We start from the raw sequence: 144,179 nt of genomic DNA on the forward strand, positions 1-144,179 counted from the left end.
TCAGTTTTTCTTTGGGTTTATTCTTGTTTATCCAAACATGTACTTTCGGGGCTTGCACCTCAGTCAAAATTTTCTTCTTTGTATATTTCAGTTCTAGCCACTTCAGTAGCGTATGTCAGAGAATTTAATACCTTCTGGCATACATCTGTGTGCCTTCCTGCTTTGTACTCCAAATCCAATCTTCTAGTTGCATCTGCAAATGCATTTTCCCATGGGAGCATTTTCACTGTGATCTTTGTGTTTCCTTGATGTAATTTTCTTGGAAAACATATGGACTTTTATGTATACTTTACACCAGTGATTCTTAAACCAAATCAGGTTGTAAAGGTCCGTGGAAATCAAGAAGTGGAAGAACATGAGTTCTGATTTACTTCAAATCTATAAACAAGGCATAATTTTATCATCAGAAAGTGAATATTATATCACTGCAGATTTCTGCATTCCAACATAAAAGGAAAACTGCATGTAATTTGTAAGAAATCACATATCCACTCTTTCAGTTGACCTTTGATTGCTTCTTGCACGTTTCTATTTGTCACCTCTTACATGAGCTGGAGGACAAGAATGGGCAATAAATCTCGAAGGCACAGGACTTCCCTGGTGGTCCAGTGGGTAAGACTCTGAGCTCCCAGTGCAGGGGACCCAGGTTCCATCCCTGGTCAGGGAACTAGATCCCACTTGCATGGCGCAACTAAGAGTCTGCATGCCGCACTATGTTGCAACAGGATCCCACGTGCTGCAACTAAGACCCGATGCAGCCAAAATAAATAAATAAACTAATTAAATATTTTTAAAAATCTTGAAGGCGTGTTTATAGGAGGAAAACTGAAAATTAAGATGATTCTTTACACTTACTGAAGTTTTTCTAATTAGGAACAGCCCACCAATATTCTGTTTTAGTAGTGGAGCAGCTTGAGAACACCAGTGTTCCAGAGGAGCACCTAGCAATCTGGTATGCAGTAATCTGACCATTTGACTAAGAATACTGCATTTACCAACTCAGAGATGATGCTTTGTTTTCAGTCATAAGGAGTCAGTATAGTTCCCATGATCCGCCCATTAAATGAGCAAAGTACTTATATTGGGTTGGCCAAAAATTTGTTCAGGTTTTTCCACAAGATGTTACAGGAGAACCCGAACGAACTTTTTGGCCAGCCCAATAAAAATGTAGCATTTATAACGAATAAGTAAAGTGCATAGAGCAGTGCCTGGCACATAGTAAGAGCTATGTAACAGTAAGTTTTATTATTAGATTATTGTTGTTACCTGGGTTTCCTTTGGCACTTGGTAATATAATGTGACTGGAACCTCTTCTGGTGCCTTCACCAGGTCTGTCTTCTAACTTACTCTAGTTTTTGTTGTTGTTGTTGATTTTTGTTTGTTTCTTTTTGTTTGTTTGTTTTGGCTGTCGCATGAGGGATCTTAGTTCCCCAACCAGGGATCGAATCTGTGCCCCCTGCAGTGGGAGCGTGGAGTCCTAACCACTGACCCACCAGCGAATTCCCTCTACTGACTCTAAAATAGGGGCTTGGGCCTTCCCTGGTGGTGCAGTGGTTAAGAATCTGCCTGTCAATGCAGGGACACGGGTTCGATCCCTGGTCCAGGAAGATCGCACAGGCTGCGGAGCAACTAAGCCCGTGTGCCACAACTACTGAGCCTGTGAGCCACAACTACTGAAGCCTGTGAGCCTAGAGCCCATGTTCCACAAGAAGAGAAGCCACCGCAGTGAGAAGCCCTTGCACCGCCAAGAGTAGCCTTCCGCTTTCCGCAGCTAGAGAAAGCCCGCACGCAGCAACGAAGACCCAACGCTGCCAAAAAAAAAAAAAACGGGGGGGCTCACCTAATACCACATCTTTGGCCTCTGTGGTTCTCCTCTCTAGATATAGAGATAGAGATAGGGATATAGTCTTCCCCTCAGATTTCACGTATTCTCTTGACATGTGAGAAGTAGATGGAGGAGCTGGAGATGGTTAACCTGTAAGAGAGAAGAGTACATGGAGCATTTCCATAGGGCTGTTGGGAGGCTGAGGCAGTGGCCAGTCTCTGGATCAATGATTCTTCAATCCTCTGTAGTGACAGACTGCTTTGTACCTCTGATGCAAGCCCTTCCCCCAAAAAATGATTGAGCGTTTGCAGAGGCATCATAGACCTCCAGAAACCCATCCGTGGATGGGAAGGCTTCCTGCCTTGGTCTGGAGGGCAAAACGAGGACCAGGGAGTGGACGATGTTGAATGGGCAGGGAAAGAAGTCCTGGTTCAATATAAGGATGCTCTTTCTAACAGAGTGGTAGTTCTCCAACTTTGCAGGATTTTACAATCATCTAGGGCGATTTTAAAAATTCTGATGGCCAGGCTGTGCCCAGACCGACAAGAATCAGAATTTCTGTGGGTATAGTCTGGGCATTTTTACTTTTTATAAAGTTCCCCAGATGATTCCAAGATGCAGCTGAGTTCAGGAATCAGTAAATTAGAGTACCTTGCCATTGGAACAGTCTCTTTAAGTAGTGAGCACCTTGTCAGTGGAGATACTTCAAGCACAGAACATTTTTCTTATTGATTTGAACATTCTAACTAAATCTCTCCTAAACAGTATCTATTTCTTTGCTCTATTAACCTCAAGTTCAAATTTATTTTATTATTTAAGAAATGACTTCGCTTTTGATTCTCTGCTTTTTTTCTTTCCAATTGTACACTTGTTAAGTCTATGGGTTCTGTGGTATTTGCATTTGTAATTCAAAATTACAAAGGTATGAGTGTACTCATAGGAGCTTCTTTGGCCTGGGCAGCAACTGAAGTGAAATTTCACAATATGAAAGGCCCAGGCTGGTTTGCACAATCTGTCTGGTCCTTAATCATACTTCTGTTTGGAAACAGAATAGTGCTTCTAGTTTTCAGTCACTTGTAATATCATTTCTTTCCCTTTCAGCGTTCATTCATTTCCTCTGATGTCATATTGGAAAAGATTAGGATGCCCAAAGATATTTGACCTTCCATAGGTACATGGAACTTGATTAGCATCAAAATGCCATTTTAAGCCTATGTGAAAAAGCCAAAATGGTAATTAAACAGATATTGTTATAAGAAGTTGCTGATCTCTACCTAGACAGAAAGTGAAAATGTATCCTTCTGGCAGGGGTCACTTTGGGGTGAGAGAGCAAGGCGTGTGGTCCCCAGTGGCCTCTGTCTCATTACAAGCAAAGTTTTCCTCAGGAAGGCCCTGGCCATTCATCAGCAGCCATTGTGCTGATGTAATATTGGTGGTCATTGCCTGGGCATTAGAGTCCATCCACACAGCTTGCGGGGTCCCCAGGAGGAACCCATCTGTGGGACTGTATTACAATCATGCTGGTTTTATAGATGAGCAAACAGACCTGGAAAAGTAACTCGCCCAACAAAACAGACAGCTAGGACATAGGATTGGAACCCGAGTCTGTGCTCTCCTGATAAGGATGATTACTTTCCTAACACTTTGGCTGGCTTATGAATGCCAAGTCCTATTTTTCAAGCTGGAAAAACATCAGCTAAAGATAGACAGCATCATCATCACCACCACCTACCACCACCACAGCCACCGACACCATCATCACCACCACCTACTCTATCAGTTCGCTAGGACTGCCACCACGAAGCACCACAGACAACAGAAGTTTACTGTCTCAGTTCTAGAGACTTGGAGTCCAAAGTCAAGGTGTTGGCAGGGTTCGTTCCTTCTTTTTTTTTTCTGGGTTGTCTTTTCACTTTTTTTGTTTGTTTGTTTGTTTTGACCACGCTGTGCAGCATGTGGGATCTTAGTTCCCTGACCTGGGATCGAACCTGTGCCCCCTGTGTTGGGAGTGCAGAGTCTTAACCACTGGACCGCGAGGGAAGTCCCTCACTTTTTTTTTGTTATATCGAAGTATAATTGATTTACAGTGTTGTGTTACTTTCAGGTGTACAGCAAAGTGATTCAGTTATATATATACATAATAGATATAATATATAATTATATCTATAATATATATACTCTTTTTCAGAAAGAATATATATATTCTTTTTCAGATTCTTTTCCCTTATAGGTTATTATAAAATATTGAGTATAGTTCCCTGTGCTATAGAGTATGTCCTTGCTGGTTATCTGTTTTACACATGGCAGTGTGTATATGTTAATCCCAGATTCCTAATTTATCCCTCCCCCTGGGTTGGTACCTTCTGAGGCTGTGAGGGAGGGATGTGTTCCAGGCCTCTCTCCTTGACTTGTTGATGACCGTCTCGTCCCTGGGTCTCCTCACATTGTCTTCCCTCTAAGCATGTCTGTGTCCAGAGTTCCCCTCTCTATGTGGACAGCTTCATATAGGGTGGATGAGGGTGAACCAATTGACTTAGCTTTGACCACATTCTCCACCAGCTTCCTCAGAAGCCAAAGGATCCCCAAGCCGACATCCAGGGCTGTTCGGACAGGACAGAGGAGGTGGCTGGGATGCATCAGTCACACATAGCACAGTGGTTCTCTTCATATTAGCACAGTATCATTTGGATGTTTTGGGAGTGGAGGGTAGGGATGCTTAACCCTACATTCCTACTCTGTAGGGGCACTTGGTACCCCATCACGAGAGACAGAGTCTGTGGTAACATCTTTCTACACTCTTTTCTTCACTTCCAACTTTGGTCTTTAAATCCATCAGTCTTTAAAATTAGCCTTATCTTTTACAATGTCAATAGCTGGCAAAGGATGATTTTGTAATATTTCTTCTGTCTATTCCTGAACATATCTTGAAGATATTTCGCCTGAGTTGTTGAATTGCTTTTTAAAAAAAAACAAAAAACAATACTAAATGCTAAGTTCGATTTGCATTTCAAACCACAGGAAGAAGATGTTAAAGACTTTAAGCAACCATCACAGTAATGGATCTCAGTCTGAAAAATGAGACTGAATTAGAAAATAGTGAAAATAATGAAGTTCAAAGCACAGAAGAAACTGAATTAAACTATACTTGTCCAGATGAAAGAAGTGAAAAGAATCACGTTTGTTGCCTTCTCAATATCAGTGACATTACACTTGAACAAGATGAAGAAGCCAAAGAGTTTGTCATTGGAACTGGATGGGAAGAAGCAGTGAGTATTTTCTTGAGTTAGGTCTCTTGCATGTCAGTGTTTTGATACAAGCCTTTTCTTTTACTATTTTCAAAAACAGTTACTATTGCCAAAAAAAAAAAAGTATAAATGATGAAATATAGAAACCTTTTGGAACAGAGGTAGAATGTTAATGATGATAATAGCTGTACCTTTTATTGAGTATTTATGGCCACTCACTATTGGCAAGCACAGTACTGAATGCTTTACGTACATCAATTCATTCACTTTCTCAATAGTTCTGTGAGGCAGGTATTATGTGAGGCATAATATTATGTGAGACAGCCTCACTTCTTGGACAAGGATACCAAAGCACCCAAAAGGTGAAATGTGTCAAAGATCACCCAGGCAGTGGGCAAGGCAGGGCTTGAACCCAGCTCTTCTGGACTCCAGAACCCAAGCTGCTTAACTTAACCCAAGCTACTCAATTCCCCAAGAGACCTGAGATTTTTATCCTGGTGGTTCTACTCAGAACCCTGTGGGTTTATTCTTAGACTATTCTTAGAATCAGTAATAGAAATACAGTTCTAAATTTAGAACTGTAAGGGAATTTGGTCTAATCCAATGATTCTCACTTGCTAGTGTCACAACTGGTGGAGAGGGAGAAAGGATGCTACTGGATGTAGTGGGTAGAGGCCAGGAGTGCTTACAATGCCCAGGGTGGCTCCCACCGCAATAAATGGTCCAGCTTTGGGACTTCCCTTGCGGTCTAGTGGTTAAGACTCTGTCCTTCTATTGCAGGGGGTACATGTTCGATCCCTGGTGGGGGAACTAAGATCCCACATGCCACGAAGCCAAAAAAAAAAGCAAAAAGAAATGATCCAGCCTTGTCTTAGCTTGGGCTGCTGTAATAGAATACCATAGACTGGGTAGCTTAAGCAACAGACACTTATTTCTCAGTCCGAGGTCAGGGTCCCAGCATGGTTGGGTTCTTGGTGAGAGCCCTATTTCATTTTATTTTATTATTTTTTGGCTGTGCCATGCAGCATATGGGAAGCAGAATTTTTAGTTTCCCAACCAGGGATCAAGCCCTTGCCCCCTGCAGTGGAAGTGTGGAGTCTTAACCACTGGACTGCCAGGGAAGTCCCCTCTTTTTCTTATAAGGGCACTAATCCCATCATGAGGGCCCTGCCATCTTGACCTCATCTAACCCTAACACCTCCCAAACACCCACCTCCAAATACCATCAACTGGGGATTAGGGTTTCAGCATAGGAATTTGCCGGGGGAGGGCACACAAACATGCAACCCATAAAAAACCCCCAATATTGGTAGTGCCAATGTTGAGAAACCTTGATCTAATTGGTTTATTTTATAAATATGGAAACTGAGGCCAAAATAAGGCAGAGTGACTCTACCCAAGTCCACTTGACAGTTCCAAGAATGTGTCTTCGGGGCCTCTTCTGGTGCTCTCTCTACTGTACGCCGCCCCCCCCCCCCATTAAGCATATATGACCTATGACCTTCCATACACACACACCCAGATCAGGTAAGTCAAGGTGGTAGAGTGTTCTATTTAAGCATGGAAAACTTTCTAAGCTTAGAAGTTAGAAGGTTCCATTTCTAAGCTTAGAAGTTAGAAGGTTCAGTTTACTATTCAAGGTAATTACTTTGAAATACCAAGGGCTGTTGGAAAAGAATTTTCTTTTAATTGGAAAAATTGCCCCGTGTCCCATGCTGAGAGTACGTTTGCTGTTCACACTGTCTGGTATGACCATTTCCTCCTGCCTGCTGCCTGCTACTCTTTGCTCTCTCTGTCCAGCCCCCGACCCCTGCCCACCCAGCCCTACCCCACCTCTCAGACAGCCTTGCCTCAGGAGGGTTGACTGAGGTCTGTCCCTGCCCCCTGCAAAGGCTGGCTTCCTGCACTGGCTCATGGCCCCCTGACCTTTCTGTGCTGGTGCCAGGGACCCCTGGGCCAGCATTTAGAGGAGGACAGAGAACACTTTGCTGGTAGCAATTCCTGAGAGTTTCTTATGCTTGCAGAGCCAAGGGACCTCACAGGAGGCAGGTGATGGGATGCCTCAGGGCTGCACAGTGTTGACCCAGGCTGACCCAGTGCAGGAGCCTTTCCTATCACTACCCTGCTGTTTCTCCCCGTGGCAGCCTGTGGACGCCCACACCACTTGGCGGCTCTGTGGACACTCAGTCAGGAGGGAGGCACAGGCACCTTGCACTGCAGCTGGGCTCGAAGTCCTGGCAGACATCCAGACCTTTTTGGAAACACCTAGCTTAACTGTGACACCTCACCTGTAAGGACCAAAAAGGCAAGGTATCATTGCCCCCTGCCCTGGGACTTGGATCCCCTGCCCGGCCATCTGAACACCCCGGAGATGTAGATCCTCTGTATCAGCCTCGACCCAAGGCTCATGTGGGGTGCTTTCTATTTTATTTATTTTTTTAAAAAGATATATTTATTTTATTTTTTAATTAATTTATTTTTGGCTGTGTTGGGTCTTCGTTGCTGCACGCGGGCTTTCCCTAGTTGCGGCGAGCGGGGGCTACTCTTCACTGCACACTTCTCACCGCGGTGGCTTCTCTTGTTGCACAGCATAGGCTCTAGGCACGCGGACTTCAGTAGTTGTGGCACGCAGGCTCAGTAGTTGTTGGCGCATGCGCTTAGCTGCTTGGCGGCATGTGGGATCTTCCCGGACCGGGGATCAAACCCATGTCCCGTGCATTGGTAGGAGGATTCTTAACCAGTGCACCACCTGGGAAGTCCCTGGGGTGCTTTTTAAAAATCTACCTTCCCGGGGATTCCCTGACCCTTCCCAAGCCCCTCCCCTGAGTACTGGCTTAGTAGGTTGGGGTGGGCCTCGGGAATCTGGATTTTGAAAAGCAGCTCAGGTGACTCTTAGGGTCAGGCAACTGGGGAGCCTTCGCTGACTCAGCTGGACCTGTTTAATAGATTCAGAAAGACAAAAGCTCAGGGGTTGCTGCACATTTTAGGCTCCCCTCACTCAACATCCCGTTAAGCCAGAGTTGGTCTTTTCCACACACACAGCCTGGAGACAAATCCCCTTGCCTGGGTGGAGGTGGGGACCAAGCGACTTGCCTCACTCCACCAAAGCCACCATCTGGAGAGAGGCTGTCAGCCTGAGGACCTATTAGCAAATGGGCTGGGACCCTTGCTTTTCTGTAAAAGCTGGAAAACCACCTGGGGAGCCAGGGTCAAGAGCAGTGAGGTGTGAGGCAAGCAGCATGGTCCTCTTGAAGATGCAGTGCCGACCCTGCAGCACGTGAAGGGACGGGGTTCCCAGAACAGAGGCAGAGGGAGGGGGAAGCTGGGGAAGATGTGCTCAGGCTGACTCAGTGTGCAGTGCTGGGCAGCAGCCTTGTAGCCGTCCAAGAACTGGGACTTCACTATGCTAAAGAAAATGTTTTTCTTTTTTTATGAGAACATATTCAAGGTTTCAGCAGCACATCTTTGGGAAGAGCTAGGCCTGTGGAATAAGAAAGTATCGGACTCCAGTAGCACTTACTAAACTTTTTTAAAAAGTGATGCTGCAGGCTTCCCTGGTGGCCCAGTGGTTAAGAATCCGCCTGCCAATGCAGGGGACACAGGTTCGAGCCCTGATCTGGGAAGATCCCACCTGCCACGGAGCAACTAAGCCTGTGCGCCACAACTACTGAGCCTGCGCTCTAGACCCTATGAGCCACAACTACTGAGCCCTCGTGCCACAACTACTTAAGCCTGCGTACCTAGAGTCCGTGCTCCGCAACAAGAGAATCCATTGCAATGAGAAACCCACCCACCGCAATGAAGTGTAGCCCCTGCTCGCTGCAACTAAAGAAAGCCCGCACAGCAAAGAAGACCCAACACAGCCATAAATAAATAAATAAATAAATAAATAAAAAGTTCCCTTTAAAAAATAAAAAAAATAATAAAAAGGAGTTTTTCTTGACACGAATTTCTAACAGGAATTTGGGGAGCTGAACACCCGAGGTGAGAGGGTGTGGAGGGTGAAAAGGGGATGATGGGAAAGGGATGTTTTTGTGCAGGAGGACCAGAGGCTGGCCCCATCTTCAGGCCCAGGAGACAATGCTGCTCCTCACAGGCTCTCCTTGTCCTCTGCTTGGGGATGCACAGACCTCCTGAATGTGCCAGCACTTGTTGGCTGTAAGGATATTTTAAGCCTCAGTTTCCTCCTCTGTAACCTGGATATCAGAATACCTAAACTGTAGCACTCCTGTGAGGATTAAATGAACGAATGCCAAGAGATCCTCAGCTCAGTGCCTGGAACATAGTAAAATCGTGGGAGCTGTTTTTGCTTTTTTTTTTTTTTAACATATAAGGTTGCCAGATTTAGCAAATGAAAACACAAGGCACCCAGTTGAACTTGGCTTTCGGTAAACCTAATTAGTGTAAGTATATCCCGAATGTGGTCTTGTGTTTTTATCTAACAGCTCTGTTTACCTGTGACCTCTGTGGCAGGGTCAGCCAGGGGACTCCGGGTGTGGCCGCGGGCATGGGTGTGCCTGGGCCCTGCTGACCCTGCGTCTGCCTCTGCTCCTCTGCCTTTCCTTCAGCCTCTCCGAGCAGCAGTCTCCCGGGTGTGGTAAACAGACCCTGCAGTACAAGAAAGGCTGGCAGAGGGGACAAGAACAAACAGTTTTGATTTTATTTTAATAATTCTGAATTTACTTTAACGCACATCTAAAAAAATGTAGAGTCAGCACATCAATGTGGCCATTTATAGATACTATCGCTTAGTATTTTCGTCTTTAAAAATACTGTTACAAATACTATTGCTTAGTATGAGGCTAAACTAGGCATGAGAAGTTAAAACTAAAACATTTAAGTCAATTTTTAGAGAAATATTGATTTAAATAGGACAGCCAAACTGGGAATGGGGCCAAAGTAGGGGCAACTGGAGTCTAGGCAGCTCAGCTGAGAGTAACACGCTGTTTTATTTGCAGGTCCGAGGCTGGGGAAGGATTTCTCCAACTGCCTGCATCTGGCCCAGGAAGAAGCTTAAAAAGGCGAAGATGGGAGAAAGTGCCAGCAGCTGCTTACTCTGTGTCAGCCTCTCCCAAGGGAGCCTGGAGGCCAGGCTTCAGTCGGAGGCCAGGCTTCAGTCGGAGGCCGGGAAGTTGGAGTCGGGCGCTTCAGCTCCGGCTGAGGCAGGGCCGGAGAAGGATGGAGGCAGCCTCTCCCAGACTCCGGGCCCCCCGCCAGGCCCCAACACTGCCTACCGGGAAGTTAACAGGATCTGCTTTCCCACTTACAGTCAGGGAGAGAAAAAAAGTCTGCAAATAAAAGAGTTTATTTGGTGCCTGGAAGACTGGGCCACTCCCGAGGCTGTGAGGGGCAACGACCCCGGAAGCCCCAGCGGAGGCGCTGACGGAAGTGCCTCCGTGGCAGACTCCTTGACTTCCAAGGCCCATTTAGTTCTACCTGCCCTGAAGTCTTCACCCCCAAATGGCTTGGATGTGCCAGGTAAGAAGAGTCAGAACTTTTTCTTGCAGCAGGAAGAGAAGGGGCTGAGCGTGGCGAAGGATAAGCAAGTGGCTTGTGCATATGGGGTGAAAACAGTTGACGGGACAGGTGAAAAGAGGCCCATTGAGCTGGCCAAGCACCACAAGGTGAAGGAAACGCAGCCTTTCCCCACCCCGGCGGCCCGGACATCCCTGCTGGCCGGTCCCGAGCCCTGCTGCCTGCCCTGGTCCCTCCTGCCTGAAAAACACCTGGTGTGCCCTCCCCACCACAACAGTGTTCGCTATCTCGCCACCCTGCAGCTTGTGGAGAAACAAGGAGCGCAGACCTACAAAGCCAAATTCAAAGCCAGGGAGCCGAGACCTCCCATGAAAACCCCACACCGCGTTCTCACAGCGGCCAAGCCGGAAAACAGGCCCCAAACGCTGGAGACCAAAGTGTTCTCAAGACCTCTCTTGCCGTCCCTCACGGTGAGCAGAGTTGTTATGGCCGTTCCCACTCACAGACTCCTCTGAGTTGCCATGATGTAATTCCCTGGGAATAAGCACCGTCTGAAAGTTGTTCATCTTCTCTTCGCTCTCTCCCTCCTGCCCCAACCCCAGTCTCTTCCTCATCCTCCCCCTTGTCTTCTCGTACACTTTTCTCTCCCCCTCTCCCCTGGTGCTTTTTTGTAGTATAATCAGGGGAAATTGAACCTCATTGTACGGGTTTTGATGTGCTCTCAAAGCCCCGATATTTATGTGTTACCTGCTTCTATTGCTTAGCCGTTTACAAAACGCAAACTGGTAATGCCAGTCTCAGCCTCTGCCTGACTTATCTCTGCACTGGAAGACAAGTGGATGGTGGGGAATCTGAAGGGCCTCCCTCAGGGATGCCCCCATGCCAGCCCTGAGCCAACCTGCAGGGGCTCCTGCCCCCTCAACCCCAGTGCCTTAAGCCAAGGGTACTGGGCATGTGTAGACCACATCGTTTCTTGATCTTTTGAACCTGGCAGATGTCTGTCTGTTGCCGCATTTTCTCTTGCAACAAAGATCTGCTTTAATAGAAACAATGTTATAAGAGAAAAATTCCAGCCTGTGTCCAAATGAATATCCTCTGTCCAAGGTGGTGTATCCTTATATTATATCCATGGATGTACGGTATCCCTTGTTTCCTATATGCCCCAGATTTCATATATTATAGCCTCATGCTTGTCGCACATTTCATATATTTCATATATTATAGCCTCATGCTGGTCTCTGTGTCTGGGAAGTTTTTCTTACCATTCTACAAAATTCATCTTGGGAGGCAGGTTAAGAATAATTTTTTTTTTAAATGTCGCTGTGATTATTATCAGCACACATGCTTCCTCCAGTCTTACCTTATAACTACTATTTGGGAACTCGACAACCCCAAACAGACAAGTATGGAATGGGGCTGTGACTTTCTTCCTTCTTCCATCTTTCCTCTCCCCTCATTTTACCCGAGTGCGTATTTCCTGAAGTTGTATATAAATTAAACTTTTGTAAATTAGTTATATTTTAAATGTGAAGTGACAATGCTATGTAGAGAAATGCTCTGAAGAACCATTCTGTAATATGCATAACCATTTAGCCGCTCTGTAATTACATAGTTGGCATGTGCTTAAGGTAGGTTGTACTTGAACTCTAGGCTTTCCGTCTCCTAAATGATGGGCAGACAGAATATATGACTGTATTTGTAAACATCTGCTTTCCATAACTGGTCTTTGTGATGTCTTGTCTAAGTTTAGGTTTTTTGGTTTTGTTTTGTTGGTTTGTCTTTACAAAACACCAGAAATGCAGGAGTGACTATAGTACAACCGTCACTGAAAGGCGTATTTTGCCTTTTGAGGTCATACACTTTATAGTCTAGAAGCAGTTAACAGGCTCTACTCATTCTTTCTTCTCTGAATGAAGAAACCATCTGGATTCATCCCCAAGAAGAGGCCCTGATTTCCCACTGTGTCTGGACAGTGGGGGTCTTGGACCCAGTACTGTTTGAGGACCCTCCAGCTCTGGCAGCCTGCCCACCTAAGTCAGTGGTTTTTCAAGCCCCTCTTTATAAGCTGCAGAATAATGAATAAGCTCACTATGTAAAGCAGTCTTAAGTGTTTGATTGGGAGGGAAAAAGTATCCACCAGTATGAGGGACAAAGCCCACCTGCTCAGCCCAGATGTACTTACCTGTTGAGATCTTGAGGCAGTTTGAACTGATCCAAGTTACAACATAATGTTTTTTTTTTCTTAAGAAAAACTCATTTGTTGAGATAAGGGTTATAAATTCTATAGCTTTGGGGGTAAACATATAATAATTTAGAATTGAGGAGAGCCAGTTTGAACAAGGGAAGGGCCAAATTTAAAGGTTTGTAGTATCTTTTTTGAGCAAATAATTTGGTCAACAAAATGTTGACTAGAAGATCCCTCTGTGAATAGATAAGAATGCTTTGCATTTGGCATCTTTTTCTTTAGGTAATTATTCAAGTACCTGTTAAAGGCCCTCTGATATCTTATCTGTGTTAGCCGTGGTTTAAATTGTTTCTCTGTGGATAGTCACTCTAGGCCTTGTCCCAATTTCTATTCAGATTAAATCAGGACATCCGAACTGGTCTTTGATGTCCAAGTTTAGATAAAGGCTAAATGTTTACTAGAATGCAGCCCCCCCTTAGGGTTCTAGGTCACTAACAAAAATCCTGCCATTTTAAGGAGTTAAGCATGTTACAATTCAGTGCCAGTGGCCCTCTTCCTACCTCCAGGTGATGATCTCAGTTAGGTTTTGGTTCCTCTAGTCCTCCCCAAACCAAGCATGGAGGGCTCTGTGTTTCACCCCTCATTCTGTTATGTTTGGCTGTCTCATTAGTAAAGCTTTCCAAACCCCTATTCTTTTTTGAAATTAAAAAAATCACCGAGTGGAACTGTGGCAGCACCCGACAGAGGGCTCCTGCAGGGCCTGAGGTCAACTACTGGGTGAGGCCAGGCTGAGGTGTGGGGATGCTCCTGGGCAAGGGCAGGGCCATAGGGGCTGGAAACCTCGGAAAGAGTATAGATCTGACAGAGAGACGAGGGACAAGGCCAAGGGGAAGACTAAGAATAAGACCCGGAGACATTTGGACAAGTATGTAGGGCTTTGGCTACTCAGGGAGACTTTCCCTAATTTTTAGCTATGTTCTTTTTATTCTGGACTTTGCCCCCTATTGTGAAATTTACCTGTACTTCCAGGACCATGCTATAAAATGACTTGAACCCAGAATCAAATTTGCTTTCAACCTCTCCCGAAGCACGGGAGCCCCAGCCCGTCTCCCTGCGGGCTCCCCCAGCTGGCCAAGCAGGCCGAGCTGCACAGTTGGAGTCCCGCATCTGGGACTTTTTGGGTGTCTGGGCTTGGGTCCAGTGCAGCCTTAGTGCTGCAGTTTAGGGGCTACGGAAAAGTCAGATGGGGAAGAAACGGGCTCCTGTGGCTGTGATTGAGGGCAGATGAGGGTGGTCCCTGGTACCACGGGCAACACTCTCCCACTGTCTGCCAGGCTAACTGGGGCACTGGAGCCAGGAGAGATTCAGTGCTGTGCGCTTGATGCCCAGGCTAAACTCTGACCCGAGCTCCACTAGCCGGTCACATGATACAATAATTCCACTTGAATTGGCAAGGCACTGTTCTAAGAGTTCAAAGCCTCTTCTGGGTATTATCTCTTTTTATCCTGAGCAAATTCATGAGGGTCAGGGATCATTTTCTCCTGTGACCCAAGGAGAATCCAATCAACAGAGAGCTTGTGTTTAGTCAGGGCTGGTGTGCACCTTGGGCGTCTGAAGGTGCCAACTTATCTCCAAGGTGAGGGAACAGCTGGAGCACTGGGTGGAAAGTATCACACAAGGCAGGAAGGAAGGCTTCAGAATGTCATTCCTTCCTGTAAGATGGGAACAATTTGACATAGGATGTGGTAAAGACGAGGAGGTAATGTATGTAAAACAAATCAAATAGAGGTTTGATCTGTGGTCTTCCTGAATGTGGTGATCAGATCAAATACAAATAGCTGGATCATTTCCCTTTAATGAATAGCTGTTCAAAATCACCTAGAAATCCTGCGGGCATGGCCAGTTGTCATTTGGAGTTCGATGGGTCTTCACTCTTTAAAAGTCCTCAGAGGGCTTCCCTGGTGGAGCAGTGGTTGAGAGTCCGCCTGCTGATGCAGGGGACGCGGGTTCGTGCCCCGGTCCGGGGAGATCCCACATGCCGCGGAGCGGCTGGGCCCGTGAGCCATGGCCACTGAGCCTGCGTGTCCGGAGCCTGTGCTCTGCAACGGGAGAGGCCACAGCAGTGAGAGGCCCGCGTACCGCAAAAAAAAAAAAAAAAAAAAAAAAAAAAAGTCCTCAGAACTCAGCTTCCTAACTTGTGGACTCAGGGTCCTTGCTTGGGACTCCTGTTAATCCATGGGCCATCTTCATTCCCTGGCCCTTTTCCTCATCCTGTTTTGCTTGAATTTCCACTGCACCAGTCTGAACACCATTGCTCTGCAGATTTATACCATGCCGCTCATACTGATTTTGTGTCACCTTGAAGTGTTGTAGCAAAAAATGTACTTTTCCAGTTTAATCTCCCAGATCAAAACTATTGTATATCTTCCTGAACACAGTCTTAGGATAACTCCAGTGCAACAAGTAAAACTAGCTCCATCATTCTTTTTCCTAAGAGCTGAGAACTAGGATTTTTTTTTTTTTAATAGCCCAGCTTTCCCCCTGGACATTGTTGACTCTGCCCTATAAAATGAGGGGATTAATACCTAGGGTCCCTCCTAATTCTGTCATTTCAGTGCAGTTAACTTGACTGTAAATATTACCAGACACTCAAAATGTGAACAGTTCTTTTTGCTGCAGATTTGCGATCAGACCTCCTCTGGATGCTGGCTTTTGTAGTGTGAAATTTAAAAAAAATCTAAATGAATTTCAATTTGTACATTTCAAAAGTTGTTTATAGTAAAAATCCTAAAGAGATTAAGAAAAAAAATTATTTTACATAAGACTATGAGAATTCAACTTTACTAACACATTCTTTATAAACAACGCATGTACTTTTTTTTTTAAGACAATTTTTTAGAGCAGTTTAAAGTTCATAGCAAAATTGAGAGGAAGGTACAGAGATTACCCATATGCCCCCTCTCCCCGCCAACAGATGCACAGCCTCCCCCAGAATCAGCATCCCCAGAGTGTGGACATTTGTTACAAATGATGAATCTACGCTGACATGTCACAATCACTTAAAGTGTTTACATCAGCGTCATTCTGGGTATTGTATGTTCTGAACACACATACTTTTTTTTGAATTTTATTTATTTTTTATATAGCAGGTTATTAGTTATCTATTTTATACTTATTAGTTATCTATTATATATATATTTTATTAGTGTATATATGTCAATCCCAATCTCCTAATTCATCCCACCACCACCCTCTGCCGCTTTCCCCCCTTGGTGTCCATACGTTTGTTCTCTACATCTGTGTCTCTATTTCTGCCCTGCAAACCGGTTCATCTGTACCATTTTTCTAGGTTCCACATATATGCGTTAATATACGATATTTGTTTTTCTCTTTCTGACTTACTTCACTCTGTATGACAGTCTCTAGATCCATCCACGTCTCTACAAATGACCCAATTTCATTCCTTTTTATGGCTGAGTAATATTCCATTGTATATATGTACCACATTTTCTTTATCCATTCATCTGTCGATGGGCATTTAGGTTGCTTCCACGACCTGCCTATTGTAAATAGTGCTGCAATGAACATTGAGGTGCATGGTGTCTTTTTGAATTATGGTTTTCTCTGGGTATATGCCCAGTAGTGGGATTGCTGGGTCATATGGTAATTCTATTTTTAGTTTTTTGAGGAACCTCCATACTGTTCTCCATAGTGGCTGTATCAATTTACATTCCCACCAACAGTGCAAGAGGGTTCCCTTTTCTCCACACCGTCTCCAGCATTTGTTGTTTGTAGATTTTCTGATGATGCCCATTCTAACTGATGTGAGGTGATACCTCATTGTAGTTTTGATTTGCATTTCTCTAAAATTAGTGATGCTGAGCAGCTTTTCATGTGCTTCTTGGCCATCTGTAGGTCCTCTTTGGAGAAATGTCTATTTAGGTCTTCTGCCCATTTTTGGATTGGGTTGTTTGTTTTTTTAATATTGAGCTGCAAGCTGTTTATATATTTTGGACATTAATCCTTTGTCCTTTGATTCATTTGCAAATATTTTCTCCCATTCTGAGGGTTGTCTTTTCATCTTGTTTATGGTTTCCTTTGCTTTGCAAAAGCTTTTAAGTTTCATTAGGTCCCATTTGTTTATTTTTGTTTTTATTTCCATTACTCTAAGAGGTGGATCAAAAAAGATCTTGCTGTGATCTATGTCAAAGAGTGTTCTTCCTATGTTTTCCTCTAAGAGTTTTATAGTGTCTGGTCTTACATTTAGGTCTCTAATCCATTATGAGTTTATTTTTGTGAACACACATACTTCTTTAATGTTCCAATGCTCAGCTGATATTGCATCCATAGCAGTGCTTACAATTCCACTCCACCAACTGGCCCTATGCCTCGGGCAGGACTTTTCAACCTTCACTGTTGGCATTCAGGAGCTGGATAATTCTTTGTGGTGGGGCTGTTTTGTGCACAGAGGGATATTGAGCAGCATCTCTGTCCCTCTACCCACTAGATGCCAATAGTCCCCTCCCAGTTGTGACAATCAAGAATGCCTTCAGACACTGCCAAGTGCCACAAGGGCAAAACCGGCCCAGGTGAGGACCAGTGCTTTAGGGAATTAGTTATCTAGAATGCCTCTGTTTGCTGCTTCCCTGACAACTTTACTTACAGAGCAAGAAGAAGCCCTGGCACAGAGGCAAAGGAAATGTGGGAGATGTCCTGCCTGCTTCATCCTGGAAAGCACAGGTGCTCTCAGTTTTGTCCTAGTCCTTCAGGGCCTTCTGGGGGCACCTGCCCGGTTTCCCTCCTGAAGGAAGCGACTCCGGGCCTGCTTTTCTCTGAGACAGTCTCTCTCAGAGTAACAGTAGGGCCCATTTAGCCAGCGCCAGGAAGAGCTGTTGGCATTCTCTTATCCTTCTTTTAGGAGAATGTACATTATTGTTTTGGCAAGGTTTTCAAGAAAATTCTAAGATGTTAAGTTGCTTTATTTACATTTAATGGCATCATTCAGAATTCTCTACTTTTCTAACCAGTACTCTCCTCAACTTCACTGCTTGTGCTAAATCACTGTGAATATTGAGAAGCAGCCAACACTACGTATGACCCTCCTCAGTAACGCTGGAAAATCTATACTTCATGTGTGTGTGTGTGTGTGTGTGTGTGTGTGTGTGTGTATATATACACATATATATATATACACACACACATGAAAATGGCTTTCTTCTCCCATTTAGCTCAAACTACAAGCCTTTCTTCCCTTTCTATCTTTTAAAATGAAACAATTTCTCGCTTACTAAAACTTGAAGACTGCTAACTTGAAAACATAGCATAAAACTAGTCTTATTTCCAACACCACAGGAGGGTTAGGACTATTCACTAAGTCTGTAAATGTGAAAGGACTCTCAGCAATTTCATTCGCTTTAAGCTCTGTATGTGAAGAAAAGTAGAAATCTAACTAATTTGAGATAAAAACCACTGGTCCTGATACTGTTCATGACTCTGTGAAGGTTTAGCTTCATGGCTATTCACCCAAATCCTCATGACTGACTTTTCTAATGTAATTCCAGGAAAATGGGCTGTCAGGGACATACCATTATGGCAGCTAATGAGAGAACTTGAAATCTGAAGGCTTACTCCTTAGACACACATCTCATTAGAGAAATGGGATTTAAATGGTTTTAAAATACACCACATCTTACCAAAAGAAAAAGAAAAAAAAACTGATACCAGCTTACAATTCATTAACAAGTACTAGAATCTCAAATATAGCTAAACAAAAACTATTACCACGAACTGAACTAAGATAATATAAACAGTTCCTAAAGCATAGTTTGCCAAAGTTTGGATGGTTTCTCAAAAAGCATACTATAAAAATCTTAGTTTTTGAAGGCTCACTTTTTAAATAGGGAAAAGTTTTTGAAGAGCATTTTAAGGTTAGATATCCTTTTGTGATTAAGTTAATGCAGATGCATTGACTCCTGCCAAATTTTTACTGCAGCACGAGCTACGATTTCTGAAGTCACTAAATTTCTCGTTACAGCACAGGAAAAGGAAGATAAAGTAGGAAAGGGATCAGTTTCAAATTCAGTCCTAAGCAGCAACAATGTTTGACATGCAATCATAAAACCAAATATTTCACCTAGGACATGGAAAAAGCACTAGATCACCAGAAAGCAAAGAGTAAAAAGCTGCAAGCAAAAGCAATAAGAAGATGCCAAACTTGGAACAAGGTCTTATTGACACATAATATGCTAATCAGCTCACTCCTTTAGGCCAAAAAAAAAAAAAAAAAAGTCTTTGTTCACATAGGTAACATATATTTTTGAGAATAACAAAGTCACCATGTGGAGATATATTTTTTTAAACAATTTTTTATTTTCTGAAATATTTGACTATTTCACTGATAAACTAAAAAAGAATATTATTTAATTTTGTTGTTTCTTTTTTGTAGCCTTTATGACCTGTAATATTAACTTGCTTGATGGTAAAGAACCAGAAGTTAATGGAAGGGCCTTGACCACGAGTTTCTCCCATGACAACCTTCACTATTCTTGATTTTGTGGATTTAGAACAAAGTTACAAATGTGTTTTATTTTGTTAGTTATTAGTAAGGCAATATATAAATTTAGATTTTTTCTGAAGTTGAAAGAACTGAATGAATACTAGCCCTCTTTCAGTTTCAGTATTATAGACAATGCTCTTATTCATTCACGTACTCTTGACACTTGCTCCTTTCAAACATGCATACTTTTAAATTACAGTGCCCAAATGTGTTAATTTGAGGACACCAACAACCTGAGAGGCCTTTCCATTTGCTCTTTAGCCTGCTTCTCTCGATACGTAAACTAGTGTATCAGTGTGTCTGTTAATAAATACATTTCACACAATTGAGAGAACGCTTTGGATTTAAGCATTGCAAAACAATGGTATTTAGTCGACTATCTTCTTGACTATAAGAACATTAGACTAGCCGACATCTTGCTGAAAAAACTAGATTAAATTCATGCCATTTAAGCCAACAGACTGACGTGTCCTCTCCTAGTGTCGAATCTAATCTGTGGCACTTTAACACACTTCAGGTGAGAACACACACATATGTTGAGATATAAGGAAAATAAAACTGCATAATACTTGAGACTTCAAAGGCTTCATTCCTAAATGCCCCAAAGTTACATGTTCCTCCTACTCTTTATTAAAGAGCCTTCCGAAAACAAGTCTGAGAAGCATTTCTTTAAGTATACACGATAGAAAGTACTCTTCAGAGTCAATATTAATTAGATAATAAGTTTGGACTGGGAATAAGATAAGCATTCTAAAATTGAGACTATAAAGGATTACAAGAAAATATCATCCTGTCATTAAACAACTCAACTTCACAACTACCCTGACACTGATACATTTTCTTCCAATCAAAAGTAGCTGCAAACTGGGACTTCCCTGGTGGGGCAGTGGTTAAGAATCCGCCTGCCAATGCAAGGGACACGGGTTCGAGCCCTGATGTGGGAAGATCCCACGTGCCACGGAGCAGCTAAGCCCGTGTGCCACAACTATTGAGCCTGCGCTCTAGAGCCCGCAAACCACAACTACTGAAGCCCACGTGCCCAGAGCCCGTGCTCCGCAACAAGAGAAGCCACCGCAATGAGAAGCCCCCGCTCTCCGCAACTAGAGAAAGCCTACTAGCAACAACGAAGACCCAACGCAGCCAAAAAAAGTAGCTGCAAACCTTACTCTGCATCTTTCAGGTAAGTCTATAAAAATTTTCTACTTTTATTTCCCTTTATCTAAAGGGAATCAAACACACTGATTGGGCTTTCCTGCAATTAGTGACTGAGTATGAGCAAAGAACTAGTCATAGTCCTACCCTCTTAATTTTGCTCTTAAGCCAGAACCATATTACTTACAAAGATAAAAGACACCCCATTATGAAATGGTGACATTTGGATGAAAAATGAATCAGAGTAATTTCCTTTGAAATTATTTTTTCAAATTTCCTTTGAAAAAATTTTCCCAAAACTTAAATCATAGGGCAGTTTTTATCAAAATAAAAACTTTACATCAAAACAGCAGCTTTGGGAATTCCCTGGCAGTCCAGTGGTTAGGACTCTCTGCTCTCACTGCTGAGGGCCCAGGTTCAATCCCTGGTCAGGGAAGTAAGATCCCACAAGCTGCATGGCGTGGCCCAAAAAAACCAGAAGTTTTGGTAATGGAATGTCTTTTCATTTTCTACTAGGAAAATTGTTAGCATATTTTCATGAACAAAGGTAAGACAGTAATGGAAATAACTAGGCACAGTCATTTCATCGTGTGACTTTCAGACGATGATGAGTTTGTGAAAAGTTAAGGCAACGAAGTCACATTATGAGTATGCTGAAGAATTCACACAAAAGGTAGAATTCTCACTTCTCTTTAATCACTGAGTTTCAGATTTTACAAATAATCTTAGAACAATTCAGGTAACTAAGGTTTTTGGGGGAAACAGTTCTTACTTGTACATGAAGAACTATTACATGCTCCATTTTTCTGCAAATAACTCTATTGGCTGGATTAACAAACACTGTCACAGAAACACAGAATTTTTTTAAAGCCATAGATCGCTGCATATATATTTACAAAAAGCCATAACAAACATGCATTTCTCCTTATTAGGAGAACTTAAATAGATATTTGAACATTAAGGCAGTGATGATTCTAAAACATAATGAAATTCTAAGTTAAGGCTTTATGTTTGTTTTGAAACCCATATTCATAGGCAACTGTGACCAAAGCAAACTTTTATCTATCAGACTGAGTTCATCTACTCAGGATATGTTATTTATCCACTACCAATAATTCTTCTACAGGATAGGAATTAGTAGCAACACCACTGAGTTACTTTAATGAATTCTTAGTCCCCTCCTTAGGTTTTATTTTGAGGATTTAGCCTTCAGCAGCATAAGCATGTGCCACAGAAAGAACAGAGCATTTTTCTGGGTAAACTCAGAAAAATTTACAGACTGCACTGATTTTTACTTGCCTGAAAGTTGGCCAACAATCAAGAACTCAGAATCTCCTAAACACAGAAAACTCCAAAAGCATACTTAACCACACACCCATCTCAAAACACAGATGTTCTTGATTATTGAAGCACTTGGTCTTCACCTCATTTTCTTTGAAGACTGTTTGGTATTACCCTCTCTAAACAAACAAAGCAACAAAATGCAGAACACCATACTTTAGATGGATCTATTCTATAATTACTATCCTCAAGGCACAAATACTATCCTTGCTAGACCAATGTGTTTCCTCATTTAAGGAAAAAATGAGAGGTGGATGAAAAGAAGATTCACTTTAGAATAGCTGCTGATTGCACTCTTGCCCTATCAAGCTTATGCAAACTATTGAAATTTAGGGGGGAATGTCCTTTTCTCCTTATGTTATTTTTCTTTAAACATTTAGAGAGAAAAACTCAGGCTCAGCTGGTGGGTGAGCTTTGAGGAGCAGCTCTGGAGCACCGTCCTGGCCTTCTGTAGAGAGTAGGAGAGATGCTGGTAGGACACACTCCAGTCTGGGCTAACAGGCATGATTTCACAGCCCAGCGTTTCCATAGTTGGGGTGACTTACTGTCACTTAGACTGAAAGGATCACTATTTACACTAAGTGCTTGCCGCTACTTCTTTAAGCAATAATTTTACAGCAACACGTCCTGTGAGGAAAGTACTATACACTTAACGTTGGTATCAGTAAGAGTTCACGTAGAGGAGGGATGGCATTGACTATATGAAAATTGTCTCAAAAGCTAAAGACAAGTGTAGTTTTTCCTTTGTGTCTTCAAATCAGGGGAGAGTAAGATGTCAAAGCAGATGAAGCTGTTGGTGTTTAAATCTGATGGTACAGCATCAGACTTCTTTAGACATTATTGGGACACAGGAATTTCTAACAAGCACTGGCAAAAGTATTTTAGGTGCAATTTAAGTAAGTCATACTTTGACTAAAGTGTTTTGAAGGTTTGAAAAGTTTGTACCCTAGTCCTGCTGAGCTTGGCTTCAGGTGAATGGCTAGATGGGTTTTAAAGATGTGAAATACATTTTTTTTTTTAAGAAGGGAAGACTACACTGAAAGGGCAAATGTAGGCAACACAAAAACAATTCTTGTTAGATCAACATCTTATACTTTATAATACACTCACACATTTTTACACAAATTTCATGTTTACAGTACAAAGGGCAAAGAACCTCAGATAATCGAAGTAACTGTATCATCAAGTACATTCAATAGAGTTAACACTGTTGTCCCCGTTCTCCATCTTCTAAATCCAGAAGGGAACCAACTGTAAATGCCATCCCCCATGTGGATTCCACTTTCAGAAGTTGGAGACTGGGTGTAGTTCTGCACATGTCTGGGTTTCAACAGAGCTGAATTGAGATTCCATCGTGTTCCAGGCCAAATCGGCCAGAAGAAAGTCATCCATTGCTGTTTGAGTTTCATTGCTGGTGAAGAATAAGCTCCCCAAAGTTTCAAAGCCAGAATTCATGGTCTGTGTTTCTGCACTGTTCAACTGAACTTTGCTTTCTAGAGCAGGCAGGTTTTTAGCAGTGGAGATTCCTTCAGTTTGGGTCTCTGTGTCAGATGAATCAGTACTCATGGAAAAGCTGGAGTGTTTCAGAATACTTCCCAGAGGCAGATGAGGGCTACTGTCTAAAAAGAAGTTCAAGTCCGTCTGTGTCTGCGTGTCAAACATTTCAAGGGCTAAGAAGTTAGAATTTCCCCTACAACTGTAGGACTGGGCACAGGCATCTGCAAGGAAGAAGTCAGTTTGGGTCTCTATGTCCAGGGATTCCAAGACTGGCTCCGTGGTCATGGTGCTAAGCTCACTCTCTTCAGTTTGAGTCTGGATATTTGAGGCCGAAAAGAACTCTTCAATATCAAAATCAATTGCAGGATTCTGGGCTGGGCCAGATGGAAGCTGGGTGTCAGGTCCAGTATTTGTGTCAGACAAAAGACTACGATTGTCCAGTGTCTGACCAGGCAGATTACTTGATAAGATGTTTTCTATATCACTTAATAAATCTATGGTTTGGGTCTGATTATCTGTCATATTCTGTGAAGAAAGTATACTATTATTCTGTGCACTAAAGTTTATAATTGGTGCAGATTTCTCAATATCTTGATTTAAAGTTTTAGGGTGGTTCTGAGGTAACAAACCATGAGTCACAGTCTCTGCTACTAAGCTGCTGCTTATAATACTGTCTGTAGAAACACCATATGACGAATGGACACTCTCAAAAATGTCTCCACACATTACAGCTTGGTCCATCTGTACTCGATCATCGGTTGGACTTTGCATTCCACTGGTCTGAGTTTCTCTGGAGATCCCACCTGACTGGAAACTGGCATCTATAAACACATCAGTCTGAGCCGCTATAGATGAGGTTACCTTAGAACTGGGCAAAAAAGTTTGAGTATGAACACTAATGGGAAGGGAAACTTGAGAACCAAATGTCAAATCAGTTTGAGAACAAGATGACACAGAGGAATCAGGGCTAGCCCACTCTGCAGACGGTATAAAGTGTGGTATGGTATAAGACAGTTCTGTCTGTACATTGATTGAAGAAATGCTGTTCTTCTGACATGTGTTCCCTAGTTCTTGTAAAGGGTTAGATGGACTTTTACCCAAGTTCACTTGAACACCTGTGCTAACTGGCTCAACAGCAACAGGATTTACAATTTTTGAAAGAGGGAGGCTCTCCTTGAGAGAGCAAGACTCCGAATCTAGGCCGAGGATCAGGGTTCCGACGGACAAGGGCAGTAAGTGCACAGCACCGTGGGTAGAGCCCTGATGATCAACACCCAACACCACAGGCTGGGCTGAGGAGTCGGCTGTAGGCACAAATACAGGCACAGGAGAAAGCTGCATAACGGGGAGTTTAACCAAAGCCACTTTGGGCTTTGGTAAAAGCAACTTCTGAGGATACCTTGGAGGTGTTGGAAGAGTCTGCTTTCTGGCATTAGAGCTGCAAGAATCTTCAAACGAAGCCACTAGCTTTATTTCTGAAGTTTCTAGTTCTTGAGCATCTGGTCTTGGGGTTGCTTGGTTGCTCAGGGATTCAACAGTCTTACTGGACAACTTCTGGTTGTGCAGGCAGTTTTCCATTTTCCTTTTCTTACTAGGTGGATCCCTGAAAACAATGACAGAGTAAAAAGAGAAAAACAATTTTAAACTGCAGTTTTCTTCATCAACCCTGGCACTGTATCTTCACTTACAAATTCTATTTCCCACATCTACAGCAGAGGTCAGATTCAACCCAGCGAAGAGAAATCCCTTCTTTTGTAACTCGGCCTATTATCAATATATGGTAGGTAGAAGTTCAGAAACATGCAAACAGGGAAGCACACCTTTTTTTGAGTAAAGTGCTAAGTACCAGAACTCAACTTAGATCCGTAAGCATCAGGAAGCTAACAGATTATATAATGCAACTATTATCATTTCTAAAGTAGGAAGCTCTTAGTTCAATTATAAATATGACCTTTCAAATGAAGCACAGTTTCATGATAAAAAACTCTTCAATAATCTAGTATCCCTCTAACAGAAAACGCTGGAAGTTTTTGAAGAATTGAAAACCCAACAGATTTTCAGTTGGGAATAATTAAGCGATTCTCAAAAGGAGCTGGTGAAAGAATAAGGAAGAACAGTTGGGTCAAGTAGATGTGGATCATTTGCTAGTACTGCTGCCATTTCCAAAAGTTCCCTTCTTCATGTCACATCTTTTCTCCGCCATTCCTCCTTTCTCCCCACACTAATGGCTCTACAGGAAGTTTCATTTGAAAATCTTCCCACAGCTATTGGCTTTTGGGCCACCATTTTTTCCCCTTTACCTGTGTTCTGCAGGGATCTCATGGCCAGTTCGGTAGATGTGGGACTGTAATGCAGTCCTGCTGGCATAGGGACAGCCACATGTGCACTGGAAGGTCTTACCACAATCCTCTGCATGTCTTTTCAAGTCCCACTCAGTGCCATACGAATTGCTGCACTTACTACATTTATGCTTCTTTTCAGCATGCATTTTCATAAAGTGCTAGGAAGAACACAAAAGGACTAAAATGAAAAACTGCAACTGCTCAAAACATTTCAAAAACCATCAACATACCCAAATTAACAATGATTTTACATGATACAATATAGCAGTGCAAATCAAAAGAATGTAAAAGCAGGCAACTCTTCCAGTCCAGAATCATCTCTTTCCCCACTGGCTGGGTCCCTCCCTCCTCTTTAAGATAGCTGCTTCTGAAATTATTCTTTTCCCTGCAGTTTCTTAATCCCTTGGGAGAACATTTCCTTTGTGCTTTTGCTCCTCTGACCTTGAAAGCAAGCAGATTCACACAAGAGATCTGGAAGTACAATTTATCATACTTTGCTGACTTGGTCTTCTTTCCTTTCCAAATCCACTTCTGGACAACTTCCCCTCCAGAACAAGCCATGTCTCCTCCTTCACTTACACCCTACTCATTTTTTCCCCAAGTGGGAGACTTGGGTGGCTGTCCTTACAAGCAGCTTTCTGCTCAATTCTCTAGTTATGATTGGTAAGTAATTAGAATACATGAGGTTTATGACATCTGCATTTCATCCTCAGAGAAGTATACTTAAAGACAAGTAAAATACCTGTTTTACGAGAGAAAATTGAGAAAATGGTCTGTCAGGGCCTCTAGGGCATCCTTCAATTGGACAACAGTAGAATTTTGGTACAGTTTTCAAATCTTTTCTTATTGTTGGATTCACTATGCCATCCTGCAAAAGAAAAATTACTTTAAATAATTATCTTCAAAAAACCAACAGATGGGCTTCCCTGGTGGCGCAGTGGTTGAGAGTCCGCCTGTCGATGCAGGGGACACGGGTTCGTGCCCCGGTCCGGGAAGATCCCACATGCCGCCGAGTGGCTGGGCCCGTGAGCTATGGACGCTGAGCCTGCGCGTCCGGAGCACAGGCTCCGCAATGGGAGAGGCCACAACAGTGAGAGGCCCGCGTACCGAAAAAAACAAAAAACAACAACAAAAAAACCCCAACAGAACGAGCTGGGAGTGATAACAAGGAATAAGTAAAGATGTGCACAAGGGATCTTTTTAGGGTGATGAAAATGTTCTAAAATTTGGGATTGTAGTGATGGTTGCACAACTGTAAATCTACTAAAAAGTAACTGAATTATTAACTTAAAATGGGTAAATTATATCATGTGTAAACTATAGCTCAATGAATCTGTTAAAATTTTTCAAAACAAAATAAACAAAAACCAACTATATTGTTTTAAAATCTTCTATCCGTTCCTTTAGCACTCCTTCTAGACTTAAAAATCTCTGCCCTTCAAGCCAGCTTCTCTAATCGTTAAGTGGTATATTTATAGTTTCTCAGGCTCAAGACCTGGTATCATCCTTAAGTCTTCCTTTCTTTTTTATCCCAACCCCACTGAATTAGTGTGAGTCTCTGAAAAAAACCTGACTATGATCTAGTCTTCCTGATAAAGAGAACTGTGACTTTCTCTGATCACCACAATGCCCCCTAAAGTAGCTAAAGCTAGTTAACACAACTTTTATACAGTAGCGTGAATATAGGCACCATGCTCTGTTTGAAATTCAGTAATCATTATAATGGCCAGTGCTAACATAGCTTTTACTACCGTGGCAGGCATTGTTCTAAGCACTTTATATATATTAACTCATCCTAGTAATCCTTTCTTATTAAGTATGTGATTGACTTTTTGGCTGGGAATTTTAAAATAATTGGTGAGTTAATTTAGCTTAAACTGCTGTCTTGTTGCCCTTGATGAGCCCACATACCTCAGGAGTGAGAAACCTATGACCTCCAGTATAATTCTTATCTGGCAATCCCCAGCTGGCCCCAGAGGAAGGTGTGTGGATGGGGGGTTGGGGTGGGGAAGGACCTCCCCACTACGGATGGAAACAACTGGACACGTGCTCAGGCCTCAGCTACCGCTGTAGCACCTAGACGTTTTAGTCCTTAGGTGCTGTGATGGGAAAGGATTCACTACTTTTGGAACATGCCCACCTCCTCTGCTTCCATCAGTATGCATTCAGAGAAGAAACGAATAACCGTGCGGCTAGGACTCCCTCCGTTTGCTTTCCTACTGGATCTCAAGAGGAACATGTTGATCTTGTTGAGTCTGTGTCCACTCATGTAGAGGGGAAAAGAAGCTATTCTTGTTTCATTTTTAAACAACGTAATTTATCTCTCAGTGATATCAAATGTAGTCAGTTATTCCTCCATGTCTTCTACCTTGGTCCATCTTTTTATAATCCTACTGCACTACACTGTCTAGATATTCATATTCATTTGGATTATTTAAATGGTTTCCTAAATAATTTTCCTTCCTCTTCTAATGTCAGAACAAATTTGACATTCCAAAAAATTATTTGTATATATCACCAAATACTATTTTTTTAAAAAAGGCACATAAAATAAAATCCTGGGACTTCCCTAGTGGTGCAGTGGTTAGGAGTCCACCTGCCAATGCAGGGGATGCGGGTTCGAGCCCTGGTCTGGGAGGATCCCACGTGCCGCGGAGCAACTAAGCCTGTGTGCCACAGCTCCTGAGTCTGTGCTCTGGAGCCCGCGAGCCACAACTACTGAGCCTGCATGCCACAACTACTGAAGCCTGTGTGCCTAAAGCCTGTGCTCCACAACGAAAGAAGCCACCGCAATGAGAAGCCCGTGCACCGCAATGTAGGGTGGCCCCTGCTCGCTGCAGCTAGAGAAAGCCTGCGCACAGCAACAAAAGACCCAACGCAGCCAAAAAGAAAGAAAGAAAGAAAGAAAATTTATAAATAAATAAATAAAAAAAATAAAATCCCATCTCATTATGCCTCCAATCTACCATTATGACCATATCTTTTTCTGTTCCCTTTTCATACACTCCCCAGCTCAGCCTAAACACTCTTCCCACTTCCATTTCCACCTTCTACAGCCACTCTCGGATGACTGTCTCCGTTCAGGCAGAATGCAACGGTGGGAAGAGGACACGGCATGGAGAGGCCTGTGAGCCATTTCCACCACTGATTAGGCACATGACTTTAGACAGGTTATTTAATCTCTGAGCCAGTTTGCTCATTTCAAAAACAGAGAGAATAGTTAACTCTCAGGATTATCTAGTACTGGATTGCCATGGAGCCCGCTCACATTCTCAATAAATAGCACTCCCTTGTTCTGCTCACCACCCAGCTCTATTCCTTGTCTGAATTCCAAGGTAGCAGCTAACTTAACTTGTAAACTATCGTTTTCTTCTACAATTCCTGCCTCCTTAACTAAATTTCTTAAGGGCAGAAACTAATTTATACACCTCTTGGTACTGTTTTCATGCTTTAGACTGCATACTAAAGGCAGAGCACTTTTAGAAAGGCAGTCCAGTGTAGGGCAGCAGCTCTGAAATCTAGCGGCCTGTGAAAAATCACTTGAGGCGTTAAAAAAAAAATACCTGTGCCTGGTCCCAGTCCCAGGTAATGATATAATTAGTTTGGGGTGGGTTTGGTATTTGGTTTGGTATTTGGTTTAAAAATCTCCCCTGATGATCCCAGTGTATAGCCTAGCTTAAGAACCATGGTGCAGTGGTTAAACGCATGGGTTCTGGAATATGGAATTCTCTACATTGCTCCTTTCCTGTGACCTTGAAAAACTTAACTGTCTTGGTTTCCTTATTTGTGAAGTAGGCATGATAGTACAATCTACCTCAGGGTTGTTGTGAGGATTTAGTGAATAATTTAAGAGACTTAGAACAGTGCTTATCATATAATCACTCAATTAATTATTACAGCTATTAGTTATCGGCTGTGGAGATTTTTGTTGCTTCTTTTGCTTTCTGCCAACCAACTTAAGGCCAATAAGCTAATCTAAACTAGTACTTTACATTAAATACTGTCCTTGTGGCAACAGAAATAAAAGCAAAAATAAACAAATGGGACCTAATCAACCTTACAAGCTTTTGCACAGCAAAGGAAACCATAAACAAAACAAAAAGACAACCTATGGAATGGGAGAAAATATTTGCAAATGATGCGGACCAACAAGGGCTCAATCTCCAAAACATACAAACAGCTCATTCAACTCAACAACAACAAAAACAACCCAATCGAAAAATGGGCAGAAGAACTAAACAGACATTTCTCCAAAGAAGACAGATGGCCAACAGGCACATGAAAATATGCTCAACATTGCTAATTATTACAGAAATACAAATCAAAACTACAACGAGGTACCACCTCACACCAGTCAGAACGGCCATCACCAAAGTCTACAAATAACAAATGCTGGAGAGGGTGTGGAGAGAAGGGAACCCTTCTACACTGTTGGTGGGAATGTAAGTTGGTGCAGCCACAGTGGAAAACAGTATGGAGGTTCCTCAAAAAGCTAAAATTAGAGTTGCCATATGATCCAGCAATCCCACTCATGGGCATATATCCAGACAAAACTATAATTCCAAAAGATACACGCACCCCTATGTTCACAGCAGCACTGTTCACAATAGCCAAGACATGGAAACAATCTAAATGTCCATTGACAGATGAATGGATAAAGATGTGGGGGGGGGTGTGTGTGTGTGTACACACACACACAGTGGAATACTACTCAGCCATAAAAAAGAACAAAATAAGGCCATTTGCAGCAACATGGATGGAACTACAGATTATCATACTAAGTGAAGTGAGAAAGAGAAAGACAAATACCATATGATATCACTTATATGTAGAATCTAAAATATGACAAATGATTTTATCTATGAAATAGACATGGACTCACAGACATAGAGAACAGACTTGTGGTTGCCAAGGGGAGGGTGGGTAGGGGAGGGACGAATTAGGAGTTTGGGGTTAGCAGATGCAAACTATTATATAGAGAATGGAGAGACAACAAGGTCCTACTGTATAGCACAGGGAACTACATTTAATATCCTGTGATAAACCATAATGGAAAATAATATATATATATAAAGTATATATAACTGAATCACTCTGCTGTACAGCAGAAATTAACACAACATTGTAAATCAACCATACTTCAATTAAAAAAAGAAAGAAAAATCCATGGATTCATCTAAAAAAAAAAAATACTGTCCTTGTGAAAGTCTGATTGAAATGCTGCTTTTATTGAAACACTGGCCTCTGCTAGCTTTAATGACAACCAACACTGTCTCTCAATCACCAAACTCATCCCATTTACCAGTTCATCTTTTTTTAAATGAAATACTTTTAAACTCATATTATTTTCCTTCTAGTGTTATCTGCAAGAAAAAATCAAATACGGAGAGAATATTAAGAAAGCTTTAAAATTCTTTTTTTTTTTTTAAGTCTAGGACAATTAAAAAAAATTTTTTATTTATTTTGGCTGCACCGGGTCTCAGTCGCGGCATGCATGTGGGATCGAACCCCGGGCCCCCTGCATTGGGAGCATGGAGTCTTACCCACTGGACCACCAGGGAAGTCCCCATGCTTACTTCTAATACATCTTCAATTTGCTTAGCAATCCTTTTATTATCCCTTTTCAAACTCCCTATCATGTTCTCAATATACCTGTTCACTTCACTTTTTAAAATATTAATAAACTTTATTTTTTAAGAGAAATTTTATTAGATTCACAGCAAAATTGAGCACAAAGTACAGAGAGTTCCCATACACTGTAGCGCCCCCGCCCCCCCAACCCCAATACAGCCTGTTCCACTATTAACATTCCTCACCAGAGTGGTACATTTGTTACAATTGATGAAACTACACTGACACGTCATTATCACCCAAGTCCATAGATTTTATTAGAGTTCACTATTCGTGCCGCACATTCTATGGGTTTTGCCAAATGTATAATGACAGCTATCCATCGTTATAATATCATACAGAGTATATTCACTTTCCTAAAAATCCTCTGTGCTCCACCTATTCATGACACCTTTCCCCTTAAGCCCTGGTAACCACTAATCTTTTTACTGTCTCTGTAGTTTTGCTTTTTCCAGAATATCATTTAGTTGGAATCATACAGTATGTAGCCTTTTCAGATTGGCTTCTTTCATTTGGTAATATGCATGTAAGGGTCCTCCATGTCTTTTCATGGCTTGATAGCTCATTTCTTTTTAGTTCTGACTAATATTCCCCTGTCTGGATGTGCCATCGTTCATTTATCCATTTACCTGCTGAAGGACATCTTGGGTGCTTCCAAGTTTTGGCAGTTATGCTTTAAAAATGTCTCCTACCACCTCCTCGCGTTTCCTTTCTCACTGCTACCACCATTAGTTCAAGTATTCCTGACTCTCTGTTTGGACTTTGTCACTAACCTCTTAACTAATTTCTAGACCTTCAATTTCTTTTTCATTCACACTTTGCCACATTCACCTTTCTAAAATATACCTCTGATCATGACATTACCTCACTCAAACATTTTCAACGGCACCCCAACACTCCCCAAATCCAAATTCCTCTAGCCACTGGGACATCCAAAGTCCTGTACTATATAGCTTCAAACTATGCTTCTTTTCCGTCATTTCTCTGTTATATCTAATGGAATTACTTGAAATTCCCCAAACCTTTTCAAAAGGAGGAATATATTTATAACTTTGTTGCACTTGGGAATGTTTTAAAAAGAGTAAATGTTCAGTAAAAACTTGGGGCATTATACTGAATATGTTTAAGTGGCCATCTAAGTCAAAACTGTATCACACACCAGGATGAGACACTAAAGGCAGTCATATTGGACATCAACATCATCTCCTTGTTGCTGTCATTACAGGTGTGGAAACAACCCGACGCTGTTTGCTTTCCTGCTTTCTGAGGGCCAACTCCTCATTCCTCTCCATCATCACCTCTCTTCCCCAGTTCCTGACCTTCTTCCCATTCTTGTCCTTAGAAAATAAGCTCTGAGATTAGAATGGGGTAATAAGAAATGGTAATGGCACAATAAGACATGAACTGAAGTAAGAAAGTGATGTTTTTGTTCTGAAGTGCTATATACATTCTAGAATAAAACTTAGCAGACTTATTTTTTAACTGTGCCTTTTGTGTGCATAACTGAAAAAAATGACAAAAAATACTTCATGCTTTCTGTACCTTTTGGGTACCTGTTTATAAAACATTTTAAGTAAAAGAATTTGAAAAAGAACCTATGAGAGGAAATAACTGAAAACCAAGATGGACAAAACTAAACAAAGAGAAGAAAAGCAAAGCAAGAGGAAGGACCCCAATGAAGTGAGGATAAAAGGAAAGGAGTGTAAGAACTGGCACAAATTGGGAAAAAAAAAAAAAAAAGAAGAAAAGGCATTATAGCTACTCTAGCATCTCTCTGCCTTCACAGAAAAACATCCAAGAAGAAAAGTAGTTTGCTTTGTTGTTGTCTTATTGTAAATTTAAAATTAGAAGTCTTTGTACACTATGATCTATAGAGCAACTTGGAACGTTGTCTTTCCTTAAAAAAAAAAAAAAAAAAATTCCTGGCAAATCATTAAAAGCAAACCCCTGGACTGAACATAACACAAAATCCACTAAGCCATGTTTTAAAAATATGTGTTGCTGGATAAGAGGTTCTTTAAGGGGGCCCCTGTCCCCTTCACTATTTTCAAACGTGAGGGATAAAAGAATCAAGAAATGCCCATTTACTCCTACTCTTCTTTTCCCTGAATCACCAGCTTTCATTTCTCCACGGATCCCCTTGTAGGCAAGGCTGGACTAGGATATTTCCAGATTTACTTACAGGATATGGAATATAGACATATATCTTAAGAACCCACATAAAACCAAAAGGTATCATGTACCTTACACCTTACAACTCTATCTCCACTTTTATTCATCATCCTTCAGAAGGATTTGTTAATCATTAAGAAGGGAGTATTTGATTGAGGGCAGGGTATCTTCTGAAGACTAGAAATAAATAAGAAACTTACAACAAATAATGAGGACGGGAATAAAATATTATCATAGGGGCTTCCCTGGTGGTGCAGTGGTTAAGAATCCGCCTGCCAATGCAGGGGACATGGGTTCGAGCCCTGGTCCAGGAAGATCCCATATGCTGTGGAGCAACTAAGCCGTGCGCCACAACTACTGAGCCTGTGCTCTAGGGCTCACGAGCCACGATTACTGAGCCCACGAGCCAAAACTACTGAAGCCCGCGCGCCTAGAGCCCATGCTCAGCAATAAGAGAAGCCACCGCAGTGAGAAGCCCGCGCACTGCAACGAAGAGTAGCCCCCGCTCGCCGCAACTAGAGAAAGCCTGTGCGCAGCAACAAAGACCCAAAGCAGCCAAAAATAAATAAATAAAATAAATTAAAAAAATATATATTATCATAATCTAGGAGAAAAAAACCACAACAACTAGGACAGAAACTAGAATTATGTAAGTAGCCGTAACCAAGAGAACAAAGGGAAAAATTGCCATTGAATACGACGCAGATCTGCCAAGCAGATACACTCACGCTTCAGGGCCTGTAGAAGCACACTGGACTGCTAGTGGAGCCTCTGGTCCAAACGCAGCCCACCTTCAAAGCCACAGGGAGCTCTCAGTCAGCTCTTGTCCTTATTAGGCCTCCTTCTTCCCCCTCCCTCCTCCCAATACTTTGAGAACATCAAGGGTCAAGCATGATGTTTGAACTCAAGAGCCTACTACTTGGCTCCCAATTGTGCGGACAGATTCACCACACTGGGGCAACACTATACAGATAAGGCTATTTTGTCACATAGGCTACCTTCATTAAAAAAAAAGAACCCCTTTCCACCAAGACAGCAGATGTTCAGGGGCTGCATGGTTAGAAAGACGGAACAAGGCAGGAAAGTGAGCCTGTTTGACATGGAAGAAACAACGATGGTTCAGGGTGAGGTTTCTTTAATTCCTGCTGAAACAGGTCTCTCTAGTGACCCAGGAAGGAAACTCAGGAGAGTTCATTTTTCGGTTGTTCAAGATTTGCTGTTCAGAAAGCAATTTTGAGCGTACTGTGCTGTCTGCAGCCAAGAGAACTCTGAAAAAATGACTAAAACTGGAAAAATGGCTTCACACAGGTTCTAAGCAAGGGGGGATGCTGATACTCTGCCGTGCTAAGGTCCAAGTAAAGGTTTGACTGTTAAAATTTACAGTTGCCTCGAACAATTTACAGTTGTTCGAATATGCCTCGAACATATTCCTCCTTCTTAGGCCTATTATATGCTTCGGATTGGTAGCTTCAGAATTCCTGAACTTTACATATTTTAAAAACATTATTAGAAATAAACCTACTGCATACTACCAAACCCATTGTATACTAGTCCTGACAAGTAAGTGGTATCTTTGCGCTTAACAGATGCTTCACAAAGTCTGCAGAGATACACAGCCCCTGACAGCAATTCCATAGAAAAGAACAATGTAAACTGTTAAAAAGTGCTTGCGAGAGTGATGTTCAGGCCAACACAAAGAGAGTCGTGGTCAGACTGGCAGCTTCCTCTGTGCTCAGAGATGTAATGTCTGCCTTAGTTGTCTACCAGTGAGGGGAGGATACTGAAAGGTGGATGATGGCTGTTATACATGAGCTGAAGAGAACCCAGGGATTAGGCTGAAGAATTCCTGCAAATATACAGTTCATCCACTCAAGATAAAATATGGTTAAGAAAAGGAAGTGTTTAATTAAAATTCGGGATGGAGGAGAAAACAGGAGAACGAAGACCATTCCCAGAGTTACTTCACTTGTGTTGTGGAAGAAACGCAGAACTTGCAGGGAAACTGCAGCCCCACCTGCAAGGTCTTCCCCAGCCTACCTCCATGTACCTCTCCCGATCGGGCCTCCCTAATCGTCACTTCAGGACGTTGTTGCCTCTATATCCAGCTGGTGCTAGTAGGGGGCTGCCCTTCGTGGGCATCACATCTGCCCTACTAGAGACCATCACCTCAAACTTTCTGCTGTTAAATTCTTATCAGAAGCCTGATTCTAAAAACGTTTCTGAGGAAGATTTACCTGAAGGGCAGACGGGACATGCAAGAGGCCAGGTAATTTAAACTTACTCCTGAATCAATTCAGACCACCGAAAGCTACATAGTCGCAAAACTCCTTTCAGTAACGTGCTTTGGAATTATGCCCCTGTTGGCCTAGAAAGACTTGAAGAAGTGGTGCAAGTAAACTTCCCATTGTAATGACTGAGAAATCATGATTTAATAGGTCTGGGATGGGGCTGGACATCTGGATTTTTAAGAAGCTTTCCGCAGATGTGCACTGAAGGCTGAAAGTCGCCCCATTTTACGTAAGGTGGAAGGGACGTTCAGATTATTGTCCTGTTATTATATACCGTGTCCCCTCTTAAACAAGATTCACGGGAGAAATTTCCCTTAGGTCTCATCCCTGAGCAAAGGTGATGTTTACCAACACTGTGGAACATGTTGCCAAAGCTGCAGCTCCCTGCTAACAACTCGCCCGGAGGAGGAGGCAGTGTGGGTGCGGTGCAAACGGCACCGGCTTCGACCCGAGCCCGGGTTTAAAGCCCAGCACTACGCAGGTGCGTCATCGGTTTCTCTGCAGTAGAACGAAGGTGCCGTGAGAGCTCACGAGACGAACGTGAGATATGCCCGCGACGCCAAGTGCGAGGCCGGTGGTCTGGCCGGCCCGAGCCCGACAGCGCAGTGGCATGACACAGGGTTTTCCTACCGCAGCGCCTTCCTGCCTCCTAGGTCCCTCTCTCCCCGCCCGGACCCTCTCCCCGGTCTGGCCCTTTAGGGCCTCGGAAGCCCCCGCCGACGACGGCCGGACCTCGGCGCCTTCCCGTCCGCGACTCTGGCCACCCTCGGCCCCGAGCGCCCGCTTCAGGCGGTCGGTCGCGTCAGGCCCCGGGAGGCGCCGTCCGCAGCGGGCTCACCTGCAGGCGGTGGCTCTTGACCAGGTGCATGTTGAGCGCGGGACTGTTGGGCAGGATCTTGCCGCAGCCGCGCACCGTGCACAGGATGTTGGTCCGCACGGCCCGGGACAGCTCGCTCACCGACGGCTGGATGAGCTCCCGGGCCGGCGGCGCCGCACCCGCAGGCTGCTGCCTCGCTGCCGTGGGTCGCGGCCGGCTGCCCCTCAGCCGCCCAGGGGGATCCCACGGGCCGGGGGCGGCAGCGGCTCCCCTCCCGGCGGCCGGGACGGCCGCGGCGCCCAAGGCCAGAGCCGTGGGCCCCGCCGCCGCCGCCGCCGCTGCCGCCGCCACAGTCGCCTCAGAGGCCGCCATGGCTCCCGCACCTCAGCCCGGACAGCTAGGACGCCCCGCCTCCCGCCGCAGCGACTTCCGGAAGGGGGCGGGGCCTCTCGGCTCATTAGCATCCGGCGGGCCCGGGCGGCCGCGGCGTCGCGTGCGGGTGGCGGAGGGCGCGTCTGCCAGGAGCCACGACCAGATGAGGCGGGCGGGTTACAAAACGTCACAGGGGTTCCTGGGGACAGGTAGCACGTATTGGTCCCGCTGATCCATTGTTCGCCTTCCTAGAAATCTTACCTCGGGCCACAATTGGATAGAAGAAAAAGCAATGCGTTCAGGAACTTCACTTCCCAAAGATTGGAAATAACCCAAGTGTTCAACAGGAGGAGAGGCGAGAGTATGTGAATTACAACTATCTCTGTTTACTAGACACTGGGAATGCACTTTTCATTCAGTATCTCATTTTGTCCTCGAAACAGACCTAGCAGGTACGTATTATAAGTTTTCCCATATTTGAAGAGAAGTAAGTAACTAGCCCGAGATAACATACAAAAAAAAGGATTGTTATAATTGACAGAGTTAATCATTTTAGGGAGGGTAGATTTACTTTCCTGTATTTTAACTGCTGAAATTTGATTACTGTTTGGGAGACAGTGTAGCTCAGAGGAGGGTTCCAAATCCTAAGTCGGAAGAGGGACCACCAGATAGGTCATTTAAATGAGTGTAGGAGGCCAGGTGTAGTCAAAAGGGAGGGGTGAGGACTGCAGCCGAATGGGAGTTACATCCTTTGTTTAAAGGGGGCAGTGGCTACTACTCGTCTTTGGTATTGCAGGATTTATTTTTCAAGATTTTTATGTGAAAACTCCCAGCTTTTATATATTAGTAGCTCTATTTGTTTTCTATTGCTGCAATAACAAATCACCACAAACATGGTGGCCTGAAACAACACAGATTTGTTATCTTACAGTTCTGGAGGTCAGAAGTCTGAATGAGTCTACTAGGTGAAGATCAAGGTGTTGGCATGGCTGCATGTCTTCGGGAGGCTCTGTGGAAGAATCTGTTTACTTGCCTTTTCCAGCTTCTCGAAGTCATTAATGAATGGTGAGTTGAGGCTTCTTCACATCACTGATTTCTTCAGTAGTCAGGTCTCCCTCTGCTCTCTTCTATTCCTCTTCCACTTTTGAGGACCCTTGTGATCACACTGGGTCCATCCAGGACATCCGGGATAACCTCCCCAACTGCAAAGTCCTTTTGTTTTGTAAAGTAACAGATTTACATATTCCAGGGATCAGGATGTGGACATCTTTGAGAAGGGTACTATTCTGCTTCACAGTAACGAATTCTGAATTAAAAAGTACTGTGGGCCCCAAACCCCCGACATCTGTGTGAGAGATAGCATCCACGGGCTATTGTTTCTTCCAGCAGTGTCCAAGAGGGCAGGCTCTGGAGGCCAACTGCCTGGGGTTAATGTGGGCTCAGTCACTTACTAGCTAGTACTAAGCTTTGGTATTCACGCCAATAGAGTGAGACTAGTAATGCCACCTGCCTTATAGGATTATTATGAAAATAAGACAAAGCGTATAAAATACTTGGCACAGCGCCTGCCACATAGTAAGTGCTCAGTAAACATGAGCTCTTTTTCCATTTTCGGAGACCCTACCTAATGTGCATTAAATTCCTTTGGCCTAGAGATCCTTGGATCTGCATTTACTACTCCATCTGATCCCACGACTGCATCTGAATGGCGTATGTGTCTCTGGACCGTCAAGCACATACCAGGTAAGCATTCCCTGTATCTCATTTCCTGAAGCAGAAGCCTCTGTCTGGGAGGGCTGCAGGGTGCAGGTTCAAGTGATTCCACTCTAGGCTGGGTAATACTGGGTTGGCCAGAAAGTCCCTTTGGGTTTTTCTGTAAGATGTTACAGAAAAACCCAAAGGGACTTTCTGGCCAACCCAATATGAATAGTGGCTTTCTCGTTCAGGCTCTCATTGCACATCCTTGCAAAGCACCAGAAAGGGCTGTGAGCCTATGGGAAACCATCCCAAGAACCTGCAGGGCCTCTGTACAGACCTAATATGGGCATTCAGGCACTGAGTAGAAGTGCCTACCATATGTGTGCACATAGGAACAGATGCTCTAAACCATGACTGTGGTCTACAAAAAAAATTAGCGTTATTAAGCCCCTACAGACTCAGTGCCTCACTCTGAGATAACTGAAGTGTCTAAGCCATTTGCTAATTAAATCTAAACAAATATATTTCACATAAAATACGTATTGGTATAGACAATACCAATACATTATATTGGTATAAAGCATTATTTAGCCCCTTCTGATTGTGTTTATATCTGTATATTAAGCCTCTTTTTGATTTTCATCAGAAGTAACTGATATACTAGTTTTTAAATATCTCATTTAAATTGGTGTTTTTCTCCTCTGCTTTGGCCACTGGCTAACGCCATCCAAATTTTTCCTTTTATTCTAGCAGTTGAGGAGGCACTTGTATGTTCTTACGTGGTAATCTTACCTCTAGTTTTATTTTGTCCTCCTATTCTTTTTCTGTCCTTCATTTGCCCAGATTTCCTCACCTTTTAATTTTTTGTTCAAAATTAATTAATTAATTTATTTTTGGCTGTGTTTGGTCTTCGTTGTGTTGCGCAGGCTTCTCATTGTGGTGGCTTCTCTTGTTGCGGAGCACAGGGTCTAGGCACGTGGCTTCAGTAGTTGCAGCACGTGGACTCGGTCGCTGTGGCTCGCGGGCTCTAGAGCGCAGGCTCAGTAGTTGTGGCGCACGGGCTTGGTTGCTCCGCAGCATGTGGGATCTTCCTGGACCAGGGCTCAAACCCGTGTCCCCTGAATTGGCAGTTGGATTCTTAACCACTGCGCCACCAGGGAAGCCCCTCACCTTTTAATTTTATCATAATTGTAACATATGTTGTTATAACCCCAAATCCTTTGTGGATAAAGATAGGGAGTAGACTTTAAAGTGTTATTGTAAAAGGACATGCAATTTAGTGATGATCACTGTAGGATTTTCACCACAAGTGACCGATACACCCATTTTTAAATATCTTTATTCACAAACCTGTATATTATCTGTCAGTTCGAATGCCATATGTATGATAAAATAGACGAGAAGTACCATATTTACAATGAAATCATTATTTTATATAGCTGAATCAACTGATAGGCTACCTCCTGCAATAATAACTTAATGGGCCCAATTCTACCTTTTGAATGGACCAATTTTATGGTTCTCCTGGAAAGTTTTGGGTTGGGTATAGTTTCTTGTTTCTTCTTTCTGTGATCCAAGGCTTAAGAGAAAATCCCTGGAAACCAGCAACTGGAACCAGACCTCTCCAGGATTGAGGAGAGACAGGAGTGAGAGAAATGACATCCTGTCACATCTTAAAGTCCCACAACTGCTATGCTTTGCAGGAGGAGGAAAGAATCAGTCCCAAGAATTATACTGAACATTTCTAAATCATCAACATCAAGGATTAATCTCTAAAACAAGTTTGCAGATAGAAGCTATCCAGCTAGTCATTATAAAATGCATATGCAATACAGTCAAGCTGTGCTTACAAAACCGCATACATCTTATTTATCTCTAATTTTAAAATAATTCATTCCCTTATTGGGTATGCAAGTGAGCAATGGAGAAAGTGGTGCATCTGCAATACCTGAAATTAAAAAAAAAAAAAGAAAAGAAAAGAAAAGAAAATGAAAATAATCACAGGGACAACGATTTGAGTCAGTTTAAAAATGACCGAGATTAGAGGGTGGATCATGGACCCCCATTAAGTGAAGCAGAATATGCAAAACAGGGCATGATGGGATAGCAGACTAGAGCCATGAGAAAGCTCAGGGGCAATTAGTCAGCAAAGAGAGGGTCGAATGTAGTATGTTGTTAATTCTTCTGGCTGATGAAGTGTCCTGACTACTTACCGGCTGGTGCTAAGGATTTCAGTGCTTCCAGAAGATGGGGGCTAGAGAACTTAACTAGGCACCGGAGGGGTTCTTCTCTCTCAGCCAGGATGCCCCCATTTAGGTCACTTTTGAATTTCGTTTCAAGCTGTCAACAGATATATTTTTAAGTGACGATTAAATATATCAGTTGCAATGGCAAAATATAAAGAAATAGGATTATGTATTTCACTAATTCTTGTTATCAAGAAACACAGGGACTAATGGGGGTGGGAACCATTTAATTTGCTAATTGCAAACATTGAGGGCAACCAGTATATCTAACAATATTGCATGCAAAAAGCCAAGCGTGCACAGTGCCTGACACACAGGAGACCTTGCATGTCAGTTCTACCCTCAGATGCCCTTTACCTGAGCATTAGGTTTGCATTCTTAATGGAAAATGAGCAGTTTTTTGTAATCTGTCATTTCGATGTAAAAATGTCTTGTGTTTTGAGTCATTACCGCAGTTTAACTTCTTATTATAGAAGATTTAGAAAACATACAAAAGCGAGGAGCACAGTGTAATGAGTCCCCATGTGCATATCACCCAGCTGAAACAATGACTTGTCTTGTTCCATCTATTACCCTACCTTCCGTTCCCTACTGCCCACCCCCACTGGATTATTTCCAAGCAAATCCAAGACACCATAGTATCCCACCTGCAAATATTTCAATGTATCTAAGAGTCCTAAAAAGGACTCTTTTTCAAAACTTCACCCCCATAACATTACCACACCTAAAAAAATTAATAACAGTTCCTTCATATCATCAAATATATAAGTACTGTTACTTCAGTAGGTACTTGGCTCTTAGATTCTAACTTCATTTTATTTTTTTTTAACTTAAAATGATCCTTAAAATTTAGAGACAGAATGCTGAAATATTTAGAGGGTGAGTAATGTCTGCAGTTAATTCAAATGGTTCAGAATAAAGAAAGAGAAAGAAAGCAGATGTGGCAAAATGTTAACCATTAGTAAATTTTGAAACAAAGGGGAAATGAATGCTCATTGTAATATTCTTGCATGTTTTCTGAAGGTTTGACATTTTTCAAAATAGAAAAGGTAGGGAAAAATTAGTAGCAGGTATGAAAAAATGTATGCCTTGACTTATAGAACAGACCCATTCTAAGATGTGTATAAAGAGAAGTTTTGTGGACTAAATCTTATGTATCCTAGATCAGTGGTTCTCTGTGCAGAATCGGCTAGAGGGCTTGTGAAGACAGCTGTCTGGGACCCACCTCCAGAGTCCGCAATCCAGTAGGACTAGAATGGGGCCAAGAACCTGCCTTTCTTACCCGTATTCCCAGCTGAGGCTGATTCTGCTGGTCCAGGGACCACACTTTGAGAATGACTTTCTTAAGAGTGTGAGCTGTTTAAAAGAAATGGGTTGAAGCCTGCCATTCAGGGAGCATAACTTGAAAGGTGTCAGTCAACTTTTCCCACTAAAAACAAATCAAACCAAACAGGCACTGGGCCTGAGTGAGCAGATCAATGGTAGACTTAAAGTGTGGTCCGTAGCTGCAGAAGGTTCCTTCTAAGCAGAAAGAATTTTATTGGAAGGTCTGAGGGGAGGAGGGTGTTATGAGTATGAGCATGAGTATTAGATTAGCGTGATCATGATATAAGCCTTGAATTCTTCTAATGGTGGCCATGGGCTTGCCCCCAACCTGGCTTTCCTGGTGGGCAAGCTTCTGTAATGAGCCAGGTTTGCAGGCTGCTGGGTTTTCTCCACGTGATGCCAACTGGGCTTTGTAATGACTTATTTATTCACTCTTTTATTTAATAAGTATTTATGAGCACTGACCATGTGCAAGCATTGTTCTAGGTGTGGGTGGGCTAGAAAGGTGTAACCTACCTTTTTTTTTTTTCTCAAAAATACAGATCACAGCTGGTTATACATAACTGAATTAATATGAAAGGTGAAATGAAAAGACAAATTCAAAACTTCCAAAGGTCTCCTTTGCAACAGAGGAACTTACTAAATATGATAAAGAAGTCTATTTTAACTCATAAACTTTTTATACAACATTAAAGTGACAAATGAATAACAGACAGTTTCTTAGATCTGTTTTCCACTTAGTTTTAGTTCTTTTCAAAAAATCTTGATAAGTTGTAGTTAGTTTATAGCAGTGTCCTACCTTATATTGTGCAAATTCTAGCCTTGGTTGTGGATAGTCTCCAAAAATTTCTTGAGTCACTCTCTGGACCCTCTCTTTTTCTGTTTTGTTTTCATGAATGATCCTTGAATCCACTACAGATGGAAGATTTCAAGAGAAACAGCTGTTATATATTTAATATTATTATAATAATATATATTTCATCCATAAAGTATCATCCTTTCATTCCTAACCTTTCAACTTGCTTGCATAACTTAAAAATAATGTTTACTGTTTCTTCTCGATTGTAATAATTTCTTATTGTTGAAAAGCTGGAAAGTATAGGCTGGTAAGAGAAAATAAAAATCACCCATAATTCCACCACACAGAGATAAGTACTGTTAACATTTTAATCTATTTGTCTAACCCCTTTTTCAGTGAATAAAAAGATATGTATTTTTTAAACTGGGATTATAAAATACACACAATTTTGTATCCTGCTTTCTTTACTTAACATGACATCAATAGCAGTTCCTATGCCATTGGAAAGTCATAAATATGTTTAGTTCATAATGGCTGTACCATTTCATTTTATTGCCAAGTCACTGCCAAGAGAGAGGAACATTTTTATTTTTATAAATCTATATTGTACCCCATCACTTTTCTGAACTTTCTGATCTACATTAGTAGTTTCATACTATATTCTCCTGGGTTTTCTAGGAAAGGACTCATGTCACCTGTGAGTAGCAACAGGGTAACAATTCTGATTACAGGCACACCTCAGAGATAAGAGGGTGCAGTTCTATACCACTGCAATAAAGTGAGTCACATGAATTTTTTGGTTTCCCAGTGCGTATAAAAGTTATGTTTATATTGTACTGCAGTCTATTAAGTGTGCAACACTATTATGTCTAAAAGGACAATGTACATACCTTATTTAAAAAGTACTTTATTGCTAAAAAATGCTAACCATCATCTGAGCCCTCAGGGAGTTGTAATCTTTTTGCAGTAGTAACATCAAAGATCACTGATCACAGATCACCATAACAAATATAATAATAATGAAAAAGTTTGAAATATTGTGAGAATTATGGAAATGTGACACAGAGACGTGAAATGAGCAAATGCTGTTGGAAAAATGGCGCTGAGAGATTTGCTCAATGCAGGGTTGCCACAGACCTTCAATTTGTAAATAACGCAATACCTGTGAGATGCAATAAAATACTCAGGAAGCATTAAGAGCCTGGGCTCCACACTCAGATTCGGATTTCACTCCTGGCTTTGCCGATTCCTAGCTATGTGATTTTGCCTCACAAGTTACTAAACCTCTCTGAAACCCAGTTTCCTGATGAAAAGAGCTTGTTCATGGGACTGCTGTGAAGAAATAGGAAATGACTCATATAAACACCTTAGTATGGTGCCTGGCACAGAAGAAATGCTCAACAACTGTTAGTTAATTTTTGTTTTTGTTCTGAGTATTATTGGATGCCAGTCTAGTAAATTCTAAAAGAGATTATGGTAGCTTAGCTTCCCCACTTCAACAGAAATGTAAGTTTCAATTTTCTGAAAACAGTAAATACTTTTGAATCACATCCTGGTACATAAATGTTTTCCTGGGTGACAGAAATCTGAAAAGGAGTGTCCTTCCAAATTTCAGTTTTTATCTTAAAACACACATACTATTTATATCTAGCCCAAGGCTTCTTTCTTGTAGAGGTGTAGTAGAGTTGTGAGTTTCAAAGATCTAGGAAAAAGAAAAAAGAAAAAAGTGAATGTTTTCCTAATTTTATCACCTTGAAGTATAGATATTAATTGCTTTTAATGCACAAAAATATGGCAAATCTTATCTTTAGTTTTTCCCAACACAAAGATTTGAGGCCATTTGCAGACTGAGTTGAGCATTTCTCCTAGAGCGATGTTGGCAGAGAATGCCAGCAACATGGCTGCTTTATTTGAGGAGCTCTGTACCTTGTTAACGTAAAAAATGGATCTGGAAGAAGTATAGCTGGTGAATGCAAAAGCTAGAGGAATCAGAGGCAGCATTTACAATGTGATGTTTCAGCTTTATATATATGTCTTTATAACTGTAAAAAATTTGCTGAGATTCCTTATTGAAAAATAACTTTCCTATTGTAAGTCTGAACCTCTCAGACCCCTTCGCTTACTTTCCCCACTGAAGCCATTGTTTTTATAATTAAGTGTTTGACAATATGAATTTTCCTAGAAATGCAACTGTCATAGGAGAACCATTGATAGCAATCTGGTAGGAGGGTGGTAGGTAAGAGGGAGGGGCTGCTGTGGGAGAAAATCATTATCTAACTTCTTAATGTTAGGTTTTTTCCTTAAAGAGTAGCTTGCAGAGAGCCATCACTTCTTTCTACTTAGAACAGATGAAAATACATAAGTATAACATACCTAAGGGCTCAAAGATATACACAGAGCCTTAACAATCCTATAGGAATGTGAACATCTGAGCACACAGATGCCATGCAGAGGAAAAAACAAACAAACAAACAAAAAACCCCTGAGCCTGGGAGCAAGGCCAGATCCGTTCTTATCATTAAAGGGGAACAATGTGTTCAAATAATTTTGACAAATAAATTGTGGGACTTAATAAACCAATGCCTTCTCCTTTACTTCCAACTCCTGTATCACCTGCTTGACTGATGGGACAAAAAATTCTGCTTCTCTCTTGCAGAACAGAATAATATAATCAGCTTCAAAAGACAGTGTCGAGTTACTCTGAAGAGAAAATAAATTCTGATCGGAATAGATGATTTGGAAACGGGGACCTATAACATAGACCCCAATGACTAATGGGCAGTATAAAATACAACGCAACTATAAAAAGATGAGAGAGAGAAATTATATTGTTTCCTTTCATGTTAACTGAAAACTTTCTGCACTTCAGGGATATCTGACGTGATCTCCTATCACTGGAGGTAGACTTTCCCACCTGCTCAGCTTCTAAATTATGTGTGAAAGAGAAAATGGAGACTTAACTTTAAATAGAGTCACTGATGGGCTCACCTGATTATACTGTTTAAAAACAATAGCCTTAAGAGAGTCCAGATACCGGCTTCTGAGGTCCATTTTCACAATCTGATGGTGTTTGCTAGCAATTGTCAGTGCCTTGAAGTGAAAATTAGCAAGACTATTAGCATTACTGTGTCTATCTCTGTATTTACAATACTTGTTCAGGAAAAAATCCAGAACAATTAAATCTCATGGCCTGTTACTCAGCTTGAAAAACAAAAACAGGGGCTAATGGCATTAAGATTCTCACAAATGTAAGGTCTTTTGTAATACCATTTTTAGAAAAGTGATCCTGTTTATTTTTTTATTAAAAATTTTTTTTTTTTTAATTCTTGGCCGCACCAAGCAGCATGTGGGATCTTAGTTCCCCAGCCAGGGATCGAATCCGTGCCCCCTGCAGTGGAAGCACGACTCTTAACCACTGGACTGCCAGGGAAGTCCCAAAGTGATCCTGTTTAAAGTTAGGAATTATAATAAATGAAATTCAGAGTTAAGAATAAACAGTGAATACTCAAATGTTACCATTTTTGATTACTAGTCATTAATACTACGATACTGCCATACAAAAATGCAAATATGTGTGTACGCTCTAGGACAAAGTTTGAAGAAAAAAGTGCAAATTAAATGCAACTTATAAAAGCTTCCCATCGTCTGGGGAAACAAGTTGGAAGACTGAAACAGAATTAATCGAATAAGGTATTTACCTGGAATTAGAGCGTAGAAATAAGTTTGCCTTAAGATACACATTAGAAAAGAACATTAGCTTTTGGGGTGATGTTTAAACTAGGTGGGACAGGGTGGACTCACCTGGCTGTCAGTGGATGGAAAACCACCATTTATTATGGAGGAAGAGACTCCAAATGTAAAGGAGAGTTAAGTGTTAGAAAGAAATAGAAGTGAGCAGCAGTAGCAATCTTTCTGCCATTTCAGTAAACACCTAAGGAATTTAAATGACAAGTCCGCCTGCCTGGAGGACTTGGTGTTCTACTTGGCACTAGAGATGATGCAGCCAGGATGGCAGAGCTGCTTATCTACAATCAGCTCTGGAACCAACTGAAGCACCATTGTAGTTGTGAATGTGAAGACGGTGGAAGCAGCAGCAGCTGCCAGGCTAATTTAGGGATGGCTTATTTGGGGGAAGATGCTAGGAAGCCTATGACACCAAAGGCAGAACCATAAACAGAAGCAGGCTCTGACCAGAGGACCATCTTCTGTTAAAGCACGCTTCTTGTGTACGCAATGTGGGGAAAATGGTTACAAATGAAAATAATGTTCATTAATAGGTAAATGATGAGGTCATGAAAAAGTAGTGAGGTACATTCATATGTAACCTCATTGAAATGTTCTGTTAAGTTAGAAAAAGCAAATTACAGACCCTATGTACCAGTGTGGTTTTTGTAATAAAACATCTTCTGAAAGGAAATAGCAGAACTGTTAAAAGCAGTTATTTTGGGTGAATGGGATTGCGCAGAAGGGTATGGAGTCTTAAAAGACTGTTCAGAGACTTCTATGTTGGTTGGATTTTTACCTTGATTGTGTACTACTTCTCAATTACAAGACAGTAATGAAGAGTTCTAAACCAATGCTTATGCTGTCCTCCCACTTGTAGAATAATAACGTTTTCTGCTTCTTATTTTAGGAGATAAAGAATTACAGGTGGTATTTTCTTTTTTGGCTGTGCCGTGCAGCATACTGGATCTTAGTTCCCTGACCACGGACTGAACCTGTGCCCCATGCAGTGGAAGCGCGGAGACTTAACCACTGGACCGCCAGGGAAGTCCCCCTACAGGTCGTATTTTATATCAAATGATATTGAGCAGTTTAAACCTACACGGACCTGAGATAAGGATAATACAGCATTATAGCTTATAGTAATTAGTGCCATACCTGACCCAGAAGGGGTAGATTGCTTTTCAGTTGGGAGGAAGAAGTGAAGGCATATGGTGTTTGGGAATAATACACCACGTAAGCAGGTTTGTACTGGTTTGGCTTTCTATACTGTGTTCCCCAGGCAATTCGAATCCATACTGCATTCTCCTCAGCATCTCTGAAGCTGACTGTCACCTTATTTAAAAAAAAAAAAAAAGATGTAAGTTTCCTAATTAAAATCTCATGTGGCACCAACAACAGGTGCTTTTTAGGGGTGAAGGATGTTATTATAATCTTGCACACCGGCTGAGGTCTGGCAGTCTTTTCTCCTATGATTTTTTTTTTTTTTTTGGCCGTGCCGTGAGGCATGCAGGATCTTAGTTCCCCAGCCAGGGATTGAAGCCATGCCCCCTGCAGTGGAAGCATGGAGTTTTAACCACTGGACCACCAGGGAAGTCCCTCTCCTACTCTTCATTACAGTGTTTTGGGAAATCTTTGGGAAAGTATTTTGTGGTCGTTTTGTAAAGATACATTCGTGCCTTGCAAAGTCTTTTGGAAGGAAAAAAATTTTAAATCCTACAAGCAGGATATGACATCAGAAATTTTCAGTAATTTCTTGGGCTTTGTCCTGAAAAACTATAAGAGTTTATGAAGCAAAGCAGCCTCACAAATGAGATATCTTATAAGGAAGCATTTTTAGCATTGAACACAGACCTAGCATGCACTGTAAAGTTTAATAGTAAGATTTCTATGTAGCAATGGGCTTAAAAAAATACTAATCCTAATGCTTTTATGCATTTAGCTCAGGTGCTAAAAATTACCCCAAAGCAAAGTTACATAGCGAGAATATAAGAAATTCTACATGGTTTCCATTTCATGGATAAAATATAGACCTTTCTAAACTTTTAAATATGATTGCCAGTTTCTATGGAATTAATAGCTCACTTCTAGATTATTAGCCCCCCTTGCAGCTCAGACCCTGGAGATACTTGAGACAGGCACACTTGGCTTGCCCACATCCCTGTTTTTTTTTTTTTCTTTTCCTGGCTGTGCTGCGCAGCTTGCGGGATCTTAGTTCCCTGACCAGGGATTGAACCCGGGCCCTCGGCAGTGAGAGCGTGGAATTCTAACCACTGGACCACCAGGGAATCCCCTGCCCACATCTCTTTATTTCCTCCCTCTTGTATCTTATTCCTGGTGAACACATGGCTGCTGACATTAGCAAAGAAGGCAGTTACAGTTGTCCCTAAGGATTCTGGATGATTGGTTCCAGGACCCCTCTCAGATACCCCTCTCAGGATACCAAAATCCGAGGATGCTCAAGTCTCATATAAAATGGTGTAGTAATTGCAAATAACCTGTGAGATTCTCCCACATACTTTAAATCATTTCCATGTTACTTATAATACCTAATAGAAAGTAAATGCTATGTAAATAATCATAAGTACAACATGAATGCTATGTAAACAGTTGCTAACCCAAAGCAAATTCAAGTTTTGCTTTTTGGAACTTTCTAGAATTTTTTTTCCCGAATATTTTCAATTTGTGGTTGGTTGAATCCATGGATGTTGAACCCATGTATATGGAGGGCCGACTGTATTTTGACTCTGCCCACTCTTTATCTGGTTGCTTCCCCAAATTTCCTCAGTGTATCAGACAAGGAACCCAAGACAAGGGGCATGGAGGGTACAGAGCAGTCTGACCTTCTCCTAGATGAACAGCACAGCCCTCGGCCCCAGCAGGCATGCAGTGGACCTCTGCCAGCTTGAATGGAAGAGGACAGGATCTTATTCTGAATAGCCTCTTTGCATCACATTACAAAAGAAAATAAGTGTGTAAAGTCAACATTGAGTGTAGTGTACGGAGGGCACATTTTCGCTAGGAGAAAATTGGTAGCATTCAACGGAGTCAGGTAGTCTCTAGTCTAGAATGAGGATAACTTAAGCGAGGGCTCATGAAGGGACTTAAAGAGGTCTGTGACCTCCTGAATTGGATGCACCGTTGGATGGACATGTCTAAAGGTGTGCTTTTCTAGAGAGGTGCTGTGCCACTTATCAAAATGTTCATAAGGGTCTATAGTCCAAAAAAAGGTTAAAAATCAATAGGCTAAGAGGAAAGGGCGTCCACTGAGTCAGTGTAATCCTGGCCCGGCTGGCCGATGCTCCATCTCACATTCTTAAAGTAAAGAAGATACTCAGATACCTGTAGAGGCAGGGCCCAAATATAGATATTTATTATTTTCCCAAGAAACTACCTCAATGGATATCCTCCTGCAATACCTGGGATAAAGCGTTTCACAGAGGAGAGCTCAGATTAATATTGCTCAAGCTTAAATGAGTGCAGCCAAGGGACTTCCCTGGCGGTCCAGTGGTTAAAACTACGTGCTTCCAATGCGGGGGGCGCGGGTTTGATCCCTGGTCAGGGAACTAAGATCCCACATGCCATGTGGAACAGGCAAAAAATTAAAAAAAAAAAAAATTTCAGATGACATAAACGAGTGTGGCCAAGGCTCCTAAGTGGTTTGGCGAAACTGGGACTGTTCTCTTGGCCAGGGTATCCTCCACTAGCCATCAACTGTCAGTAACTGGCCAAGGCCCACAAGCTACTGAACATACCTATGTTTGGCGTGAGAATCAAATGAAGCTTACAATACAAAGAATCACCACATATTTAACACATTAACATACTTAACACAGACCATCATTATTATACTACATGATACAGGCATAGAAAGGGACAAAAAATGTGCTACCTTACGATTGAAGCAGTTTTTAGTTTGTCTCTTCTTTGTAAGTTTTTCCAAGAACTTTGTATTTTGAAGAGTTTTACCTGGTATGATGTGCAGTTAATCTCTCTCTCTCTCTCTCTCTCTCACACACACACACACACACACACACTCACTCACTCACTCACTCACTCACTCTCCACCCATCACTCCCCAGTTAGGCTCCCTGTGACCTTTCATATCAGCTTCTCTCCCCCATTGGTTCAGGGCAGGAGTTCTTTACCTGAAGTCCATGGTTAGAATTCAGGGCATCTGTGGACTTGGTGGGGGAAAAATTTCATCTTTATTTGTACTAATTTCTAACTGAAATTTAGCATCTCCTTCAACTGGAAAGTAGGCATCAAAACAGTGGAATTTTAAGACCCGTTACTTTGTTGTCCATAGAAATCCCAAATACTCTTATCATATTATAATTGTTGCACATGCCTCAAAAATATCATTTACACCTATTAGTACTTTGAATCTAGTTGCTTTTAGACCCATCATGAGATTATTTATTGTGTTAATAAAGAAGCACATGCATTACTTATCACAATTTGCCATTTTAATACCTTAACTGTATTTTTAATACCTTTTGTTTCCCCTGTGAGTCTATGGATTTTATTTTATAGCATTTAAATACACTCTTCTGAGAAGTGGTCCATAAGCTTCACTAATAGCCAAAGGGTCCTTGGCACAAAAAGGTTAAGGTGCCTGTCCTAGAGCAGCAGGTGAGTCACTCTTCACTCCTGGGCACCAGGAGGTGCTATTTGTCATGACGTCACCATCATCAGCCTTTGGGAAAGTGGAGTTATCCAGCCACTAGTTAAGTTATGTGGAGGAAGGTGAAGATAAGCTGGGAGTCCTCAGTCAGTTGAGGAAAGGGCTGAGGACACGTGGGCCAGCTCGGAGTAGAGGGCTGGGGAGACAGAGAAGACACATGGCCTTTACCTGCTCATCCTCATCTAAAACCTGCAGTATACAAAGCACGTCACTCTCTAGCTGGCCTTTCAAGCAGGACAGATATGATCAGTAAAAAAGCTCCTTTGTCCCCCAGCCTCCCCCGCTAGTGTGCCTGAAATTCATTCAGGAGGCAAAAGCTTTTGGTAGTGGTAAGAAAAGAGAAATCTAACAACTGAAATACATGGGCATCAAAGTGGGAGGAAATGTGAGTGTTTCAGACTCTTTTCTCCATGCCTGGTGAGGGCAGTGGCCTGGGGTTAAAAGAACAGAAGTTCCTGGTGCCTAAAACAGGGACAGGAAAGACCATCAAGTGAGAAGGTGTTGGGAGGGAAGATGCGGATAAACTCTGAACTGGACCAGAGAGAGAGAGAGAGAGAGAGACGAGTGTTTCTCAAGATGAGTTAGCCAGTCATGTTCAGCTTCATAAGAAGGCTGCTTCCAGAAGGGTCCAAACCACATATCCACAACACTTGTGGAGGGCTGGCCAGGGGTCCTGTGGTAATGAGGATCTTTGTTTAAAAAAAAAAAGCAGGTGCATGTGCCACAGCCACAGTCCAGACAGGACTCTCCTGTAATGTCTGCAAAGTTCATAATTTCATGGTAAGAAGAGTTTTCAAATAATATAATCCAAAATAAGAACTTAGGAGCAAGGTAAAAAAAAGTGCTTGCTTATTCACAAAATTAAAAAAAAAAGGAGACATACCTTCTCTTGGTTCACAATTTTCTTTGAATTAATTTATAAATTAAATGCAGGGAATTCCCTGGTGGTCCAGTGGTTAGGACTCTGCGCTCTCACTGCTGAGGTCCTGGGTTCAGTCGCTGGTCAGGCAGCTAAGATTCTATAAGCCGTGTGGCGCAGTCAAAAAATAAATAAATGCACCCCTACTCAAACGGCTGAAGATTTTGTTTTGTTCTGTAAACCTGAGAAAATGTTTCTAAGATTCATCTGGAGAAACAGTTAGGACATTTTTGACAAAGAAGAGTAATTGGGGGTAGGGGCCGGGTTGACTTGTGTTAAGGGTTATTGAAATGTTTTAAAAAATACAGCGATTAAAGGAGTGGGGAGTTTGCTCCAGGCAAGTGGCCCTCCTGATATCAAATCCAGAAGCAGGCAGAGCAGCCTACGTGGTAACTGGCAGACCGCTCTGAGTGGTCTCCCTGCAGGGGCAGAGCCGGCCCTGGAGGAACAGACCAGAGTAGGTGCTGCCTGCAGGCAGCTGCTCTCACTCAGGCTAAGGCCCTGCTCCTGCTGGAGGAAAGTGAAGGGGGCGGTGAGGAGGGGCCAGTGGGATTACTTCCACGTGTGGGACACATCTGGAGCAAGAAGAAATATTTCCCTCCAAGAGTCTTCTGGCAGAAAGAACAGAGCTTGAGGATGAGCCTGGGGAAAGCATGTACTTTTACTGAGACCTGAGCACATTTATAAGCAGTATAGTAGGAATCAGAAGAGGCAAGAGATTAAGGATGCAAGAGAACAGAGGAAAATAAAGCAGGTATGTTGGATGAGGACACAGGAGATGGATTCACAGCACACACAAAGGGTCATTATAAGAAAGGAGATGAGGGAATATGTTCGGTGACAGGTGGGTAAGTAGAAAGCAGGACCAGTTACAGACAGGATGAGGTAAGGGGATGGAGAGACAGGTCAAGGAGTTTATCAGAGAAGAGGGAACACCGCTATGCCAGAGAGGACGGGCAGTGCACAGTGAATGGGACAGTTTTTGGTATGTCTTTATATGCAAGGAGGACTAAGGCAGAGTAAGGTGGAAAGGGAATGAAGGAGGGGAGGCTGTTAAAAAGTGATCACCTCAGGACCTACTGCATATCACAGGGAACTTGGCTCAACATTCTGTAATAACCTAAATGGGAAAAGAATTTGAAAAAGAATGGATACTTGTATGGGTATAACTGAATCACTTTCCTGTATGCCTGTAACACATCACTGTTAATCAACTGTACTCCAATATAAAATAAAAATTAAAAAAAAAAAAGCAATCACCTCAACCTAGGATAAGATGTTGAGGTGGTACCTGTGGAAACAGACTGGCAGCTGAGGACTCTTCTGTGCTCTCAAGCTACGCTAACATTGTGACCACGAGCCACCTAGGGCCATTTAACTAAAATGCATCACAGTTAAACACGACGAACATTTTAGTTTCTCAGTCACACCAGCCACACTTGGCTACTAGCTGGGTCCTGGACGGTGCTGATCTAGAACAGTTCCATCGTTGTACAGTCCTACCGGGCAGTGCTGCTCTTGAGAAAGAAGCAGTGCCCCTGAATTGAGAGGTAAGGGGAGAGGAAAGTTTTTACACCGAGTAGAGTTTGTCTTTGATACGGAATAGAACAGTATGGAATATTACTAAGTGAAATTCTTACAAATTGAAAAAAAGAATGTAGTAGCGAATTTTAAGTGCACAGATGCCATGAAATTGAATTTTATGGAAATTCAGATAAATTTTAATCTTACATTTTTTAATGCTCTCTTAAGAATTTTCTTGAATGAACTTTTGAATTGTTCCATATCAAAAAGGTCAGTGTCTTCACCTGTCAAAATGAAAAGAAAAATCAAGAAGAATCAAGGGAGCTACAGTGTCTTCAATACATTTACAAAGATCCTGAAGATAAGCATTTGGTGTAACCTCAAAGAGCAGTAATGATCAAATCACACAAACGCTGCTGGTACCCCTGACAGAGCGTCACCAGATATATTTCTCATTTTTTTATACACGAGTAATAATCACCGCATTTGGAAAGAAAAGAGACTTACGAGGAACAAACTGCTACTCATTTTTAAATTGCCACAACATCAAATACAAGTGTTCAGTTAAAAATGGAAAACATTACCTGGTCCTTTACTCATCTGAAAAACATCCCAAACTTTCTGATGCCGATGAAATTGAGTATCTGAGACAGGGAGGAAGAGCTTATTACTATCATATCAGGAGAACCTTCGAGTAACTATCATATCAGAGAACTTTCAACTTATAAATACATATTTTTAATAATGTGAAAGTGGAGAAAATTAACAGTAATTTACAAATTAAGTTATACAGATCTTTATTCAAAATATAAATTTTAAATGGATTAAATTTACTCCAGACAAATAAAACAGGTCATAAAGAATTACTCAACACAGTAGAGATTTAGCATTTATTCTTAGACCATTTATTCTGTCCACACAGGTCTACTCCATAGACTGCTGCATCTACGCAGCAAGCCAGGGACGATGTGCTCCTGGAACTGGTGTTTCTATCAGCTTTCCTTAGTCTGGAGCACTCTTCTCCTAGCTCGCTGCACATCTCATTCTGGTCTCTACTAAAATGCCACAGTGCAGAATGGCCTACCCTGAACACCCTACCAAAATCGACCCCCCATCCCGCCCTGCTTTAGTTTCCTTCATGGTACTTACCACTACCTGACATTACAGCATACATTTAGATGTTCATTTTTACACTGCTTGTACCTGTGGGATATTGGACTGAGTCTTGTTCACTGCTGTAGTCCCAGCATCTAGCCACTGGCTGGCATTAAACATATATATTTGATGAATGAATGAATGTATGATATAGAAGACACCCTCCAGGAGTTACAAACTTAAGAGTATCTTGGAGTAAAAATGGGCCTAGGAAGTTACTGAGTTCAGTCCCAACACATTGTCATCCTGGCTTTACTCTATCCCTGCGCTGACCTCGGTCTGCATCCCTGTGTCTTTGGACCTAGGACCAAGGTGCTCTGCACCCCATAAGAGGAGCTGTTGGCCCCAATACTCAAGGGCACCAACCTGCTGTGCCTTTGTCTTATTACTTTTCTTGTCCTGTGTCTTTTTTTTTTTTCTTTTTTTGGTGCCTTGGCATCCTTGTCTCCCCATCCCACCCCATTTATGGCAATGGCCTGACAATTCTTGATTATCCAGTTCTGTCCAAAACAGGTGTAATCAGGTATAATGTGATGCCTGCCCTGAAAGATAGCATCCAAAGGGTTTTGTTTCTTTCCGGTATTTTCTTCCTTGGTTCTCTGTTTCAGAGTTCAGATGGCCTGCTAAATGATCTTTGAATAAGGTTGCTGTCGTAATAATGGAGATTAAAAACTTTTTGTCGTTAATGATTCTTTTAAACACCGTGTAGAAGTTCATGATAAATGGCAAGGACTTAAATACAAATGCAGATATTTCCTCAAATAGAACACATGCTAGACTAATCCATGATATTTGTGACAAGCTTGGTCCACGTCTAGTGTCTCCTATCTTAGCCGGGGGCCCAATTTCCTTCTAGTTGCACATGCAGACCCCAGAGCCATGTGTGCCTCTCCCACTTAGTGCCCCCATGACCACTCTATGTGCAAGTACGGTCACTGTTAATCCTTACGTTCCTTACAGGCTGCACTGTAATTAGAACACATTCGCAGACATCTACTTTCAAATTCTGTTGATAATAATACAAAGCCTAACAAACACTAACTATGTGCTTATTGTATGCCAGTTACTGTGCTAAGGGCTTTTCAAGTCTTATCTTATTTAACCCTCATAACAATCCTGCGAAGTAGAAGCTGTTATTATGTCCATTTTACTTAGGAAAAGTCTGAGGCTTAAAAAAAGGTCGTGTGACTTGGCAAAGGACACAAGACTGGTAAGTGACAGAGCTGAAATATGAAACCAGGTCAACTTGACTCTAGAATCTGAGCCGTTACATACAAAACTGCCTCTCTGATGAAACTGGACTGGTTAAGCGTAAATACAAATCACCAAAACTTACAAATGATGTCTAAAAGGGCTGCATCATTGAGACTTGCACGATTTTCCTGAAAGAGAATATACCATTTTTAGTAATCGTGGTGATAGGTGTGGTTCTACCCCATCTACGGCACATTTTAGGATTGCTTAGAGCAGATGAGGGCCCTCTCAGTACTCTACTGACAACCTGTCTCCCATCTCTGCTCTTCTGTTAAGTAACACATACACCTTCTGATTCGTGTCTCATTACAGGTTCTCACAACTGTTCTCCCCCGATCTAATCCTCATTTATCACTTTTAACTTTTTTTTTTTTAATCTATGGTATCCGTCTAGATTTCCTCTATCCCAGGTTTTCTCAACCAGGCACTAGTGACATTTTGAGTCAGATAAAGCTGTGTTGTAGAAGCTGTCCTAGGATGTAAAGGAGCATTCCTGGCCTCTACCCACTGGAAGCCAGCAGCACCCCAATCCCACAGTTTTGACACCCACAAACGTCTCCAGACATTGTGTCCTCTGGGAGACAAAATCATCCCAGCTGAGAACCACTGCTCTATACACACATATTTATATGTTTACATATTATATAGTTTCTTTCAGTGTTATACAGAAAGATCTAATTTATTCTTTTTAATGGTTAAGGAATATTTTATGTGGACATATCATTATTTATCTAATCTCCTAAGTATAGTTGTTTCCAATTTTTTGTGTGTAAACAATGCTAGTTAACATCTTTATATATAGATATTTACATATCTATAACTAGGTATATAAATGTTTATCAATTATGATATTACATATACCTCCTTTTTTTAATTATGTTTTCCATATATGTAAATTTCGAAGTGGAATTGCTGGGTCATAAAGTATATTTATTTAAAAATGAATGAGGAGGAGCTTTCCTGGTGGCGCAGTGGTTAAGAATCCACCTGCCAATGCAGGCGACACGGGTTCGAGCCCTGGTCCGGGAGGATCCCACATGCCATGGAGCAACTAAGCCCGTCCGCCACAACCACTGAGCCCGTGTTCTAGAGCCTGTGCTCCACAACAAGAGAAGCCACCGCACTGAGAAGCCTGTGCACCGCAATGAAGAGTAGCCCTCGCTTGCCGCAACTAGAGAAAGCCCGCGCGCAGCAACGAAGACCCAACGCAGCCAAAAGTAAATTAAAAAAAAAATTAGTTTCTTTTCCGCTATCGTGGTACGTAGCCCTCCTAACTTCACAGCCTAGCAGCTACCTTACATCTCTTTCGGACTAAGGAAAGGAAAGAAAAAAACCACAGGGTAGCATCATGTTCAAGGTTAATCATTTTGAACACTGTTACCTCACAAAGCAGAACCAAGTCTTGAACAAGAGATTCCTTTCTCTGCCGGAAGTTTACAGTCTGCAGTTGATTTTCAGACAAAAAATTCCAGGTTTTTAGTATTGTCATCATTTCAGTCAATGGGATTTTCAAGATGGTCCTCCTGAAAAACTCGGAAACAGTTTCATCCATCTGTTTGGCACTTTCGTAAAGACAAAACCAAAAACAGCACGATAAAGTATTAACCAAACACAAAAGTGTAACTTAGTGAATTTTCAGCATGATATTTTAGCCAGAATTTTGATTTGTAGGTCAAGCACCCAAATGTTTACCATTTTTCAGGCGCTCTGCGAACAGTGTTCCAACAGGAGGATTAAACTATTTTCTCCTTAAGCGTACATTTAAATATGTTTTAGAGTTTTTAAAAATTAGTGCTCTCCCTCCTTTCCTGGCTAGAGTGTTTTGATCTTTTGATGGCAGTGACATGTGAATCATTCACTCATTTACTGATTCATGTATCAAATTATTGAGCATCTGTGTGTGCCAGGCACTTTTCTAGGCACTGGGGATAGATACAGCTTTAACCAAAAAGACAAAAATCCCTGCCAATATGGAGCGTCCTTTCTAGTTGGGAGAGACAGGCAACAGGAAAATCACAAAAAATGTTAAAAGTGATAAGTGCTGAGGAGAAAACGGAGCGGTGTTAGGAAGCAGTGAAAGTGGAGCAGGCTGGCAATGGGTGGTGGGGATGGAGAGCAGGCCTCAGAGAGAAGGTGACATTTGAGCCAATCCTTGGGGGAGGGAGAGTGAGCCATGGGGCTAGCTGGTGGAGGAGCTTTCCAGGCAGATGGAACAGCAAGTGCAAAAGCCTCGGGGTCTTCAAGGGACAGGGAGAAGGAGGCCTCCAGAGAGGTCAGAGTGGTGAGTGAAAAGGCACAGAGGAGGAGGTGAGGTCAGAGATCATGAAGGGCTGCCTTTATGACTAGAGGCAGAAGTCAGTCTGTCAATCTCACCTGCTTCCACCACGGCTATGGGATTTCCAAGGGCAAATAGAGGAGATTCCCCTAAAAGAATCCTGGCTGCGACGTATTTCTACCATTTAAGTGTTGAACACGGCATATAATTTATTACCATCACCCACTTCTGAAAATATATGGGTAGTTGAATATATTGCATTGCCCAAAAAGATCGTGCGGGTTTTTCTGTAACATCTTATGGCAAAACCCGCATGAACTTTTTGGCCAACCCAATACTTTGAAAAGATACTAAAAACAATAGTTAAAAATAAAGAGGAATGATTAGTTCTTTAGAGAGAAAAATAACTGAATTAAGAATGTGGGAGCAGCATGAGCATCATGAAAATTGAGCCTGACTCACTTCCTTGTCCAGATGCAGGGCCCACCTGCCTTAATGTCAGGACTGAAATCCTCACCATGGTCCACAAGGCCCTGCGTTGTCTGGTTCCTGCCTCCCTGTCATCTACCACTCTCTCCTTGGCTTTCTGAGCTCCAGCTACACTGCCCTTCTAGTTTCTCTATTACAAGAGGATCCCTTCAGCTAAGGGCCATTGCATCTGCGGTGACTCCTGCTTAGAAGGTTCTTCTGCACATATTCACATGGCTCTTGTAATTCAGGTCTCAGCCATGCTTCTTCACAGAGAGACTTACCCTGACCACCCAATCTAGTTATTTCCCCACCTTGTCTTTACAGAACTATCTGAAATTATCTTGCTTATTGCTTTATTGCATTAAATATTTGATTAAGCTTCACTAGGGCAGGAACTATGTTTGTCTTATTCATAGCTGCATTGCTAGAATCTAGAACAGTGTCAGCCCAAGACCTGTCTAGTGGAAATACTTGTGGAATGAAGTCTTAAAGACTCTCCTGAAGCAGCCGTGCCTGAGGAGGTAAACAACCTGGGAAGGATTAGGGTCCAACAGTCGGTGACAATATCAAGCCAACGTCTCCCATCAAAAACACTGGAGATGGTGGTTGTTAAAATGCAGATTCCTGGGCTCCAACGATTTAAACTGGGGGTGGGGTGGGGGACCGAGAAGGGCTTGAGATTTTTGCATTTTAAGACTAAGAGTCTTAATTCCCGCTAAACTTTGGGAATGCCATTCTAAAGAATTCTGGTAGAAAGAGTCCACACAATCTCATCAATAAAGTTGGAAAACCCTTGACTAAACTCTTCTGATTCCCTGTGATTAGCTAACTTCTTTTTACATCTGAGCGCTTAGCACAGTGCTTGGCTTGGTGCTCGAGATGTAACAGCTGAATGAACGCATGACAAAAAAGGTCCCTTTTAAGTAACTTTCCTGGAAATTTGCACAGCCTAAGAGCTGCCACAAGGAGCAGCAGGAGTAATGCGAGAGGCTGCAAAGACTAAAAAGGACGGACGCCAAGGTTAACCAAAAACAAGAACACTCAACTCTGGGGAAAGCAGCAACCCAGGGCTGGGATAGTTTAGCCGGTGACAGCTCGGCGCGGCTCCAGCGTGACGCAGACCCTACGTGAGGCCCCGCCCCACCACGGGCGGATGTGACGTCACGGCCCAGCGTCATCGCCCTCCTCACCTCAGCCTCCACTGTAGTCCCCAGCCTCCGGCCCGAGAGCAAGGGCCAATCCCACACCTTGGGACTTGCGGCAGTCGCGAAAAAGTCGCCTCAGAGGCGTGGGACGTGGCTTTTTCAAGGCTTCCGCCACGCTCGGGGGCCCGATGCCATGCCGCCAGGGGTCCTCTTACCGTACCACATCGCCGGCCGGCTCTCTCCTCATCAGATGTTCCCGCCTGCTGCACCTTCAAAGCCACCAATTGCAGTTCCCGCCGCCCTGGAGCCCCTCCCGGCGGAGCCAAAACTTTGGACTGTACCCTCGGCACAGGGGACCGTGTGGGGAGAGCGACGGAAGTGAAACTCTCCGAGTCCCCGCCTCACTCTTCTTAGCAGAGAATATTGTTTGAATGCTTTAATCCCAGCCACGAAATCTGGCTCGTCGGTTCGCCTTAAAGTTCAGGCTTTGCCGCGCCTTCGCGGACTCGCTCTCTCTCCCCCTACAGCGCCAGAAAATGGGCCTGTCCAGGCCGGATGGCGCATGCGCATCGGGCGGCGAGTGGTGGAGGCTGACCGCGCGGGGTCAGGCGTGGAGGGCGCGGAACCTTCGCCCCCCGGAGCTGTTCGGGTTCCGGCGCCCTGGCCGCCGGCTTTTGGGTGCAGAGTCTTCGCCGGTGAATACCGCTTCCGCTCTCCGGGTGTGGCCGCCAGTCGGGTGAGTCTCGGGGGTCCGGGCCGTTCCGAGGAGCGCTCTCTTCGTGGCCGAGGTGTGAGGGGAGGCCGCGGGACACTCACCTGTCCCCCCTCAGATCCCAAACTCGCGCGCCCCGCTGTGTGCCATCTTGCCGGGACTTCGCGCCCGCCTGGGGGGTTGGGACCACTGCGCTGGGTGTTGCCGGGGCGTTGGAGTCGTCCTGAGCTCCCCGCCCTCGGGCATTCTCTGGGACGCGCGCTGGTAGTTGAGAGCCGGCTTGGGTGTAGACCTTCACTGCCTGCGGGAATCGGCCTCGCCGCCGCTCTCGAGCCTGTGACCTTGGGCGAGCTCCTCCTCACCCCGAGCGTCAGCCTCCTCGCCTGTGAAATGGGTATAACCCAGCGCCTCGGTTGTGAGAAGGGAAGCCCTGAACACCGTGTCTGACGTGGTGAGCGCTCAGTACGTTGTGTGATGATTACTGTTACTGGGTATCCAGGCGTTTAGGATTTGCTTGTGGTAGGTGGGAGCCTGTTAGGGCGCATCTCAGCTTCAGAGAAAGTTCCCACCAATCCGTCTTGCGATGCGAGAATCCAGTGAGATCACCCTCAGTACGCTTTTCAAGGAAAGTGACATTCAAATCTCGTTTATTGGGTTTCAAGATTACTGAGCTTGTCGTTTCACAGTAAGTGGTTTATGAAGAGTCTTCAGTAAATCCGAGTTCTGGAAGCCTTCATTTGAAGACTTAAATGCATAAAAGAAGTTTGCGCTGGCAAAGGAATTCTGTTGTGACACCCCTTGTGTCTCCGTTTCTATCCACACAGGCTTCTGCACTTGTTTGGTTGATTTAAAGTGACCCTCATTTCCCACCTTTTTAAAAAAAATAACTATGTCGATGTCTGAATCAATTCTCAAATCCATGGTAATCCTATATTCAACCTTCAGTAAACATTTATTGGGCATTTACTATGTGCATTTAGGGGAATGTCCCTTCCCTCACTAGCCTGTGTGTTCGTTGAAGTTCATGGACTAATTTTTTTTCCTCTGAAATTCAAGTGGTCTGACAGAGTGCTCAGCACCAAGTAAGTGCTGGTAAATATTAGTTCAGGGAAAGCTGCACCCGGGCACATTCCTTAAGAAATTATGTGGGTTGCTGTCAGTAGCAGTGGGGCATGGTCTATACTCTGGGAGCACTTGTCACTCAAAAGCATCTGTTTAGATTTGGTGACTTTGCAGCTGTGATAAGTAAAAGTGGGTAGGGTAGGGAGTCCCCTGCTATGTCTGCTACCTCTACTGAATGTGGTGCAGTTTGAAGTAGAGAAACATTCACTTAACTAATTCCAGTGCTTTCTGAAATTAGACTTAAAAAAATATCTTTTAGAAAGCATTAACTCTTATTTTATCATTTTTCCTGGAGAACAGATTCTTCAGACTCTGAACAAGAGCTTTTCTGGACTTGTTTTAAAATGACATTAGAAATTATAACTGTAGTGTAAATTTCTTTCTGGTGGGGCCACACAATAGCAAAATCTTTCTAAAGAAAGCCTAAGTGGCATTAAAATATAGGGTTTCCCCCTTGTGATCATAGTTCTGCTGAAATGTGTTATTAGAATGCTTCCTCCCTTTTCTTCACTAGTTAATGTATTTCTTACTCTCGGTTTTTTTATTTTCTAAAATTGTGCCACCTGGTGGTTGAAGTCTTCTGCCTATCATAGAATACTCGTTAGAAAAATTTTACCTCAGGGTCTTGGTAGAATAAGGTGAAGCAGTGAATAAAATAAGACTATAGTTTTTATATCTTTAGTGAGGGCACCCTACTGCTTAAACCCTCCCAGCTTACCTCCAAGTAAAAGTTACAGTTGCTTTGCAGGGGCCTATTAGCCAGTTATCAAAATATCAAATTGTCACAGATGAACATTTTTAAGAGTTTAAGTGGACTGTTGTGGTATCAATGTGTGCATACCTGAGGAAGTGGATGGGATTGGCATGGGGAAGGAAGAGTTGTAGCTGTGACAAGTAAACCGTTCTGATGGTTTCAAAATGCCAGTGTAAAAGTGGGACTGAAGTTTTGTGTTTAACTAAGTACTTAGTACTAACTAACAGTTTGAATGGAATTTATCCGTCTTTCTCACTGCAAATACCCGTACACAAAGTCTTGTCACCAATGAACACTCCCTTCACCTTTGCTTCAATAGTGCGGCTGATGTTCATAATTACCTTGGTGCTGCCTTTTGAGATTGTTTTCTGTGTTATCAGTAGTAACAAGCGTTTATTCCTTGAGGGCAAATTTTATTTTTGGCAATGGCTTAAATTTAATTGTGAACTTAGATTTGAGAAGAAAGGTAAGGATGCAACGTAAGAATATACTCTGTAACATCCTTAATTAACTTAGCCAGTCTCTTGGGCACATTAGGACAGATTAATGAGAAGTTCACACAGCAGCCTGTTTCATTGTTGGACAGCTCCAGGAAGATGACAACTGCCTCTGTAACTGCCACACTTTGGTTTCCAGTCCTGTCCTCGGACACATCTCAGAGTCAGTTCAGTTCAGCCTTTCCCATCAGGTGACAGGGCATTTCAGATATACTAATAATACTTTACCTTTGTCGCACTCACTCTTCACTATATCAGATACTCTCACATATGTTATTTTAAACCTCATGATATAGGTCAAGAGCTAATTCCATTTTATGGAAGAAGAGACTTAGGTCTCAGATTAAGTTAGCCAAAGTGATATAACTTGTGAATAGCTGTGTCCACAGCCTTTGCCTTCAGACCCACATCTTCTCCCTTCAAATCCATTACTTGTCATACTTAACCAGGCTGTTCTTTTTATCTGTCTCCACTGTTGTGGGTTTCCCTAAGTTAGTAAATATTCCCAATTTCATGAATGGCTTCCTGTTTAAGCCTAGTGTCAGAGCCATCTCCATCCTGAGCATTCCCCCCGGGGGTACTCAAATTGTCAGTATTCTGGACATGGCTGATCAGGACAAACACAATACTTTTCTTTTTCTTGATGTAGACAGATCCTCTATTTCTAATAATATAGGATAATATTACATTGACTTCTTTGAATCTAGGCCTAGAATTAGTCCCTGTTGAAGTTGTAGCTAACCAGAGGTTCTTTGGGAAATAGTTTTTTTCTATCTGAATTTATTTCATTCACAAACTGCTGGGAAGGCATGTCTTTCCTATTTTGAATGCGGGAAAAATCTGTCACGGTGGGAGATTACGTTGGGTAGTAACTCTGTCACTTACTGTGTGACCCGGGGCTTAGTTTTGCTATGAAAATATGACTAATGCGTATTTTGACCTACAAAAAAGCTCTTTCTTATGGTTCAACTGAACTTAAAAAGGTACCTACTTCCTCCGGTTATTGGGAGGATTATAAGACTTGTGCCTGCAGGTGGTTAAGTGTTCAAGAAATTATTTTCTACTCTAATAATGTGGATATATTCTTATGGCTTTGATGAAATTTTAAAAATAAGCATATGCAATATATATTTAGGTTTTATTCAGTTCATAAAACGTTACTTTGAGTTACAATAGTGTTAGTAGAATAAGCTTTTAAAGATGACTACTGGAGGGTGTCAGCACTCATTTAAATGTGCTCTAAGAACAATGCCATTGTTTTAGAGTTATGTTTTGTATATTACACCCAAGAGTACAGCAGTGCATCTGCATATACACTAACAGTTAGCCAAAGCCAGTAGATAGAAGGAAAAGGGAAGAAGAGAATATCTAACTAAAAAGATAGGGTGGAGGCAAGAGGGGAATGATTGATAAAGCAAGGAATTTGTTAGATAAGGGATAGGTAAGTGTTTAGAGCTTTAGGTTAAGTCACAGCTTTCACCAAGAAGAATAGGAAAAGGAAACTATATGAAACCATTTTCTTGTTTGACACAATCACCTAGGATAAGTAGGTAGACAGGAAGACGTTTCATTGGCACCATGACTGGGTCTACAGTAACGTACATGTTTGAAGTAAACTTTTGTGGAGGGAGGAAAAATAATCTATTATGATATACATTTACGCTTATATACAAGGTGCATGTGTATATTTATCTCAGCAGCCAAGTGTGTTCTTAAGTTTTACCTTACCAATGAGAGAGGTCATTTCAGTACATCAGAAGCTTGTTTCTGAACTGTAAAAGCACACATTTGAGGGCTGGGTGATAGAAATATGCAAGAATCTTTTGTCAAATATATTTACAGAATAAAATGTTAACGGCATTTTCTAGGTGACTAAACCAGTGTACATCTCCCTTCAGAAAAAATAAGCAAGGCAGAAGTAGGATAACTAATATATACATAAGTGTAGGTATATAATACTGGTGTAATATTAGATGACTTAAATTGCTGCACTGTATGAGACCTCGTTTTTCTGAGGCAAAATTTTTATATCATTGAAAAGACTTTGTTGTCAGTGACAGGCAAACAGAACTTGAACTTGGCTGCATTTCCAGTTTCCATTTCAAATACTCAAATACTTACTTGGCACAGTGGCCTGATTTGTGATCTTTAGCTGTGTGTGGGTGTGTGTGTGTGTGTGTGTGTGTGTGTGTGTGTGTGTGTGTGTGTGTGTGTGTATGTGTGTGTGTTTAGTAGTTACTCAGTGGAACAGTGATCTTCTGATATTTTTATCACTTGAAATCTGAAATAAGTATAGTATAATTCTCTGCAATTATTTGTTTAGTCATTTTTAAGGATTTTATTTGTCGGGAGTGGGATGTTGATGGGCAGTTTGAATTTCTTGGAACTTTTTTTAACAGCTTTATTAAGGTATAATTTACATACCATAGAATTCGCTCACTCTAAGTGAATTCAGTGATTTTAGTAAGCTACAGTTGTGCAGCCATTACCACAATCCTATTTTAGAACATTTTCGTCCCCCAGAGTTTTCTTTGTGCCATTTGCATATTAATCCCCACTCTCACCTTTGGGCCTAGGCATCGATCAGCTTTTTGTTTCTACAAATTTGCCTTTTTAGACATTGCATATAAATGGACTCATACATTCCAGTGTTTTGAATATGGCTTATTTCATTTAATTTAGTGCTTTTGAGATTCTTCCATGTTGGCACATGTATAAGTTCATTCTTTTTAATTGCTAGGTAGTAGTATCCCATTGTATAGATATACCGATTTGTTTATCCATTACTTGATTATTAGACATTTGGATTGTTTCCAATATTGACTATTATGAATAATGCTATGAACATTCACATATAAGTCTTTGTGGGGATATATGTTTTCATTTCTCTTGGGTGTGGTCTTAGGAGTGCAGTTTCCAGGTCATATGTTAAGTTTGTGTTTAACTTCTTTAGAAACTGCCAAATTGTTTTCCAAAGTGTCTGTACTATTTAGCGTTCCCAGTTGCAATGAGTAAGGTTCCTTTCTTCTACATCCTAACCGGTGCTTGGTATCGTCTGATTTTGTGATTATCGCTATTCTGGTGGATGTGTAGTAATCTTTTCTGAGTTAAAAAGAATAGGTTTAAGAAAAGAATAGGTGAATAGTGCTGCATAAATATAGCAAAACCTGAAAATGATGTTTTATCTTAGACCTTGGCTGCTAATTTTCTTCTTTGTGAAATGAAGCAATTAAACTTAATTTCAGGGATTTTAGGTTCTTGTTTTCATTGTAATAATTGCATTTTATGAGTATATATGCTAAATTTGAGAAAAAAATTTCCACATCTGCTTCTTGTTTCTCTTCATGGTTTATTTAGATTTTCTCAGCCAGATGTTAGTTAGGAAGAAAGCAGTCTACATTAATTCACACTGATGTGAGACTGAGTAATGGCCCTTTAACCCTTATACATTTAAAAAGGATTAATAGGCCAGTTCTCGTCATTGGTAGAATTTCATCGGAACAAAATGAGTTGTAATCAATTTCAGGAATGTGGGAAAAGTAATTGAAGGCACACTTATTAGTATAGGCAAGCTGTTTCTGCTTGAGCACCTATTTCCAGGATTGGGTCTCTTGAGGAGTCCGCTTTTTTCTGAACCTGCATATTCTCTAAACACTCCTGATAACCTGCCAAATCTGTTAAGTCATTGGATAAGGAAGCTGAGGCTCAAGTTTAATAATTTGCCTAAGGTCAGCATTCTTTTCTGATAAAAGTCACTGCAGGTTCTTACTGAAAATACTTTTAGGTCGCATTAACAAGTACAGTCACACATATTCAAGACACTCTTGTATCCACAGGTTGCTCTGCTGTGCTCCATCTCCTTCTCCTAAAGATGCATCCTGACTTATCTCCACACTTGCATACTGAAGAATGCAACGTCTTGATTAACTTGCTTAAGGAATGTCACAAAAATGTAAGAGTTCAGAAAATGACCATAAAGCAAAAATGAAACCTAGGTACAGCACACCGATGTAAAACGTTATCTCCATTAATGGAAGGAAATGATAATGTCTTAGTTATGGGTCTTAGCTTAGTAAAGATTGATGCTTGTGATCTTTTTAGAAACCATTTCCCTTTCTGATGAGTAGAAATCAAGCATGGTAGTTTATTAGGGAGCTTCTGAAATGATATATAGTAATTAGAATCCCTGTTTCTTGTCCTTGACTTGTACAGTTCTGTGTTTAAAGGAAGTTGAAACATTTTTTATAATTATATGTTAACTAGATTTAAATTATGACTGGCCTAATTTGACAGGTTTACTTAGTTGTTAGTGGAATGGAAATAAAATTCCATGGTTAAAACCAAAATAGAAAATAAGCCCATTTTTGGAATGCGTTAAATTAATCTGATATTTTTCCCAGTGTCAACTATTTAGCTTTTTTCATGTGTTTGATGTATGAGACAGTTACAAGGAGCATTTGTGTTTTTCTTTAACTTTGCATGATGCATTATTTCCTTCATGTTATTCATAAACTGTAGATATATCAGATTCCAATAATAGTATTATTTAAATGAGTAAAATTTTAAGACTAAAAGTAAGGTAGTAAGGAATGCCAATGACCTGTGAAGTCAGGTATTTATACTGGTTCAAAGAATGTTGTTGATGACAATATGCTTTTCGGTAAACTATTTCTGCCATACATCTAGATTAAGAATTGATGCTGTGGGATTGACATATATTCACTAATATGTATAAAATAGATAACTAATAAGAATTGATATTGTAAGTCTTTTTAACTTTAACCATTCTATGGATGTGTCATCGTATATTATTTGGTTTTAAATTGTGTTTCCCTGGGGGCTGATGACTTTAAGCATATTTTCATGTACTTATTGGCCATTCATATAACGTCTTTTGCCCATATTTTAAAATTGGGTTGTTTTGTCTTGTTATTGAGTTGTAAGAATTCTTTTTATCATTTGGCATAGAAGTCCTGTGTCTCATAAGTGTATTGTGAATATTTTCTCCCAGTCTGTGGCATCCTTTTTTATTTTCTTAAAGATGTGTTACAAAGAGCCGTTTGTAAGTTTGATGAGGTCTAATTTACCAGTTTTTTCTTTTATTGTTTATGTTTTTTGTGTTCTAAGGATCTTTGTATATTTCCTGGTCACAAAGATTTTCTCCTATTTTTTCTTCTAGAAGTTTTATAGTTTTAGCTTTTAAAATTTAGGTCTGTGATTCAAGTTAATTTTTGTGTATGGTGTGAGGTATGAGTCAAGGTTTATTTCTCTCCCTGTGGATACCCAGCTATTCCAGCACCATTTGTTGAAGAGACTGTCCCTTCCCCATTAAATTACCTTGGTGCCTTTGTCAAAAATCAGCTGACCATATGTGAATGGGTCTACTTCTGGGCTCTCTAGTCTGTTCCACTGATTTATATGTCTGTTCTTAACACCAGTTGATTCCAACATTATCTTACTGGGGCCACCTGGTCCCATGACTGTTTTGTCCTCTTTTCTGTCCCAGTTCACTTTCCATGCTCTATCTGGGGTGCTCTCTCAGATGTAAGTTTAATCACTGTTCCCCTTAATGGTTCCCTTTGCCTGTAGAATAAACTCTAAAATTTCTTTGTGTTTCGAGGCCTTCATGTACTGGCCCCTACTTACTCTTGGGCTTGACTACACGCCACCCCCCCCCCCCCCCCGCCCCCGCGCCCCTCATCCTTCCTGCGTGTTCTTGTCTGCAGTTGTACTGGAGCATGTTTTTGTCTTCTAAGCCTTTGTACTTGCTTTTTTCCTATGCTTAACTTAGAGCCTTCCTCACTGTCTCAACTTCTCATTTGCTTGATCAGGTTTTATCATCCTCCAGGCTTTATTCTGCTTAATTTGTCATTTCCTCTTCCTTTTCTTTCCTGACCCGGATTCTCTGTACTCCAGTAATACTGTACAGAATAGATTTCCTGCGTTATGGCAGTTACTCTTACTCTTTTTGGTCTCAGGACTCCTGCACACTCTTAAAAGTTATTGAGGACCCCAAAGAACTTTTGTTTATGTGGACTATATCTACCAATATTTAGTGAATTAGAAATTAAAACTGAGAAATTGAAAAATACTAATTTACTTAAAAATTATAATAATAAACCCATTACATGTTAATAGTTATTTTTCGTAAAAAATACCTTATTTTCCAAAACAAAAAAACGGTGGGAAGAGTGACATTGCTTTTGCATTTTTGCAGTTCTCTTTAATGTTTAGTTTAATAGAATATAGCTGGATTCTCATATCTGTCTCTGCGCTCAATCTGTGGTGATATTACACTTCATGTAGCCTCTGGAAAAATCCACTGTACCCTTGTGAGAGAATGAAAGTGAGCAAAGCAAATAAGATCTTCAATTATTAGGAAGATAGATTTTACCTTCCCCTGGAAAGGTCTTGGGTAGCCCTGGGGACTACACTTTGAGAACCGCTGCTTTATAGCAATCACTTCATGATTTGTCTCTTTCCTCTGACTCTGAGCTGTGAGAGTAGGGCCCAGGTCCACCTTGCTCACTGTTGTGTCCCTAGTGCCTGGGACACTGTCTTCCAGACACTGACTAATTGATTCACTTATTCAATCAGTTGCTCTACCAGTTTGTTCTCTATGAACAGACACTAGGCACTGGAGGCTTATGCATGTGTATACAAGAGAAGTGCAGTCCATGGGCATTTCTTTTACCAACTCCACTGGGGCGTTTTGGGTTTGTTTTTCACATAATGTCACAAGAGTATAATTCTCATTTGGGCTAATGTTGAGGTGAAAGTGAAAATATAAATTAGTTTTTGTCTTGAATTTTTAAAATAAGATGTATGTGTATGGGATGATATGAATAAATATAAACTAAACTATGAAATATTGCCTTACGTTCTAAAAGTTTAACCCTTTCTGGTATTTCTCTTTGGCCAGAAGGTGTGTGAAAAAGCATTGTCCCTGTTTGTTGTCAAGGAGGTAGTTTATACACAGGAAATATTTATCCTGAAAAGGTAATTAGGTAATCAGTAGGAGATCTTAAATGCTTGCCAGAAAAACTCTGACCATTTATTCAATGTGGACCAGAAAAGTACATTTAAAGTGGTGAAGAAACAGGGAAAAAAGAAGTAGCATGACTATTACTAATTATGTGTTGTCTGGTTTCCATGAAAGCCTTAATTACAAAGAAAAGGAAAAGATGTGCTCATTGTTACAAGTTCAGCATTTATGGCATGTCATTATAGGAGATCACCATGCTGTCCGACCTGCCCATAAAAATCGTGACGTGCAAACACAGTAATTATGGCCCTACTAAAATTCAGGTTCTTGATTATCTGCTTTGGAGCATATATGCTTTTTGCCATGATAATAGTCACAGGACTTGAAACCACTAGAAGATTTTTATCTTTGCTTTTCAAACAAAGCAGACTTTGAATTCAGACATTGATTTTCTTATATTGTGAATTACTGGCTTGGTTATGTGGCCCTTACAGGCCATCTAATAATAGTGTTATGTGTTTCTAATTTATTTTGATGACATTTTGAATGGAGGCAAATGAGAGAATGGCTTTGGCACCAAGCTTTCCATAAGTAACTCTTCTATGGGACAGGAGTGTTTGCTGGTGAAGGAAGTTACTGGTCGTGTCAATATGGCTACACTGCCCTTTGACATCACTCTATAATAGAGGATGGATAACATGCCCTTAAAGAAAGGGTATTAGGTAATAAAATGCTTTTCACTCGGTCATTATGAAGTTTTGGCAGGTTAATAGTCTTCTCTTTTATCAAAGAAAAGTCTTTTTATTTTTCATTTCTACCTATAGAGCATTTATTCCTCTTTTGTAGGAATGCCAGAATAAGCCTGTTTATTTGTATATTTTATACTTGTGACTTAACTATTTGCTTAACTATTAACTGTTTGCTTATTGACAACGTGACCCATTAAACCCATTTCTGTAGGAATAAGTGTTTCAATTCTGTGTGCCAGAGACCGTAGCATATTATAGGATGAAATATTTTACACCTTTTCTTCCTTTTAGCACAGCATTCTGAAATTTTTTGGTCATTGCAATGATCTTGATCGGGAGATGAGAAAATGCTTGAAGAATGAGGTAAGGAAAATGTTAAAGGATGGAAATGGTTGAACAATAGAAAAGAACATCTTGGAACAATATTGAGTTTTTTGCAAATTTTTGTATAACACCAAAAATTGACTTTATATGTATGTCTTCCCCTAAAACCAAGAGGAGAAATGAAAGTATCTTCTGGGGACAGTTTGGGGACATTGCTGATTTTTTATTGCATGTACATAAATGAAAACAACTATCTTATAATAGTCACTGTAACGCCTTTGGATGGATTTTTAAGGTTTAGGACATTGAAGCTGTTCAGCAGAAAGACTTGTCAGTCAGTGTTTAGCTATAGCAGGTAACTAAAACTCTCTGGGCCTCAGTTTCCTTGTATAACATGAGGAGGCTAGACTTAGGCTCTTTCCAGCTTTAAAATTTTGAATTTCTTTATAATTATAGTATGTACAACCCGTAGGGATCTAGTTTGACTTGTTTGGAAAGACTCGTTTCCTGAATAGAGTTTTAGGCTATGACTTGGACTTGGGCAAACGGCCAAAGTTTATTGTCTTTTTTGCAGGTACTGCAAACTGAACAGAGTGCGTTTTAAATCTTTGAAAAGAAATTTAATTCCATTTCTGTTTTGTTCATCAGATATTTTAGGTCCAGAACTTTTAAAAATATATAACTACTAAAAATCTGCCCTCCAATTTGCGTTTTCTGTACTTTTGAACGTTTTTTCCCCTGTGAGCCTCATACTGAAAGGTATTAGATATGATATTTGAAGCCATTCAGCACCTATGAATCATTTTTTGTGTTTTCCACTTTGGGGCTCTCCCCCCGCCATCCCGCCCTTCCTGGAATCTCTTTACAGCATCTTTCCTGTTTGAAAAACTTCCTGGAGTTCTGATAATTTTCTTTGTGTGAACAAATGGGTATAAGTGTTTTAAACTGGTTTTTGAAAAGAGTTTTTTCATCATATGTAAATGGTAGTTTATATGGAAACTAACCCTAGGGCTGTGTTCCTGTTTTAGTAAGATTATGGAAAAATAAAACCCATAGTGTTTTATTTGGTATAGCTGTTTGTTTCTTACATGCTTTCAGTTGTATAAGATAGCTTTTTTCCTAAGTTTAGATTTTTTTTTTCCCTTACATTTCAGTGATTTTGCCATTGGTTTGGTGATTAGATCCTCAGATGAAATTTTTTTTTCCTATTTGGTAGAAGAATGTGTAGATATTTTTCTTATTTTGTCTGAGTCTGTTTTCGTATAAATGTCAGGTTTTCTCCTTGACTGCTTTCTAAGTCCTCTATGTAGTTTTTTATATTGCTTCATTACCTGAGTTATAGATGTTTTTCTGTCTGTTCTTTCATCCTTCAATTCTCCAAACCTGTGCTCATTTATTTCCTCTCTGCTTTTAATGCTTCCCAGTTTCCCATTTACTGCTTCTAATGCTCTCCTCCTACCATTTCCTTCATGTGTCATTTAAGTACTTCATTCTTTGAAGCTTTAACTAGAAAAAAGGTCCGGCCAGTTCTTTCTGATGCTCTCTTTGCTGCTTTGTTGCTGCTTTTGTTCTTTTTATTGAAATAATCGCTAATACTACTTTTGCAGCATCCTCTTTTGTCTCTCTTACTTGTTTTGTTTGGTTTGGTTTTTGGCTAATTGACCTTCCATACTATCTGCGTTGTTTGGTGGTGTTTTGTGAATAACATTATAGTTATCCTTTTTTTTTCTTCTTTTATTCAGGGGCCATGTTGACTCCCTTTGGAGATACCGTAACATGTATTTTAATATACACTCTGTTTTAATTTGCTTTATGCCTTATTTTATTGGCCTGCTACAGAGTATTGTCTTCTGAAGACTTACCCATTAGACCCTCCTTTGAACCTGATTGTTGGAGGCTTCATATGATTAAAGAGGGATATCAAATATTTTTCTCAGAGCAGGTATCCCTCCATGTTCTACAGCATCTTTTTTTTTAACCTTTTAAAGCAATGAAACGCCCTTCCCCTCTCCCCACCGACAGTCTTATGAAGAAAATTAATGTATGACGGATAAAAGGAATGTTTTGGTTAAAGGGACCTGGTGTTTCATCTGTTATTTGAAATGGCCCTTTGATGAGGAAAAAAAAAGTTTGAAAACTGCTACTATTCCAGAAGATATGTTAGAACTCTTCAGTCAAAACTTTAGACCGAGAAAACTTCTTAACGATTATCTAACCCAACTCCTTACATTTGAGCTTACTGGCCCAGAAGATGAAGTAACTCAAAGGTGTTAATCTCAGGACTCAGGGGAGGGCAGCCAGAGTCCTTGGTTAGTGCTCTGTCACTAATCTTTTGCTTCTATGGCTTCTTTCCATATCTCTGACAGCTGAAAGATTTTGATGTCCAATTATTCACATATACTCAGTTTTTTCAACTTGAATTTGCTTTTCCTTTTTTTCCACTCTGCCTAAGAACCCCTCTTGCATCTTTAAAATATGTCTTTATTGGTGTATTTATTATAAGCATGTAAATATACACGTATGAAACCACTTACATTCACGTTTCTCTGCTTTAAACAAGTACTTTTTCTCAGTGCCAGGCTCTGGGTTTCCTGTTAGTTATAACCTGCTGGCCAGATCAGAATACTAAGCTAAAATCCTCCAAGGTGAAAACTACATTTAGATCCAACCGATTACAGAAACATAAGATTTGGGGAGAATTGGGTTTGATGACTATTCATGATGAAAAAATCCTAGGAAGTTCAGCTGACTATAAGTTTCCATATGAACCATTAGGATAATATGGTTACTAACAGCCAGTTACTCTTTTGGCAATATTTATAGAAATATGGTGTGTTTAGGTCATAAGAACTAGAAGGCCCACTGTAGTCCATATCTGCCGGACTTTGTTTAGAGCACTAGAGTATTTAATTCTGGTGTGGTATTTTTTTATAAGGGGTTATTCATATTAAAGTGTTGTATAAAAGGCACTTTACAGATAAGACTTTAGAAGGCAGAAGCTGTGTTCTGTGGAACAGTTGTAGAAACCAGCAGCGTTCAGCCTGTAAAAGAGATAGTGAGTGGGTTACCTGTAATCAGATATTTGGAGGATTGTAGCAGGCAAGGAGAAATAGAGGGAAGTAGGAGAATTTACAGGGAAACACTTGGTTCAACACGAGAAGCTCTGGAACAAGTAGAAGTGTCCAACAGTTAAACAGGCTGCCTCTCAGGGTAGGGAGCCTCCTGATTAAGAAGTGTTCAAGTAGAGGTTAGATGACACGCTAGATTGTGAGCTTCTGGAGAACAGGGACAGGACTCATCCATCCTAAATATTTATTGAATTCACGTTTTGGGAGGAAATAACTCAGCAAATATTTCTGCACCTATTAGGAGTTAGGTGCTGTACTGTATTGAATGAAATTTTACTAGATGGCCTCTAAGGTCACTGTTTCCAATCTCAGATTCAGTGAAATAAGAGCCATGTAGAAATTTTGTCAGTAAAAATGTTATTTTTATTTTGCAAATATATCTAAATATTTAACGTATGTAAATGATGATGTAATCTATTGTCTCTCTTCTCCCCCTCTTCCTTTTATTTTCTAGTACATGGAAAAGAGGAACAAGAGCAGGGAGCGCGGCAATGCAATGCGAAAGAGACTTTTTAATCCTCCAGAGGAATCTGAAAAATAGATCATACTTTCATTGGATGCCTTGGCTGAGAGAAGACCCAAAGACTCTTGGGTGGTAGTTGAAGGAATCCCATTGCATTTGGTCTTCAGAATCCTTTGAATGGAAAGTGACCCATGAGAAATCGAGCCTTGGAGAAGTATGGAAGCCCTGGATCTGGAATTTTGGTTGGGCAGGGCTGTTAGTACTCTCGCTCCTCTTCCACCGCACCTGAGACTTCTAACGTGTTTGTTCCCTTTGCCTACAGCCCGTTGACATTTGAGTAACTTATCTCCCTCAATAAAATCATTGATTCTAATCATATTTTCTCTGTTCTCTTAGACTCTCTTGGAATTAGGGCAAAATGGTGCCGCTAGACTTCTCTTTTTGCAGTGTGGCAGTTCTGGAGCCTAAACGTTGAAGGCACAGCGAGGGCAGACAGAGCTTGGGGAAATCCCAGCTGTGTTAACTCTATGAAAGTCTTCCAACTTTATTGTTTTTAAAGAGCTCTTTTCCAAAAGGTTAAATGTTTAGCATTGGTAAAATTGTGTCTGGCTAGGATTTAAGTCTGAGCAGACTTAGCTACTCCGTTTGGTTGAAGGTGCCCACCCTGGGTGCCAGTTGTCTCGTGGGCATCAACCTTAGGCACGCGTGCCTCCTCTTTGCTGGGCACAGGGCCCTTCTTCCCAGTCTCATTTCTAGCAGCCATCCTGCCAGTGTTCCTTTCGCCGGGTGTTTCTGAGACCTGTGACAGTCTGGAAGCCAGCTTCCAGCCATGGCCACAGCAGGGCCTTGAACTTCCTGTTGGATGAGGTGTCAGCAGACTGTGAGCCATGAGCTCTTTGTAGTGAACTCTGCCTTCATGTGCAGCAGGAGGCCTTGTTGGGCATCAGTGTTTGGTAGTGATTTCCCCATCACAAGAGGTGTTCAAGAGGCTGGACATTCATTTAGCAAGGGGGTTACCCAGGGTAACAGACATTCGATAAAGGCATGGAGGTAGAAGCAGAATTAATTCTGAGGTCCCTTTCAAGACTGAGATTTATGAATATTTATTCAGTCAGCCCTCCCCCAAGTGTCAGGCAGAACAGGTACAGAAGTGAGACATTTTGTCTTCAGAAGCTTGTAGTAAACTGACAAGTTGACTATTACAGTAGTGTAGTAAGTACCATGATTAGGTAGGTGTCATGGAAAACATCGGGCATCCATGTCCAGCCTTCAGGAGGAAGGAGCCATTCCAAGAAGGCTCCTTAGCAAAGGTGACCTTTGGCAAACAGTGAAAATGGAACTTTCTCAGGAACTTAAGGTTGTTTAGCCTGACTGGAATATGAGAACTACTGGTGGAAGAAGATCCCAAACAGCTTTGAATTCTGTTGCAATTTTATCTTCAGTGCTATGATAACCAGTTGGGGAAGTAGAAATGGTGACTAGGGATTTGTGGACGGGCCTTAGTTGGAAGGATGATGTGTTTCAATTTGTATTTTAATAATATTTTTCTGGTTATGGTTTGGGGGATAAATTGGAAGAGATGGGATTACACCCAGGGAGACCAATTTGGTTTTTGCCCCAACGTAAATGAGAAATTACAGCCTGAGTTAAAGAAGTGGCTTGGGGATCAAGAAGAGGGACTAGAGGGCTTCCCTGGTGGCGCAGTGGTTGAGAATCTGCCTGCTAATGCAGGGGACACGGGTTCGAGCCCTGGTCTGGGAGGATCCCACATGCCGCGGAGCAACTGGGCCCGTGAGCCACAACTACTGAGCCTGCACATCTGGAGCCTGTGCTCCGCAACGAGAGAGGCCGCCATAGTGAGAGGCCCGCGCACCGCGATGAAGAGTGGCCCCCGCTTGCCACAACTAGAGAAAGCCCTCACACAGAAACGAAGACCCAACACAGCAAAAATAAATAAATTAATTAATAAACTCCTACCCCCAACATCTTCTAAAAAATAAATAGAAGAGGGACTAGATTTGAGGGGAATTTGGACCTAGAGTCAGCATGACTGACTAGGTGGAGGGTTTAAGAAGAGTCCAGGAGGTCGCAGGCTTTTTTTTTTTTTTTTTTTTGCGGTACGCGGGCCTCTCACTGTTGTGGCCTCTCCCATTGCGGAGCACAGGCTCCGGACGCACAGGCTCAGCGGCCATGGCTCACGGGCCCAGCTGCTCTGCGGCATGTGGGATCTTCCCGGACCGGGGTACGAACCCGTGTCCCCTGCATCGGCAGGCAGACTCTCAACCACTGCGCCACCAGGGAAGGCCAGTCACAGGCTTTTGATTTGTATTTTCATGCTGATGGTCCCTGCCCTGAGCTGGAGGGAGTACAGCAGAGGTGTGGTGAAGTGTTGAGTTTGCAGTGTGTGGGGAAGATCCGGATGGAGATGGCTCTTAGACTTTTGAGTGTTCAAACCTGGAGCTTGTTAGAGTCACCGGGACTAGAGCAGATTTGAGAGAGGGCAGCATGCAGGTGGCAGCTAATGCCCATGGGCCCATGTTGACAGTGGATTGTGAGTGGTGTTTTATAGACCAGAATGAAACTTTGGGGTCACTTAACTTAAAAAACAATTGTATAAGTTCATTTTTTATGGAACATTCAAACAATTTATGTCTTACAGAGTAAAAATTTGAAACCCTTTATACCCCTATATTACTTGACTCCCGAGAGGAATCTGTAGTTGACAGTTGGGTGGGTCTTATGCACTTACATGGATATTTCAGGACAGGAGAAGGAGCCCTGTGTACAGAGAAGGAGCAGGCACAGAGGTAGAAGGCAAACCACAGGGAAGGGTGCCTCAGATTGCCAGGTAGTTACGGAGGAGGGAGATTCACTGGGTCAGAGTAAGGGCTGAGGTACCAGTTGATTTGGTTCCTCTGTCATGTGTGACCTTAGAATGGTGTGGTGTGGGGTGTGGAGAAGTGGGTGGAAGTCCGGGTGGAGCTGGAGGATTCAAGCACCTTTGAAAAGGCTTGGCTCTGAAGGGAAGGGCAGTGGAGAGTTGAGAGACAGTCTTCTTTTTTTTTTTTTTTAATTTAATTAATTAATTTATTTATTTTTGGCTGTGTTGAGTCTTCGTTGCTGTGCATGGGTTTTCTCTAGTTGCGGTGAGCGGGGGCTACACTTCGTTTCGGTGCGTGGGCTTCTCATTGCAGTGGCTTCTCTTGTTGCAGAGCAGGGCTCTAGAGGCGCGGGCTTCAGTAGTTGTGGCACGCGGGCTCAGTAGTTGTGACACGTGGGCTCAGTAGTTGCGGCGCACAGGCTTAGTTGCTCCGCGGCACTTGGGATCCTCCTGGACCAGGGTTCGGACCCATGTCCCCTGCATTGGCAGGCGGATTCTTAACCACTGAGCCACCAGGGAAGCCCGAGACAGTCTTTTACAAAATCAAAAGAAGTGGTGAGTGACACTTGGGAATGGGTATGTGTTGAAAGAATGCCAGAAAAGAGAGAGGGATACATTTATGGAGTCAAGTCTTTGCGGATGCAAAAATGGATGAGATTCAGGGTTCATGCTGACAGTGATATGTTTTTTTTCCAGAAGGCAAATTAGAAACTCTGAAAACTTGAAGCACTGTAAGAAATGTTAAGTATTCCTTTCAGAGAGCATTAAATACCTATTTGTGCAGGACTCAGTGCTGTTTCTTCTCCAAAGAATTAGGAGGTTCTGTTTCTGCTTTCTGAGCACCAAAAGCTCAGACACACTAACATGGTCACCAGTTACCAATGATAAGCTGGTAAATGTTTAATAACTGGCTCTCAGGAAAAAAAACAAAAAACAGAATGGAACAACTCCTTTGCAGCTTTTTCCGTTTCCCATAGTGTAAGTACTCCTGCCATGGCAGATTTTAAGGTACCAAGCTGACCTCACTGAAGGTGGTGTTGGGAAGAGGTGCGCACAGGGGTCTCTCCTGAGCTGGTATCAGCTGGCACCCGCCCCGTAGGGCACTCCACTGATGCACAGAAGGGACTGCAAGTCATTTGATTGCCCCGATTGTCACCTTTCTCACTTCCAGCGTTTGGTCAGTTGACAGTGCCTGTAACTGAGGTGAACGCTAAAGCGAGAGTGTTGTGATGTGACTTTTGTGACAGGGCAGCTGTGGTCCAGGACTCCTGGAGTTCAGAGAGTCTCCAGGGCGTGTCATTTTGTAGAGGAGCGAATAACCGTATGCCAGGTGGTTTAGGAAGGAAATGAGACCTGCCTCTGCCCTGAGGGCCCCAGCAGCAGAATTCAGGAGCTGAGATGCCTCCTGTCCTCAACCGTCCTCTCCATAATCACATTACCTTGGTAGCCATCTCAAGGACTTTGGGGAGCTTCAAAAATGGGCACAGGCTGTCTCTGAGTTGTCACCTGGCTGTGTGACTTCTCACAGGTTGTTCAGTCTGGATTTCAACTCTTATTTTTTTAATTTTTTTTTTTGCGGTACACGGGCCTCTCACTGTTGTGGCCTCTCCCATTGCGGAGCACATGCTCCAGACGCGCAGGCTCAGCGGCCACGGCTCATGGGCCTAGCCGCTCCGCGGCATGTGGGATCCTCCCGGACTGGGGCACGAACCCGTGTCCCCTGCATCGGCAGGTGGACTCTCAACCACTGCGCCACCAGGGAAGCCCCAACTCTTACTTTTAAAATGACGTTGTCGGACTAGTTTACTGCATTGTTTACCTCAGGCCTACTAAGCACTAAATAATCAGTAGGAGACAATTTTGTTTTGCAATAAAAAAAGCTATGATTGTCAGGGAAATTTGGCCCGGATGTTTTTGTTGTTTTGTGTCATTTTCCCTTTAAAGTTCCATCCCATCTAGGTCTTAGCTTCCTACCTTCGCATCTCTTTCTGACTGCTGTAAGACGCCACCTTTACTAACAGGACTATATCGTATCCCTGGAGGATGGAGGCTAAATTGAGGGTTACAAAGTACCGCTCAGAACTCCTTTCCCTGCTCTGATCTGGCCTCCTCTAGACAACCAACTCTCCCAGTACAGTAAGTCCTCTACATATGAACGAGTTCCGTTCCGAGAGCATGTTAGTAAGTCCAATTTGTTTGTTAAGCCCAGCAGAGTTAGCCTAGGTACCCAACTAACACAATCGGCTATATGGTACTGTACTGTAATAGGTTTATAATACTTTTCACAAATAATACATAAAAATCAAACAAACACTAAAAATAAACAACATTTTTAATCTTACAGTACAGTACCTTGAAAAGTACAGTAGTACAGTACAACAGCTGGCATACAGGGGCTGGCATCTAGCGAACAGGCAAGAAATAAAGATACTGTACTACTGTACTCTATACAGTACTGTACAGGAAAGTACACAAAAGCACAACCACTTGTAGAGGATGCACACACGTGATAATGTACACCAGACACGTGAACTAACTTACGTGATTGGACATGCAAACGCACGTTCGCATCTTTGAAAGTTCGCAACTTGAAGGTTGGTATGGAGGGGACTTACTGTACTGCCAGGGAAACCCTACACTCTGCTTTTCATGTCCTACTCTGAATATTCCAGCTGGTCCTAATCCCTGTACAATAATGTGCACACTCAAGGCCTTGGCCACATCAGCCCTTTCTACTTTTCTAGCTCCTTCTAGGAAGGGAGTTTGTGAAGCAGAAAAGGCTGTGGAGCTGGTGCACAGGGGTGAGGGAGAGAGGGGACAGAGGTAAGAGGAAGGTGGGCAGGGCCTGGGGAGCCACAGCAAGGAATTGGGATCTTACAAATATCTGTCTGGTGGCTGGGTGAAGAATGGTTATGGTGAAACTAATTAAACCAAGTTTAGTTACTTAAAAAATTTTAAGCCTCACATTCCAAATCTGTAAATGAGGAATAATATCATTACTTATCACATAGGGTTACTGTGGGGATTAGTTGAGATAATGTATGTAAAGGTCTTAGCAAATTAGCTAGTACAAAGTAGGGCTCACTCAATATTGTTATTCTTTATAAGTGCATTCAAACTGGAGTAATAGAAACACTTCCCCTGCACCTTGGTAGAATGTACCAGATCACTTGGGGTGGTCCCATTTGGGCAGGGCCATGGCAGAAGGGTGGGGCGGGTCACGGTGAAATGCTTGGTATGTGGCAGAAGAGGGGACCAGGCTGCTAGAGAAAGAGCACTTTCCTCCTAGGGATTTCTGGCTTTTAAATTTGTTTTTCAGTTGCCACTTGTAGTAGAAGCCTAAGAGGCTGGAGGGAGAGAGGGGTAGGGAGGGTCAGAGGTCCTATGTTCTCTTGCCTTTTTCAAGCACCTGGCACTGTGCTGGGTGCTGGTCATGCAGTGATGAACAAGCTGGACATAGTCCAGATGAGGGCTTGTGTTATGAAAGACCACCTAAGTCCTGGTACAGAGTTGGCTTTCCTTTCAAGGGCACTGGAAGACATTGTCGGGTTTCTGTGGGCTGCAGAGTGAAGTGATAGGTTTACCTAGTGTCCAGTGCCTATGGGTCATAAAGGACCATCTCTTGAAGAGCTCAAGCCAGTGTTTTCCAGAGAAATATAATTTTTCAGAACACCGTCAGCCCTAATGTTCTGGTCACAACAATTTTATTAATGATTTATTGCAAGGAGCACTACACAGTTCTACTTAAGACTGAGGAGAGAAAGTTGAGCTTCTTCTGACCCTTCATAAATGGAGTTTAAAATCAGGTTAATCTCCATGGGGTTTTTAGCTCAAAGCACAGAATTAGTTTCCTGAGAAAGAGTTTGGGCGAACCCCAGTGATGTCATTGGACTGCCAGGTGGACACACCTGAGATTATTCAGTCTTAGCAAAAGAACAAGTCCCCAAGTCCCAAGTGAGCTTCCTTTTCCACCCTGCCCTGAGATGGAAATTGGTGCCCTTTAAATGAGGTCCAGGGGTTCAGATAGGCCAAATCCTGCCTTTATCCACAGGCATGCCTGCTTCCCCCAGTGAGGTCACTGAAAGAGACATGTGAGTGAAAGCGAAAGCAGAGGGATGCTTTATTATTACCAGTCTCCTGCCTCCTCTGTGGTATTAGAGATGGAGCAGGTGGCGTAGGCTGGAGGCTGGTGGCCTAGGCTGGAGGCTGGTAGTTTCCTTCCTCTAAGCTCAAGTCTGATCTCACTGGCAGCTGGTCACATGGGCAGACAGGAGGCTGAAAACGAGACTGATAGTAGAGAGACAGGGAGTGAGAGCAATATGGCTGAGCTGCTCTCACTCATAAAAGAAATTGGCTCTGTGTGGATCCCCTCTGACACAAGAGCCAGAGGAGAGTGCCACATCCCTGCGTGAATGTTGCCATTCTTTTTGTAAAGTAAATATTTCAGATTTACTGAAAAATACAGATGCTGTATGAACACCCAGGTACCCACCATCTAGCTTTATTAATTTTAATATTTTGCCATATATGTTTCAGAGTTGTGATGTTTTTTTTTTTTTCTTTTTTTCTTTTTTTTAAGAAATAGTACATTACAAATGTGGGTGAAGCTGCCTGGGTATGTGTCTCACCTCGCTCCCATTCCCTTTCTCTGTCAGAGGTAACTATTTTGACTTGGCTATATTTCATTCCCATGTATGATTTTATACTTCTCATTTATAGGTTAAGTATCCATAAACTATATTATTTTGCATGTCTAAACAGTTTAATTAGAAGTCGTCATGATGTATGTAGCCTTCTGTAGCTGGCTTTTGTTTTTATAAATTTATTTATTTTATTTATTTATTTTTGGCTGTGTTGGGTCTTCATTGCTGTGCGCAGGTTTTCTCTAGTTGCGGCGAGTGTTGCAGTGTGTGGACTTCTCATTGCGGTGGCTACTCTTGTTGCAGAGCGCATGCTCCAGGCGTGTGGGTTTCAGTAGTTGTGGCTCACAAGCTGTAGAGCACAGGCTCAGTAGTTGTGGCGCACGGGCTTAGCTGCTCTGTGGCATGTGGGATCTTCCTGGACCAGGGATTGAACCCGTGTTCCCTGCATCGGCAGGCGGACTCTCAACCACTGCGCCACCAGGGAAGCCCCCCTGAAGCTGGCTTTTTTCACAAAATATTATGTTGATAAATGAAGCTCTTTACTCATTTTAACTGTTATATAATATTCCATTGTATAACTGTACCACTGTTTGTTTATGCATTTTCCTGTTGATGATCATTGAGACACCAAGTTTTTGCTACTATAAACAATGCTTTAATTGGCATTCTTACATGTCTTCTTGTGCAATCTGTGAGAGAATCTCTTGGGTATAACCTGGGATTTCGATTGTTGAGCTGTAAGGTATGCATCTTCAACTTTACTAGGAGTTTCTAAATTACACCTCAAATGGTTATAGACATATAATTAATACATCTTAATGATATTAAGTTTTTCTGTCCATGAACATAGTATATTTCTCAATTTACTCAGGTCTTTTATGTTTTAAAATAAATTTTTATGATTTTTAAATAACCATCTCATGAATCTTTTGCTAAATTTGTTCCTGAGTGGTGCCTTAAAAATTACATATTTGATCTTATTGTTAGTGGTATATAGGTATGGAATTGATTTCTTTATATTGATCTTATATCTAGAAAGCTTGCTGTAGTTTATAGTTTATCTTAGATATTTCCATGTAGACAATCATGTCACTTGTGAATGTTTACAGTATTGCTTCTTCCTTTCCAGTCTCAGACTTTTTATTTTTAATTGCACTTAGGGCATCTAGTACAATGTTTAATAGAAACACCAGGTTTCTCTTGTTACTGACACTAAATCCTAACATTTCACGGAGAACGTGTTTGTAGTAGGTTTTTGGAAAACACCTGTCTGTTGTTAAGGAAGTTCTTCCTGTGGTACATGTTGTGGACGGACTTTCTCCACCTCAGTTCCACATGCCTCCCCAAACTACTGAGAAGGGAAAGCTCAGTGCTGCATTTTCTCAGGTTCCCTTACAGTCAGGCTTTCAGATACGAATTAGTATCCATTCACCAGTGAGACTTGAGTTTAAAGTTGACTTAAGGTGCGGGAGAAGCAGCACATCAGGTGTCCATTTAGCTGGTGTGGATTCTAGCACACAGGGAGCAGTCAGAGGACCAGCCATTGTTGCTGCGGTTCCCCCCGCCCACCCTTTCTTTTTTGGCTAGGCAGCTTCCTAATTGTGTCAGGAACATATACCCAGCTCTGCAGAGTGGCTTTGGGATTTGTTCCTGAAGTTTCTTCATCCCCCTCAGTAGTTAAGTAGGGTTACTTAATACCTTGCAGTAAATACTTTTCTGCCATTACATGCTACACTCTTTCCTTTTTAATGTACTTTATTATATATAAGTATATATTTAATGCTCACTGCTAGTCTTACATTAATATGTCTCTAGTCATTTTGGTTGTCTGAAGCTTGTTCTCCAGCAGATTCCTCAGGAAGGTCTCATGGGAACAATATTCCCTGGGTTTTTGCATGATGATAACAGTTTGCACCCTTATAGTTTCTGAACTTGTAGAAGGAGTCTTGATTCGGATGATTTTTCTGACAGTGTGAAGTCTTATTGGTTTTGCATAGTATTAAACAAATACTATGCTTTCTGAGATTCCTTGTCCTTTACTCTTTCATTTTTTTTCTGGGCATTCACTTTTCCTTACCTCTGTTGTCATACCTGCTCAGCCTTTATTCTGCTTCCTGCGTTTCCTCCCCAGGGTGGGATCTTGTCCTGGAAGGGAACCCTGGAGGGTGGGTTTTGAGAGTTCACAAGGGCTAAACTGCTCCAGCCCTTTTCACACCATCCACGGGCCCCTTTTAACTCACCCACTATTGAAGTAGGCAAAACTCCACCTTAGTTGCTCCACGGCCTGTGGGATCTTCTTGGACCAGGGCTCGAACCCGTGTCCCCTGCACTGGCAGGAGGGTTCTCAACCACGGTACCACCAGGGAAGCCCCAGTCTCAGATTGGCTTGCCAGCCTTCGCCGTGAAGATCTGTTGACTGTGTTGCGTGCTTCAAATGCCCAGTTGCTCCTGTGTGCCTCTTTGCACGTAGTAGATGCTCATGCATCACAGCGCTTGTGGTTCCTGAGGATTTGTCCTCACTTGTGCTTTGCAGGTTGCCTTTTTTATCTAGTTTTGTTGTAAGTGTTGTCCATGGCCTTTGTCTTGGTTTACTTATCTGGTTCCTCTGTGTGTGTGTGTCTCTGTGTGTCTCTGTGTGTGTGTGTGTGTCTCTGTGTGTGTCTCTGTGTGTGTGTCTGTGTGTGTGTGGGGGGGGATTTGGAGAGATCCAAAAATTTGCTTCCACAGCTACAACCATCTTTCCAGAATTTCCCATCATGCACACTTGATTCACAAAGGCTAGAGTTAATCAGTATCTCCTGAGTAGAGTGTACTTAATTTAAACTCCTATTTACACCTTACTGTTTTTCTATTTGGAGAGGTCTCTTATTTTAGAGTAGTGATTGTTTTGTTTTTCAACTTCAGTATGTGTTTAGGTTTGCCATAGGTTGCTCATCATTCCATCCTGTATCCCACTCCTTCTAGGTTTAATTACTTTGTTCCTGAAAAACAAACCTTAGAAGTTCTTTTAGTCAAGGTCTACTAGTTGTAAACTTTTTCGGGGTTTGTCTGAGAATGGCTTAATTTTGTCCTCACCTTGTATTATCTTTGGCTGGGTATAGAGTTCTAGGTTATCATTTTCTCTCATCATTTTGAAGAAATTTTCTTATTGTCTTCTGGCTTACTGTTGTGTAGTCAGTCTAATTGTTGCTTCTTTGAAGCAACTCTTCTTTTTTCTTTAGTTTTTCTTTTTTTTCCCTCCAAATACCAGAAGGCATCATTATTTTTTTATTTTTATTTTTGGGCTGCGTTGGGTATTTGTTGCTCTGCATGGGCTTTCTCAGTTGTGGCGAGTGGGGGCTACTTTTTTGTTGCAGTGTGCGGGCTTCTCGTTGTGGTGTCTTCTCTTGTTGCGGAGCACGGGCTCTAGGCACACGGGCTTCAGTAGTTGTGGCTCACGGGCTCAGAGTGCAGGCTCAGTAGTAGTGGAGCACGGGCTTACTTTCTCCACGGCATGTGGGATCTTCCTGGACTAGGGATCCAACCCGTGTCCCCTGCATTGGAAGGTGGATTCTCATCCACTGTGCCACCAGGAAAGTCCTTCTTTAGTTTTAAGATCCCTTTGTCTTCAGTGCTCTGCAATTTCGTTATGATTTGTCTTAATGTGGATTTTTAAAATCTTGCTTGAGAATTTGTCTGATTCCTGAATATGAGGATTCTTGCCTTGTATTTGAAAATTCTCAGCTGCCATTTCTTTGTTTCCTCCATTCTCATTATTTTCTACTTCTAGAGCCCCTATTACATATGTGTATGTATGTATGTATGTGTATGTGTGTGTATATATATATATATATAGCCTTTTTATTCCCTTTTCTATTTCTCTTGAACTTTTTCAAATTTTCTATCACTTTACCTCTGTGCTGCCTTCTTGGTAATTTTCTCAAATCTATTTTCCAGTTTATTAGTTAGCTCTTCTGCTTTGTCTCCTTCGCTTATTTATCTATTAAATTTATTTATTTTATTTATATATTATTTTTGTCTGCGTTGGGTCTTCATTGCTGCATGCAGGCTTTCTCTAGTTGCGACAAGCGGGGGCTACTCTTCCTTGCAGTGTGCAGGCTTCTCAGTGCAGTGGCTTCTCTTGTTGTGGAGCACGGGCTCTAGGTGCACGGGCTTCACTAGTTGTGGCTCATGGGCTTCAGTAGTTGTGGCTCGCGGACTCTAGAGCGCAGGTTCAGTAGTTGTGGTGCACGGACTTAGTTGCTTTGCAGCAAGTGGGATCTTCCTGGACCAGGGCTCGAACCCATGTCCCCTGCATTGGCAGGAGGATTCTTAACCACTGAGCCACCAGGGAAGCCCTCCTTCGCTTATTTAAACAACCCATCAAGTTTTTTATTTCAATGACTGATTTTCCCTTTCTAGAAGTTCTATTTGGTACATTTTCAAAATTTACCCATTCTTTTTTCACAAAGCTATTTCATATGTTTTCAATTCTTTATTTTTTTAAAGATAGTTTCCTTTTTAATAGTTTTTATCCAATAGTTCTATTATTTGAAGTTTTTGATATCTAATGCTTCTGTTTGTTTGCTGTCTCTTCCTCATGGTTGATTGTTTCCTTGTGTGTTTTTAATTCCTTTATTGTTAGCATATCTTTAGCAGGGTTTATTTAATTGGACTTTGTACGGTGTAACTTGAGGGTGTATCTCTACTATATTTGCCTCTACTAGGCACCACAGAGGTATTACTGACTCAGAGCCACCTTTTATGCTAATTTTGCTGGTTGGGAATTTCTGGATCACTTGAGTAATGAAAATTGCTCGCGTTTTGGTAGGGGAAGACTCAAGGTTATGAATTCTAGGTGAAAATTTTTTTTCTGCTCAGAGCCCAAGATGAGTCTTGGCTTTACTCTTGTCTCCCTATACTGGTGAGTGGATGTTTTCTAGTTTCCTTTTCTTAGAGGGGATACCCTTTGGTGGTCCTGGCACTATGTGGTATTCTTACTTCCTACACCACTCCTCATACAGACCCAGTGTCTTCCATCTTTTTTCAGTGTGTGAATTAAAACCTATTTCTAGGTTACTGGAACTGGTCCAGGATGCACAGCACCTCCTGATGCGCGTACCTTTCTGGTTTAACAGTACTTTCAACCCTCAAGGATTTTCTTTACTTTATTGTGAGCTCAACTGTACCTTAAAAAACTCATTTGAAATATGTGCTCTAATATTTTAAAATAGCTTTTTAGTAGGAAGGTGTTCAGATGATCTAATCATCCATATTACCAGAAACAGATGTCCCATGCATAAAATTTAACTTGTTCACTGGGAATGGTTGTATTTTAAACAGTTAAAGGAATAATTTCTCATTCCTAGGGGGTGAGTGGAGAGTGAAAGGGGTTGGAAGGAAAGGGGAGATGAGAAGGGCATGGCAAAGAGAGGAGTTGTTAGGGAGCAAGTGTTCTTTTTTTTTTTTTTTTTTTTTTTGCGGTACGCAGGCCTCTCACTGTTGTGGCCTCTCCCGTTGCGGAGCACAGGCTCCGGACACTCAGGCTCAGCGGCCATGGCTCACGGGCCCAGCCGCTCTGCGGCATGTGGGATCTTCCCGGACCGGGGCACGAACCCGTGTCCCCTGCATCGGCAGGCGGACTCTCAACCACTGCGCCACCAGGGAAGCCTGCGAGCATTCTTTTCCAGGTGTCTTCATCGATGTTTGGACTCTTGCTACTTAACTGGTCCATGGATCAGCAGTTTCAGCATCACCTGGGAGGTTTGTTAGAAATGCAGTCTTAGACCCCATTCTAGACCTACCGACTGAGAATCTTTTTTTTTTTTTTTTGGCCTCGCCGAGGGATGTGATCTTTGTTCCCCGACTAGGGATCTAACCCGTGTCCCCTGCAGGGAAGCGTGGAGTCCTAACCACTGGATCACCAGGAAATTCCTGAGAATCTGCATTTTAACAAAATGCCCAGGCGATTTGTATGCACATGAAAATTTGACTTAGACTATTCCTGATCTAACTACTTCCTTAAAATGACTACTTCTTTGAAGTTAAAAACCTTCCTCCACTCTTTTTTTTTTTTTTAAATTATATTTTTATTTTTGGCTGTGTTGGGTCTTCGTTGTTGCACACAGGCTTCCTCTGGTTGCGGTGAGTGGGGGCTACTCTTTTTTTTTAATTTTTTTTTTTTTCGCGGTACGTGGGCCTCTCGCTGTTGTGGCCTCTCCCATTGCGGAGCACAGGCTCCGGATGCACAGGCTCAGCGGCCATGGCTCACGGGTCTAGCCGCTACGTGGCATGTGGGATCTTCCCAGACCGGGGCATGAACCCGTGTCCCCTGCATCGGCTGGCAGACTCTCAACCACTGAGCCACTAGGGAATGGGGGCTACTCTTCGTTGCAGTGCGTGGGCTTCTCATTGCGGTGGCTTCTCTTTGTTACAGAGCACGGGCTCTAGGCATGTGGGCTTCAGTAGTTGTGGCATGCGGGCTCTGTGGTTCTGGTTCGCGGGTTCTAGAGCACAGGCTCAGTAGTCGTGGCGCACGGGCTTAGTTGCTTTGCAGCATGTGGGATCTTCCCAGACCAGGGCTCGAACCTGTGTTGGCAGGTGGATTCTTAACCACTGCGCCACCAGGGAACTCCCTTTCCTCCACTCTTGTAACTACTTCTCTGGCTTTGTTCTTTTTCTGCAGTTAATTTTTAAGCACTTTCCTGAAATGGCTTTTGTATTGAGGTTTTTGAGAACATTCCTATTGGTGATATATTATATTGAGGAAGTGTTAACGTGAGAGATTGTCATATTGAATATGACAGCAAAATCTTACTTAACTCTGGAGCAAAGCCATTATGAAATTCTCAGAGTATTTGCTTTGTACTCAACACTGTAGGGTAAAGGACTGAGAAAGTGGAACATTCTGTATAGAGAGCTTTAGACCTGGCTATTTTTTCCTGGAATGTTTGCCCTGTACATGGAGGATTCATATTTGCCAGTATCCCAACAGTGCACAAGGGCTCCCTTTTCTCCACATCCTTACCACACTTATTATCTCCTGTCTTTTTGATGCCATTCTTACAGATGTGAGGTGTTATCTTACTGTGGTTTTTTTGATTTGCATTTCTCTGATGATTACTAATGTTGAGCATCTTTTCAGGTACTTGTTGGCCATCCATATGTCTTCTTTGGAAAAATGCCTATTCATTTCCTTTGCCCATTTTTAAGTTGGTTGTTTTTTTAGCTCTTGAGTTGTAGGAGTTTCTTATGTATTGTGGATATTAACTTCTTATCAGATATATGGTTTGCAAATGTTTTTTTCCATTCTGATTGCCTTTTCATTTTGTTGATTGTTTCTTTTGCTGTGCAGAGATTTGTAGTTCGATGTAGTCCCACTTGTTTATTTTTGCTTTTGCTGCTTATGCTTTCGGTGCCATATGCAAAAAACTGTTGCCAAGACCAGTGCCAAGGAGGTTTTTTCTTATTTTTTTTTCCCTAGGAGCTTTACAGTTTCAGGTCTTATGTTTAAGGTTTTAATCCATTTTGAGTGCATTTTTGTGAGTGGTGTAAGATTAAGAAACCTAAGAAACATAAGAACCAAATGTATGAATCATGTTTTGCTTCTGATGGGAACAAGCCAACTGAAAAACAGACATTTTGGGGGACAGTTGGAGAAATTTGAGTATGATTGGGTTTCAGATGATGTTAAGAGATTGCTGTAATTTTGTTAAGTGTGATAGTGACATTGTGATTACATTTAAAAAGGTGTCTTTGTCAGTTAAATATGCATTATGGTTTTATTCATAGGGGGAGTGATAAGATGTTTGGGATTTACTTTAAAATACCAGCAAACAAAGTGAGTGTGGGGTTATTAGATGAAACAAGACTGGCCATGAGTGTATAACTGTTGAAATTGAATGGTAGATTCATAAGGGTGTATTATACTTTTCTCTCTTCTTTAATGAATGCTTGAAAATTTCCATAATAAAAAAATTTTTTTAAGAGCCCTAGATGTTTAGAGTCAAGAAGCAATTTCATCTAGAAATATGATTTGTCATAAATACATATTTTTCTGAGGAAAGGAGTCAGTACTGTTGGTTCTTTTTTTCCTAAATACTTAAGATTTGTTTTGAATTTTTTGACTCTGAAAGGTTCTGGGTTTTTCTGCTGAAGACAAAGGGCAGCCTTTCAAAAAAGAGAGATGTTGACTGTGGAAATGCTAGGAGTGGAATAGAAATGTGTTCAAAATATGATATATATGTGCCCACACAGAAACCTACTCATAACTATTTTGAAGGCTTTTTTTTCCCCCCAGGGCCTTATTTTCCATGACAAATTCCCATAAATCCAAAATGTCTATTTCAGACTTTGTTGAGAGTCAGAACACTGCCATGATCAGGAGTTTGGAAGCAGACAGACCTATATTCAAATCCCAGCTCTGTCGCCTCTGAGCTGCAGTGATGGAGTGCAAATTTAAATTCTCTGAACCTCGGTTTCTTCAACTGTGAAATGAGACTGTTATAGTACCTACCGCATAGAATTGTGGTGAGGATCAAATGATCACATTTCACATGTGGTGATCTTGGAATACTGTGAGTATCCATAGAATCCTAGCTTGTATGTATGTGTTAGAAAACTAGAAACCCAAGCACACGGCCTTATGGAGACAGATGCCTCTTGTCTGTCTTTATAACCCCATCTCAATTGTGATACATAACTTCCTGTGTCAGTGTAAGGAATTCACTCCTCTGAAGTGAATTTGTACTGCTGTTTTTGGAGTTGACCACTCAGAAGTGCAATTCCATATATTTGTCTCATTTTCCTTTGGACTTGATTTGTCTTCTCAACTTTCCCCAGGGGAAGAGAGTGATATGTGAAAAACAGGCTTAAGGACCATTTGATTAACTGAGGAGAGCACTGCTAGATACCACCCGGGCTACAGAGGTTAGCAAGACCCCACCTGTGTCCTCAAGAAGGCCTGGGACATATCTCTGTGTGTTCGGGGAAGAAGGAAGAAGGAGGTGGTGGTGTGAAAGGCAAGTTTCAGAGTCAGAATTTTTCACTGGAATCTTGACTTCCTTGCATATCTTTGGCAGGTTATCTCTCCTTATGCCATAGAACCCCAATTTTCTCAGTTATAAAATGGAGTTCTCTGCTTCACCAGTTGTTGGGTGGATCAAAGGAGACTCTGGCATTGCTTTTGAACTATGCAGGGCCATGCAAATATTCGTTGATATTTTCTAGAGAGAGTGTGTCAGACATCTCTTGGCATCCCAACAGGCATCAGAACACGCAGGGAGTGGCCCCTGAATGCTCTGTAGACTCTCCTGGAGCATGAGCTGGGTCTAGGGATGCTCTGAAGGAGAGTCTAGCCCCCACTGTCTTATACTCGGCCTCCCTGTGCTGCTCCTGGGCCCAGACAAGGGAGTTTCCCAGGATGTGTTCCTTGACCCATATTGCAGTGTCCCTCAGAGCATGCAGGAAAGCCCTACTCAGCAAGGAGAAGGTATGAGCAGTCACAGCCCCTAGGGTCACTCTGCACCTTCATTCAAATCCTTATGGGATCCCCAGGGCATGCAGGCCAGTGTACAAGGTGTCGGGAACATAGCATGAACCAACAGACATGGTGCTTATAAGTTCAGTGAGTAGTCTACTGGGTGTTCCGTGTGTCGGCCCAGCATTGTCCAGTAGAATTTCCTATAATAATGGAAATATTTATGTAATATCTGTGCTGTGCAACTCAGTAGCCTGTAGCCACATGTGAGTGTAGGACTGTTGAAATGTGGCTTGTGTGATTGAGGGACTGAATTTTAAATTTCATTTAATTAATTTAAACTTAAACAGCCACATGTGGCCGGTGGCTACCATATTGGACAGCATTGTACAGCGCTGGAAACATTCTGAGAAAATTAGGAGGGTACCCATGCAGGCCGAAGGCTTGACCTCCCTTCGTAAGAAAGAGCTGTGAGACTCAGAAGACCTGGTTTTAGCTCTGCCTCCCACTATGTGTGGTTTTTGTCATAGTACTTGGTACTTGGTACTTGGTACTCTGTTGACATGGTACATGGTACTCTGTTGAGTCTCCTGATCTGTAAAACAGGAACAGAGGGATTGGATTAAATTCTTTCCAGTGCTACATTCTTGACTCTCTTACTATTGGCCTTTTATTTGCATGGTGTATTAGTGTGCTATGGCCTCTGTAACAAAATGCCATGGACATTGTGGCCTAAAACAACAGAAGTTTATTTTCTTAGTTTTGGAGGCCAGAATTCCAAAATCGGTTTCATTGTGTCCAAGTCATGGTGTCGGCAGGACTGTGTTCCCACTGAAGGCTCCAGGGGAAAATCAGCTTCTGGTGGCTGCTGGCATTCCTTGGCTGGTGGCTGCATCACTCCAATCTCTACTTCCGTGGCCACAGGTTCTTATCTTCTTTGTTTGATCTCCCTCTGCCTCCTTATAAAGATACTTGTGATGGCATTTAGGGCCCACCAGATAATCCAGGCTAATCTCCCCATCTCAAGATCTTTAATCACGTCTCAAAGACCCCTTTGCCATATAAGGTCACATTTACAGGTTCCAGGTATTAGGACCCGATGTCTTTGGGGGCCATTATTCAGCCTCCTACACACAGTAATATTTAATGATGTGGATTCACTTCAAATCAAATACCGTGGCTGTGTAACTGGATGTGTGAAAGTTGCCGCCTGCCCACATGCTCTCCTGGGGAGAATTGTCTCAGCTTTCTGAATAGGGACTTGAGTTTGATATAAAATACCCTTTCCTGCTCCTACCTTGATTTGTTTATGCCAGAGCATCTTTACCAAAAGATTGATTAACTCATGAATATGCCCCAATTCATATACTTCCAATATTGAAATATTCCCCATATCACCAGCAGTCTCCAATATGTGTGGAAGGGGGCTTTGACTGGGATTTGAGTCAAGAAACCAAACTGTATTGCATGGGAGTGAAAGGAGAGAGCATTTGTTGGATCAGCTGGGTAAGTGATGTTTCTCTAGTGGCATACTCATAAATTTGAAAATATAAAGGATTGGCCCCGACACAGCCCGAGAACAGCTTGTAACTGATTTGGAATGTCATGTTTTACTGTTACTTAATCAAATCTGAGAGCAGTGGTTGGAGAAGTGGGTTCTGTAAATATTGCTCTGAAGCTTTCACATTTCGACAGAGAACAGATGCCAAGTGTTTTCATTATTATCGATGTTCGAAGTTATTGGAATCAACCACAGATATACTCCTTGGAACAGCAATTGCCTGGGGTGGGGAAAAGGTGGGGGAAGAACAATGAATTTGTAAAGTTTGAATGAAGAATAAGTTGGCTTAATTTTTTTTTTGGCAAAAGAGGCCTAAATGTGAAATATTTATCATCACAGAGATAGAGAAGCACAATTATCATTTAACATGAGTCACAACCTTGTGTTGTTCAACAGGAGATGAAATGACTTAGAGGCGGAATAAAACTACTTCATTTGTGTCTCTTAAGAACACAGAGTTCTGTTGGTCTGCTTGAGTGCTTGGGTTAAACAAGCGGAGAAGTATCTCTTCTGTTCCCCCAGGTGATCAGTGGCTTTGTTACTGGCCATCCATCTGAGGTTGCTTTTCAGATAATTAATAACGATGGTGATAATAATAATAATAACAATGTGTTTCTTAAGTGCCAGACACTGTGCTTTACTTGCATGATCTCATTTAATCCTCACGTTGCCCTGTAGGATAAGTATCCTTATCCCCATTTCATAGATGAGGATAATAAGGCTCGGAGAAGTTTGGTAATTCTCAGCTACTAGGCATCATGGCTGAGGTTTGAGCCCAGCTCTTAGTCACTTGCCCTCTCCTCTCTGATGAGATGGGCTTGGGAATTCCCTTAACTTTCTCTCAAAAGCCCATGGAACTAAACTGGCAAATTTTGCCCTGCGCTGTTCATTCGTGGTCACTGTCGTTGGTGTGGCGTTCGGGGGTGTGGATTACTGTGCATGAGGTTTTAGCTGCTTTGTAAAGTCTGAGCATTTATGCTTTTTTTTTTTTTTTCCTGTGACTCTATCTCTTCACTCGTGCCCACCCCCCTACCAACCAACACATTTCTAAATGGGAGAGGAGACAGGATTCAATAGCTTCCAGGGATAGAGAACAAAATCTTTTCCCCACATCGAAAGAAAATCTCACTGACTCCCTGACAGGGAGGATATTTTCCCTTCAGATTCCTGTCTGTTTCTGACTGATGAGTTAACACCCTGGTTTTCAAAGTGTACTCGTAGCAAGCGCTGGAGTTCTGTGGGCTGGTGCCATAGAATACTGCGTTCACACATGCCTCCTTCCACTTAGCAGGTATTTATGGGGCTCCCGCTATGCCAGGCCCTGGGCCAGGTGTTGGGGACACACTTGTCCTCAGCCTCCCAGAGCCTGCAGAGTTTTCAACGAGAGCGCTATGGGCATTTTAGGCCAGATAGTTCCTCACTGCGGGTCTGTGCTGCTCATTGCAGGCCGTTCAGCATCCCTGGCCCTGACCCACTAAATTCCCAAGCAGGGAGACAGCTGAAAATGCCACCACACATTTCCATATGCCTCCAGAGGGCGCCGCTGCCCCGGTTGAGAACCACGGCAGGGGAGACGGATTTGGAATGAACAGAAAAATTTGGTTGCACGTCTTGGGTGTGGTGCACACTTGTCTTTGCCAGGATGGTTGCCTTCCTCCTCTTCCTTCATCCCCGTCTCCATGTGCTCCCACCCACCTCCCTGCTCCCATCTCCACCAAAGGGTAAACCCGATGGACCTGAATGGCTGAGCCTGAGCCAGAGGCAGAGGGAGACCCTGGCCAGGAGGCGTAATGAGGGGCTAAGTGACCCTGAGCACTGTGGGGGTGGGGGGGAGGACTCCTGATAAAACTTGTTGGCAACCTGAGGGCACAGGTAAAGGCATCCTTTCCCCATCCTCCAGATCCCGTGTGCATGCTGGTTGAGCCCACAGCAAGGTTCTCCCAGTCACCAGACTGTACCCTCCCACCTTCCCTCCTTACTGTTAACAGCACAGCAAAGGATTTACACAGAGAAGAAGAATGAGGCCAGGACCCCGCACTCAAAAAGCTCCGCATCTGGCCCAGCTCTCCCTCGTGAAACTTAACAAGTGCTGAGCGTCGTCTGGTGTCTGGGAGTGAATGAAGTAAACACATTCTTGGCCTATGGGGAGTTTGGAGATTAGCAAGAGCGACAGACCATTTAAAGATGATTTACAAGACCAGCCCATTTCAAAGTGGGACTCGGCATGTCGTTGGCAAGAGTGTGGAGGGGCAGAATCCTCACGCACAGCTGGTGGAGATATAACTTGGTACAGCCTCTACTGAGAACAACGAAAGCTAAAGATGCACATACCTTATGACTCAATGATACCAATCTTACTCATATACCCAAAAGAAACTCCCCTAGGAATATACAGTCATGTGCTGATGAGCATGTTCACAGCAGCTTTCTTTGCAGCAGTTAAAGAAAAAAAAAGCATCATCCTAAATGGTGAACAGGAGAATGAATGAATACGTTCGTACGTTGGAATGCATCTGTGAAAATGTGTGAACTGAAACTTCACATATGCCTGTGGACATGTCTCACTAATCGGATCATGAACAATGAAAGCAAGTTGCAGAATAGCGTGTACAGTAGGATCCCATTTGTATTAAGTTTAAAAACACACAAAAGAATGCAACATATTGGCTAGGCGTACAAGCGTATATAATAAAAATAGAACGAAATACACGGGAATGATAAGCCCTAAATTTAAATTAGCAGGCAACTTTAAGGAGGAAGAAGGGAGTGTAATTGTTCACGGGACTGCAGGAATCTTCAGCCATGGCTGTATTTTATATTTTAAGGTGGGTGGGATGGTGGGCACATTAGTATTGTTGCATTATCATTTATATTCAAGGCCCACCCATCATGTGTTCCCCTCTGTTCTTCCTGACAGAACCTCCATTTTGTTTAGGGCTCCACCCTCCCTTCATGCATCCTACTGGGGCCTCGGAGAAGCTGACCCACCCTTAGGTTTGGGTTGCATGGACTCATTAGTTTAAGGACCCATCACTCTTACCAGCAGTTGGTTCAGAAAAGGGCATGTGGTCCAATTGTGTTCAATTAAACTTGGCAAGGTTTGCTGAAGTGTTCAGGGAAGCACCTTTTCTAAGGAGAGAGCTACAGGAAGCCTCTCTCTGTCTCTGGACTCTCTTCCTGGACCCCAAAGAGGAAGCATGTAGCTCTGCTTGCCAACAGTGAGGGGAACAGCCTTAAAAAGTAAGCAACACTGTATATGGCAGAGTGGAGAGATGATTAAATCTGCTGATGGTATCACGCTGGCTCTGAAGCCCGCCCCACTTTTGCTTTTCCAGAAGGGGAGCCAGTAAATGTTCTTGAGGTTTGAGCTACTTTGGTCTGGGCTTTCCACTTGTCTTGCCGCCAAAAGCATTCTCTCTGTACCACATAGGTTGTGGAAGCACATAGCAATTGTTTCTTAATTTACTCAATTTTAAGCTTTTCCCCTATTTGTACTATAAACATTTGTAGTAGTAACAAGGGTTAGCCATTGAGGAAACCCATGAACAAGAAGAAAAGAAAATATTAATGGAAAAGATCTTGAAGACTTTAGTGTGGTTGTCCTTTTCTGAGAACGTGTGTTAGTTTCCCATGTCTGCTGTAACAAATTACTGCAAAGTAGGTGTCTTAAAACAACAGAATCTATTCTCTCAGAGTTTTGGGGTCCAGAAATCTGAAATAAAAATGTTGGCAGGGCTGCGCTTCCTCCAAAGGCTCTGGGGGGGATTCTGTTCCTTGACTCTTCCAGCTTCTGGTGGCTGTTGCATCATTCCAATACCTACCTCCACCTTCACATAGTCTCCTCCTTGTGTCTCTCCACTTCTGTTTCTTATAAGGACACTTGCCACTGGATTTAGGGCCACCTGGATACTCAGGATGGTCTTATCTCAAGATCTTTAGGTGAATTACATCTGCAAAGACAAATTTCCCAAATAAGGTCATACTTGCAGGTTTGGGGAGTTAGGGCATAGATATAGCTTTTTTTTTTGGTGCCAACATTTGACCCACTACAACGTGGTTGCTCTTCGTTGTGATTTTACAGTGCAAACAGATAACACGGTTTTAATTTTCAACCTAAAAAGTGGTTCCTGATTCATAAAAATAGGAATACATAGGTCAGTACTTACTTGTGCTCCACAGAAAGCATTAAAATTTCTCTTATCCAAGTTGGATAACTCCTTAGTCAACATCTGAGAGTTTTGGTTTTTTTTTTCTTCTTCTAGATTTTAACAGAGGAAATGAAGTTGTGTGATGTAAATGTTGGACAGCATGTTCTTGACAGTGTAAGTTCCTGGCTCCCTGGGAGACAGATGGTGTTCAGCCTCAGATACGTCCCAGGACAAATTAGACAAAGAGGCCCAGCATCACATACAGGTTAGCCAGAAAGGAAAAGTATGAATAAAGTCGTCAGAGAGCAGATGAGTATGAGAAGGGAAAAACTCAAAACACGTTTTGAGGCCATTTGATCTCCTCTGAGAGGTGGTAGATAAATCCCAGAGAGACAGCTGTGGAAGTTGGAAAGGAAGGAAAGGACTTTTGGACTTGGAATCAGATAGACCTGATTCATGTTGCTGACATGTTTCCATATGATCTTGGGGAAGTAATGTACTCTCCCTGGATCTGTTTTATCTCCCATAAAACTTAAGAAAATTGCACTTCCCGACACAAGTTTATTTTGTAAAATAATGGGGATAATGATGCATACCTCTGAGGGTTGTTATGAGGATAAACTGATTTGTCCTCTGCAAGAGAACCTTGCCCGTAGTGAGGACTCACGACATGTCTGTTGAATGAGAATCTGAACTAGAAACATCTTCAGTGAGTGGCAGGTTGGGAACACCTACAACGTGGGCGTGTTACCATAGTTCTTCAGATTCATCAATTTCTACAAGACTTCAAGTAGAAATAGAAAGGCCGAGGTAAACACACTGGACTTGGGTTTCTAGCCATGATGGAGTAACTGGTGTGGATTAACCCTCCCCCCACAAACAACTATAAATACACGGGGCAACTTTTGTCAGACAGTGGGCGACAAGTAGAGCAATAACGTGATCCCTGAGAGATGGGAAACTCAAGAGTTGAGTCCTGTAATCATCCAGCACCCAGTCTGGGGACAATATTCTGGCTGTGGCATAAAGAATCAGAATTTGAGCAGAGCACAGCTGTCCCACTGACTGAAGGAGGCAGAGATCAGAGTTCAGGGCAAGTGAAGAAGTAGAATCCATGGGGCAGGATGTTACAGAAGAGGGCTCTCTGTACAGGAGGACCCCCTCTCTGCGGGTCCCCTTTTAGTCTCTAGTGGCCTAGAGACACATGTGCAAACAAGACCACCTGAGGCTCACAGAGAAGGGCAGCCATAGGGTTGAGAGAAGAATATAGGTCCTAGAGGATGAGCAGTGCTGGGGATCATTGGATTTTTGGTCCTGCCACAGTGGAGAGATATCATTAATGGCTTGTGACTACGCTGGCATCCAGCTGAGATGCTAGAAAGGCCACACCTTCGGAGGCAAGTCTGTCTTAGAGCAGGGTTCCCAACCTTGGTATTACTGACGTTTCGGACCAGAGAGTTCTTTGTTGTGGGAGCTGTCCTAGGCATTGTAGGATCCTGAGCGGCATCCCTGGACCCCACCCACTAGATGCCAGGAATGCTCCACCACCTTGAGACAACCAAACATGTCTCCAGACATTACCAAGTGTCCCCTAGGGGCAGAATCACCCTAGTTGAGAACAATACCCTAGGGTAAGACCTAATTTGTACCTTCCCTAACAAACCCAAAATGGTATCGTGACAAGATTTGCAGTTGAGGCAGAGTTTGGAAGTTGAGTCCTACCAAGTTGCAGAGGCTGGGCTTCCCGCAGATCCACACTAATATCGTAAAACTAAACCTGCACTAGTTCAAGGTGGCTTGCCAGTAACTGAACAGCGGAACAGTGTGAGCTGGACTTAGTGACTGACTTCTGATGATTGGATTATGGTGGAAGTGCTGGTGAGTGATTTCCAAGGCTGGGTCATAAAAGGCCTTGTGGCTTCCTGCTTGCTCTCTCTCCCTGATCACTCATTCTGGGGAAGCCAGCTGCCATGTTGTGAAGACACACAGGCAGCCCTGGGGAGAGCCCTTTAGGCGAGGAACTGAGGCCTCCCGCCCACAGCCATATGAGTGAGCTATCTCGAAAGAGGGCCTTCCAGTCCATCAAGGCTTCAGAGGACTTTAGCCCTGGCTGATATCTTAACAGGACCCTCACTAGAGACCTTGAGCTAGAATAGCCCAGCTAAGCCTCTCCCAAATTCCTGACCCATAGTAACGGTGAGATGATATATCTTTATTGTTTTGAGTGGCTAAATTTTGGGATAATTAATTATGCAGCAATAGGTAACTAATTCAGTCCCTTTCCTTGGTGGATCTCAGTTACCACCTCTCTCACAGCTCCAAAATCTCTCATCCTATTTCTTATTTTTCACTCTTTTCAAAATTTTAACAAATACACTTAATTGTTCAGGACCAATTCTTCCCTTCTCTCTCTCTCTGTCCCTCCCTCTCTCCCTCTGTCTGTTTTTCTGTCTCTGTTTCTTCTTTCTAAAAAAATATTTATTTATTTACTTGTTTTTATTTGGTTGCACCAGGTCTTAGTTGCAGCTTGCCAGCTCCTTAGTTGCGGCACGTGGGCTCCTTAGTTGTGGCATGCAAACTGTTAGTTGTGGCATGCATGTGGGATCTAGTTCCCTGACCGGGAATTGAACCCGGGCCCCCTGCATTGTGAGTACGGAGTCTTAACCACTGCACCACCAGGGAAGTCCTTCTCTTCATAATTGTTTGCTTGATTTTGGTTTTGTTCTGTTTAGCTTTTTTCCATTACAAATTCTCATCCCCATTTCTCTGGTTCTTCTCCCACTGATGAGCCAGATTTCCCGCATAAGACCCAAGAGTAGAGGAGAGTGTGGAGAAAGGGAAGAAGGAGGAAATGTTGACCAAGTAATGCCAGACTCTCTTCAATAGGAGAAGAAAGGGGAAAGCTATGAACACACATATATCAATTATTTTTGTCCCTATTATATTAGTACTTATAACCAAAGTTTGTTATTTGCTTGATATATGTCGGGTACAGTGCTAGGAGCTTTAGGTGTGTGTGTTTAATCCTAAAAACACATTCCAATGAGGTAGATGCTATTATTATCCTATTTTTCAAGAAGAAAATTGAGGCACAGAGAAATTAAATTAGTTGTCCACAGTCACAGAGCTGTCAAGCAGCAGGGGCAAGGTTTAAAGGTCTGTATAACTCAGAAGGACATGGCTGAAGTTGCCATGCAAGTTACATCAAATTGGGCTGACATTGGTTCAAACTCAATTTTTTTAAAATTAAAAAAATTTTTTTTTTTATTTTTGGCTGCGTCGGGTCTTAGTTGCTGCACGCGGGCTTTCTCTAGTTGTGGCGAGCGGGGTCTTCTCTTCGTTGTGGTGCACGGGCTTCTCATTGCGGTGTCTTCTCTTGTCGCAGAGCATGGGCTCTGGGCGCTCGGGCTTCAGTAGTTGTGGCTCACGGGCTCTAGAGCGCAGGCTCAGTAGTTGTGGCCCATGGGCTTTGTTGCTCAGTGACATGTGGGATCTTCCCGGACCAGGGATCAAACCCATGTCCCCTGTGCTGGCAGGTGGATTCTTAACCACTGTGCCGCCGGGGAAGTCCCTCAAACTCATATTTAACTTTTATAAAACCACAGGGCTGATTCAGTGCTGGGTAAGACATTTGTAAGCCCATATTGCTTAATCTCCCTTCTTGGACCAGAAGGAAATCCATGATCTCCAACTTATACAGAACAGGTGGCCATTCTCTTTCTTCAACCTTAGATGGCATCTAAGTCGAAAATTCCTGGAACGTAGGTTTTGGAAGTGAAGCCTAGTTTGTACACGTATAGAACCTAAGGAAGAAGATTATCCTGATCACCACCTTTCTGTTTGTCAGTCATTCCAGTCGGTGGCAGGACCATTTGTCCCACAGGATTGAAATTACTCAGCCCCGGTGCGTCATCTGACGTGCAAACCTTCCTCAACTTCGTGAGGTTTGACATTGAAAAGCAGTTGCGTCTGCTGCCCATGCTGTTTTCCATTTCAGCAAGGGTATAAAAATGAGCAATTAAGAAAGTAGCATAATAACGCAATAGAAAACAGAAGGGGAAATTACTCATAACCCAATGCCTTGAGACAATGATTATTCTTATGACACATTCATGAGGCATCCCTTGGACCATTGTGTTCTGGCCTTTTGTGAGCCCTCTGTTTGGGTTCCAGATGTCAAAAGCGATATGGGAACATATGTATATGTATAACTGATTCACTTTTTTATAAAGCAGAAACTAACACACCATTGTAAAGCAGTTATACTCGAATAAAGATGTTAAAGAAAAAAAAAAAAAGCTTAGCTCTCAAGACTCTTTGTTTCTGCCACTGAAATCTGGACTGTCTGCAGCTGAGACTGTCTTTGCTCAACTCCCAGAAGTCTGGGAGCTTTGAGTCTCCTCCCATCAGCCCTGCTGGAAGGCTCCCTGTGATGAAAGGTAGATTTGTCAGGTCTTCTATTACTCTCGCACACGCTCATTTCTTGGTATAACTGATTCCGTTATTGTTTTCAACCATCTTCTTCCTCCTGGTGAAGGTATTATACATCCACACCCTTTGCCACGTGACTTCCAGGAATGATGCCAATGAGTGGAATGTATTTTTTCCTGGAGTTATTCCAGTGGGTGGACTGTATCGACAGGCTTGGCCATGTGACTTGCTTTGGCTAGTGGAATGTGAGTGGACATGATCTAGACAGTGTCCAAGCAGAAGCCTTCATCAATCTTGCATAGTTTGGCTTGGCCTCTTGCCTTCCTGTGTTCTGCCATCAGATCATCACATCCCAAATTCAGGCTGTTCCTTCAGCCTGGGTCCTGGAGTGAGAAGATGTGGGTCAGAGCTGAGCAGAGCTGCGAACTTGAGTGTAAGAGGTATCCCTTGTTTTTGTAAGCCCTTGAGATTTTTGGAGTAGTTTGTTACAGCAGAATACATTACTGACTAATACATTGGTTCTCTAGGTAAGTGAGGAAGAGTCAATCTTCTGGGGCAAACCTTCCTCATTGCGGGTATCTCAGCTACTTCCAGCTCCCTGCCCAAACTGAGGCATGACCTTCCTCTTCTTTACTGGTAGGACTCAGATATTGGCACGTACTTCCATCATGTTAAAGGAAAGCAGTGTGACATGGAGACTGAGTTGGAGCCCTGCCACTCGCCTCTGTGTGACCCTGGGCAATTTGCTTAACCACTTTGTTCCTTGTTTCTCTCCTTTTGGTAAAAAGAATAGCACCGACCGTAGAGTTTGGACGCAAAGAATAAATGTGGTGAAAGGTTGCTATGGAGTTTATGGTTATTGCCTTTCCAGTGACTGACTCCATCTGTCCAGGCTTTTAGGAGAGATGTTTACAGAATGCAAAAAAGAACTTCTAGAACTGGACCTGGAGGCCTAGAACTGCTGGAGTCCTGCTGTCCATCTCTCATCTCTTCTGGTTTCTGATTGACTTTACTCTCTCCTCTTGAAGATTAGTTTTTTCTTTTTCCAAGACCCAAGAGGCAAAGAGCTTTACCCATTTACACAATCCAGGGAATAACTCTGATGGTCCTGAGGTGGGTCATGTTTTCATCCCTCAGTCAATCTCTCTGTCCAGGGACATATCCCAGTCAGCTATGCCTGGGTTCACAGACCTGTGGCCAGCGGTGGAGGTGGGGTCCACTGCCAGAAACATGTGGAAGGGGGAATCAAGACAGTAGCACCATCACCAAAGTTACCACACAGACCAACACGTGATTACTGTTCCTTGGATGTGGTTTGTGGTCATTGTTGGCAGCATGAAAACACATGGTCTTGGAAGTAAGGCAGCTGTGTGACCCTTAGGAAATTTTTAAACTTCTATAAACCTTGGTGTCCTCGTATAAAAATGAGGATAATAATTTCCCTCTCCCTGGTTTGCTATGATTAAATAAGGTAACATATGAAAGCATCTGGAACATAGGCTCAGCAAATACTAGTTATTAATCCCCAGGTTCTGTTACCCTTGCACCTGGGGCTGCCTAGGAGAATGCATTCCCTCCTTTCCCAATGTCCGCATTTCTTACTTTGCAGTTAGTAACACAGCTCTCAGGTGGAGCCAGGTGCCCCCATCAGTTGCTCACTGCATTCTCTTCCTGGAGGCAAGCCACACGGGAAAGCTGATTATCACAGGGCAGTGTCCTGAGAATGAGACTGAAGTATACAAAAGCATTTGGGTGGTTTTAAAGAAGAGTTTCTCTACCAGGATACCTGAAACCCTTTCACTTGCTACATTAGCAAATCTTAACCTACTTGACATAATCAACCCCTCTGAGAGTCTGACTGAAACAATGGACACTCTTCTCTGAAAGATGTAAAACTTCACATACAATTTCAGGAGGGTCACTAAGTTCCAGGAAGCCCAGCCCGGGGACCCCAGGTTCAGAGCCTCTGCGCTAGATGGGGAATCTTGCTAAGGAAACTCTGATACCTATTAACCCAGATGGTGCTTGGATGGCCACTGCCAACTCTTGCTCCACAGCCCTCCTTTGTCCAGGCACCTGTGTCTGACCAACCCTCCTTCTCATGGACACTTTCTGTGTCCAGTAACTTAAGAGCCTAGGCACAAGGTATGCCCTCTAAGTCTGTTCAATTAGGTTGCAGTCAAGTATTGCAGCTTCAGGGCCATTCTGTCTCTTTAAGTTGATCCCATACTTCTATTTTGATGCATGACCTGTGGATTTCAAAGGTTTTCTCTCAAGGAGTATTATTATTTCAACATCTTTTAATGATATCAGGATTCTTTTGCTTGCAATAGATGGAAAATCCACGTTCAAAATGTCTTAGGCAAACAGAGGGAATGGCTTACACAACTGAAAAGTTCAAGAGTTATGTCTGACATCAGGCACAGCTGCATCTAGGGGCTCAAATGTCACCATGGGAACTTGGTCTCACTCCAGGTACTAACTCCTTCTTTGTTTGGGTTCCATTCCCAGGCAGTGTTTACCTCATAGTGGCAGAATGGCTGCATGCAGGTCCAGGCTTAGGTCTTATTCGCTCTCAGAAATGTAAAGAGGCCCATTTCAAACCAGCTTCCCATGTTCTGCCTGGGAAATAAAGCAAACCTAAGACTATCTCCTTTCCCCATCTCCAACCAGAATGTACTCATTCACTCATCCCACTCTTTGAAGTGGTGTCTTGGTCGAAGGGGACAGATGAACACATGACTTGCAGGATAAATCCAATATGGTAAAGTAGGTGCTAGAGTAGAATTGGGGTATAGGTGTAATAATGGGAAGTCAGAAGAAGGAGTGATAGATTCTGCCTGTGAGGCTCAGAGAAGGCTTCCCTCAATAGGGGATGTTTGAGCCTCATCGCAGAGCACAAGGAAGAGTTTTCCAGGTAGAGAAGAGGGTGAAGGGCATTCTAAGCAGAGGAATATGACACATGCAAAAGCTTGGAGGCTCAAAAAAGCAAAGAATGTCCTGGAATCTGTGATGAATTTCGTAAAGCTAGAGAAGAGTGCTTGGGTAGGAGTGTTGAGAGATGACAAGCATGGCACAGAGTGCCAAGAGATACAAGACCTTGTTTATCATGATAAGGAGTCTGGGCTTTACTGAGGAGCAAGGGGCCCAGTATTGAAGCATTTCAAGCCCCTGACATAACCGGATGGAAGATTTCGGAAAGATCACCCTCACTACAACATGGAAGATGGGTTGGAGGAGAAAGGCCCAGAGGCAGGAGACCTCTTCCTAGAGAAGCTATTGCCATCTTCCAGAGAACTGAGGCCCATGAAAGAGGAATGGGTTTAGAAGCTCTTTAGCAGGCAGAATTGGCATACCTGGAGACCAGATGGATGGGGGCTGAAAAAGGAAGGACCTAGGATAATTTCCAGGTTTCTCCATTGGGAAACTGGGTGAACAGTGGTGGCCTGCACTGAGACAGGGAACACGGGAGACGAGCAGGTTTACGGGTGAGGGGAGGGCAAGGTGTTCAGTCTTAAGCATGTCAGTGCCCTTGGGACATCAGGTTGTGGCTGTCCAGCTGTCAGCTGGGTTGCTGTGTCTGGAGCTCTGGAGAGAGGTGGGCCTACAGGGACAGACATGAGGCTCATGGGTTGTGGGTGGTGCTGGCGGTGGAAGCAATGGTAACCTAGATAGGCCACCACCACTAGAAAGAAAAAAACCCACTGTTGTTGTTATTATTGTTATTATTGGTGTGATTGTTTTCTCCTGTCCTTGCACATTCCCTTCATGATTCCAAGTCCTGGGGGAGGGAGAGTCCAATTGGCCAGTGGGGTCATGGGCCCACTCCTTGGCTTGGGGACGGCAGGAGACTTTGGTTTTCAGTCACCCGAGATGGTACAGTGCAGACGAAGTAATTTCCCTAGAAGAAATCAAGATAATATTAACCATAAAAAGGGGTCATGGACCCCCCCCCCCCACATGACCCCAAAATGACAAATGTCCAATCACAGCTCCGCTGCTTATTTCAGTATCAGTTTTCCTCCTGGTGGTTGCTGCTGAGAGACTAAGAGAGGTATTTCACCTAAAGCTCTGGCACCCTCCATCGTATCCCAGCGATTGCTTTGTGTTTATTACTTCTTTGTACCAATAATTCAAAAGATCGTTCTTTAGGTGGTGGGCATGGGGCCAAACTACTTCATATGAAATATTTTAGAACGAAGGCATTTTCCCAAGCAGTTCGTTACTTCATGTCTCAGGGCTTAGGTAACTATGATGACGTAAATCACTCCTGACCATCTGTGGACAAAGCAGTATCGGCCAGCGTCTGGAGCCATCAGCTGTGTCCCCTAGGAAGCAGCCTCCTCACGAGTAGATAAAACCAGCATTTATATTGAGCACCCACCGTGTGCCTGCTGCCACTCCGGGCAGTATCACACACATTATTTTTATTTAATCCTCACCCTGACCATGAGATGTACATGGCATTTTCTCCATCTAAAAAGCAAGTAAGATGAAACTCCAAGGCAGCAAGTGACTTGCCCAAGGACACTGGGCGGAAAGTGGCAGAGCTGAGCTGACAACCTGAACCTGTCAGTCAATAAGTCCCGGCAGATGCCCGGACCAGGAAGGAGTGTGTGTGTGTGTGGTGTGTAAGCGTGGGCCCTAGAGGGAGCATCAGGTGAGGGTCCCAGAGCACAGGGGTCTAGTCCTGCCCCAGGGAAAAGGAAATCTGCTTTCCGGCCGGAAATCCCATCGCGGGACTCGGGTTTATAGACGAAACCCCCTGATCTCTTCAAGAAGCCTGGCCCCGCTGTCTGCGAAGGGATTCCGGCTTTTCTGGGGAAGCTGGAGTTGATGAAACTGACAGCCCTCTGTGCATAGGGAGGAGGAGGCCGTGGTGGGCATCCGGCTTGGCTTCCTGCGAGTCTCACCGAGCACCGGGCTCTCTCAACAGTAGCTTTGGCTGCAGACAAATCGGCCCAAGAAAAGTAGGTCAGCTTGCGGCCAGGCAGCACTTCCTGCTGGTCCCCAGCGCCCCCCTCTGCGCCCTCCCCTCCCTTCCCCACTTCTCCGCACTCTCTGCTCTTCCTCGCTCTGCGCCCCCTGCGGTTCCCGTTCTCTCATCCCTCCTTCCTGCCCTCTCCTCTTTCTGGTCCCCCTCGCTACTTTCTCTCCTCTGTTCTCTCCCTGTCCACCCGACATCCCCCCTCCTTCCTCTCCGCCTCTAACACTTCTGGTATCGGTACTTAATAATACAACCAATCTGTTGTCTTTTTAAACAGATAACATGCTTATTTTAAAGAGATCAAGGGTGCAGAAAAGTTCACACATGAAAAAAGGCAAAATCCCACCGCTTGGAATTAACCTTGGTGCACACAGAGTGAATCCTGCTCCAGATAGATTTTAATGTATACATGCACATATTTTTACGTATTATGTATATAGTAGAGGATAGATATAAGTATTTTATTAAAATGAAATTTTATTAAAAAGTATTCAATTTGATAATTTACTTTTATTGAAATTCAATACAAGAAAAGAAATTATAGTGAAATGGAAAGAATTGTTGAATTTTAAATAAATGTGTCTATCACAAGAGATAGAATAAAATATTCCTTTAAGAAGGGAGGAAAGGAGGAAGAGAGAGAGAGCGAGGGAAAAGGAATGTGAATTAAGTGGTTGGAGATTTGTGAAAGCTACATGCTTTAGTTTTTAGCTAGTATACGTAATCCTTGCCACGAAAGATGGGGGCATTGAGATTTATGCGTTTCTTCCTATCACTTCTTTTGTTTCCTGATTTTTTAAAAAGTTATACTATGATTATTTTTAATTTTACAGGCTTATAACATTCACATTCAGTAAATATATGTATTTACATATTACATATTCAGTTATCTAAATTTATTTCCCATAGAAACCATAGTAAAACATATTTACTGTTGATTCTATATTTAAATAGATTCAGTGCTCATCACCAGCTCTTTTCTTTTGCATTCCTCAATTATTTATTTAAGTCATTGTTTCACAAATGACTTATGGGTCCTGTATGGCTTGAACAACAACATGGGCTGGGCGTAACCTTCTCAAGATACACTGGTTTTCATTTAGAACTTTGTAGACATGATTCCATTGTCTTCTGGCATTGAGTGCTGGTGTGGAATTGACTTTTTAATCCTTTTTTTTTTTTTTTTTTTTTTTGGCTGTGTTGGGTCTTCGTTGCTGCGCCGGCTTTCTCTGGTTGCAGCAAGCAGGGTCTACTCTTCGTTGCGGTGTGTGGGCTTCTCACTGCAGTAGCTTCTCTTGTTGCGGAGCACGGGCTCTAGGGAGCACGGGCTTCCGTAGTTGTGGCATGCGGGCTCTGGAGTATGTGGGCTTCAGTAGTTGTGGTGCGTGGGCTCTGTAGTTTGCGGCATGTGAGCTCTAGAGCGCAGGCTCAGTAGTTGTGGTGCACAGGCTTTGTTGCTCCACGGTGTGTGGAATCTTCCCAGACCAGGGATCGAACCCATGTCCCCTGCATTGGCAGGCGGATTCTTAACCAATGGGAAGTCCCTGTGGAATTGTTTGAGGATAGCTAGAATTTTTTTCCTTCCTTGTAGGTAATTTATTTTTGTTCCTGAGTGTTGGAATGATTCTTTCTGATTCTATATAATTCCAGTTTAACTGGGATATATTTGAGCATTCTGAATAAAATTTTCCTGCAATGGATAACTGTGCTCTTAGAGCTAAAAAATCATTCCTCTCTTTATTTCAGGAAAATGATTTGCACTGTATGGTCTTTAAGTACATCTTGTCTAATCTTTGTTGGATTATTAATTTAAGGAATCAAATATCCATATGTTGGATATTTTTTGTCTTCCATATCTATTAGTTTCTCTCTAACAGTTTAAAAATGTTTGTCATTTTAATTGTAATGCAAGCTTTTTATTTCAGTAATTCAATTTTTAGCACAAGATCCATTCTTTCTTTGCTGTCCTGAATTATGTCTTAGTTCCATAATATTGCTGTTGTTTTGGTCCTCAATTTGTTTCCTTAGTTCTTCAGTCTCTATTTAGAGCATCTCACTCTGTTGTTTTATTTTCTTGTTTGGAGCTCTTGTTTTATTGGCATTCATGTTCTTATTTGTTGCTGTATAGTACGAAGTAGTTGTAAGGGATTTCCTTCTTTTTTTGGAGTCGTGCTTTCTTCTTGGTTGAGTTCTTTGTTTTATATTTGCTGTCCCTTCCTCTCCCCCCCTTTCCTTCTCCCCCCTTTCTCCCTCCTCCTCCCTCTCTCCCCCGCTCCTTCCCTCTCCCCCCCCTCCTTCCTTCCTTTCTTCTTTTCTTTTTTGCTGTAAGTCTGCACAGTTTCTATCACATTTCTTTTCATTTTACTTATGCTCGGGCAGCTCTGATTGGACATTCTATTTGCAATTATATAGCGTGGATGACTTCTTGACTCTTTCCATACCCTATCTGAAACCAGATTGTTTCCTCTCCAAGCAAAAATGCTGTCTGTTGCCTGGACTCTATTCTCTCTTCTAAATTATGCCAAACATCCTGGATCAAGATTCACTACACTCAGTTGGCGGGGTTGGGGGGGGTGTACACCCATTTCTCCAGGGGCTGGGGTATCCTGTGTTCTGTTTTCAAATTCAGCATATAGGTTTGGAGCCCTCCTTTCTATCTGTTCACTTTTCTCTGTTGTTTCCTGATCTCTCCCTATTTCTTCCCAGTAGCCCTTTCCCCTATTTCTATATCAGAAGAGAAAGAGATAAGAATTGGGGGATTAAGTAAAACTTCCCTGGATTTTGCTGATTTACAGGTAGAACTTCTGGGCGATGAGGGTGGCTTGACAGCCATGCCATGTTGTACTTTTTGCTTTGCTCCAGAATTTTTTGTTTCTTTCCATAATTGATCTTTCATTGGTTTACCCCTTTTGTCTTCTTTGAATAGTACTGATGACTTTTTGGTTCTTTGCTTGTTTAACTATTTTACTCATTGTGTTAGATGTCAGGACTGGGAAATTTTGAGATGCAATTTCAATTACTGTCTTAACCTCTTAACCTGGAATTTCTGAAGTTGTGTTCTGTCCATGACACCCAGTTATCCACAAGCCTGCCACTGTGATTAAAAAAATCCTCCCTGGACCTTGTCCATATTTATTCATTCGATCATTCATTCACTCACTTGTTCAATAACATGTATGTTCAAGACACTGTGATAATTATATTTTTTCTTCACTGTTGCTTCCAGACTTCACGTACTACACATCCTTAAATCAAATTTATCCAGACAGTTTAACTGATCGAGAGCACTGTCCCATTGTGTAAGAACTACGCAAAATATGGAAAAGTAAAGAAACTTTCTTCAAGTTGCTAAAAGTTAGCTTGGGGAATAAATTAGTTTGTAAATATTGTCTTTGTTTTGGTTTTGGCTGCGTTTGGTCTTTGTTGCTGCAAGCGGGCTTTCTCTAGTCGCGGCGAGCAGGGTCTACACTTCGTTGCGGGGCGTGGGCTTCTTATTGCGGTGGCTTCTCTTGTTGCAGAGCACGGGCTCTAGGCACGTGGGCTCAGTAGTTGTGGCATACGGGCTTAGTTGCTCCATGGCATGTGGGATCTTTCCCGGACCAGGGCTCGAACCCGTGTCCCCTCTATTGGCAGGCAGGTTCTTAACCATTGCGCCACCAGGGAAGTCCCTTGTCTTTCAATTTTAAAAACTGCCAGAAAAGTTCACTTTAGAATCAGCGCATAAACACACACACACACACACACACACACACACACACACACACACCACACACACACACACACACACACACACACACACACACACACAAAGTCCCTGACGTTTAAAATCTTATGTCATCAGCCCTGCTATTTACTAGTGTTCCAAATTCCTGTGGAACCATCCCTTAACTTTTTGCTATTTCCTAGTAATTGCAATGTTTTGTGTATATAGTACATTATAGTTTAGAAAGTGTTTTCCCTTACTTTTTCTCTTCTTTCTTTTCCCCTTTCTTTCTTTCCTTTTCTTTCTTTTTTTTAATTGGGTTAGCCAAAAAGTTCATTTGGGTTTTTCCGTAACATTTTATAGAAAACCCCTGAAAGAATTTTTTGGCCAACCCAATACTTCACACTCATTTTTTACCTTGATTTAAAAATGAAGGGGGGGCTTCCCTGGTGGCGCAGTGGATGAGAGTCCGCCTGCTGATGCAGGGGACATGGGTTCGTGCCCCGGTCCGGGAAGATCCCACATGCTGTGGAGCGGCTGGGCCCATGAGCCCTGGCCACTGAGCCTGTGCGTCCGGAGCCTGTGCTACACAACAGTGAGAGGCCTGTGTACGGCAAAAAAAAAAAAAAAAAAAAAAAAAAAATGAAGGGGTACTTCCCTGGTGGCACAGTGGCTGCTTCTCTGCAACAAGAGAAGCCACTGCAATGAGAGACACGCACACCACAATGAAGAGTAGCCCCCGCTCGCCGCAACTAGAGAAAGCCTGCACACAGCAATGAAGACCCAATGCAGCCAAAATTAATTAATTAATTAATTAATTAATTAAAAAAATGAAGGAACCAAGGTTTAAAAGATGTGACTTTCCTACATGGCTGGTAAGGGAGAAAAAGAAGCAGAGAAATGGAAATCAACACAATCCCTATACTTGTTTTCCAAATATTTTTGGCTCCTGCTATCTTGAAATACATGGGATGGTTTTGTTTACAGGGAATAAAATCTAGTTCTTGCTTACGGTGAGAAACCATTGTACATACAGTTTTGTGTCTTATTTTTTTTTTTACTCAAGGCTATACATTATTAGCATTTTAAAGTTCTCAGTATTCCAGATGTCATTTTTAGTGGATATTTCATAATTTACAGTGCAGTTCTCTAGTGTCGGACATTTAGATAGATTCTAGTTGTTATTTTTCTGTAATAGCTGAGAAAGTAATAAACATATTTGTGACATATAGCTTTTTGCTTTTGTTGAATCATTTCTTTAGTATAAGTTTCCAGGAATGAAATGATCGGAAACAGTTTATAATAGTGCTTTCCAAAGAGGCCATTTTGGATTACAATGGCACCCTTAATGAATGAGGTCCTACTTTCGCTCCAACTTGGCCTGAATTACATATTGTTTATATTGTGAAATTTTGCCAACTTGGGCAGGTTTAAAATGATATGTCAAGGTTGCTTTAGCCTGCATTAAAATGTAATAGTATGGACTTTTTCCATATGCTTTTTTACCATTTGTATTTGCCCATGTAAATTATCTATTTATATTCTTTATCTATCTAGTAGGTCTTGAAGTGTCCCTAAAAACCTGAATTACTTCAGGGTTTGACATATTTAACTTAAGTACTTTCCTCTGTCTGCTTTTTTTCATAGTTAAAGTTTTAGAAATTGAGTTACAACTTATATATAGCGAAAATCCACCCTTTTTAGGGGTTTGACAAATGCATGCAGTGGTGTCACCGTCACTACAATCAACAATTCCATAACCTTCCACATCCCCTCATGAGCCTTTGTAGTGAACCTCTTTCCCCAACCCCAGACCCTGGTGATCACCGATCTATTTTTCTGACGTATAGTTTTGCCTTTTCCAGAATGTCATATAAATGGAAGCATGCACGACGTAGCCTTTTGAGCCTGACAGCTCCCCCTTAGCATACCACGTTTGCCATTAATCATGTTGTGTGCCTTCTCATTGCTGAGTCATATTCCATTGTATGACCATAGCAGTTTGTTATCTCTCTTTCTGCTTGAACCCTTCTCTTTTTAATTCTGTGACATCTTTCTAAAATTTTGGACTTTTAAATATTTAAGTCTATCAGCCAGTCTTTTCCTTTGTAATCACTTCTGATGAGAAGATTTTACTTAAGCAATTTCTTTTGCAAATAGGAGACCCCTAAGAAGTATAACCCATACATCTATCCATTCTCCTTTCAGAGAGTGGCTGTCATTTGTCAACACCTCATCTTCCACCACGATGGGCCCAGTTCTGGGCGTCTTGGATAAAGAGGCACAATCCTGAGAGCTCTCTTGCTGTGAGCTCTCAATTTTAGTGGAATTTTAATAGTTAGTGGCAGAAATGAAAATGCTGAAAGTTAAACACATTCTCCTGGAGGCAAGGGTAACTGCCTGGGAGAGCAGGGATGCAGCAACACTGAGAAAGATGAAGTGAGGTGGCATCTCACCTGGTTAGGATACCTTGGCACACTGAGAGCAAATGTGACTTTAAATTCAAGGGAGTGGTTTGTTTTTATACTAGTTGAATATTCAAGTAATCAAACATTCTCCTTGGCAACGTCTTAAAGCAGCTGAGAGATTATTTCCAATTCCTTATCCAGGTCGTTATTAGGATTGAGCTTGCATAGCTTCCTTGGAGATATGTGAGCACCCTGTAGCATGATCTTGGGGCCTGATTTACACAGGGACTCTTGTGCCCTGCGGGGAGGGGAGCATGAGACAAAGAATCTGGGTTTTTTCCAGATCTCTGGACACGGCCAGAGATGCAGGAGACACTCTCTGTGTTTCCCTTGGCAGATGCCTTGCTGACTAGGAACAGCCTCCTTGAGCCTCAGGATTAATGCTGTTGCCACCACTAGACCATAACCTCCATGAGGGCAAGGGCCATGTCTGTTTCTCTGACTCTCATATCCTCAGAACATAGGATTAAGTGGATGGATGAATGGACAAACTAATGGACTGAAAGCTTTTTGGTCCATTTCCTGAAGCCACAAAGGCATGCATCATGTAAATCCATTCAGGAAGCTGACCATGCCCCCTTCCTGGTGCAGTGGGAAATGAGGTAGGAAGGCAGACCTTGAAATGGGGCAAAGGAGCCACCTAAAAGGCTTTTGGCTGTAGCATTCAAGACGCCAAAGATGTGGATGTAAAGTGACCCTGAACCCATGCTGTGGCGGTTCAGCAATGTCCAGATACCCCACGAGGAGTTATGGAGGGTCTGCCTCTGGTTCACTTTGACAGTCAAGGCTAGAAAGGTGGGGCTCAGCCTGATGGGGAATCTCTCCTAGACACGGGTGGAGGGGAGATTCAAAGGAGCAGACATAGGACGGCTTTCTGGCACAAGAAGGTGCCACTACCCTGACAGTAAACACTCAAATCATCTGAGCCTATTTCCTGAGTCCTGACAGCCTCTTTTCACTGCGTTAGTCTTCCTTTCTTCTTTGTAAGGTGCCTTGTAGCCACCAGGAGCTGAGTCTTCAGCCATCTGTGGAATACGGAGATTGTCCTCATGGACCGATATTCTCAGCCTAACCTAAATGACACTAAGCAGTGTGACCTTCTGAGCCCCAACAGGTTGCAGACCTGGTGATGTGGGTCCCTTGGTCCATGGGTCCCTTGAATAAGGGGAGAGGGACATGTCCTTGGGTTGGTAGATGCTGTGGGTGGAGGGTCTACAAGCGCAAACACCTATGTGAATCCACTTCTTAGTTTTTGTCTGTTTTGAATGTTGATACTTTGTGGACAAAACAATAAGTTGTTTAGCTTTTTCTCTGTAACCATTTGGTTCAGAATTAGGTAAGAGTCCAAAACCCAGTATCCAAGCAGAGAAACAGCTAATTACCAACATGGAAAAGTTTGATAGGGACAGATGCTATGCAGGGGACCTGAAAACCAGCCATGAATGACAAAAACACAAACTACATTCACCTCCCCACTGTTGAGTTCCAGCTGGAATCCCACAGAGACCTGGAGCTCCATGTGTCCAAAATCTCCCTCATCCCATTTCTTGGTATCTGCTCTCTCTCTTTTTTTAATTTTTAATTAATTAATTAATTTATTTGTGGCTGTGTTGGGTCTTCATTTCTGTGCGAGGGCTTTCTCTAGTTGTGGCAAGCGGGGGCCACCCTTCATCGCGGTGCGCGGGCCTTTCACTATTGCGGCCTCTCTTGTTGCGGAGCACAGGCTCCAGACGCGCAGGCTCAGTAGCTGTGGCTCACGGGCCCAGTTGCTCCGCGGCATGTGGGATCCTCCCAGACCAGGGCTCGAACCCGTGTCCCCTGCATTGGCAGGCAGATTCTCAACCATTGCGCCACCAGGGAAGCCCGGTATCTGCTCTCTTAGTGACTAAGACCACGAATATATCTACGTGTCCATGTGGAAACCCACGTGTCACCTTCAACATCCTTCTTCCCCTCACCCCCCATATCCAGTCACTCACCAATTCCTGTTGATTCTGCCTCCTAAATGTCTCTCCAATCTGTCCCTTCTCCCCTTCTCTCCATGGACCCCTAGCATCTCCAGCCAGGGCTGGTAAGTGAAGAGTCCTCCTAACTAGTCTCCCTGCCTTCACTACGGCCCTTCTTCAAATCCAGTCATACCACAGGCCACAGATGGTCTGCATTCTCTTAGGATAAAGGGCCTCATGATCTCACCTTTGTGCATTATCCCGGTCGTATGTCCGGATTTCCCTTCCTTGCAATCCAGGCTCCGGCCATAAGATCCTCTTTCAGTTCCTGCAGTATGGGGGCCACTCTCTGCAGTTCCCCTCCAACCCGGCCCCCATGCCTTTGGCATTCCCATTGCTAGCTAATTCCTACCCATCTCTGAAGTCCAGTTAGACGTCTCTCTTTGAGCCCCCCAACCTGCCAGGGTCGGGGGCCTTTCCCTGCATCCCTATTGTGCCCTCTGTTTTCCCCACAGTGTCAGGTATCAGGCTGTATCATAATTGCCTGTTCATTGCGGTAGCTTCATTGCCTAATAGAGCCTGGTGCCTAGTAGGTGCTTAAGAAATGTTTGTACAGAAGTTGAATGAACAAAAACAAGAGAGAGATTGGCTTGGCACCAAATGAGCATATTAAGACCTGATAGGTTACCAAGATGTATTAATGAGAAATTATAACTTTCTGGGTAATGATAGTGGTTATTTCTAACACCCTCCCCCCCATTTTGCTTCCCCTTTTCCTCCTCCTTTGTTTTTTGGCTTATGTATTTTCTAAAATTTCTACAATCAACATGTATTTATTTTGTAATAATATAAGAAAAAAATGACTCATTTGTTTTATCACCACAAAGAATGAATTTTGCATTCTGGGTTTTGAATTTTATGTGCCAAAGACAAGACATTGAACCCTGGGTGCTGCTCCTTGAAGGCCAGCGGCAGCCTTCTATCCTGGCTGTATTTTTCTTGCCTAGCTACATTTCAACATTTCAAGGATTTTCAGCCAATTAAGATGGAGGTACTTGGATGAAATGGCTAAAAAAAAAAAAGTCTTTAAAATGCTAAAAGCAGGCAAAAGAGCAAAAGGCATTTAAAAGGAAGCAAAAACACTGAAGGGACAGAAAGTTACATATCATGGAAAAAAGAATTACTTTTGACAAATGCTTTGCTACAAATATGAAATTAAGGTGGACATGTCCTTGGACGAATAAGCTGAAAGTGCTCAAGAGTTAAAGCCGGGAAACGATTCCAGGCGGCGCGTGCGCCATGAAGGGCCACCAGGGTGATCCTGTTGTTTGTTGTACGTGGTCCTTCACCGCGAGGCCCCGCCCATCCCACCTGTGGGTAGGTGGCTCCTACCTACTGGAAATGGTTCTTCCGTAGGTCAGTCACCTGAGTGTGAGGGGGCGTCGTCAGACCGGAAAGTTTTATCCCAGGCAGGGGAGAAAGCGCATTTTGCTTTATCTCAGGGTCTTGTTCTTTGCATCTAGACTTAAAGGAATTGAAATGTCTCGTAAACCGTTTACGCCTCCAGCCAGTTCACGCTCTAACAGACCTTTGTTTTGGTTACCTAATGCTGCGTAATACATTCTCCACAACTTAGTGGTGTCAAACAGGCATTCTTTGAATTGATGGATTCTGTGGGGGAGGAATTCAAACGGCTTTCCAGGGCTGACAGCTGGAGTCCTCTGAAGGCGTCTTGACTCATCTGTCTGGCTGTTGTTGTCGGCTAGTGTCTGGGGGCCTCAGTTCCCCTCCACGTGGTTCTGTCCACGTGGGCTTTCAACCTGGGCTCCTCGGGTTGACTTCACAGCATGATGGCTGGCTTCCCCAGAGCAGGCGTCCAGAATGGTGGAGGCAGGCAGGAGCTGTATCCTTTGGACCCCATGCCCTCCAGAATCACACAGCCCGCCGCCTCACCCCCTGCGTTAGGGAGAGCAGTCCCAGCCCCTGCCCGGACCTGGGGGAGGGGTGGTGGTGGGAAGGTGGGCCCCACCTCTCAGAGGGGGCGTGTCCAAGACGCACTGAAGGGCGTGTGGGATGGAGATCTTGGTGCGGTCATTTAGGAACCCCCCTGCTTAAAGACCTTCAGTAGGATTCCATTTCGAGCCTGGGTGAAGTCCAAACGCAGTGTCAGAGAGCCTGGTCCCCTGCCCTTGCCCAATGAGAAGCCCCTCTGGCCTTCTTTCTGCTTTTCTAACACATCAAGGGCTTTACACAGCCTCTCCTCCTGCCTGGTTCCATCTTTGCAAGGCAGGCCGTTCCTCCTCAAGTCTCAGATTAAAGGGTACCCCTTCAGAGAGGTCTTCCCTGGCCACCTTACACCAGTTCCGATGTTCTCTATCACCACACCTCTCCATTCCCTTCAATGGCCTATTCCACTTTGGGATTATGTATTGATTTCTTTGTCAAGTGTAAGATCTGTGCCTCTTTTATTAAAAATATATCCCCATTGCCTAGCACAGTTCACCCAACAGAGATGTGTTCAATGAACACATACACCCTGCAAGCTGCCTACCTCAGGGAGGCTGGCTGAGAGCTGGATTCTGGGGCTGGCCTAGGGCCCCAGATGATCACATTTCCAACAGGTCCGCAGTGTTTCATTCTCCTTTGCTCTCCGCCCTCGTATTTGCAAACGCCTTGACTCCTGTGCTCAGGGGCATTAAAAGAGCGCGATGATTCCTCGTCAAGACCAGGAGGGCGTTAAGTGGGGAGCAACGCCCCCTAGCGGCCATCAGGGCGGTGGCTGGGATAGATCCCGAAAGGAAGACTGGTCTCTGGGAACAAGTCAAGAGATCCAGCTGCTCCTTCCCACGTGGTCCAGTTACACCTTTGGGGAATTGGGGTTTTATTGGTATTAGTGGAAGTCGCTTTTGATAACAGTTGGCAATAAAGGGAAAGACCTGATTACTCAAATGTGCTTACAAAGGGTTGTTGTGTCATGTGTAATATACTGCAATTATTTAAAAAGTGTCATTTAGGTAGCTGCCACTAGGTGAGCTGACAGAGCAGCTGTGAGTTACCTTTGGCTTGTAACTTCCATTAATAAAAACCACATAATTACGCCCTGACCCCATTGCTAATCCTTTTCCTTTCATGCACTCTGCCCTGGCCCAGTGTCCTCTTGGCTAGTCTTCAAACCCATGTAGAATGCCCCAATCTCAGGGCCTCATCTTCTTCAAGTCTTTGCCCAAAGAGCATTTTCTCCATGAGGCCTTTCCCTGACCATCCTCTTGAAAATTGCAAACTCCCTGCCAAAGCAGGCCCTGGCCGCCGTCCAACAAACTTAGCTCCTTTTAATGTCATGTAATAATAATTATAATAGTTTTAATTATTTTTCACTAATTGTCTGACTTCTCCCACCAGACTTGAAGCTCTAGGAGGGCAGAAATTTTTGTTTGCTTTCTTCACTGCTGTATCCCCAGCTCCTAGCGCAGTGCTTGGGACATAGTATGTGCTCCATAAATACTTGATAAATGAATAGATAAATAACTGTTAATAACCATCCTTTATTCTGGGCATTTATTAAATAGTTTTGATAATCAACAGCAGTAGCCTGTGAGATATTTCTTTTTGTCTCTCTCTCTCTCTTCTGGCTGCGCTGCACAGCTTGTGGGATTGAATCCCTGGCCACGGCTGTGAAAGTGCCAAGTCCTAACCGCTGGACTGCCAGGGACTTCCCTCTTTTTGTCTCTTTTTTGCAGAAGAAGAAACTGAGGCTCAGGGAGGTCAAGTATTTTGCCTGGGGGAACATAGCTACTGCCTGGCTGAATGTGGAATAGAATTCAAGTGTGTCTGACGCTGAGATCAATGTGCTGTTCAGCCCTGCATTCCCTCCTGTTGATGCAGACACCCAAAAGGGACCCAGCCCCACGCCGTGGCTGGGCAAGGATAGGCAGGGTCAAAGAGGAGCAGACACAAAATTCTAGGGCTGGGAACTATGGTCTGGGCAGAAAGCATCAGGGAGATGGGCTGTTCAGCCCAAAGGGGCCCGTGCAAGGTTTGGGCGAGGCACCAATGGATTGTTCTCCGCATTGTCTCACAGAGGCTGTAAATCTCAAGAAATGTCCATGAATTTCAGGATAGTCCTGTCTGTAGCAGCCTGGCCTGCAGGAACTGGGAAGAAATCCCCCTAGATTATATACCTATCAAATTTCCCAAAGAAACTGTTTCTGAAGTAGTGGAATTCAAGGAATTCCATGTCTCATTTGACAATCATGATTATAAATGATTATGGGCTACATGATGATAAATACAGGGAGTCTTTTTAAATACAAGACTTTTTTTTAAACACAAGACATTTTAAATGAAGTGCCTATGACTGCCCACTGCTAGGTCTCAGGAGGGATTCAAAAGAAGGGGCCAAAGGATTACAGTCTAATGCTGTGAGGTCCCCTCTAGTAGCCTGAAAATATGTGGGACTGAGAGATCTAAGTTCTGAATGGGGCTCTTCGCGCACCCTGAGCCTGAGCGACGGAGTGTGATGGTATAGATTGGTGGTTCTCAAAGTGTGGTCCCTGCAGCAGCGTTAGCACCAACTGGAACTTGTTAGAAATGCAAATTATCCCCTCTCTCTTGCCCAGTGCTGAACTGGTCCTGGCAACCCGTGTTTTAACAAGCCCTCCATGTGGTTCTGAAGTTCGAGAGCCACTGGCATATATATTAATGCAAAAGTAGAGCCTCAGTGACCACCCTCTGGTCCCTTCAATAACATTTTCCCCCCATGGCTGTGCTGTAAGAGAGTCAGATCTGAGTTTGAATGCAAGTTTGAATGCAAGGGTGGGTAATTTCTCTGAGCCTCAGTTTCCTTATCTGTAAAATGGGGATAAAGAATACCTACTTTATAGGTTATTATATAAAATGAAAAATAAATGAGATAATGTGTATGAAGTTCCCGGCACATAGGAGGTATTCAGTACCTTCTTTTGCCTTCTGCTTTCCTCCTTCCTTAGTGGACTCTTTTTTTTTTTTGGTTATGAGCAACAGAAGGCAATTGACAAGCTTAAGGTAAAAGAAAACCTTGATGGGTTCAAGAATTCCGTGAAGACTTGTCCATACTTGCTGTCTCCAGTTCCATTCATTCTTGAACGCACCCTCGTCAGGTTTCTGTACCTCAACTCACTGAATCTGCCCTTCTGCAGGTTTGCAGTGACCTCCTTGAGGCTAAACCCTGTACTTTCTGGGCCCTTATCTGATGTGCCCTATCACTAACATTTGACACGGTTGATCCCCTTGTCCTTGACATGTTTCTGGGGCAAGCTCCTCTCCTGAGATCCTCCTCCCATTTCTAGATGCCGGTCTTCTTTGCTGAGTGTGCATCACTCATTCGCTCTCTAAAGGTTGAAGTTCCGTAGAGCTCAGGCCTTGGGCCTCTTTTCTATCCATACTCTCTTCCTAGGTGATCTCATCCAGCTTCACAGTTCTAAGCCCATCCATGTGCTGCTGATAACTTCCCAATTTATATCCCCAGCCTGGACCTCTCCCCTGAACTCCACTCTGGAATATCCACCTGCCTTCACACTGTCTCTACGTAGACATCGAATAGGTTTCTCAAACGTAACAAGTCCCAGCAGAGCCCCGGTATCCCCCATGCACACCAACTCCGGCTTTGACACAATTTTCCCACCTTAATTAATGGCAGTGCCATCATTCCTATAACTCTTTTTTTTTTAAAATTAATTGATTAATTTATTTTTTATTGGGGTATAGTTGTTTTGCAATGTGTGTTAGTTTCTACTGTACAGCGAAGTGGGGCTCCCTGTGCTATACAGCAGGTTCTTATTAGTTATCTGTTTTATACATATTAATGTATATATGTCGATCCCAATCTCAATCTCCCAGTGCATCCCACCCCTTGCCATCCCCCGCTTTCCCCCCTTGGTGTCCATATGTTTGTGCTCTACATCTGTGTCTCTATTTCTCTGGCTTCATTCTTTTTTTTTTTTTTTTTTTTTTTGCGGTACGCGGGCTTCTCACCACTGTGGCCTCTCCTGCTGCGGAGCACAGGCTCTGGACTCGCAGGCCCAGCAGCCACGGCCCATGGGCCCAGCCGCTCCGCGGCATGTGGGATCCTCCCGGATGGGGGCACGAACCCGTGTCCCACGCATCGGCAGGCGGACTCTCAACCACAGCGCCACCAGGGAAGCCCTCTGGCTTCATTCTTGATGTCTCTCCTTCTCTTGTATCCCACATCCAACTGGCAGCAAGTCCTGTTGGCTTACTTTCTGGATCTATCCAGAGTCCAATTCTCAGCACTCTGTGTGGGTCACCGTTATCTGTCTGTTGCTTGGATTTTTGCAGTGGCCTCCTAAATGCTTATGCCCTTGTTTCCCCTGCAGGTAATTTCCACTCAGAGAAATCCTGTTCACATGTAAATCAGGCTCTGTAACTCTCATGTCCCAAATCTTCCAGTACACGTGTCTCCCATTGACTCTCTGTATTAGTGTCCTAGAGCTGCTATGATAAAGTGCCACAAACAGGGTAGCTTAAAACAATAGAATTTTATTCTCTCACTGTTCTGGAGGCCAGATGTCCAAAATCAAGGTGTCAGCAGGGCCAAGCTCCCTCCGAAGGCTCTGAGCGAGGAACGGTCCCATGCATCTCTCCTAGCTTCTGGTGGTTCCAGCAATCCTTGGTGTTCCTTGGCTGGTGGCTGCATTATTCTAATCTCTGCCTCCATCCTCACATGGCCTTCCCCTCTGTGTATCTCCCTGTGTGTCTCTTCTCTTCTCATAAGGACCTCAGTCATTGGATTTAGGGCCCACCGTAATCCAGTATGGCCTGTCTTAACTGATTATATTTCCAAATATGGTCACATTCTGGGGTTCTGGGTGGATGTGAATTTTAGGGGGAGGCACTATTCACCCCAATCCTCTCTCTAACCTTATACCCTGCTACTCTGCCCTCCTTTCAGCTTCATCCTCAGTGTCCTCCTTACGCTCCTTGATCATGCCAGGCTTAGTCTCGGAGCAGAGACTTTTCTCTTCCCTTTGCCTGAACAGCTGACTCACTCAGGTCTTTTCTAAAATGTTATCTTCTCAGTGAGACCTTCCTTGGTCACCTTCTCTAAAATCCTGACACCTTCCATCAGATTTCATATTCCCCCTTTCAGCTTTATATTTTCCTCTTTAGCATTTATCACTTTCTAACATACTATATATATTTTAATTTTTAAATTAATTAATTAATTTATTTTTGGCTGCCTTGGGTCTTCATTGCTGCGCGCGGGCTTTCTCTAGTTGCGGTGAGCGGGGGCTGCTCTTTATTGTGGTGCGCAGGCTTCTCATCCTGGTGGCTTCTCTTGTTGCGGAGCACAGGCTCTAGGTGAGCGGGCTTCAGTAGTTGTGGCTCGTGGGCTCTAGGGCGCAGGTGCAGTAGTTGTGGCACACGGGCTTAGTTGCTCCGTGGCATGTGGGATCTTTCCCGGACCAGGGATTGAACCCGTGTCTCCTGCATTGGCAGGTGGATTCTTAAGCACTGTGCCACCAGGGAAGTCCCTATTTTAATTATTTTCTTTGTTTGTTATCTATATATGCTACAGTAGAATGTAAGCTCCAAAAAGGCAGGGTTTTTTTGGTCTGTTTTGTGCACTGTTCTATTCCCAGCACCCAAAAACGTGCCTGGTACATAATAGGTGCTCAATAAAACTTTCTTTGAAATGATTTTGAATTAATGAACTGAATTGTCTGGGAGTGGACTAATTTGGCTTTTGAAATTGTTATTTAAATTTAAATACAAACACTGTTCATTTCTATCTTTTGACATTTTCTTTCTGTTGGCTTCATTTTTAGGTAGGTTCTTCTCTTATCTGGGGGCAATGACCACTAACAACTCTAGGTTTATACCTTACCAGCTTGACAGGAATCTTAGTCAGCTATTGCCACAATAATGCTGCATAAAAAGACACCCAAAGACTCAGTGGCTTTTCTACAACATACATCTATTTTTCTGGCTCACAGTTTTCTGCTGGTTGGCTGAGACAGCTCTGCTCCTGGTTGGGGATTGCCTGGGCTCAGGTCTACTCCATATGTCTCCATATTCTCTCTGGATCCACATCTATCCATGAAATATTCTCCTCATGGCCAAGGGTGGGAGCGCAAGAGTGCAAGTGGAAATATGTGGTGCCTCTCAAGGCTTTGGCTTAGAACAAGCACACTGTCGCTTCTGACCACAGCCCTTTGACCAAAACCAGTCACCTGGGGAGGGTGAAGAATCAAACTCCAGCCACTCATACACTACAAAGTCACATGACAGGCGGGAGTGAAGAGCTGAGGACAGTCCTCTAATACCCCATAACAGGCTCAGCGAAAAGAAAGAGACTCTTGTCCCATAATCCCAAGAGAGACCTTGGACTGACTCTCCCTTGGTTGACTCAGTTCATACCCATCCTTGACTTAATCACTGAGTCTTGGGGCAGATGTTACAATGACTGGGCAGACCAGTGTCATGGGCTCATTCCGGGAAATGGGCAGTGGGGTGGAGTTGGCAGAGGTCCCCCTCTCCCAAGCCACTGGATTGAGAATCAGAAAGATGTGTCTTTCTGAAGGAAAATTGAGGTTGTCGTTATCATGAGAAGGGCGAATGGGTGCTGGGAAAACAAAACCACAAATACACTAGTCCCTCTAACTCTAGAATAACTTGAGATACCTGGCAAGTGGCAGTCTCAGGAAGCAGAGAGCGGCAGACAGCATGGGACAGGGCATGGCACACGAGCCGTGGCACTAGGTTTGGGAGTCTGAAGGCAGGTCCTTGCCTAGGAGTGTGATAAAAGGGAGATCCACTGGGCCACCTCAAACTGAGGTCTCCTGCATTTGCGTGGGGAAGCGGGCCATCATAGCTTGAGGCATCTTCGAGCCTCACCAACTTATGATTCACACTCACGTTGGCCCAATCAGAGTGAAGCCCAGGACTTGCCCAGGAGTCACTCAGAAGAGAATTTCTCTCTTTTGTGCTGGACTTGCCACTGGGAGGATGTGAGGGCAAAGTCTACCTAAGCTGTAGCCAACATGGCAGAAGGAAAAGATAGAGAGAAGCTGCTGACATTGTTCAAGTCCCAATATCCAGCCCTGCCGCAGTCTTTTCTGTTTCATGTCCATGAATTTCCCTTTTTTACTTAACTGTTCTGAGTCATCTGTAAGTGAAGTGCCCCCCTCCTGAAACCAAGCTTACGCTCAGGACCAGCCCTGCTCCTCGCTTGGCCTCTTTTGATCCCATTTTGCATTGAACATTTGCTCTCCTGTGGCTTCAACACCTGTGTAATTTATCAAAGAGGACTGTAGACAAGACAACAGGTCATCGGTGACAGGTTTTCTGAGTGGAGAAAACTGTCCTCAAAATAGGATACTTTGTGCTCTTCCATTTGAAATGGCTTCATCATCAAGTCACAGAGGGAGGTTTTGTCCCCTACATTTTAAGTATGTAACATTACAACAAAGACCCAAAGAGCATTTTCCCTTTTTGGGGATGAGTAAATATAGAACTAGCCATTGCCAGGAACCAGTGTGCTAGATAAATGTACTCTCATAAGAGAATGATTTTCCTTATAATTGTGCCAAATTAACTAGCATTGTATATAGTGCTTTGTAAAGATTTTCATTCTATCATCTGATCGAATCAACCCATGTTAAAGCCACCCCAAGAGGTGGGTATTTTAGTTCCCATTTTATGGATGTAGAAATTGAAGCTCAACAAAGTTAAAATAGGTTACACAAGTTCTCTAGGTAATGAGGGTCAGAGGTGGAATCGGAACCCAGGTCTCTGTTTCACAGTCCTATGTAGTTCACCCCATACTGTGCTGGTAGAATGAGAAAGTTTGTGGCAGTGTTGGGTGGATTTTAGCTTGGAGTCTATTTTACACTCTTTGCTGCCAAGACAATCTTCCATGACTTCCTTGGGCTATTGGATAAGGGTCATTAAAAAAAAATCAGAGTGTCCTCAATGGAAAGCAGTGTCCAGAGTTAAGAGATCACCAACCTGATCTTCTTCCCTCATCTTCCACCAAGTTCTATTGGTTTTACTTCTCAAACATCCCTCAGGGGCTTCCCTGGTGGTGCAGTGGTTAAGAATCCGCCTGCCAATGCAGGGTACACGGGTTCAAGCCCTGGTCCAGGAAGATCCCACATGCCGCAGACCAACTAAGCCCGTGTACCACAACTACTGAGCCTGCGCTGTAGAGCCCATGAGCCACAACTACTGAACCTGCATGCCACAACTACTGAAGCCCACGTGCCTAGAGCCCGTGCTCCGCAACAAGAGAAGCCACCACAATGACAAGCCCGCGCACCACAACGAACAGTAGTCCCTGCTCACAGCAACTAGAGAAAGCCCACACGCAGCAATGAAGACCCAACACAGCCAAAAAATAAAAATAAATAAAAAGCCATCCCTCAGATCTGTCCCTTTCACTTCATCTCCAGGCCCCCATTTTGTTTGTCTGGACCACGGCTATTGCCTCTTCATAGGCCTCTTGTTTCTACTCTTAACAGCTCCAACCCGTTCTCCAAAGTGCTTGAGAATGAAGAAAACACAGATCAGGTTATGTCATGTCTCTACTGAAGACCTTTCAATGATTCCATCTCCTCTTGGGATAAAACTCAAACATCTTACAGGGGCTTTTGGGGCCATGCATGGTCTAGCCCTTTAACTCGCTTCTTCCCCTGATCTCTGAGCTCTGGCCACACTGGATGTTTCCCAGCTTCCAAGGAACCTCAGTGGAGCCTAGCCTAAATCAGCCAAACTCAACCTGACTTGTAGACACATGAGAGATAAGAAATTACTGTCATCTTAAGATAATAAATAATGTTTGGGCATGTTGAGGTTAGCGATAGCTAACTGATACCATCTTCTATGAAAATACTACCCCACTGCATATAGCCATTTCTGCCGGTGCCTGGTGGTCAGTGGCCAACTGTGTGTGTGTGACTGTCCTTTTCCCCACGTTTGGTCATACTTATGCTCAGCTTCTCAAACAGCCTTTCTTGAATGAAGCTTCTTTGACTTTTGGCCATTTCCCCTTCTTCCATGCAGGCTCAAACCAGCTGCTAAAACTTGGTAAAGAGACAGTACTCATGTCATTCCCTCTATCAGCCTGCTCTCCCTAGTCCCCAGCCCCCATCATCCTCTTTCATAAAAATAAATAAAATAAATGAAAGCATCTTTGCATGGACAGGCATGCAAACCCAAGCAAACACCTGCCTGTAGGCATCAACAGCCTATTCAGTTTGGCAAACTGCCAAGCTTTATGTGATGGATTGCGTCTGCAAGAGCAGACGCTAAGATGGGATTAGACAAGCAAAGGATTCACTGGGGGACTTGCCTGTGAAGTTGTGACAAGGGGAGGAAGCAGGAAGAGGTAGGACGAGCCTTCAGATTAGATCCAAGTCTGACACCTTTGAAAGGAGAGTGGGAAGGAGGGAGGATTAGGCAGGAAGAGCCTCAGACCACAGTACAGGTCTAAGAACATTTTGGCCAGGCTGATAAGGGGTCCTCCAGCTAAAGTCACCCTTGAGAGGAGTCCCATGTCCTGTGGAAAAGGGCTGGCAGTGTACCGTGCTGTGCTCAATCACTGGGTGGTGTAGCCTGAGAGAAGCGTAGCCTCGTCGTGAACATGGTACATCCCAATGGGTGGCAGCTGGGTCTGTCAGTCAACTGTGTTCCTACAGCTGGAGATCTGAGCAATGCATTTTCTATGGCTGCCATACTCTTAATCGCAGATTGGCCCTCACCCACTATGCCCTGAATAGAGAAATGTATTTAAATAAATATGTGCTGAGTTGAATGGGTGGTTGGGGAGGGGAAGAAATCAGATCTCTCCAAGGAGAGAGTTTGGCCTTTTTAGAAGACACTCATGTGGAGCAGACATATGGAATACCTTGACTCAGAGACAGGTACCCAAGTATACGTGTCTGTCTTTGTCTAAATCGGGAACAGTAACCAGATGGCTTTGGAGCAGGTGGCAGTTCTTGTGGTTTTTCACCAAAATGGTGTTGATTGTCAAAGGGCACATGGTCGCAAGACTGGAGTATGGGAATCACCTCTGCGCTTTTCCCTTCAAAGCAAAGGAGGAAGGTACCCCAAATCCTTAAGACCTGCCTTTATAGGCAGACTCCAGGCACAGGAGAGAAGGTTCAGGGTCAGAATGGTCACTCATTCAACAATACTGATTTCACACTTGTGCTCAGAACTGTGCCGCATGCTAGGGGAATGCTCCAGGTAGCCTCCACTTGCCCCTTCAGACCTACTCTCCACCTGTCCCCACCTTGCTCTGGCCCAGAAGGCTGACCTACATGGGCAGCATTGGGCTCCATTGCCCTCTGGCCTCTGGTTGGGCTTGGCCAACAGGGGGTCCTGGCAGGAGATTGTGAGAAAGAGGGAGGGTGGGGTCAGGCACTTCCTCCTCTGGCTTCCTGTCTGGTCACAGCTCTCCTTTCTGTGGCTTCCCTAATGTCCCCTCCTTTCCTCCCCTTAAGCCTGGGGTGGTAAGTTCTGGGTTACAGCCCCCACCCCTTTATATAAATAAGCCCTCCTCTGCTTATCCAGTTCAGGTGTGCCATCAAGTCTCCCGTGAGGCCTGGGAGTGAAGGGAACAATAAGACAGATTTGGTCTGGCCGGGGTCAACAGACATTGTCCTAAATCAGCTCTGGCTGCCCTAACAAAATACTATAGACTGGGGCACTTAAACAACAGACATTTATTTCTCACATTTCTGGAGGCTGAAAGTCCAAGATCAAGATTCATTTCCTGGCGAGAGCTCTCTTTCTGGTGTGCAGACAGCCACCTTCTCACTGTGTCTTCATGTGGCAGAGTGCGTGCACGAGATAACCAGCTCTGGTCTCTCTTTTGTTATAAGGACGCTAATCTCATCATGGGGATCCCATCCTCATGACCTCATCTAAACACAGTTACCTCCCAAGGGCCCCATCTCCAGATACTATCACACGGGGGGCTAGGGCTTCGACATAGGAATTTTCAGGGCAGGCATCAAACATATAATTCCACAAACATCTAAAACTATAATACAATAAAAGCTACAAGGAAAAGTACTTGGCATCCCTAGTCTGGGGTCAAGTGGGGGTCAGAAAGGGTTCCCCTGAGGAGGTGACATGTTTCATGTGCCCTGTGCTGGGCACGGAAGGTAAGTTTCAGGCAGAGCAATAGCAGACATGAAAGCCTGAGGGGGGAAGGAGCTGGGCGGGTTCCACGAACCAGAGAAGGCTCGAGGGTGGCTGGCAGCCTAGGGATGGCCATGGGATCAATTCATACAAATCCCTCTCTCTTTGTCTCTCTTTGTCTCTCTCTGTCTCTCTCTGTCTCTCTCTGTCGCTCTCTCTCTCTCTCTCTCTCTTTTTTCTTCTCTCTCCTCTCTCCTCCACCCCCTTCCTTTTTTTTCCCCCCACATAGGCTTCAAAGAGGTCTCCAGCCCAAGATCAGCTGCTGAACTTGAGAAGGACATAGGGTCAGGGGCCCCTAGCTGAGCCAAGGCAAAAGTCCCCAGGTTCAAAATGCTGAGTACAGCCTGGGCTGTTGCCTTCTGCTCTCTTTTCTCTGCACTGCAGTGTGGGTGGGAGGATTAACTCCTTGTGATCCGAGTGATGAGAGGGACCAAATGACTCAGAAGCAGGGTCATCCTAATGCATAGAGGGCTGGTTATAAAGGGTTCCCCGACCCCAGGACAGGCAAGACAGAATGCACTTGGCAGGACACTGTGAGATCTTATTTACTGGATCCATTATCTGAATTAGGAACAATTTGAAATTATGATCACGTGATAAAAATCAAAGATAAGAGTGTTTGCAATCATCCTCACCCCTGCTTGTGTTGTGGGCATTGTGGAGGCCTCTCCTACCTTTCCTCATGTTTCAGATTATTTAATTAAATTTAACTAGTTCTCTGGAGCCCAGAAAAGGAAGAAGGGAGCCAGCATTTACTATGTGCTACGCACTGCATTAAGCCTGCATTATCCTGGAAGCCTCGCACAGCAGTTCAGTTTCTCATTTAATTTTCCAAGCAGCTCTACACAGACGGTGTTACTATCCACATTTGATGGGTAGGAGTATGCTGAAGTTTTGAAAGATTGAACAACCTAATTGTAGTCCCTTAGTTAGAGTTATACATCTGTCTGTCCATCTGCCCATCCATCCACCTATTCATCTAGCCATCTGTTCATCCATCTATCCATCATCCACCCATCTAACCATCATCCATCCACCCATCCATTCATCCATCCATCCATCCAACCATCTACCCATCCATCCACCCACCCATCCATCCACCCACCCATCCATCCATCCATCCATCCACCCACCCATCCATCCATCCATCCATCCATCCACCCATCCATCCACCCATCCATCTACCCATCCATCCACCTGTCCATCCATCCATCCATCCATCCATCCATCCATCCATCCATCCAACCGTCCATCCATCCATCCAACCATCCATCCACCGCTTGGTCAACAATACTTACTGATCATGTTTCATGTGCTGCTGGGTACTGGGGTATCACTGGGGAAGAAGACACTTGGTCTTCTGCCCTCATGGACCTCTCAGTCTAGTGGGGTGGGTGCTCAGACCTCCTGGGCCCCTTGGGTGGGATGTCTCAAAGGGCTTCTTATCTGTAGCTTCATCCCAAGGTCCCCTACACACTCTGGGTCTGGACTGGGGTGTCTGGAAAAACTTAGGGCTTTTCAGTGGCACATGAGCTACTCTTAGCCCTCAAAGGGAATGTATTTTGGGTGGGCAACTGACTTGAGGGTTGTCCCAGAATATGGGCCTTTTAGTGCTAAAGCCAGAGTCCTGGGCCAACTTGGATGGTTGGCTGCCATAATTCAGTGGTTCTCAACAGTGGGGTGATTTTGCTATCCTCCCACTCAGGAACACTTGGCAACGTCTGGTGACATGTTTCGTGGACACAGCTAGGGTCGAGGAGCTGCTGCTGTCTTTCTAGTGGGTAGAGACCAAGAATGCTGCTGAACATCTTACAGTGCCCCAGGGCAGCTTCCTTCACAAAGAATCATCCAGTCTAAACTGTCAGTGGTGCCCGGGGCGCAAGAGAGGTGCTAGAAGTGCCGCAGTTACTGATGTCAGAAGCGCCATCCAGCCATTGGTGGGTGGAGTTACTGATGCCAGGAGCAGCATCCAGCCAGTGGTGGGTGGAGTTGGAGGGCAACTATCCCCGCTTCTTTGCCTGTTAGGTGGGGAAACTCCAATGCATGTTCTACATTGTCTCCCAGACTTTCCCAGTGGAAATGAGCTCCCGCGTTGCCCATGGTGGTTGCCTGCTTAGTAACACAGCCCTTCAGGGGCTGCCTTCCATTCCCTGACTCATCCGCCCCTCGCCTACTGACACTACCCCGAAACTACTTGCACTCAAGTTAACTCAAGGTTTGCTTCTGGTGGAACCCAATTATCTTTAGAAAAATCAAACATGGCCAGTTTCATTTAAAGATAACAGTGGGTTTACACTTGGAAACTCCATTCCCCTTCTCCCCATTTCTGGCCCCTGAGCTCAGTTCCGGGGTCCTGCTGCACAGCCAACTGCAGATGCCTGAGGGCGGGTGGCCACGTAATGCTGAGCAGCAGTTCGTGCAGAAGCTGCCAGTGGGTGGCCCTCTTTGGGTGCCGTCATGTGCACACAGATTTGCCTAAAGGGACGTGAGCGGTGGGGTGATGTTGAAGCAAGACCTGGAAGGGGAGTTAGAAGCAGTCAGGCCAGCTGGGCTTCCTTTGACCTTTCCTCATTGGCACAAGCCATTTGTTTCTGTTGGCCTTGTGATTATACAATGAGGCTTTTCCTACCCTTAGTTGAGCATAGGTTAGCTGGGTAAGGATAGCAGGGCGGGTGATATTCCAGGCTTTAGAGTCAGACAGAGTTGGACCTGAAACCTGGAGTTGGCATTTATTAGTTCTTTGCCCTTGGATGACTTACTCAGTCCCTTGCCTCATGTGATTGTCATGACAATTAAATGATAAAATGCACATAGAACGGTATGCTTTGTGCCTGGCATGCTGTATAGTTTACACGTAACAGTTACAATACTGGTGTGTGTGTGTCCATGCATACAATATATATGTATGATATATATATCCATGAATATAGATTCATGAATGCAGGATAAAGGCCTATTTTCTTCAAAAAATTGTTTTCAATATTTACATTTTCAAGTCTATACAAAAGTAGAAAAAATAATATAATGAACCCCCAAATATCCATCACCCAGCTTCAGCCATTATTAATATCTTTTTTTTTTTTTGGCTGCACTGTGCGGCATGCAGGATCTTAGTTCTCTGGGGATCAAATCCGTGCCTCCTGCATTGGGAGCGCGGAGACTTATCCACTGGACTGCCAGGGAATTCCCTCAATATCTTGTTTTATCTATCCATCCCCTGATATATAGATATAGATATAGATATTGATATAGATATTTTTTTGAGTGTTTCAAAGCAGATTTCAGACAACAAGTCATTTCAGCTGTCATCTTCCATTTGCACTGTAATGAGTTTAGCCTCACTCTTCACCCAGGGCTGAAGACCCTCTGGGGAGTGCCACCAGGACTAGCATCTGCCCTGGGCAGTGGGCTCCCCGTGGTCCCTTTCCACAGTCCTGGGGACCAATGTCCTCGCCCCCCACACGTGTGCTCTTTCCTCCCAGGCCTTTGTAGTGATCGTTTCGAGGTCGTATGTCATTTCTACCCAGGTACTTGCCGCCTGCTTCTCCAGACTTAGCCGACATAATTCATGCTGAGCGTCTGTCTCGACTCTGGAAAGGCGCTGCTGCCTCTACATTTCACAATAAATATCTTTTTAAACGACCTGGTGTTCAGGCCCGTTTCTCATTTCCAAGGAGGCCTTTGACTGATGACCTAAAGAATTGCTTCCCTGAGACTGACAGGGGAATGCAGTATCTCAGGCTCCCTCTTCCCTCCCTCCAGGAGGCTGGATGGGAGCTGTGACTTTAGGTGCCACAGGCTGCTCCCGACAGAGGCATTTACCCCGGTTACTGCCCACTTTCCTCTGCCCCTGTGGGGCTGCTGGCTGCCACCCTGGAGGTCAGGGCCATCTTGAGGTTGCTCCAGTGGGGTGCATTTTGGCAGGAAATCCATGTGAAAGGTCTTCAAGGGCAAGGTGAATTAGGGCTCCCTGTCTGCAGGCAGGGAGTTTTATAGAGACCTTGAAGTCCACCGAATGCAAAACTCCACAACTAGGGAGTTGCGGCTAGAATTCTCTTGACGTGGGGGCCGCAGGCTGCAAAGGCTGGCCGTTTTAAGATCTCCATGTGCACAAGAGGCCCTAGGCACTCTCACTTTGTGAAGCACCTTCTTGCATCCCATCAATCACAATCAAATGTTCCCACATCCCATATGAAATGCAATTCATGTATAAATGTCAGGTTGAAGATGACTAGAGGCCTGGAACAGATTCTTTCTTAGAGCCTTCAATGAGAGCATGGCCCTGTTTGGAGTTTTGTGGTATAAAAACCAAGATTTCAGTTCCAGGTAACTCACTACCATGGCCAAAGAAACCTGCCCTTCTGCTTTCTAGATGACCAGGGAAGATTGTTTTAGTCTTTAGTTGTGAATGGAATCCATTTTGCAGTGACTGAGTTAATTCTGCTTTAATCATTGATGATGCTTCAAAGCCCCTAACCAACTGCAGCTCAGAAGTCAGTCAATAAAAAATAAAACTGTCATAAATGAGAAGGGCCTGGGGAGCATAGTTGGCTGGAGCCTCCTGAGTGCCTCTGGCTACTTCTCTCAGATTCATCACCAAGTCATCCTGCTGTTGACAGTTTGGTTCTGACTGTGGCCCCTTGTTACGGGCTGACCGTGTTCACCCTACCCCCAAATTTATATGTTGAAGTCCTAACCCCCAGCACTTCAGAATGTGACTGTATTTGGAGATAGGTCTTTAAAGAGGTAATTAAGTTAAGATGAGGCCATTAGGGTGGATCCTAATCCAATATGACTAGTGTCCTTATAAGACAAGGAGATTAGGACTCAAACACATACAGAGGGAAGACCATGTGAAGACTAGGAGAGAAGATGGCCATCTACAAGCTAAGGAGAGAGACTGCAAAAGAAGCCAACCCTGCTTACACCTTGATTTTGGACTTCCAGCCTCCAGAGCTGTGAGAAGATAAATTTCTGTTGTTTAAGCCACTCAGTCTGGTACTTCGTTATGGCTGCCCTAGTTCTGATAATGGACTTGTGCCTCAATCTCTTTCTCTAGGACATACCTCCTTCCCCCAACGCCCGCCCCAATCTGATCTTTCCAATCCCTCTCCGAGGGGCTGGTTCTGTTGATCGTGGCTTGATTCTCTGTATACACTTTTATGAAGCCAGTTCTCAAGACTCATGAGCATCACAGCCCCTGGATTGTTTGCTGAGATGCTGTCATGAGTTTTGCTTGCCCATCATACTTCTTTTGGGAAACCTCCTTTTTCCCATCCCATGTGTTTCTAGTAGGGCTTAGTCATAGCATCTGCCTTCCTTCCACTGAACTACCCATCTGGACCATTATTCTTGATCAAGAAACATTTCAGAGGGAGAATCTAATGGTTTTATCTTTTTTTTTTTTTTTTGGTTGCGCTGGGTCTTAGTTGAGGCTCGCTGGCTCCTTAGTTGTGGCATGCAAACTCTTAGTTGCGGCATGCATGTGGGATCTAGTTCCCTGACCAGGGATTGAACCCGGGCCCCCTGCATTGGGAGCACGGAGTCTCAACCACTGTGCCACCAGGGAAGTCCTGAGAATCTAATGGTTTTGGTGGCCAACTGGATATGGGGAGAGACAGTAGAAAATATCAGTACTCTGCCTTGGGCATTTGGATGGATGCTTGTGACACTGGGAACATGGACAGAAAAGAAAATTTGGGAGAAAGTGATGAACTTAGGCTTTCAACAGCTAAGAAGTGAGCTGATAAAAGTGATGTTTTAGGAAGTCTCATTTAGGATTGATGAGAGTCTGGAGGTTGGGAGACCAGGGAAGAGATAATACTTGATCCTGATGTGAGAAGAGAAATGATGTTATTAACCAACCACTTCTGCCTAAAGGATCATGGCAAATGCCGGGTTCAGTTGAACATGGTTTTTCAAAAGTGGACCCGGAGGCTGTTTGCTGCTGTCACCAAGCAAGTCACACCTTCCCTAACTTACTACCTGGAGTCAGCTCAACCCTGGCTCTGGTTTTGATTGGAATTTCACAAAATGACAGAGGGGCAACCATTTCCATTAAATCGACTTCTGTGGGCTTTGCTTGGACCAGAGGGCATGACTCTTTGGGGACATTTGGAGGCTGATGGACAAACCAAAGAATTCCTACAAAACCCTGAACGTTCCATTGCAGTTAAGTTCTTCATGGACATATATAGGTGAGAGATCAAGTGAAAAGGGGAAGGAGAATATGGGGTTAGACTAATCCACAGTCCCAGCATGGAAAGAGGCAACAAGGAGGAGGGTTGTGGATGAGCTGTGTTTTGGGGGATCCACGGGATGCATGATTTTTTTTTCAAAACTTTAGACTGTCTTGAACATTCCAGTTACAACTTCTCTACGGGCAACTTAAGTTTCAATGGGAGTTTGCTAGATTTCAGTGATAATGAATACAGGTGGCTACAAAGTTAAAGTTTAATTTAGTTCAAATAAAATATTTACTAAAAAAAAAAAAAAAAAAGTGGACCCGGAGATGTGTTGGGGAGTGGAAACTGGAAAGAGTCCATCATTTTGCAAGGTAGAAGGAAGGGCATTTGAAGTTCCCAAGGGTAATCAAGAAGTGAGGAGGTGAGAGAGAAAGATGGAAAGAGGAAGGAGGAAGGAGAACCAGAGACCTGTCTCAGCCTGGTGCTCCCTTGTGGAGTCAAGTGACTGCTGAAGGCAAAGGAATCTAAAGCACAAGATATCCAGTGTTTGATTTTAAGTTCTTTGCTTTGCTCCACCCACCTAAACTTTCCATTTCCCCTAAGCACACAGACTTCTTTGGTTTTGCTTTTAAAAGGAAATCGAGGAAGGGTCTGAGTGTGGATATTTTCAGAAAAGCAAGAGCATCTATGATGTGATAGGATGCACGCCCTGGGTGGCCTCAGTTGGCAGCTGGGTTTCACTTATACTGTTTGTTATCTGCCTCAGGTCTGAACTCACCAGCTGGGTCTGAAACCTCCCTTTAGATTCCTGGGTCCCACCACACACCAGAGGTGTCTGGCAAGCATTTGTTGACTGACTGATTGCCTCCAAAAGGTTCTCCCATAAGAAGTCTCCCAGTGACCCACCTCCCAGTTCTGTCCAGTAGGCTGGCCTAGAGAATGCTGCTCCAAAGATAGTGCAGAGGTTGCCCACTGCCACTTTGAGATCACAGTAAGGGAACTGGCTGCACTTAAAGAGGCAAGGTTCACTCAGCAGCTTCAAAAACATTTTTTTTTTCAGCCAAGTTTCTGTTCTGCTAGCAGTTCTTGCTTGTGACCTAGAAGCGGCCAGTGCCCCAGGGAACGATGCTGTCTAAACTTCCTCCTATTTCCTGGCCTCCCCTCCCCCCACCTCCACTGGGCACTTGGGCTTCCCAGCAGCCTTTGCAGGCCTTTCCCGCACCCCTCCTCCAGCCACGTCCCTGCTCGGAACCCTCACCCTATCAGATGCAGGCCCGCAGCTGGACTGCAGCCAAGGGCAGCCATGAATGTTGGCACCGGGCTTAAATCCACACTGGCGTCCCTCCTGCCTGCAGCGGGTCCAGTCTGGTCTTCCTGTGCTAACTTCTCTCTCTGCTCTGGCCAAGGCGCGTGTGCAGAGTTTCTTGGTCCAAATCATACACTCACAGCTGGGATTTGTGTTACTACATGCATTCTGAGCTTTGTGGATATGTACTCCAGAAATGTCTGTAAGTTAATTTTTCTTTTGCACGTTGGTTTGTTTGATCCATTAATGAATGCACCCCTCCACTTTATGACATTCTAGAGTCCTCTTTTCCTTGTCTTTGAATGGAAATGATTACTTGTTTGGTTGCCCGGATCTGGCTGGGAGCTGGGCCAAGAATCCCCTCTTACACACACCACTCAGTGCCCACACGCATCCACAGTCCTCTCAAAAACACTGACTCATCCCCTCTATCAGCATCATTCATTCACTTACAAGAATATTGAAGCCTACTGGGTGCCAGGGGCTGTGCTAGGCGTTAAGGGCACAGTGCCAAAACAAAACAATGGCCCTGCCATCCTGGAGCTTGGAGTCTAGTGGAGGATATAAATAAGCAAACAATTTAATCTACTGATGTAAGAGGAAAAGATGGGAACACCTAAGCCAGACTTGGAAATTCAGGGACAGTTTTAGGAAGAAATGCCATATGCATGGTTGATGTTGACATTAATGGTGGCCTTAAGGCATGCTGTGTATGTATCATATAAGCAAATTCCATAATAGCACCAGACATAAGGAAACAGGGAAAAACATCGACTCAGTGGTTTTCCCATTTCTTGGTTCAAAATGTTTTCATTGGCAGCCTCTAAAAGTGGAATTGTAGTTTATTGCTTGTCACCTTTTCACCTGTAGAATCTGTACTTTGTAGAGTCAAGACTTGTTCATCATTCTAATAGATAAACTTATTACCCTATGGTAAAGCTCCAACTGGACTGATCCCCCCCCGCCCCCCGTCTGCCCCTGCTCAAGGTCAGCCTCATCTCTAAGCCCCGCTTTCTGGATATTGACCATAAACTTCTCATAGAATGAGTGCCTTAAAAATATGTGCTGATGGGTGGGATAGGGAGGGTGGGAGGGAGATGCAAGAGGGAAGGGATATAGGGATACATGTATACGTGTAGCTGATTCACTTTGTTACACAGCAGAAACTAACACAACAGTGTAAAGCAATTATACTCCAGTAAAGATGTGAAAAAAATATGTGCTGATATATACACTACTGATACTATGTATAAAATAGATAACTAATGAGAACCCATTGCATAGCACAGGGAACTCTACTCAATGCTCTGTGGTGACCTAAATGGGAAGGAAATTCAAAAAAGAGGGGATATATGTATACATATAACTGATTCAGTTTGCTGTATGGTAGAAACTAACACAACATTGTAAAGCAACTATACTCCAATAAACATTTTAAAAAACATATATGCTGAAGGTGGGCAGACAGGGAAACAGCGCCTATTACTTTATATATATATGTAACCAAATCCACCAGTAACTTTGGAAAATTTAAATTTGGAGTTAATTCAGGTAAGTCATAGTACGTGATATTTGTTGAGTGCTTACTACGTGTTAGGTGCTAAGAGCTTGATATGTGTGCCCTCATTTCATCCTCATAACCACCCAGGGAAGTAGGAACTATTAGCTCCCCAGGGTAGAGATGAGGAAAACGCACAGCCGGGTTGAGTAATTTGCCTCATGTCTCACGGTCAGTGGCCAGGGAGGGTGAGAACTCAGGGCTCCTTGCTGTGGAGCCTGGGCTCCTGACCACACTGACTCTCAAAAGTACCACTTGCTTGGGCTTCCCTGGTGGCGCAGTGGTTGAGAGTCCGCCTGCTGATGCAGGGGACACGGGTTCGTGCCCCGGTCCGGGAAGATCCCACATGCCGCGGAACGGCTGGGCCCGTGAGCCATGGCCGCTGAGCCTGCGCATGTGGAACCTGTGCTCCGCAATGGGAGAGGCCGCAGCAGTGAGAGGCCCGCGTACCAGAAAAAAAAAAGTACTACTTGCTCGTTGGTTTTTCATGCACAGAACAGAACTCTCTTTAAGAGTTTTGATGCTTCAGGTGGAGAGGACGTTTGGTCTCAGGAATCTGATTGTGGAGTGTGTGGAAAAGAGATCGTGGAGAGAGAGTGTGTGTGAACCATGGCTACCTTGGCCCTTGGGCGAGGCTGTGGATCCCACTCTTACAGGTTTGACCCTCGCCCAGGGCCACCAGGAGTGGGTGGGTGGGTAGGTGGGAGCTGAAATCCAGCACAGCTTCCCATGTCAAGCCCTAAGGGGGCGCCCTTTTCCAGTTCTGCAAAGGTGCCTGTTGCCTTGCACATCAGCGCTGGGCCGTTGCCCACCTCTTCCTCCCAGACACGCTGCTCTGTCTTGCCTGATCTCAGGTGCAGACCCAGCTCTTCAGAGCCCATTTTTGGCCTCTGGGCCTGCCCCATGTAGATTTGAGACTTTGTAGGGCCAACATCGTTCTCCTTGCTCTGCCCCAGACTCACACTCAGCCGCCAGGATCTCACACGTGGAGATGGATTCGGCTTTCTGACTTTCGTGGGAGGGGAATTCCAACAAGAGCAGAGCATTAGGGAAAAAGACAGAAAGAGAAGAGGAAGAAATAGCATGGGTGATGTATCGCTCATTTGAGGGGACAAACTGAAGCCTTAGGAGAAAGGGGCCCACATCTCCAGCCAGGTATAATCCCTACCTTCTCAGCCCTTCCCAGCTAACAGGGGAGATAAGTTGGACTAATGGGATCAGCAGACATTTACAAATAGATACAAAGCATCGAGTTTCAATTTCCTGCAGGCTACTTGTAAGAAATATTAAAGGACAGATATGAAATCAACTAAGTATATCCTTGGAAAGCTAACTTCTCTGGCCAGAATAAGAAATAAAATATCTGTCTCTTATTTTTTTTTTTTTTTTTTTTGCGGTACGCAGGCCTCTCACCGTTGTGACCTCTCCCGTTGCGGAGAACAGGCTCCGAACGCGCAGGCTCAGCAGCCATGGCCCACGGGCCCAGCCGCTCCGCTGCATGCGGGATCCTCCCGGACCGGGGCACGAACCCGTGTCCCCTGCATCGGCAGGCGGACTCTCAACCACTGCGCCACCAGGGAAGCCCTCTGTCTCTTATTAAAAGATACATATGCTTCCACAATCCAGGGGATCCGTGTCTGGGTGTGTGCATATGTCATTAGTTGTGCCTGCCTAAGTGTGCCCATACTGGTGTGTGACTGTGTGTTTGCATGTGTGCACGTGGAGCTGTCTGCCTGCAGCATCGATAAAGCACAACTGTTATGTTGCAGTTGCTTTGGAAACAGCATTCTTGCCCTGGCACAGCTGGGGACAAGGGGGTGTGGCAGGCTGTGACATGGCCGTGTGGCTTTGATTCCCTCAGGGATGTGGAGGATCTCGGGCACTTGGTGCCTCTCTTTAGTCTGAATACACATGGGCCACATGGGATAACAAGGTGTAGGGAGGTCTCACTTAAGGGAAGTTAAGAAATGCTCATTTGGAGGCAAATCTGGGAAAGAAAGCCAGCGGGCTGTGTAGACATGCTCCTGGATCCTCGTTTTCTGCTCCCTGGAGAATGGCACCAGTTCCTCCCTTCAGTGAGGTCTCTTCCAGAGGAAGCAGTTATGGGGCGAGGTGTTGCCCCTTTCCGGCCACTGGGGGACACGACTTAAGGCATCCTAGGGAGCACCCTATATTTGTTTTACATAATGGAATGCTAGCAGCCACATTGTACTTTGGGGAAGAGAGGATTTGGGGGAATCCTGCTGGGCAAATGAAATGATTCAGTGAGAAAAAACCCGGTTAGAGTAATGGTCTGTGGAAAAGCTTATAAGTACAAATATAGATTTATGTAGCATGTGTGCTGGTGTTTTTTGTTTGTTTGTTTGTGGGGTTTTTTTGGCCACACTGCGTGGCTTGTGGGATCTTAGTTTCCCGACCAGGGATTGAACCCGTGCAGTGCTGGTGTACTTTTGAATGAGGTGCTTATTCTCAGACCTTAATAAATAATATCATTAAATCATTTAAGAAACCTAGGAGCTAGACAGTGCAAATCCAGGGATGAAAGATCCAGTCTATGTTCTGACGGAGTTCACAGTGTGGAGAAAGTGTTTAATTCAAGAGATAATTGCAACAAAGTGTGATTTGTGTGAAGAAAGAAGTACCAGGTGTGGCAGAGCAGGGAGGAGGGAGGCGAACCAGAAGGGGTGGGGGATGGCAAGCTCTCCATCCTCCCACCAAGCCCGTTCCTTATTCATACCAGCCTGGGAACTTGTCGTTCCTGACCAATGAGTCAGGAGAGGAGAATGGTAATGAGTAAAGGAATGTCAATGTCAATGTTACTTGGGTGGGGGGTGGGGGTGCGTGTGTGTGGGGAAAGCCCACAGCAGCAGGCTCTGCTGGATGGTAATCTGACAGATGAAAGCACTGACTGCAAGTTGGTGCTGCTGTTAGTGAATACGCATGTGACTTTGCAGGTGACCGTCGAGTGGGTGTGAGAACACGGGTCCTAATGATCAGGACACGCAGAACTGTTGTTTGTTTGGTTTGCAGGATGGCAGGTACTGTGCAAAGAACTCTGCAGCCCCTCATCTCATTTAGTCCCCACTCATCCTCGTCCCCAGTGGACTGCCCTGGTGGTCCAGTGGTAAGACTCTGCGCTTCCACGGCAGGGGGCGCGGTTTGATCCCTGGTGGGGGAATTAAGATCCCGCGTGCTGCACAGGGAAGGAAGGGAGGAGGGAAGGAAGGGAGGAGGGAAGGAAGGAAGGAAGGAAATGGCACTTCAGTGAGGTTAATAGGCAGTGAAGCTTCAGGTCTTTATGCCTTTGCTTCCCCCAGCTTGGTGAGCAGTTTCTCATCCCTCCAGGGTCCAAGTGATGGAGGAAGGAGGGAGAAGGGGCCATGAAAGATCTTACTTGGCAGGTCTTGTTTTGAACTTGTGGCCACATCAAAAGGTTGAATGAAGGGAATATTTTAGCTCAAAAAAAGAGAGGTAGACTTGTTTAGCTTTGGAGGAAAGGGATCACTGGGAAATAATAATGATGGTTAAAACTATCTGAGTCCCTTTTTCTGTACTGTGCAAACACTTACATAACCAGAGGTGACTACAATTACTTTTTCCCATTTTACTGTTAGGGAAACCGAGGCTCTGAGAAAAAAGTAATTTGTCAAGGTCAGAGAGCTTGTTAAGTGGAAGACGAGGGGTTTGGGCCCAGAGGCTTTGACTTCAGAACCTGGTCTCTTAATGACTTTGCTGTCTGAAGTTGGAAATCGATCAGGAGAGGAAATTACTATTCCTTAAAACTTGACAATTTGCCTTCTTTCTTGGAAATATTACCAGACTGGATAGAATTTCCTCTTAATAGCTGGTATTGAAGCAAATCTAATGAAAATGTGTAACCTGAAAAAAACACACCACTCTCTGAAATGGGACTAATTTATGATCATAAAGGGATCTCTTGTGTTTGAAAATAAACAACAACTTGATTTGATGGTATGTAAAGAATTAGGAAAACAGGGCTTCCCTGGTGGCGCAGTGGTTGAGAGTCCGCCTGCCGATGCAGGGGACACGGGTTCGTGCCCCGGTCTGGGAGGATCCCACATGCCACGGAGTGGCTGGGCCCGTGAGCCATGGCCGCTGGGCCTGCGTGTCCGGAGACTGTGCTCCGCAACGAGAGAGGCCACAACAGTGAGAGGCCCGCATACCGCAAAAAAACAAAAAACCAAACAAACAAACAAAAAAAGAATTAGGAAAACAAAACAAATCTCAAGGGAATGAATTTGTATACCTAGAAACTATCTCAAGAGAATTATTTCTTGCATTGTATACTTGGGAGCATATTTCATACAGTCGAACTTGCACCCGGAAATAACTTGTGGTAGGAAATAAGATATCCTCCTCCCAACTCATGACCTGTAGGGAGAGAAGAAGAATATATCACTGATAACGGTTTTAGCACAGGAAGCTGTGATTTCAGTTTGTCCCTTTCTCAATGCTTTAGGTTAGCTGGTGCTCACAGAAGCATGAAACACATTTTACATGTTACAATTCCCCAAAACATTTTTAGTTCAAGAGACTGAAATATTTTGGGTGGAAGTGGGCATTTTGGAAGGGGGTACCTTGCATACGCCAGTCCTCACCTCTTTATCCAAGCCATTCCTTGTGCATATCTTCATTGTCCCTACTTGTTGCCATCATGGAAGGCCCACACAGATTGTCATCTGTTCATGGAAGCCTTCCTAATTGCCAAATGGGCTGTCTGCCTCCATTGAACCCTAGAGAGTTTTGCAACATTTTACCTTGTATGAGAGTTGCCTTTGTGTCTCTGTTCTAATTATAGAGTTCTCTGTTAGTAGGTAGGAGTCCAGCTTTAGAGCAGGGGTTGCAAACTATGGCCTGCAGGTCAAATCCAGCCCACAGCCTGCTTTTGTACGGCCCTTGGGATAAGAATGGTTTTTATATTTTTAATTGTCAAAAGAAGAATACCATTTCGTGACACGTGAAAATGATATAAAATTCAGATTTCATTGTCTGTAATTAAAGTTTTATTGGAGCAGAGTCACACTCATTTGCTTATGTATTGTCTATGGCTGCTTCTGAGCTGTGACAGCAGAATTGAGTAGCTGCAACAGAGACCACCTGGCCTGAAGCCTGCAATATTTTCTATCTGATCCTTTACAGAAAATATTTATTGACTTCTGCTCTAGGCCAGGTGTTCTCAAATTTTAGTGTGTACCAGAATAACAGCGGGGGCCTCCTTAACACACAGATTGTGGGCCCCACCCCTGTAATTTCTGATTCAGAAGGTCTGAGGTGGGTCCTGAGAAGTTGCATTTCTAGCAAGTTCCAGGTGCCTCTGCTGCTGCTGGTTGGGGTCCACACTTTGCGAATCCCTGTTCTAGACGTAAAGAATGGTCTTTGAAATCACAGATACATCTTTTTTTAAAAAAATAAGTTTATTTATTTACTTTTGGGTGTGTTGGGTCTTCGTTTCTGTGCGAGGGCTTTCTCTAGTTGCAGCAAGTGGGGGCCACTCTTCATCGCGGTGTGCGGGCCTCTCACTGTTGTGGCCTCTCTTGTTGTGGAGCATGGGCTCCAGACGCGCAGGCTCAGTAGTTGTGGCTCATGGGCCTAGTTGCTCCACAGCATGTGGGATCTTCCCAAACCAGGGCTCGAACCCGTGTCTCCTGCATTGGCAGGCAGATTCTCAACCACTGCGCCATCAAGGAAGCCCCACAGATACATCTTTAACTAATTCGTTATTTATCGAGCAACTAACCTCTCTCTGAATCTCAGTTTCTTCATCTGTAAAATGGGACTCATGATAACCAAGTCAGATTGTCTGAAGATTCAGTACATGAAGTCTGTGAAGGTTCCTGGAACATGTGGTAGGGATTCAATGAATGGGCATTTCTTTTTTTTTTTTTAAATAAATTTATTTATTTATTTACTTATTTTTGGCTGTGTTGGGTCTTCGTTGCTGTGCGCGGGCTCTCTCTAATTGAGGCGAGCAGGGGCTACTCTTTGTTGCGGTTCACGGGCTTCTCATTGCGGTGGCTTCTCTTTGTTGTGGAGCATGGGCTGTAGGTGCGCGGGCCTCAGCAGTTGCGGCAGACGGGCTCAGTAGTTGTGGCTTGCAGGCTCTAGAGCGCAGGCTCAGTAGTTGTGGCGCACGGGCTTAGTTGCTTTGCGGCATGTGGGATCTTCCCAGACCAGGTCTCAAACCCGTATCCCCTGCATTGGCAGGCGGATTCTTAACCACTGTGCCACCAGGGAAGTCCTGGGCATTTCTTTCTTTCCCACCTGCCCTCCCTCTTTCCTTCTATTCTCTCTCCCCACCCCTTCTCTCTGAGAAGGAACTGTACCTACTTATTTTCTCACTGCCTCTGAATCACCTGCCTTCATGAGGCTTCTTGGGAATTTTCTAGTCATGTACAATTCATGATGTGTCTCCCTCCAGTGTGGTGTTTGTTGTCACCCAAGCAAGGCAGTCTGGGGAAACCATTCTTACCTAATTTACTTGAGCACACAGTGTGTTCATGTTTCTATACTAAGGAAGAAAATTTAGATCAAGAACTAAATTGATGGTGGGATGAATTGGGAGATTGGGATTGACATATATACACTAATAGATAAATAAAATAGATAACAAATAAGAACCTGCTGTATAAAGATAAATAAATAAAAGTGAAAAAATAAGTAAAAGTGAAAAAATAAATTAATTAAAAAATTAAAGGTTGCCCTTTAGTTAATTGTAATCAGGTGGTTTTGTCTTCTTTCCCAGGAAGAATGATAAAGGGCAAGTGCTTTAGAAACAAAACCATACCAAAATCTTTAAGGAACCAGGTATGAATACACTTAAAAGAAAT

The 144,179-nt window shown here is 43.4% G+C and overlaps 4 protein-coding genes across 8 annotated transcripts in view; 2 read left to right on the forward strand and 2 right to left on the reverse strand.

The window, feature by feature from the left end:
* LOC307179162 (uncharacterized protein C16orf46) overlaps positions 1 to 11,231 on the forward strand; it is a 21,567-nt gene extending 10,336 nt beyond the window's left edge. The window contains exons 2-3 of the mRNA XM_079908014.1: positions 4,844 to 5,091; positions 10,029 to 11,231. Coding sequence (XP_079764140.1) covers positions 4,882 to 5,091; positions 10,029 to 11,060 — 1,242 coding nt within the window. The 5' untranslated portion in view covers positions 4,844 to 4,881 and the 3' untranslated portion in view covers positions 11,061 to 11,231. The remainder of the gene's footprint in view (positions 1 to 4,843; positions 5,092 to 10,028) is intronic.
* Positions 11,232 to 20,556: 9,325 nt separating this feature from the next.
* Positions 20,557 to 36,942, reverse strand: ATMIN (ATM interactor). The gene is made up of 4 exons (XM_079907651.1): positions 36,548 to 36,942; positions 26,361 to 26,486; positions 25,577 to 25,776; positions 20,557 to 24,879 (listed from the first exon to the last, which is right to left on the reverse strand). The coding sequence occupies exons 1-4, from the start codon at positions 36,896 to 36,898 to the stop codon at positions 23,064 to 23,066; spliced, it is 2,493 nt and encodes an 830-aa protein (XP_079763777.1). The 5' UTR covers positions 36,899 to 36,942; the 3' UTR covers positions 20,557 to 23,063.
* Positions 36,943 to 39,431: 2,489 nt separating this feature from the next.
* CENPN (centromere protein N) lies at positions 39,432 to 60,456 on the reverse strand. Its single transcript, XM_079906777.1, has 11 exons — positions 60,336 to 60,456; positions 57,611 to 57,791; positions 56,312 to 56,357; positions 54,405 to 54,464; positions 54,028 to 54,104; positions 47,849 to 48,025; positions 45,956 to 46,057; positions 44,606 to 44,669; positions 42,968 to 43,080; positions 40,810 to 40,936; positions 39,432 to 40,544 (listed from the first exon to the last, which is right to left on the reverse strand). Exons 1-11 carry the CDS (start codon positions 60,365 to 60,367, stop codon positions 40,462 to 40,464), a joined length of 1,062 nt encoding a protein of 353 aa, XP_079762903.1. The 5' UTR covers positions 60,368 to 60,456; the 3' UTR covers positions 39,432 to 40,461.
* On the forward strand, positions 47,643 to 75,202 carry CMC2 (C-X9-C motif containing 2; the record flags this gene model as incomplete). Of its 5 annotated transcripts, none has more annotated exons than XM_079906776.1 (4): positions 47,643 to 47,750; positions 67,042 to 67,157; positions 71,231 to 71,302; positions 74,846 to 75,202. In XM_079906776.1, 3 exons carry the CDS (start codon positions 67,077 to 67,079, stop codon positions 74,930 to 74,932), a joined length of 240 nt encoding a protein of 79 aa, XP_079762902.1. In that variant the 3' UTR covers positions 74,933 to 75,202. The 5 variants fall into 5 exon arrangements, with proteins under 5 accessions (XP_079762902.1, XP_079762899.1, XP_079762900.1 ...); XM_079906774.1 differs by lacking the exon at positions 47,643 to 47,750 and adding an exon at positions 60,562 to 60,856; XM_079906775.1 differs by lacking the exon at positions 47,643 to 47,750 and adding an exon at positions 60,998 to 61,283.
* Positions 75,203 to 144,179: the final 68,977 nt, after the last annotated feature.

This window comes from Stenella coeruleoalba (assembly GCF_951394435.1).
Source record: "Stenella coeruleoalba genome assembly, chromosome: 20".
NCBI classification, from domain to species: domain Eukaryota; kingdom Metazoa; phylum Chordata; class Mammalia; order Artiodactyla; family Delphinidae; genus Stenella; species Stenella coeruleoalba.

Coding starts and splice junctions, on each gene's coding strand:
- ATMIN (XM_079907651.1), bottom strand. CDS start 36,898: ATGGCGGCCTCTGAGGCGACTGTGGCGGCGGCAGCGGCGGCGGCGGCG. Junction 26,487..36,547: donor TCAAGAGCCACCGCCTGCAG/GTGAGCCCGCTG, acceptor TTTCTTTTGCAG/GATGGCATAGTGAATCCAAC. Junction 24,880..25,576: donor GAGATCCCTGCAGAACACAG/GTAAAGGGGAAA, acceptor CATTGTTTTCAG/GGATCCACCTAGTAAGAAAA.
- CENPN (XM_079906777.1), bottom strand. CDS start 60,367: ATGAGGAGAGAGCCGGCCGGCGATGTGGTACG. Junction 48,026..54,027: donor TTAAGAGAGCATTAAAAAAT/GTAAGATTAAAA, acceptor TTTTTAAATAAG/GTGACAGTCAGCTTCAGAGA. Junction 43,081..44,605: donor CCTTGGGCTAGATATAAATA/GTATGTGTGTTT, acceptor TTCCATCTGTAG/TGGATTCAAGGATCATTCAT.